Here is a 144,179-nt window from a genome sequence, read left to right as displayed (position 1 = left end):
AAGCCATCCTTATCACAGTGGGGCTTTGTGGGATGGTGAGACAAAAGAAGTAGAATAGAAAGAATATGCTCTGGTTACAGGCAATAGTTGGAATTGGCTACCCAGAGAAGTTGTGTAATTTCCATCCTTTGAAAATTATAAGACTTGACTACTTAGCCCTTAGCAACCTGGTCTGGCCCTAGAGCTTACCCTGTAGGTTGGACTACATGTCCTCCCATGGGCCTTTTAACTTAAACTGTTGTCTGCACTTCATTCTATGAATATTTTAAAACTATTTGAATTTACAAATAAATTGATTTGCGGTCTACTTGTGTCCTTGAATTCTCATTTTTCTTAGTCTTCGTTGCTTAAAATTTTATTTGCAATGTAGTAACTAGGAACAATAACATTCATTCAACTTTTGTTAAACAGAATAAGCCACACTTTTCTAATTTCCTTGTGTGAAATACAGCCCCTACTCCTTTTTCATTCCCTTCTCTGCAGCTGTTCTGAATTGAATTCATTTATCTTGCATGTAGGTTATTACAGCACTGCAGTAATGCACAAATCCAAATACAAGGTCGATGAAGAAATATTTGTATCCTACACTACATACTCTTGCTACTAAAAACATTCCGCAGTACATCTCATCATAGATTTCTTTTTTTTTCTATAACTGCACTCTGCCCATACTAATCCTGTGACTGTTTGTTTCCTGATCTCACTTTCTATATATAGAAATTCATAGGCTCAGACATACGTAATATCGTTGTGCCACATAAATGATTAAGGATGACAAATCTTGCTGTTAAAAAGGCTTTTCTGGTATTTGCCCAACACATTTTTCTCACTCACTGATTTTCATTACTCTTAGTTGAACCAGAACCATTTCCCCCTCAGTAGTTGTTAAGTGTTCTGGACACGTGTCTTTCAGACATTTGAACACAAATCTTTTCCTCTCTTAAACTGAAACAGTTGATCTTTTCTGGTGAGTCATTCTCATCCAGCCTAGTACTTATTTGGATGTGAATGAAGAAGATCTCTTTACAAAAAAAAAACATTTTAAGATGCTTCTCATTTTTTTTTTTTTTTAAGGATGGGTCAAAAGAATGCTAAAATAATCTTTAAATTCCACAGATCACAGGTACCTAAGAGGTGTGAGATGGAACCTTTTAAGTACGTAGGGGAAGGAATTAATTACTCACCTTGTGCTGCAAGTTGCTTTGAGATGCAAACTCTGATTTCAGCTTGGTCATGTGGAATTGTGGTGCTTCTGGGAAAGGAGGCTTTATTTAAGTACTAATTAGGAATAATTAATTCCCAGTGATACAGCAGATTTCCCCAGTCATAGTTCCTCTCATCTTCTATTTCTCCCATCCTTTTGGAAATTGCTGAAAGCTAATATGGAAAGGAATACTCACAGTTTCTCAGTGAGATTGGCAGTTGTATGTTGGCAGTTTGTCATGGAGAATATAAAGTACCTTTTGTTGATATTGCATTTGGCCGATGATGGCTAGTGTACTTTTCACTTGAACTGCTTAAAGAGAAGTAACTTATCTGTAGATTTGGTAAGTGTAAATTTGAGCTCCTGAGAATTAATGCAGAGTGCTGGACCCTCTGTAGAGTTCATCAGCAAAATGAACTCTACAGAGTTTGGGAGAGCCTCGGGATGGGAGGGCACAAGGTGACTGGGAGCCACCAACAGCAGGAGAAACCCCTGTCTGCACCTTGAGGAAAGGAGGAGGTCAGGGTGGGCTCTAGGCGCAGCCAGAGTGGAGACTTTCCAACAGCACTGGGCAGGGCTCTCCCTCAGCCCCTGGGAAGGCCCAACTGGAGCAGGGCACGGTGTGAGGATGGGGAGCTGTCAGATACTGACCCCATTCCCCAGCCCTGTACTGCTCGGGGTCAGGAGATGGAGAGGTCAGGGATGGAGGAGTGAGGCTGTGCCTAGGAAGAAGGTGGGTAGGAGAACAATAATTTAACTTTTTTTCTTACCATCCTACTCTATTTCAATTGGCAATACATATAATGCCCATTTCTTTTTTGTTTTAAAGAATATGGTTGGATGGTGGCTTGTAGTAAGAGTGCTGCTGGAAATTCAGAGGCTGCTAAATGCAGCACCATTGTTTGGTATGCAGTGTGAAGTCTGTGCACCGGAACAGCTCCTGTAGTCTGCAGATCTTGGACATCAGAGAGGAATTGCACACTCTTCCCCTGTCTGTATCTTACGTGTGCCTGACATCAACATCCCCCTGGGAGAGCTAAAAGAAGAGCTGGCATCTTCCCTCTTGGTTCTATGAACAGCTGGTGGACTTCCTGCTTAAAGGCAAGGGACAATATATCTCTCACCTACTTTCACATACCCAAACTGAGCTACAGACAACAAAAAATGATAGAAAAGAAAGAATACTTGACTTGTGTCAACATCTTTTTTTTCTTTTTGAAAGAAATCTGTTCAGTTTAATCCTCATGAAAGTGGGAAAAATAATAACAGTGGGTTAAAGCCAGTGTTTAAGAAAATACATTTAAATATATTTTTTTTACTTAAAAATGACTTTCTTCAGCATTCAAAGACCTAAGAATTAAACTATAATTGTATACACCTTATGTAACAAATTGACAAAAAATTTAATAAACCAGACTATATAAAAAGCAAGAGGTTGGGTGTTGGTTTTTTGTTGTGTTTTTTTTTGTTTGTTTTTGTTTGTTTTTTTGTTTTTTTTTTGTCAGAAAAATGCATTTGTGATTTAGCTGATCATAGAAAAGCATTAATTTTTTTTAAAAAAATGTGTGTGTGGTTTTTTTTTTTTTCTCAAGTGTTAATGGTTTTACCATTCGTTGTAGCTACATTCCAAACCCCTGTAACATCAGGGCATATTATTCTTATCTGTGTAGCACAGTGAGCTTAATCTTTACACTGAGGTCACTCTCATTACTACTTCCCCAGAGCCATTATCCTCTGATGAATCTTCCTGAGGTCTCATGCGGTTGAACAGATGTAACAATACGTAGCCACACTGAAATCTTAGTGAGGTTAACTGTGTTGGGTGAACTAAATTTCTGTTTCTAAATGCAGTCAGTGGTAACCACAGTGTCCTTCCTGCTGAGGATTCTCCTCGATTGCTCTCTTCTATATCTGTAGCTTTATCATAATTTAACACATCCCAGTGTAGATTCACAGCCCTCCATCTCTTAAACACTCGATAAACAGGTGCACCTTCATGTACTATGAGACCTGAAATTAAGAAGAGAAGACGTTAGTTTGTACAAAATGTCACAGGGTATCATCTTGAGAGCAAATACAGATTTAATTCATAATGCCAAGTTGTAATGGATCTAGCCACTGTAACTGGCAATTCAAATAAGTTGAACATGTGCGAGGTAATATTCATATGTTCAAGACTGGGGAAAGGGGAGCATGCACGTAAATTCTGCACTTGTATATTTTTTTGCAATTTTAAACTTTTCCTTCATATATTTAAACAAAATCCAAAAATTACACAAATTTCCCAGTCCTCCTAAGCAGAGAATAAAATTGTTCTGAACAGAAGCTCAACATAATGAATACTGGAATTATCTGAGCATGCCTAACTGAAAAAAAGTATTTATGTTTAAGTAAACCATTATCAAGCAACTTTACCAGCAGATCTGTAAATTGATTGTTCATGCTGGTGTTATCCTTGTTCACAGTGAGTATTATTTATTGAGAATTGTAACAGTTTAAGTAGATTTTTAAGTTGGACCTTCTATAACGATCTTAAATTTGTATAGCGGTGTTTTGTTGAATGCAGTACAAACAAATGGTACTGTTTTTACATTCTTATTTCAGCCTGGGAGCACAGAAAAGTTAAGACAACTTGGAACAGCTCTAAGAATAATGACTTTCCTTTCTTGCTTTAGTGGAGAAAGAAGAAATTACGTCTTATGATTAACTATGATGAGCATGGCAAGGATGATGGGCTTTCTTCTTCCACTTTAAAATTCAGCAGACAAAAGCACAACCTTTTTTGCTGAAACCCCAGAGATCTTTTAGATGGTCCTTTCAAGGAAAACACAGTTTATCTGAAGTTCTGAATAGACCAATCTGCTTCTGATCTTCCATGTAGGCTCATGATTTTTGTAACTGCAGAAATTTTTTACTTAAGTGAAATTCTTCATTTGTCATAGGTGTGCATATACTTTTATTAATTTATACTTATATGCACATTCTTCAAGCATGAATGTTTCAAATATGAATTTACTTATGGGATTCATTGAGTTTCAGCCTTATTAATTTTTTCTTCTGCTCAGGTATGGCAGTTTTGTTCTGAGTAATGTTGCAATATATTAGTTATCTGATGTGTTTCTTACTTAAAATTTTCTCATATGTTTCAAAGCTACATTTCTTTATCAAAAGGGATAATATATTACCTATTGTTACACAACAAACTTGTAATTTAAGCATCCAAGTCTGTTAGGGATAAGAGATAACTAAGAGTTAACTGGTACCAGAAAAGGGTCATTCAAAGAGAGATGGCACAAGCAGGAAGGATGATAAAAGAACTTATATGAGGAGCAAACCTCCAATTCATGAGCAATAATTTTCAGATAACAGTAACTATTCAGATAGATTTCTAAAGATCCTTGCATTGAAAGATGGATACAAGTGAGGTTGCTTTCAGGACACATGACAGCAGGTGTAGTAGCCCTCTCAATTTACCAAGAATTCCTTGAAGCATCTGACACAGGCAAAATGATCTTTGATCACATACGAAGTCTACAAACCAAATAAGCCAGGGTTTTATTGCTGTGACAAAAATTCCTCTTTCTTTTCTTTTCTTTTTTTTTCCTGCTGCATTTCCTACAGAATGAAAAGAGCATAATAGTAGTTTCCCTCTACCTGTTCCTGGATCATAATACTCTTAGGTCCAATTTCTCGCAAGATTGTGATGAAGCAAAATTGAGAGAACCTATTTACCCCAGTCTAAAGATTTCTGATATCTGCCTGCTCTCCACTGGTGCCCAAACTATATATTTTAGAATGCATCAGGAAGAAATTAGGAAGGTCAGTGAAGTACGTGAGGTACACCTAAAGAGTCAAAAGCATCCCCCCAGAATTATGACAGAAAAGTCATAGAACTGTTTTATTTTAAAGAACTAATTTTTCCTATTTAGTGAAATTATATTTTCAGATTTTTCTCAACAATGGTAGGGAAGATTAATTTGCTTTAAAATGGAAGCTGTTATTCATATATGCTCTCAAAGAGCTAAGTAACAAAGGATCAAATATTGAAAGGCTTGAAATAAAGTTGACTGATTTGGCAATGCTGAAGGAAAAAAAGCACTTTCCTAACTTTTCTCTTCAAAAGGTTGATTTCCCATCTGATGAAACTGCAAATTCAGAAGAATCTATACAGAAGAGACAGAAGAATGCCAATAGACAGCCTGTCTCTTTTGAAAGAAACTTTCAGGCAGAAAAAAGATAAAACACCTCTCTACACCAAAAGTTCTGAGACCATAAAGAAGGGGAAATCTGGTTTAAATGCTGGATATGATTTTCCAGTTACAGAGAAGTTCTGATGATCAGAATATAAGCAGTTAGTTAGTCACTAAAATGAAGCTGCACGACACTGACTAAGAATACTTTTCTTATGAGGTTCACAGCAGTGAATGGGGATACAAGAGAAGAAAAAACAAGGATAAATCCCTGAATTTGTTCCAAAACCCATAGTTTCAATAGCACAGAGAACATACTCACACAGTCCTAGAAGAAAAAATTACAGATCAGCAGAATACTTTTATCAGACAAAATCCAGACAATCCCAAGTAGTGTTAGATTTCAGTGCTATTAGCTGTTCCAACATTCTGTCCAAGTAGCATCTACAAGGAACAGAGTTTTGGGAATGAGGGACCTGGCAAAATGTGCTAAGGTTCTAAAAAGGCTTTACCTTCAGGATTTATTTCTAAAATGTAGTGACTGTTGTGGGAGCCAGACAATAGGATTATGAGGATATCATTTTTTGTTTGTTCATTGTAAAGTACTGTGAAATTCTTTCATTTGCTCTGTCCAAAGGCTTTCATATCCTGAACCACAGAACACTTGAGCTTTTTCATACTGAATGCCTTTACAAGAAGGACACATCGTTGTTCAGATGTGGCGTTAGGCTCCTGTGTTGTCTTACTTATCACATTAATTTCTCTTATAATCATTCAGGAATTATCATCCCAGAAGCCTAAACATTTTTTAGTGGGGAATTAAAGACACTTTTTAAAAACAGCCTTCATCCACTGGACAAAATTGTCAAGACTCACCAAAAAAAAAAAAAAAAAAAAAAAAAATAGGCAAAGCATTAAAGTGAAACATCCACTTTAAAGAAGTAATTTAACTATTTCTCAACTATTTAGAGTTAAATAGAAATGTGAAAAAAAGTGTTTCTGACTGAAAAAATTTTAAATTTAGCTAGATATATTCATTATAAAAAAACCTCTGCCAGTACAGTTTTACATCTAAGGGAATTAGTGGATGTTATTAGGTATTTGCAATGGTGGGAGAGAAAAAGGTATGAAAGAAGGCCTGAAAGTGAACTACTTCATTGAAAGGTCGAAGAAAAATGGTCTGAGAAGAAGTGCAGGCTGAAAAAGGAGTGGAAGGTCAAAAAGGAGCAGCAGAACAAAACAGAGAGCAGATGGAAAAAAAAAAGATTGAGAAAAAAAAAAGACTGAAAAAAATGACTGTAGGTTAAAAAAATGGAGTAGAAGGCTGAAAGTAAAGTTAGAGGGAAAAAAAAAAAAAGGAAGACAAAAAAGAGTAGGCGGTCCGATTAAGAGGTTTGAGAAAGAGTTGGGAGGACAAAAAAAGGGTGAGGTACCAAAACATTAGTAGGAAATCAAAAGGGGTGGGAAGGCTTGAAAAAGAACTTTGGCAGGCATAAGAAAACATAGAGCTTCAGAAAGAGTGAATGCTGAAAACAGGTGGAAAACCAAACACTGTAAAGGGATGGGAGACTAAAGAAAAGTAGAGGCTGAAATCAAGTGGAAGCTTAAAAAGGGTGGAAAACTAAAACTTAAAAAAAAAAAAAAAAAAAAAAAAAAAAAAGTAGAGGCAAAAAAAAAACATGAGTAGGAGGCCAAGAATGGTGGGAGGCTGAAAATAAATAAATAAATAAAATAAAAATGAAAAAGGAAGCTAGAAAAAAGTGGAGGCCAAAGAAAGGGGGGGGATGCAAAAAAGAGATAGGAGACCAAATGGGGGTGGGAGGTTCCGTAAAATCCACTGTTGTTGGGAGGTTAAGAAAATAGTGTGAGAAAAAGTGGAGACTGAAACAATATGGGAGGATAAGAGAAAAGTGGAGAGAGAAACTGTAAAAGATTGAGAAATAGGTAGATTTTGAGAAGAAGTGGAAGTTGAGAAGGAGTGGGAGCTCTGACAAAGTAGGAGTCTGAGAATAAGAAGCTGGAATAGAGCTTGAGGCTGAAAAGGGATGTGAGGCTGAGAAAACCATAAAGATTAATTAAAGGATCCAGGCTAAAAAAGATTGAGAGGAAAAAAAGGAATGGGTAGCAGAGAAAAATGTAAAGGTTGAGAAAAAGGTTGAATGTGAAAAGGGCTGCTGAGATCAAAAAGGAGGTGGAGGCAAAGGAAAAATAAACTAAAGCAGTGCAAGTCAGAAAAAAATCAAGACAAATGAGTACAGGCTGAGAAAAATTGGAGGCTGAAGAATAGTGAGAGGTAAGAACAAAAGCTGAAAGGTAATGGGAGGCTGAAGAAAGGTTGAGGCCTAGAATAAAATGAGGCTGAAATAAGGTGGGAAGCTGAGAACAAAATATGAGGCTGAGAAAAAGTACTGAATAATGTGAGGATGGGAGGTAAAAAAAAAAAAAAAAAGTGACTGGCTAAAAAACAGCATCTAAAAAAAAAATGGAAGCAGAAGAGGGGTAGAAGGCCAAGTATGTACAAGTATTCAAAGTATAAATATGTGTAAATATGTCATTATTTTGGGGCAAACTGCTCTTAAAATGGTAACAACAAAATACTTCAGAAAGTACAGCTATTTAAACTTCACAAATGGCCAAAAAAAGAATAATATTGAGGCATAACTCAAATGAACTGGACTAAATCTTGATTGTACCACCAGCAACTCATCCACTTGTCTTGGAATAAGTGCTGCACAGGCAAACTCATATGCAAGCACAGTTTGTGAGTGAAATAAACAGAGATTTTAGTGGGAGTGTAGATATAATTGCAAATCCTTTGTAAGACAAAGCTCAAATGGAAAGAATGTCATGGATGACTAAATACAAATGAGAGCAGAGGACAGACTAAATAAGAAGTAGCTGGCTGTAAGCGTTACAAGCTTTATGATACAAGAGATTATATATGATATGCAATGGTAAAAAGCATGTGTTAATGTCTTTGGGAATTCATTAGCATAATTGGCAGTATTGTGTTTTTACGTGATTCATAAATAATAATTACATTTGTCTATTAGAGAACTTTATTCAAAGAATTTAAATTAAAACTATCAATCTAAAATTCCTCATTTTATGATAAAATTGAATAGAATTGAATATATTAATAAATATTTTGAAAAGTTACAAGAACTCCTGGTATTACAAGCTCACAGAATACAGATTACTTGAAATTACATGTAGACTGTGTGGGCTGAATGACTGCATTATCAGAATTTTTCAGTGACCAAAGTTCTGTTTCTGAATTTCCAGATAAGTCATATGTGCACTGAATTTAAGCATTATAAAAAAACAGGGTCCAAATATGTTTAATTATAGTCCGTTTCAGAGCAAGCAACATAAAGGTTTTCATATATTTTCTCTGATAGGCCTGTAAAACATACATTTGTGTAATTTAAGGTATGTCAAACTTCCAATCCGGAGGTGGTTTGAGCCTGGTTGACTTGAAGGGCAGCTACCTAACTGCATGTAGCAGTCCATTGAGCACACACCTTAGAATAGTTTATTTATGTAGATAAATTCACTAGTATTTTGGCTCATCCTCAGACATTCCTTGTTGGTTTTTAGATTGATTTAGTTGTTTTAACAACATTCAAACGGAATGAAAACAGTTAGAAATAACTGGTTGTTCCAACTATCCTATACCTATCAAAATAAATTTTTGTAATTTGCACAAAAAAAAAAAAAACACACACACAAAAAAATCATAGAATTCCATATAACTGAAAAGTTTAGAATGCCTGAAGCACCTTTTGTCTACACCTGGAGTTTTGTTTTGTTTTCTTTCTTTGAGTGCTCAGCAGAGCAGGAACCAGGGTGTAGCTGCTCATGAGGCTGAGCTTTTTTCTTTTTTTTTTTTGGGTACCACCCCAGAGTGTTAGAAATTTCAGTTGTGTTCACTTCTCAGTGAAGATTCACAGAAGAAAATCTGTCCAAAAATATTCTAGAGTGGACTTCTCATAAAATTTACAAAACAAATAGAAATGGCCGTCAGCCATTTTGATGTGGCGCTGGGCAGCCTGCTCTGGTGGTTGGTGACCCTGCACATAGCAGCCAGGTTGAAACTAGGTGATCACTGTTCCTTTTCAACCCAGGCCCTTCTATGATTCTATGATATACGGTAATGAAGTGACAGTAAAAGACAATATGGCTTTATGGTTGAAGCAGGAGTCTTGATATTGGGAATCATTCTGTTTCCTTGAGCTTTACTGAGCAAAATTCAGCACTGCCCTTCACAATTCCCATATAAAAGATTGGGATAACACCAACATTTATCACTCAGAATTTCTGAAATTTGCTAGCTGTCTATATTTTCAAATATTTGAAACTGATCCTATTCTCATCACAAAGGTGCTTTGATCGGTCTGAGAGTAAAGCCTCTTTGGTTCTTTTCTCTTTGCAGCATCAGTAACACTGTAAATAGCAATACTGGTATCAGCTGAGTATAAATCGGAGAAGAACTGGAGTGATTAATTAGAGTGACCAATTAGAAAAATAGATAGTCACAGTCTTAAACCACAGTCTGTGCTGTTTAAAGTTTTTGAGCTTACCTATGCATACTAGATCCATAAAACCATACAATCCATAGCAGGTTTGAAAAAGGCTGTCCTTTCTTTGCAATACTGCATAGGGGCTGAAGGCTGACCATAGAAGCCAAGTCACACTTGCTACTAAGAACAGAGATCCTAGGATTACAGCAACCATCTGCACTTTCTCAACCAGTGTTATAGTAATGCTTTGCCACTAAAAGAGAAACAAAGGTGTATAAGATAAAAATGTTATTTTCTGTGATTGTACATTCAACTCCACTTTTTTCCTGAAATCAGAAATTACTTTAAAATTTATACATATCTTCATAAAATGTTACTAATATTTTTGACACTAACATTTTAGAGAACTTTTTTACCTATTTCACTTTAGCTAAAAGTGAAACTAAAAATAGTTGCTTCGCCATCTCCTCCAGCATCACTACCATCACCATCTAGCTGTGAACTTCAGGAGAGTTATTAGTTTATTTCTATTTTGAACACATAAGCACAAAAAAATTAGTCTTAGGAACGGAGCTCAGCCTTTCATATTTGTATGCTAACAAACAGAATACAAAGAAAGTTGGGAAGCCAGTCTAAGTCTGTTTTTATGTTAATATAACAAGTTGAAAGTGGCAGCTTTCCTTCCCACCCCCCTCCAAGTCCAAAGCCATTTTCCACTTTCCTGCTGCTCATCAAAGAAACTCCTGGCTGTCTCCTGGCATGCCAAAAGAGATGGGGTTCTGTTCATAAACCAGTGTTAACAATACAAAGAGACATCCATAGCTAAGTATGGAGGCAATCTGAAGACTTGGGAAGAGCCCTGAACATAGGTAGCACGCAAATTTCTTTCCAGTGCACATTACCTATGCCTGCCTTTCTTAGAAAGGCTGGAATGTATGTATGTAAGATAATTCAGATTTGTGATGTGACAAGATATTAATATAAAGAGTATGCTACTGAATTTTGTCAAGATATGAATATAAGTAAAATTTTGTTAAAATAAAAGGTCTCAAAAGCAAAACATAACATGACAAAAAAAAAAAAATCATCCTAGATTGTGCTTACTGTCTGTGGTCTTCCATAGACAATTATTTGTCTGAATTAGTTTCGCAGACTCCCCACTCTAGCACCATGATCTGCTCCTCTGCTCCAGAGATAAGAGTGCCGAATCTTTAGATTGACATAACTTCTGTTCCTAATTTTGAAAATATCTGCCCACTTCTAGGGTTGCAATAAGGACCAGGTGGAGAAATATCTACTGAACCAACAGCTCTATTACTTCTTTACCGATCTGGTAATAGTTTTTTTCTGTTAGTTAGTTTATAAAAACATTATTTTTTAATAGCAGTTGGGTAGTCAGTATTGTATGATTGTAAGATGCTAGAATAATTCAGGTTGCAAGGGGCTATGGGAGGTCTCTAGTTCAACTTTCTGCTTACATAGGGGTCAGTGATGGGATCAGGCCAGATTGCTCAAGGCTTAAAAATCTCCAATTATGAAGACAGCTCAACTTCTCTGAGCTATCTAGTGCACTTCTTTACTGCTCTCAGGTCATAAAACTTTTTTCTTACATCCAGTTTGAACCACAGTTTAAGCTCTCCGATCAAGTCCCACTGCTAGATGAGCAATGAGATCCTCTCCCCTTTTCTTCCATTTCAGCTTTTCCCATTAACTTTTTTAACCGTTGCCTAATTTGCACACCTGATCCTGCTCACCTCCTCTTCCTGCAGCCTTCTGAGTATAAATGGTACAAAAAGGTAGTCATACAATTTGTGAATTTTGTATTTCAGTATGCTGTTCTTTTATAATTAACTTATTAAACTCATACTAATAATTTCATTGAAATTTGAAGGTTGGATTGGAGCTATTTATATTCAATAATAAATTGGTTTTTTAATAGTAAGCCAAGTATGGATACTCATTTCCTTTGTTAGGAAAGTTTTTTTTACAAGGTCAGGGAAGGTCAGTTACAATTGATGCATGACAGAATGGTATGAGCTTCTCATGATTCTGATATTGTACACGGGACTTAAATGTCAGGGCTGAAATTCATAGAGCTCTCTTTAGACTTGGTGGGGATACGTTCAACAAAATTATTCTTCATTTCACGGCTAACGCTACACAGTGCGACCTGGCAGAAAGCTGTCAAAAATGCTGTTGGTTATGTATTTCTATCTTCTTTCATTATCAGTGTAAGACAGACCCATAATGTGTTTGTTCAGAATGCATGAAATCATAGTATGTTTACATGAAGTAAAATTTAGTTTTATGCATTAACTGTCATAAAATATTAAACTATCAAATTCATGGAAGAAGCTAGTAATAAACTGAAAAAAAATATATATATATCACTGAAGTAAACAGCTGGTCTTTCACAGTGCAATTCCCTAAGCTTAGTTCAGCTTACTTTGAATTTTATTTTATTTTATTTTTTACTTCAATTACTCTTAATTATTCTTCATAACTAGCACTGGGTAGAAGGAAAAGCAGTCCAAACATTCAGGATAAATAACACAGAGTGCAGTCTAGATATAAAGCTTACCCTCTATTCTAGCATTGCCAGGCATGCAATTTCTATGTCTGTCGTCTCCCATTCATAACCACATTCAACCATTTCTGCTACTTTTTTTTTCTTTTCTTTTCTTTTTTTTTTTTCCTTTCCTCATGTAAAGGTCTCACTAGGACATCTATTGACTTACCCCACACTTCCTTCTAGAAAATCTTGACCTTTAAAAGTTCTAAGAGACATAGATATGATCTCAGTCTCTTCCTGGCATCTTCTTAATAATGTGATCTAGTCATTTTGTTGTTCTTGAGATCAGATGAACAGGCTGTCAAGAATGTAAGTAACAATCATCTCTCAACCTCTGTAAATTTAGTAATTCCAAAAATTCAACACACTTCTGCGCTACCAACTAGGAAGGGGAGCCACTTCAATTATTGAGAAAATGCATAAGCCTCCCATGGTTCCTAATTCCTTTGCCTTTAAAAATCAATGAGCAATTAAAACAAAAACAAGCAAACAAACAAAAACAACCACCAAGAACTCATAAAGGGGGTTGGATGTTCTTTACTATTACTCAGCTGCTTTGACCTTTGTGGTGTCTGCTGCCTTTCTTCTGTATAAAAGAAACTATACTCCTCCACCTTCCTGAATATGAAGGTCAGCAGTTTCTAAGCAATTCACATATTTTATCTTCCTATCAGTACAGTTTCTAAGTTAAACTAATCAGTAAGATCCCACAGTAGACAGGGGAGGAAGGGTGGTACATGTAATATGAAAGGCACTCAAGAAGCCCAAACAGTTTTACACAAAACTACTAACTTTTCTCTTGGTGCAAGGCTGTCTGCTGTAAGAATCCAACAGCATAACAGTGACAGAGTAGGGTAGATAGGTGTTAAACTCTAACATGATCAGATTCAGGACTTTGGTTACTGTGTATGTCCCTCCTTCGTGCCAATGGCAAGAAGACCATTCATACTGATGTCTAACTGACCAGAAATGAAACTTTCTTCTCCCTGGCCCTCTGCCCCCAAGCAATTTTGCTTTAGAAACTTAGTCTGAGATTGCCTCTCGGGAAATATATGGCTTCATTTTTCCCTTAGCTTTTATTGTGTTTATGTATGAATTATAAAGAGCAAGCAGATTGAACTGAGACAGGCACATTTTTCACATAGAGAAGGTATTCTATAGTTATTGCAATATTCATATGTAAATAAGCTCCAAAGATTTAGTTCTTTACTTAGCCATAGACAATATTAGCCATTAGGCAACGAGAAGGAACTACATGGGACTGTATTGTTTGGTTACACCGCATTTTATAACAGAATTTATGAAGAGGAACGGCAGTCGTAGTCGCAATGCTTTCTACTGTCTGAAATCTCATGCAAAGTGTAGTTACAGTGTGTGAGTACCCACTCTGATAAATGCTTAGGGATAGAAAAGTTTTTCTGTTTAAATACCAAAGACATTTAAGCCTTATTTGATTTCTTATGATCATTCACCTTACTGCATGCCCTGCTATGCGTTCTATTCACTTCGACTTCTAGTATTAAAGTAACTGTTTATGATAAAGAGGTCACAAAAGTAATGTGGTAAAAGAATCACCAATAAAGAAATTTCATTTAGAATTTAACAGTCTGAATTATTTAACATCTCAAATTGAAAGATATCATTATTGGTATGTCATAATTTAAATCCATTATTTCCATGAAATTATTTCACATTTTCTTCATATAACTTGCTTTGTAACTCTTAGTTGCTCATGATTATAAATTATGACTTCCTAATTTGTCTTTGTCATTTGCTGACTATACATCCCCATAAACATTAAGTTCTTTCAGCTAAGTTTTAACAAATCAGAAAAGTTCTATGCAGTCTTTCTACTGTAAGCTTCTACAAAGTACCTAACCATAAAAAATAAATATTTTGATACAAATTGGCACTTTGCTTTAAAATCAAAATTAAAAGAAAACTTCAAATATTTTTTGTCTGACAAAATAATATTTTTTCATGGACAGATTCTTAAAAAAAAAAAGTTCCTTTAAATTTCTGTGAAATAGTATCCCATTTGATATTGATCTCCATCGTGTCTGTAATGTTATGAGGTATTATGCCATACCAGGCTTCTGATTTTAATATAGCACTGCTTTTTCGTCCTTTGAGAATTCCCTACACTTTCACTTCTGCTGACACTTTATTATGTTTGGCTTTGGTAATCTTTTATTTACCACTGCTCTTCCTTTCATAAATCATTTGGGAGTCTGGTACATTTAATGAACCCTATAGTTCTGTTTCTAACCCCAAAACCATTGTTCCTATAAATGCTCTATTAAGAATAAATACTGCATAATTTCATATTTTTTCAGATAGAGACTTCCAGAAGCTGAAAGAAGCATACTGCTTTGAAGGGCTAATTGCTAAAGAATAAAGTTAATAAAGAAATATGCATTTTATATACTAACATAAAAATTGATAGACTATTCAAAGACTACTCAAAATCGGTACTAACTCAGCTTTTTTTAATTGTGCCTTATAAAAGCCTGTTGATTGTCATAAAATGCATGGCAGAAAAATGATCTTAAAAACACTCATTGAGACTGAAATTGGACTCAAAATATTTTATATGAAAAACGTCTGCAGTGAAACTACATATTTTCTTACATCCTTAATAAAGAACATATGAAAATTCCTCATGGCTGGCCAGAGTAGATGACAGAGAGTAATCCCTCTGCATATAGTACTACCAACTCAGGAAGACTAGCAACAGGTGATGAAACAGAAAACTTTCTCAAAGGTGTTTGAGGCCATGTGGGATGGGGCTTTGAGCAACACGGTCTACTGGCAGATGTCCTTGCCCATGGCAAGGAGGTTGGAAATAGATGCTCTTTACATTCCTTCCTACCCAAACCATTCTATAAGTCTGTGGAGACACACATGGACTATTCCGTGTTTGTGAAGGGTAACGTTATCTTTTGAATATGTATACCTTTACTACTTACTTAATTTTTGACTCAGTGTTGGGTTTTTCAAGCATGTGATCATAAGCAATGGGTTCCCTTCACTTTTTTTGAATTCAAGTAGTAATCTGGAATTCAATGCAACTAAGGTTCTGAGTTATTAGAAAAAGGTATCTAATTTTAAAATATAGTAAGAAGTAGCATATGTGTGCACACTGGTTCATCATCAACCTTATCATGTTGGTATTAAGCTAAATTAGATATAATACTGAACAATAATATACCAACTAGTCTGCTATGAGACATCTAAATTCTCTGAAGATGCTCATAATCTCTGCTGAATTTTTGATGTGGTAGTTTGACATGGCTGCCACCAATTATCTGCTCTGTCATTTAGAGACAGCTTATTTAGATGCCATCACAGAAGCAAGGGTAGTTGATGGTAGGCTCTTGTTCTCTCTGGTCATTCCGGAAGGTGTATCTAATGTAAAAGTAATTAAAAATAACTGGTGGTGAACCAACCTTATGGTGACCTATTATAACATAGTTTGATTAACCTAATGATGTATTAATTATATGACTTCAAAAAGATTTTAGAGAATCTTTTACTTTCTCTGGCTGCTAGAAACAGGTAGTTGTGACAGAAACAAGTTCTTAAACACAGACATTCATTATGCATAAAAGGATTTGCAATCTGGTTATCAATAAAACTTAAAGAATTTAAAAAAACTCAATGATTTAGGTCCAATACATCATTTTTGAAATGCCTATTCGTTTTTGTAGTCTAAACGATCAGATAATTTTTCTAATGTGTTTTGCAGTATGCACATAACATTATTTGCATGATTTAAGATGCAGAGATACTGTCAACTTATTGACCTACTTGGACAGAAAATGCATAGGATTGAGTATATGTATGTAGACATTTGAAATGCCCTTTTTCACCATAGGCTTCTATTTTGGCAAGGGCTGTCCTGAAAGTAATGCCTCTGTATGGGAACTGCTGCATCACGGCCTGAACCTCTGATTGATCACCTGAGGCGAGCAATGAGTCAGCCACGGGAGCACAGGTGAAGGCAATTCACCTGTGCTGCTGGAAGGAGTGGAGCCTGGCTCCACCTCTCCTAGACCCATTTAAGAGCTGACTGCCAGTGGGGGAGGATCTCTTCTGGAGATCCCTCCTCTGGAGTTTTGCAGTGAGCCCAGGACACAGGTAAGCTTTCTGTCTACTCTCTTTTTGTTATTATAATCTGCTTTGCCAAACTCTCTTGTTCATTTCATAATTATAGCATCTTTGTATTCATTGATTATACAGTCTCCTGTTTTTTTTATACTGACCCACAATGTCAGAGGCAGATGTTGGTAGTATGGCAGAAGAGATTGAACCTTCCCACCAATAATCCATTCCATGTTGTTGACGTGTGACAGCTAGGAGCAGAGTCTGACAGAATGGCTTGTGGTATGGAAGTGCATATGAAGCAGTGGGAGGCAGTGGATGGTTTCAGCAGTGGTATCAAGAATGTGAAAGACAAGACACGCTCCAGACAGCCACGCAGTTTTTTATGAGCACAGCATGCAGGTTTTTGTTAATTGCAGGGGTGAGGGGGGAAAATCATACCTAATGGTGGTGATGATGATGAAAAACACCATTTTGTAACTGAGAATTTGTCTATCAAATATTGTACTCTTTGTATTTGTTGTAGTTTCCATGGAAATAAATAGGAGGCATTACTGCTTGGAGTGAATTAAGTATGTGTATTTTAAGAGTAATTGATGGTACAAAAATTGCAGCTTCCCTTTAATGCTTAGCAATTTTGTTGAACTATTAAGACAGAGTTCCTGTAGTCATAATGCAATTATCTTTTCTTTTATGAATCATATAGGTCAAGAATATAGATAATTCAGCTTGCATGCAACTTCAGTCTGCTTGGAAGGCAGTATCCATACTTTGGACATTCTGAAAGCGTAACATTAACTGCAGAGGCATATTCCATCTGTGCAGCACACGTGGAATTTAGCTGATAGTTCCTGGAAGTGTTGGCTTATTGCATGTACCTGGCAGAGTAGAACATCTGTACTTACATTGGATGCATCGTGGATTTTTGAAAGACCAGAAGCCTAGAAATCCTGGAAATCTATTTCGCTTTGGATACAAAATAATAGTATTAAAAAAAAAAAACTCTGGAGATGTATTTTCCTTCTCTTAGGAGAAAGGAACTAATTGCAAATTTTAGCTAGGATGGTTGAGTAGGTTTAAAAGGGGAAAAAAAAAAAAAAAACTGACCATGAGGATAAGATCCTGCACTCCTTAAGATATTAGTACACTCACCAGAAGTCTTGAAAAAATTGTTCAGCAGGGAGTGAATGAGCCTCACCTGCAAAGTGCCCTGACCATCTATCAGTGTAAAGAGGGATCATCTGTTCTTGACCGCTTTTGCTGGTGCCTTCTTGTCTACGTTGAAGTGTTCAACTATTAATTCCAGTTCATTTACTGAAACTCCAGTCCAGTCCATCTAACTGGACTTTCCAAAACAGGTAGCTCCTATTTCTGTCTTTTTGACAATATGAATAATTAAACATTTTTTACAACTCGTACAAGATGAAAGATAAAGGGTTTAACCTGAAAATATTCTACGTCCTAATGGTTGATGCATTCCCTTCTGAAAGGCCTTCATTCAAACCCTGAGTTCTTCAACTGAGTTAAAGCAAGATTTTAAACTTCCACCTTGAAGATGCTATTTTAATGACTGATATTGACACATTATTCAGAATATGCAATGACTTTTCAAAGTCATTTGCATATGAATTGGAACACTTCCAGTTCATATATACCAGACACACTGAAGTTTGCTGAACCAAAGAGAAAGCAAACTTAATTGATTCCTGTACTCATATAACCTCTATAAGGTTGAGTAGGATGTGATTTTATTACTACACAAAGCATGAAAACATATTTCTGACACTGGTCTACCTCAGCTGGTCTGAATGCTGACAGAGGCCACGGTCTTTCCTAAAAATGAAGAATGAAAATGATGTGAAGGTGGAAGAAATGCTTTACAATTCTGGGGAATTGTAGAGAATTCTAGGGAATTCTAGAGTTCAGAGTTTTGAGTTTACTGGAAAATGACTGCAAGGAATTTTCTATATCATTTAATTACCTTAAGAGTTAAAATGCAAAGTATTAATATATTTTTCCAATCTAGGCCCAACACTGGTACCAACAATGATGGTTAAATGATAGAGGGAAAAAAAAATGTAGGTGTACAAACAATTTTGACTGGATAAGCATGATCAAGAACTTGTTAAGTATCATTGCGTTTCAAGTACGCAGTGTTTTACTGCTTTCCACCATCTTCATCTTGTCTGTCCAAGTCCATAAGACAAGATATCAAGTAATACATCTTCATCTGTTGTCACTGGATTCTTTTACATCCTACAGAAGCTACATACACAGCTGAGAATTGGGCCCTTTTCAATAATTTTGGCACAAACCAGCTCTTTAGCATCTGTTAGTACAGAATTTGAAGGACATTCACTATCCAGTCTTCTGCCTTTTGTTCTATGGCAACGACGTGTTTCAGTAGTGGAGAGTACCTCACAAGAAAACATCTGACTGTAAGTACTGGCCTCAGGCCGTTTGGCCTTTCAATCATAACCAAGAGTAATTCATAGAATTGTATCAAAATTTTCATGTGACCCTAGGAAAATCTTTAAGGGAAGACTAAGTGCTTCTTTGAGGTATCTGGTAAGGGCACTTCAGATTTTGAAGGCAAGGTAAAAGAAGCATGCTTAGTTTAGTGTTAAGGTTGTTGCTCTCCTAATCCCTAAGCAAGATGTATATATCTTGGGTAATGATTAAAAAGTAGGACAATAAATATGGCAGTGTAATATCAACCACTATGTAATCACAGAGAAGGCAATCCTAGGTTCTACCCTGCACAAAATCTGGCAAAACCTGCTTTAAAATTCAATTAGAGATTAATATACTAGATTGACAAATCAATTAGATTGACTGTGTAATCAATTACACTTGCAATAAATCTTCACTTGAAGACAATAGTCATAATTAGATGATTTCAGACTATGCAAATTATATAGTAAGCAGCATACTGCTTGAAAATTTGGCCAAATAAAAAGAATCATAAATGAATTTTTCTGTTTTAGATATTATATATAATGTATAATTAAAACATGATATAAAAAGATGCACAATACATCAATGATTATACCTGTTAGTATGATGCATGCATTTTACGATTTCTAACAGCAATAGTTATTACTATTAATTCTAATTTAATAAGCATTAATATCTTAAACATCAATTGTCTTAGTAAGTTTTTTCAGGTATACTACATAATCATGGCTACAAGCTGATAGGTACTATTGTTTGAATTAGCAATCAGTTTTTTTTTCTAATAGCTCAGGCTGGCCACTGGAAATACACAGCTTTCTTGCTTACTGTGCATCAACATTCATAACACTACAAGAAGCAATGGTTATAATAATAAAAACTGTTATATCCAATTCATACTGCTGTGCTTGGTAGCCTTTAAACTATAAATTGCTCTTGGTCTAACGGTGGTTATATGACTCATACATAATCTATGTACATCCCTTCCAGTATAAATAAATACAGACATAAAAATACCCTTGTTTTCTCTCAAATCAAGGCACACCTAAGAGAAAGAAGGGTACGTACAAGCTGTACACAAGGAAGGCACCTGTATCAAAGAACTTTCTGTTTAGTTAGTTAGCTAGAACGACTGCAAATTATTTTTCAAGTATGTGTCGGAATGTATTTTGGTTGTCTCTCTAGACAGCAGTCCCTTCTTTAAATTCAATAATCACATATGACAGAGGTGTTGGTGGCCTTTTCACATCAGCTGCTCTACCTTAAAATCAGCAGTATTACGTGAGTCCTTAACAATATTAACAATAGGACTTGATGACGTTTGTTCAGGTTGCTCTTTGAAAAATACTCCAGTGATCCTATAGGAAGTCCTGAGACAACTTGTAAAATTTGAAATGTCCTGAGACACTTCAAAAAATTTTCTACATAGAATGCTCTTGTTCACCTCTCTGGAACAGATAGAAACGAGTAAGCAGATCTTCGAAAGTCCCTTGATATCTAAGTTTGTAAGCAACTCATACTTTCAAACACTGATGAAGAAAGCATGCCAGATGGAAATCTAGCATTGCCCTGGTCAGAAACTTCACTGAATTTATTTTATGGCATAGGTGACAGCCATAGAAAACCATAAAATCTAAATGAAAAATTCAGAGTAAACAAAACAACAAGTGTATCAATAACTATATAGATCCCTTTCAATTACTGCTGCTTTCATAAGAACAAAACTCACTAGTCTCTCAGGAGCATCACGACTGTAAACTAAGAAAGTGCAGAGCACCTAAAAGTGATAAATGATGACAGAGCTAAAGAAACACACACCATATGCATTGTGAAACAGTTAGTATAAGATCTTATGGCTCAAAGGATGAAAGAGATAACTGGCTCTGACATCTAGTACGGGGAGAAGCTAATATTCTTCTTCAAAAAGGTTTGCCTGGTCATGCAGATTTGGTTGACTGTTACTAACTTATCTATCATACGGTTCTGAAGTAGAGAATGCTGGCTATGGCCTAATATCCCAAATGTCTGTATGAAAAAAAATGAGGAAAATAGAATAATAGAATTACAGAATTGCTCAGGTTGGAAAAGACCTTAAAGATCATCAAGTTCAACTGCAACCTAATCATACTACACTAAATGGGCACTATTCTAACGCTGACACCAGACACCTTTTGTTGTGCTCTACTGAAGAGGACCAGTTCTGCCATGCTGGTCTTAGCACATAAAGGATTCTGAGAAAAGGCCATGGGAAAAGAAATTAAACATTTCTCTAGAAGGGGAGCTGGGAATGATTAAGCTACCCTAACACCACAAGATAAAGGTTGTTGTGTTTTTTTGTGACTATGAAAACTAGCCTCGGCAAGCTTCTAATGGAGGAGTAGCTTTTAGAATGCTTACTCATGGCCCACCGAAGGAAAGGAGTTCAGTCTCTCAGCTAAGATGCCAACTGAGTCCTGTGGCAAAATTCTCCAGAAGGCAGCCAAGCAGCTGCCATTTGGGAACTCTTAATGCCTCCAGAGATGTTGAATGCTGCAGACAGACCAAGCAGTACGATCAAGCATAGCACATACATATTTTTTCAGAAAGTGTTTTGATTTATTCATGAAAATAAACATGAGAGTTGCAAATTAATTACTCTTTTAGAGCAATACAAATTACCAGACAAATTTAAGCTTGTAACTGAAATTATTTAACTTTTTAAAGTCATTTTCCTTTTCATATCATGAAACATATTCTATAATACCCTCCTCCCTGAAAGAAAATGTTATTAGACTTTTGATTACCAGAAAGAACAAAGACAGTTTAACTTCTGCTAAAGGGGATTTCTATCCCAAGAATCTTTCTGACTTCTGTTATAAACCTGGAAAGGTGGTAATCAGTGTAGTTACTGAGGGGAGTAGAGAGTGACAAATTCAACGCATAACCAAGGTTTGCAGCCCTCGGGATTCATATGTCAGAGGCAACTGTGGTTCATCTGGTGGTTAATCTGGTCAATTCATGAATGAAGTTAGGAGAAGATTAAAAAGTAGGAGAGGGTGACACTGAGACAAAGATGTGGCATAATATTCACACTTTAGATGTGCTAATTCAAGTTCAGAGACACAGGACCATGGAAATGCTAGATGAGTTTTAAGTAAACAGAATTGGTGCCTGTACTTCTGAACCCAAACAAGGAAGAAAGGAACCTTTTCAAGATTATCACAAGGAGCTAATGCATGATAGTTCTGCAAAAAAAAGACAAAGATTCCCTTATGTCGTGTTGTAAATACCAAGACATCTGAAAGTAACTGCATCTATTTAGAAATAATCTGGGCTCGAAGGCTGAAGTTCTTAGATCTTGTAGGTCCTAATTGCTATGGCTAGGTTTATGGCATTCATAACAGCAAGATCTACAAAAGTATGAAGATAATAGCCAGTGGATAGATGAGTTTTTGAAACTCCCATAGCCATAAACTCTTCCAGTGAATCCACAAATCTCTGAACACATTCAAGTACCTGGTAACTGTATCAACTCTTACTAATGGAAAATCTCTGAAGTAGACACGTTTTCTAGGAATCATCAGCTATTCTACATATTTCTGTATCTTTTAACCAAAGCTAAAGAAATGAAAGAATAGACTTTTGAAATTCTTAAGCATTTGATGCTCCCTTGCCATACAATGAATGAAGACCTTCCCCTCAAGTTTGACAGACATCAGATGGCATCAGTAATTGATCAAATTACTATTTAATGCAAATTTTTAGAAAGCAGTGAGATGATATGCAATACTCTGTAAGTGATGCTTGAAGAAAAAGAGACTCTTTATTAAATATTATGAGGATTCAAAGTCATCATTGTATATTTCAATACAAGCAAAGTGTCCTCTTTGGAAGGTGATATTAAATGATTGGAGTTTCAAATAACTGTTGAAGCCTCTGAAAAAAAGAGGTTCTGTGGAGAACAGTGTTGCAAGTGTAGGAAAAGACTGCATACATAGGACTCCTATATTCTATTAATGTTATTCTGACAAGATACGGTGAGCAACTGTGTTATGCTGATTCCTTCAAGCAAAGGAAGGAATGTCAGATTGCTCTCCTCCTATGAAACAGCAGCCCTGAAATTGAGATGCTGAATCTTGTCATCCACAAAGGAACACAATGTGCTGGAAGTAACCACAAGGTATAGTAGATTGTAAATTGCAGACTGCTCAGATAATGGCCATTAGAGATATATAAAATGTCCCATTAAGAAGTAGGCTCTCCCTGACCGTTCTTCCCCAGTGAGCAGAAGAAACTTCCTTAGCATGAAAGAAGAGAAGGCGTATGGAAGTGTACTCCCATTTTCTCAGAATACAGTTTCCTGGATACCAATGTTATGCCATTTATCTTCTTCAAGATCTTTGTCGTGCTTGGAGGACTCCTTCCAGTGTTAGCATAGTTGCTAAATACACATAAAGCTAGCAAGCATTTTATCTTGATGGTGAAGGTCATGACTGTCTGAAACTATTAAGGAATTACTTTTGGAATTTTATTTGTTGTTTGGGCATAAAAGACCAGGAAAAAAAAGATCTTAGCTTAGGATATGGCCTTCTTCCAATAATTTAGTTTGTGTGGGTATCAGTATGGTATATCCCAGTGCTGGGAATACACTCACAGAAATGGCAGTGTTTAATACTGCCCTACTGCCATAAAAATATCTAAAAATATAGAAAGGGGGAAAAAAAGACTATGAAGTGCAAAGAAAACTGTGTGGCTAAAACTCCAAGACTCATTCTCCACTGGCCTCACTGAAATGTAAACAAACGTGACTTGGAGAAGAAATACAAAAATGAAAATAGAAAGGAAAGATGAAATAAATTAAACAACAAAAAGCAAAGAACCCTATGGGAAAAGAGTCATGCAGGAAAAACTCACAATGCAGAGGGAGTGCTCTGACTCAGACAAGTACTTCAGAAGAACTGAGGTCAAATGGTTCTTTCACTGTTGCACTATTGGCATGAAAAGAGACAGACTGTCTTCTGTACATTCTGCACGAATAACAAGAGTCTCCAGTCCGAATACCAAACACTAGATTTGAATCTGCATGTGGGACAAAAAATCATAAAAAATGTGAGTTCAATAATCTAAAAAGCTATCTCACCAATTGAATAAGAAAGCAGTTAGCATAACCACTGATTATTTACATAAAGCTTTGAAGACTTCATTGGAAACTGACAAAAAATCAAAATCAAGAAACATTAAAAGGAAGTTTTAAAATGAAGTCAACAAAGCCAAATTTCCTTGATAAATTTCTGTTGTGGTAAAAACTACAGTAGCATTTCACAGGTGACACAGAATAAATGGTTGAGAAGGAAGAGATTTTGACAATGTGTGGTGCCCAGGCTACTTATGCTGCCAAGCAAGCATGAGCAAAGGAATCATAAAGAAGAAGCACAAAAGCACTACACTATCATTTATTAACAAGTTTATCTATTAACAGTTAGAAGAAGCCTGCTGGAAAAAAAAAAAAAAAAAAAAAAAAGGTAATTGGTTGTAACATTCTTTCACTAAGCCCTGGTGATGGGAATTAAAGAAATGAATGATCAGGATCTTGGAATTGAGAAAAAAGAAAGAAACTTGTATTTGGAAAGCTTACATACGTCTCACTGCTAAATAAATTTCATCGATGTTAGGCTAGAATATCAAGATCTTTGGGAAATATCCAATCAGTTAGGAATAATTAAGAAAAAAAGTCAAAAAATAGTAACTCAAAGAAATTGAGTTGCTTTGAGTTGACTAGCAAGTCTTACACCTTATCTTAAGTCTTCCGTGTTTACCTAGATACCCTAAGTATTTAAAATGCCAGTAGATATGTTTACGTAGCTAACTGGATTCCCATCCATGCTATCCTTAAAATTTGGAAGTATTTTTCTAAGTGAGATATGTAATTTATGCTTATAATTACAGTAGTGATTTTTATTCAAGATTCTTTCATGACTAACACTAGCCATTTTCCCCCATGAAAATTTTAGTTATGAAAGAATCCACTATTTTCCCTTAAAGTAGTTAACTCACTACATAATACACCGAGATAACAACATTCTTTAAATATACATATGTATATTATCACTAGATCGGGTTGACATCTGCAATTAATGCTTTATATTTTCAAGCACAATTTGCAGTCTACATAGTGTTAATTGCTTTTCCACATTATGCAAGCATTCAAAGAATACAACAAGAAATCAATTGTTTTTTCTTATGAGCAATAGAAAGTAAAAGAATAACATAGAAGGGGAACATCCTCATACCTTAATACTATTCTGTTGTTGGTGATGGGTTGTTTTCATTTTTGTTTTTGTTTTTCCTGAATGCTCTACTTATTTTGCGTATGTATTCAATTATTTTAATGCACAGTTCAAAATAATGACAGATCTGGCAAGAACGCGAGTGAGCTAGAAATGGTAAGTTTAAAATCATTATCTACATATTAGTACAAAATTGTTCTCTGTGCTACAATTAAAAATTCTTTGCATAACCTATTTTTTACTGCAAATCCTCTATCTTAAGTAAACAGACATAAGCACCAGAGTGGCTTGTCTATCTCCCTGCATGCCGTAGCTGATGTTCCGACAAGAATGACAGATGTCCTATCAGTTAAGATGCCAAATTTGACCAAATGTTCCATATAGCAAAGTATGAGCACATAGAGAATCAGGAAAGATGATCACAAGAGTTTGCTGGTGACACTACAACCATTCTAGCAATATCCCAAATATTGACTACACCCTTTGGATTACCGCTTCAATCTTCAGCTATTCCAACCATCAAGTAAGCATATTTTTTTCACCATACACCTCTAAAATCCTGTCTAGACTAGGAATATGCAAGTTTCTGAGCTGAATTATAGTTTTCAAATGTATGATTTCCCATTTTTGACAATTCTCACCTAAATCTACCTTCTTCTTCACTTTCAGCTCTCTCAAAGAACTCTAGTACAAAATCAACTTCCTTCCCTTCCACCAAACTTCTATTGTCTGTTCTCTTAAAAACATTCAGTTTCAGCCTCTCCTTTCATTTTCAGTGTTCTTTTTACAATTTCCCATGTTCCTTCCTGGTGGCTTCAGCTCCCATGCTGATTGTCACTCTGACCTCTTAGATGAATATAATCTCTCTTCATTGGGCTTACAAATATGGCTCGGTGTTCACAGTAAACAAACAGCCGTTCATTGCTTAGAATAGCTTGTCTCCTAGGTCTACATCCAGTGTTTGTTATTAATTCTTCTTTATTCTTACCAAATCATTACTGATATTACCGTGACAGAATTAGTCCATTTGCTTACATGTTGTTCTTTGTTATATTATGACTTTCAGATCACTGATACTGATGATCAGCAGTTTCCACAAGTCACTGGAACTGTTCAGCTTGTATCAAGTCAAAAGGTTTACCTACTCTAGTATCTTCTCTCTAGAAGTGGTTAAAAATAGGTGCTTAGGCAAACGAAGAGCTTGAGATATACAACTACTTTGTCTAAGCTGAATGACCAATCTTTTCTGTTTCAGATTGCCCCCCCCCTTTCAAAACTAATATATGTGGTATATATGGATCTCAAGATTTTCATGTTCCAGCCTTTCTCCAACCCATGAATCTGTTCTGTAACCCAGTTAATATCTTTAAATATCTATTTGGATCTTCCTGTTCAGAATGTTTCTATGGTGCTTTCTATACTACATATATAAAACTATCTATATTTAAAAAATTAATTTCTCATCATCATTTTCATCTTAGGTCTCAATTACTGTAACACAGCTTTTAAGCTCTTGACAAATGTAATTTTCTCAGCAAATATGAGACTGCTTGAAACACAATTTTATAAGCCTTCTACTTTGACCACATTACTGCCCTTCTGTCACCCCTGCACGGGTTCTTCTCCATCACTCCAAATAAAAAAAGATTTGATTGTTAAGAAGTACTTTCAGGCTTTTTCTGATGTATTAATTACCTTCTAATGATTACTCAGACACTGAGTCTCACCTCTGTTCAGTTCATAATACCTATCTCAGCCAAGTATTTTTTTTTCTAATGTCCCTTCCTTGTTGCTTTCACATTGCCTGCAAACCCTTTTTTCTTCTCAAGAGTCATCTTAAGAGTCATCCCATTTGAGATGCCAAAAACACAACAAAATTTAGAAGTGGTTAGTGTTTGGAGACTACTGCTTATTTGACAAGTTTTATATACCCACACAGATTTTTTCCTTTTCTCTTAATTGAACTGCTTTGTAAATAGTCCAAGATACAGCGAATAACACCACATATCCTCTTGGATCTTCATTACAGGCAATGTAATAGCACTAATACTAGATTATTGTCAGAACGTGGTATAGTTTAAAAAGCACAAGTGGAGATTTGAGCCTTCACTCTTTCCCTTTCTTAGTTATGGCTTACGGAAAAACATATGCTTTCATCCAGCTGAGCATAGTCATTAGAGATAACTTTTATTACACATTTACTATATTTAATACACTGGCCTCAAAATTTAAATATCTAAAGAACTTAATAATTTCTGCATTTTTTAATATAAAGCACACACATATACCTACATTCAGTCTGCTACATAGTCCTTCGTCTAATTCATGCCACTGTGATAATTCAGATTAAGTGAGGACTATTCACATCAACAAAATTTGAAAAATTCAGCCTATGATTCACTGAAACTATTGAACATCATAATTTTTATGTTGAATATTTCAGACATTAATAATCACAGTATAAGCCTCTAAGAACCATGGAACTCATACGTCGTATTCCACCTCAAGTAATTACATACTTGCTTAAATAACAGTGACTACCACCCTCATTTTTTTTTGGTCTGTATTCAAAAATCAGACCTAACAATTAAGAATTTACTTTTTAAAATAACTGATTGTTATACTGCTTTCAAAAAAAAGGTGATGAAATGCCATGCAATTAGCTTTTAAATTAGCAAACCAATTTGCTGTACCAATTTTGGAACAAGTCCAGTTCATCTGAAGTACTAGAACATAACGTTAATGAACACAAATGCAGAGTATATTAAATATCTCACACAGTTGTAACTTTATGACAGACTACAGTAACGGTCTACAAGAATCCCATTCTCTAAATATATTTATTGCTAACTTTTATGGAGGTGATGTTTTTAGCACCAAAGCATATTTTCCCAATCTTTGTGTGACTGTGTTCCACTTTTAAACATTATTTCTGAATCATACAAGGGAATTAATGTTCTGCAGTACACATTCACATTTAATTGCAAGCCTTGTGAACTAAATTTAATAACAGCTTAGTAATTATGCAGCTCTAAAAACTAAAGCAATGTTTATATTTTGTTTAGGAAGGAAATCTTTACAAATTATAAGGCCTAACAAACCAATATCCACATTATTTCTGCTAGAGCTTTTTTTCCGCTCATTAATCTATAATGTAATTCTAAGTGATTAAATTTTCAAGTCAGGCTCTTGAAGTTTCTCCTTTCTTTTTATCTCAAAAAACATCCAAAATTCCCTGCCTAAGCTACTATTTGTTCCATCTTCTCTTATAATTTTGGGTATTTTTTTGCTACTGATTTCTTAATATAACCTGCCCTATTATTGGATCAAATTCCTCTCTGCTGTAAGAATTAAGTCCAGCAACATGAACATGTGCATTCATTAAAGGATTAGTCCAAGGTTGAATATGTTTCTTCGATACGATGCTGAGAAGAATGCTGAAAAAAGGGATCAAACTGCATTTCTCTGTGAAATGTCATATCAGATGTCACCAATTTGTTTATGCGCTCATCTTCCACTGTTAGCCTATTGGTTAATTTAATTTTTTGTTTGTTTAAGACCTAGTCCTGTATGAAAATTCTGTGTGCTTCCACTATTGGCTTCTTAAAATGGAATTAACTAATAGTCGCTGAAATACACAAAGTGGTGCTGAAAAAAATCTATGGAAATAGTCACTTAGCACAGCAAATTCTTTTCCTTGAATGTACTGCCTCCAAAGAGATCCCTCAGGGATTACCTTCCCTGCCATGAAGCAACAGAAACCATGGAAAATGTTAGATTTTAAATGGGATATTCACATATATTCCAATATTCTGTATGAAAACATAGAACATTTATTAACTTTGTAAGCATTGTGACATTCCATAAATAACTGAGATAAAAGTAAAACTGAGGACCTGGTGTAAATCTGCATAGACAGTTTAGTTGAGGAAAAGTTACTTTGGTAGATAACATTTTTGTCTCTTTGAAAGATCAGTTTTCACAGATGTAATCCATAAAAGACTGGTAGAGACAATTCTGAGGCATGGACTGAAGCATACTGGCAGCTGTAGAGACAGTGAACAAATCCTATGCAAATATTGTATCTAATGTAATGCTTGCTTGAGAACTTCTAACTACATTCACTACTTCAATGAAGATGTTGTAAACTATTTCTATATTGAAATGGTCTAATCTCTGACCTTTAGATTTTTATAAAGCCTGACCTAAAAGTTACCTTAAAAAGGACTTTAGTGTAGTTAAGCAAATGATCCAGAACTTGTCCAAAAGCTTAAACAAGGGCAGCTATTAAAAATGTCATAGTCAATAGTATGGAAGAGAGGTGAGGACATATTAAGATTGATTGCCCTTAACAAAATACACAGATGTCCCTCTGAAGAGTTATAAAATCTTTTGAGTTTCAGGAATCTGATCCTAGAAATGCAACATGAATTGTGATTTGAGTATGCAGCTCCATGAAATCTTTTTGTGTCCTGTCTTGTCAAGAATAATGAAAAAATTAAGTCATTGCTATTAAAAAAAAAAAAAAAACCAGCATCAAGAACAAGTGAGGTATTCTTACAAGCTATTAAAAGAGACAGCTGAATCTAGTTCCCTGCTCCGAAAATTAAAAAAAAAAAAAAAATCTATATAAGCTATAACTGATGAAAAGAATGACATTATCTTTTTGCTCTTCAGGTTGTTTCTACTTCTCTTTTAGTTTGGCCAAATGTTGCTGTCATCCACTGAAACTCTCTCCTTCTGTTTTGCACAGGTCCAAAAATATTTCATATATACTCTGGTGTCTCACTTGGCCTCTGCCTCTGTTCCAGAGCCTCTTGTAAGTTATGTTATATCTGCAGATACTAAGGCTACCTTTGGGGATCTCAAATTGTACCAGTTGCCAGCTTGCAGGAAACTGCTCCGTGCCCTCACCGTTAAAGTACTGTTTCAAGGGACTATCACTGCAAACAGTTTATAACGATATAACTCTTGCTAGGAAAAAGGATAAGATTGCTGTGAATATACAGGAAATAAAGATTTTCAAAAGATTTTAAAAAGCCAATAGGATCAAACAGAATACCATGCTGAGCTGCCAAACTAACAAGTCGATGTAGAAGCAAAATCTACTACCTTCAATTTCTGAAGGCTTTTACAAATCCACGACTTTTTTTACATTATAGAGGTTCTATCCAGAAAAGCTTATAAAAAATTCCTTTTGTGGGTTCATTAAGGAAAGCCTTGAAGTCACAAGTGGCTCTGAAAGTACTTGTACCAAGTATGAACAGCTGTACACAAATTTTCCAGATATCCTACATCCACAGATGCTTATCACTGACACAAAACTCCTGTTACCATCCAAGCATACCTTTTCTATAAAGGTCCTCTCAAACTCATAAATGACCCAAGTGCTTTGGCCCTCAGGAACTTCAAAATCCCTGAGCTCATAAGATCAAAATAAAAAAAATTAAAAAAAGATACAAGTAGCTTACTAAATACGTTCCTCAGATGTATGAAATTCAATTTCTAGGGTGGAATTTAAAGTCTCTAAAGAATTCTGGTATGCAAAGTGGAGTTAAGACTTCCCAACCATTCTCCTAAAGCTTTGAATTGCCCCTTCCTTCTCCCTGAACATGCTACCACTATAACATTTCAACTTCCAGCTGCATGTTGTATTGCTGATAAAAGTGATCTGTGAAAAAACATTATTGCACATTTCAGTTTCTGAATCAGCCGTTGGTGGACAAATCTTAAAGACCATTCTTCTATTCTGGACTATGCTAGGACTGAAAAGTCAACTCGTTTTACATTTTTGGACCTCAAACTAGAAGAATGAATGAAATTAACTTCTGATTTAGTCTTTACCGAAATATAAAAATATTTTTAAAGTTTAGAAAGAGAAGCAGGGAAGTCCAAATTTTTCTGCCTTGTCTCAACGTGACTTATCTAATTACAGGATTTAGCAACCTCTCAGGACCAATTCTCTGGCAAGACAAAAGCTACAACATACCAGAATCAAACGACCGCATGTTTTCGTATATAACTGCTCTTAAAACCTAACCTGAAGTGGGTGCTGGTGCTAAATGGTGAAGCATATAGGCTCTCCCACCAAATTTTTCAAAAAATTTGAAATAGAAGTACTATTTTGTTTTTCAAAAATTACTGGAAATGTATATTTTTGAAAACTAACAAAAATTACCTGGCAAGGCTTCTTCATTTTAATTGCTATAACATGGTATCTGTAACAGCAGAGTTCACAGGTCCATGACCCTCTTTCACTAATCCACTTCAACAGGCAAAGTTGATGTGTGTATCGCACTGACCCATCGCAGCGGCAAGGATTTAACAATTCACCCTGAAAAGGCAAAACAAAAGCATGAATTGTACAAAAATATTTGATGCATGTGTGTATTCAATACAAAAGCATTTACACATCTGTAATTATGAACTAGCTCCAATTTCAATACACGAAATAATAAGCATGTATTCTTGGCCATGGTAATCCTCAACAGATAACTTGTCTTAAAAAGATGTAAGAGCTTCTGGAAGTACAGAGCAAGGTAACTATCTATGCATGTATGCGTATCTGTGTGGGAAAAAAAAAAAGATTACTGTGCATCAGCCAACAGTAGCGTATCTCAAATAAGTACCTCCCACTGAGGTGGTGGAGTCACTGTCTCCTTAGGTGTTCAAGAAATGTGTAGATATGGCACTGAGATACATGACTTGGTGGGCACAGTGGTGATGGGTTAACAGTTGGGCTAGATGATCTTAGTGATCTTTCCAGCCTTAATGATTCTATGATTCTATGACACAGTATCAAAAGCGGCTTGATATATTTCCCCAGTCATTGCTGAAAATAAACTGATGTCATCACAGGGAACCGTGTTCCTTGAGCAGGGTTTTATATTGATCAGAGAGCCAGCTGTCAGACAGGACTAGAAGTAATCTAACTAAACACTTCCCTCACAGTTCATATATTTCAGCATTTTATAAATTGGCTGTTTGCCTATTTCCTTAGAATGATTCTTTTAGCTAAACTAAAAGACCAGGTAGAAACTGCTAGTTACAGACCCTCTGCTGTAATGTAATGACTGTGAAGACACCTGGATGCCTTTTTAGCGTTATCTGCAAACAAACACTCTAATTTTAAAGGACAATAGGAACCAGAGAAATTTCTATACTAAAAGTCTCTGAGGGGAGAGCCAGCGAACGTGATGACCGGAGGACAAGCGGCGCATAAGCTGATCACGGCAAACCGCCGGCTCTCCCCGTCGCCCTGCCCCGAGCTCTCGGCACCGCACGCCGCTCAGCAGCCGGTGCTGGCGGACCCAACGGGCAGCGCTGCCGGCGGGCGGTACCGGGCGGCGGGGCCGGGCAGAAGCGCCGGGCGCTGTCCGCGGTGCTGATCCGGGCTCGCTCCGCGGGGTGCCGCCTCACCTGCTCGGGGCCCTGGAAGCAGATCTTGCAGATGGGGCCGGCCCCGCCGGGGTGGCTGCCGCTGCCGCTCTCGCTGCTACACACCGAGCGGGTCTCCGGTTCGTCGTCGGCCGCCGCCGCCCCCGCCTCGCCGCCGGAGCCGCCGCTCTCCTCCTCCGCCGAGGGGTCCCCTCTCGCCTCTCCCGCGACGGCCGGCAGCTCCAGCGGGACGCCGGGCTCCCGCTGCGGCTCCCCGGCGTGCGGAACGCCGCTCCCCGCGGCGCCGCTCATGTCCGGGGCAGCGCTCACCCGCGGCGGGGAGAGCGGAGCGCGGCGAGGCCGCCCTGCGGGCTGCGAGCGGCCGGGAAGGTGACCCGGCGCTGCCGCCTCCCTCCCTTCCTCCCTTCGCCGCGCCCCGGCGGCCGGGTCCGGAGCCGCCCCGGCGGCGTGCGCGCGTGTGTCTGTGTGTGTGTGCGTTGCGGTGCGCCAGGGCGGCGGGGCGGGGCGGGGCGGAGCGAGGTGCCGAGCGCGAGCGGGGACCGGTACCCGGCGGGAGCCCCGCGGCGGTGGGGCGGGAGTCTGTGAGAACGGCTGAGGCCGCCCCGCCTCGGCCCTGAGGGGACCCGGCGCTCTGGGGGAGTTGGGGTGTGCTGCAGGGAGGCTGGGGGAGCTGGCGAACATTCAACAGGTGTTCCCAGGGGCAGAGCAGTGGCTCACCGAGTCTCCTGTGGCTGACTTTTTTTTTTTCTCCTCTTCTTTTTTTTTCCTTTAAAAAATGCATTACATCACCACGTTTTCAAAATTAAATCTGCTAAAAGCATCAAGACCATCCAAAAAAAAAAAAAAAAAAAGTAAAAAAGAACAAAACAACACAGCACACCAGCTAGAAGTTCCTCAGACTTTGGCTAGGGAACATATGTGTGAATTTCAGCATCCAATCTAACACCAGTGCACATTTCATCTCGTGAAAAATGACAGCAACTGCCTGCACGGGGGAAGGAGAAAACACAGAAGACAATTGTGAAGCCACATGTTCCTGCACAGCCAGATTTAGATCCAAGCAGCGATGAGCTCACCTGTCCTCACAGAATGCACTGGTGGCTCTGTGTGCCAGTGGGATGAGGACTTGCCGAGGTGAGACGAGGTGCTGCCTCCCCCAGCAGAGCTTGGGTGGCTTTCTTGGTGCAGATGTTTTGTTGGGAAACAGAAGAGGTGTGTAGAGATAGAACACTGCTCAGCCAGAGGCCATATGGCTGAATACCCACCAAACACCTCTTCATCCCTTGTTCTGGTGGCTCTGTGCTAGCTAGGCCAATGCTGACCCTTCTGTTTGGTGGCAGGGAGAGATAGCCCAAGCCTAGGATTTCTTTTGTTCCCAAGGTAGTGGCTAAGTAGGTGACTGACATAGATTTATCCTGATTTGGTGATGCAAAAGAAAAATATGTCATCGATGGTGACATTTTGACAAACTGTCAACGTAGAAATTCTTCTACATTTAATTTTCTCATGGCAAAGTAATATCTGGAAAAGTTGCCAGAGAGACTAAAGGGCAATAGGGATAGACTTAATCAAATAGATTAATTCTAAAGGAAGAAGAGGTGATCACAAAGCCCAAGGAGTGTCAGAAGAAACAGATGAGTCCAAAGTGCTTGTAAAAGAGAGGCAGAAACAGAAGGAAAAGACAGGGAAACTAAGGTCGTGAAATGAGAAATGAATGCTAAAAAGTTACTCATCTGCATGCTGTAAACAGCATGCCCTTGCTATTTGTTAAATGTGGGGTTTTATACTATTTTTCTTTCTCCTCCCTTTGTATGTCATCGCAAATTCAATAAATAACACAGTTTTTGAGAAGGATGCAAAGAGAAGATAAAAATGTCATCAGAGAAATGGAATGGCTCCTTAATATCAGAATAAGAAAGAAAGATGTGACTACACAGAATAATGCACTGTATTAGGAAGGTTAATCTTTCCTACTTAATCTTGCTCAAAATAAATGCGCAAAATGAGTCTTAAAGGGAACACATCCAATCTGAACTGGAAGAATGATTCTTTCTCACATACGTAATTAATTTGGAGAGTTGATGGTGAGTGGGTATTTCATAGACATGAGGTTTTTAATACATCACCTGTTTGCACGTCTATCAGCAGCTCGTGTTATGCCAGCTAAAATAAAAATGCAGAGGGTATTGATCCTCATGTTTCAGAGCGTATTACTGATACTTAGCATGCCGGGGTGGGAGGAGATGCCAACAAAAGAGCAGAAGGGGTGAAGAACATTGTATAACACATCCTCCAACCAAAGTAACATTCAGCCTTCTGCTGAGTGAGAGATGGTAATAGAAGCCAAAAACAACGATCGAAACAGAAAGAAGAAAAATTTAAGCAGAAAAGGGTGTTCTGCTTCATAACAGCAGTAGTGTAGGTGGTTGGGAGAAAGAGAAGCTGAAAACAGGAAGAATGAATATGGGATTAAGACAGTGGACTGTGTCTCATGGGATTTAGGTGCAAGCACAACTTTGTGACACGCTCCTTGAGCAACCTTGGCCAAGTGTCCTGAAGGCACCCTGTTCCAAAAGCATGGGCAGCTCATAGCACACCCTGCTTGGGGCCAGCAGCCTGCAGGGAAAATGGGTGTCACATCTGCCACCTCTTCTGGGAACAGCAGGACATCTCAGCTGGCACCAGATCCCCAGGTGTAGGTGTAGCTCCCTTCCTCTCTCCTTATCCTGTTCTCTACATAAACTTGAAAAAATAATGTTTGTATTCTCTGTTCTCATCCTGTCTCTGTCATTATAACTGGCAGAATGAGGCCACATTTGTACCGTCTTGATGTTGGCTAAGATATCCAAGTATTACAACAACACAAATTATAAGGAACAATGAAACAAGTAAAAATAACACCGAGGTAATAAGACCGTGGGACAGTGAAATGAATTGCATTATTAGTGGGCAATGAAAAAAGCAGAAATACGGCTCCCAAGGGAATGAAAGTTGCTTCTCCTTTATCTTGGTTGTGCAGGAATAATGGACAGAGGCAAGAAAATACTTGCAGGATGTTATATTGGAAACACTGTGTCACTGCACATTTAGAAGCCAACTCCAGCTCTCCTTTTTTCTCAAAAACTTTCACTAATACATTACTCTGGACCATAAATACAGTAACAGAACAGCTCAATTACGGGTTTATTCCATTTTGCTACTTCCTGTATCTCTAAGGAAAACAATATGATGTAGTTCTGAAATATTGATAAAGGAGGAAAGAGAGCAATTGCCAGTATATTAGATGCAAAATAAAATACTAATCAGATAGGAAGTGAAATCTTAAATAAGAATGCAGAGACATTATTATTCCATTTACTAAATAGTACATATCTGTTTCAGAATGAAGATCTCCACAGGTGGTGGACATCACCTGTAAACAAAAATAAGGCATTTTGACTGTAAGCAAACGCTTCAGTTTAATTTGAAATGCGCTTTACATGTTTCGATCAAGATGTAAGGTACTTCTGAGTAATATTCCCATCTGCTAAAATTCCATGTTCCACTTTACAGCACTAAAATATCTGTGCAGATGGTTAATAGCAATGCTAGTGGCTGTGTTATTTGATTGTTCACGGAATGTGACTGATTTTTGTTATGAACACATACTCATTCCACAATTGAAGCTTTTATGGTTATGTCAAGCAATTAAAATCTCATGTATACAGAAACCTATTGTCTCATGAAATTTTTTTTTTTTTTAATGTTACTCTCTTGTTTGTTTGTTGTTTTTTTAAACATGTTGAATAGGAATCTATGTACCCTATGTTGCTCCATGCTGATAGAGTGCTGAATAGCAAAAGCTTCCAAGCAGGGCACCTATTTGCATTTCTACTTCAGACCTCTGCAGGAATTTTGCCCTGGTGTTGGGATCCTGAGTGCAGAACCGCTTCAGGAGCAGTGGCCCTTGGAACTCAGAGGAGCTGTAGTTGTTCCCTTCTTTCCTCTGGTGACTTAGGACAGGGCTGTTATGGGGCAGCTACAGACAGGACCAGCCTCTGGCCATAGGAGCTGTTTCTGGCCAAGCCATTGCCCCAGCCTATAGCTCCCATCCTGGCCTATAGCTCCCAGTCTGCTAAAGGCATGCATCTACTGATTATTTCAATGCCCTTCCAGAGCCTGACGTGGATGATGATATAAAAGTTTCAGCTTTTTAATACGATTTTTCCTCTTGGTATAGTCTCATACCATACATAATTGCCATGTTTTCTTTATTGCATTCCTGTCTTATTTGCCAGTACGCTGTTTTTCTTCAGAGCTGCTAATTTATTTTTAAAACATTTGAAATATCTATGATTGATTTTTCTCCACTATGAAATACAGACCAAATAGCTTCCTATGAAATGCAGTTTTCCTTTTCATCTTCGGAAGTTTTGTGTTTTAAATTGTTATATCAGCTGCTGAGAAGGGGAAAAAAAAAGATTTAACATGGCTTCTTGAATGAGGTAATCATTGTTTAGAAATAAACTTAGGTCCTTGGTTTATTTTGGAAGTAGATCAGCAGTCACAGATTCTAGAGGACAGCACCCCTGAGTTCAGTTTATTGAAACAGAAATGACAGAATGTCAATTAGCTTTTCCATTACGTGTCATACGAACAAAAACCAGACCAAAGAGAATTTATTTTACTATCAGCTGTACAGATCATTTTTATCTGTTTACCGATAAAAAAAGAAAAAATAATCTCTTTTTGTTGTTAAGTGCTTTCCTTGGATTTCTTTGCCTAGAAGTATCAGAATTAATGTAATACATAGTAAAGGCAACCTCAACACTTGAAAAGCAGTGGTGAAACAACAAAATTAATGCAAGAACTCCCCAAATCCTTACCCACTGTGTTTTAGCCCATTCTGTACACCACTGGTGTATGGCAACTTAAAAAGTTATGGACTGCCCAACATTTGTAGTAAGACAGTGAAATTTGGCTTCTACTGTTGAAACTCATTTTGGGAGACACTACCATGATCTGGGCCTCCCCTGGTTGGCACTTGAGCACACACAAGGCAGGAGACAGAATTCCCCACAGGTAGTTACTAGCAAGAAGGAAACAACAATGAATTTGTGAGAGATGAAATAGAGGTCATCCCATTTACATCATGATGTCATCCCTGCACCACTGACATCAGATGCTCACTGAACAAGCACAGAGATGACACTTCACAAAACAAACCACAGAAGGTAACAACTTCTTTACTTTGCCAAATTATTTTAGTTACATATTATATAATCAATGAATAAACAGATGTTATAATTACAAAACATACCAGAGAGTTTGGCTAAGCAAGTTATTACACCAAAAAAATATAGATAGAGGGCTTACCCTTGTCCTGAGGTAACTGGAAGACTCCAAAAGGAGGGATCTCCAGAAAGAGACCCTCCCCCACTGGTAGTAAGCTCTTAAATGGGGTCTAGGAGAGGTAAAGCCAGGCTCCACCCCTTCTGGCAGCACAGGTGAATTTTCTTCACCTCTGCTCCCAGGGCTGAACTCATTGCTTGCCTCAGGTGATTAATCAGAGGTTCAGGGTGTGATTCAGCAGTTCCCATACACATATGTGGCAGAAAAAAAAAGGAGATGATGCCTCCAGGTCTGAGATATTCATTCCTGGCTGAGGAAGCATTGGTCTGGCTGTTCCACATAACATAGGCAGCTCTTGATGGTCTCATCTCCAAGCGCTCAGTCTTATCTTGGAAGTAAAAATGCAAGTTCCTGTAGCTTGGACTAAAGATCTTCTACTTCTGATACAAAGCAGTCGTAAACCTCTCTTTGTGGTTTCAGTCACGAGATGTGTCCTAGCTATGTTGAATCAGTGTAGCTTGTAGGATTACCCAATGGCATAAATGCATACAGCCAGGTTTGCCTCTGCTGGAATGAGAGTTTCCATCTCTACTGAAAGTGACCTGTGGAAGTTATTGGTCCTATGTTACAAATGTGCTCAGAAAGAGATCAGTTCCTGCAGATATGAAACTTTGACTCCAAGGGAATGCCATAAATGTCAGCTGATAGAAGAGCTGGCAATAGAGTTCTTAATTTCAAGGTTTCAGTTTGAATGTGCTTTATTGTGAAACAATCTTTTGTACCCCATCTTGCCACTCACCAGGCCTCTCAAAAATAATTTTAAAAAGCTATTTAACAAAATTTTCTGTGTGTTTTGGGAGCCAAAATTTTGCTTCTTGTGATAAATTTGTAAGGAAATACATAGTAGTCACCACAAACCACATGGGATTAGATTAGGAAGGTGTTACATCACTGAAGAGAGTCTTTCTAATCCTTACAAAGTCCACTATACTTGCCAGTTAAATTGTCTTTTTTTCAGAAAGACAGTTACATAAACCAGAAGAAATTACATCTTTTACGCTTCTTAAAAGGGAAGCAATAAATATCTTGCTCTGCTGATCCCAGTCTTGTCAGATGACTACTGATTTGTTCACATGAGACAATAGGTAAATTTGTTCAATTTTTTTTGGTCTTCATTTTTTTCCTCTGAAGACACTTGCAAAAATGTCAGGTATTGCAGAGGGCACATCATCCAGTTTGGGAAAAGGAAAGGAAGTAGTTGTTTTTGATGCATGCTGTTGAATGTTTAATCAAGGTCTAAAATCCATACGAAAGAAATGAGGATTTCCTGTGCAATGGTGATCAGTCCTGGAGATGTGTTGAGCAGGGAGTTACGCAGAGAAGTGAAGGCAAGAAAGGTAGAAAAGGGAAGGACAGAAAAGGAAACCACAGAGGCACCTATTGCTAGTGTCAATGAAGAGCTGGAAATTTCACGAACTCAAAAGAGGATTCCTCTCTAGATACCATATATAAGAATGAACCACCTACTGCAAGGTGCTGATGCATCCTCCAGAATTGAATTCTCCTGTATGTGGTTGTTTTCAGGACTGGATTAGAAAAGCAGCTGCCCACTGCTCTACCATTTCTGTGTGCAGAGGTATAATTGCTTAGATCCATTTATCTAACTTGCAGGTTCTCAATTTTTAATTTGGAAGTCACTGCCGAGGCTTCAGCTATTCTCCTCTGCTTCCTGCCTTATAAGTACTTATTACAGACTGTACAGATTTGCAGAATTTGGACCTTTGTTACATTCTATGAAACTCCTGGTAAAGAAAAAAATCATTAAGCAAAGGAGATTTGTACACAGGACCGATGTGTCCTTTTTACAGAAACAGTACTTGAAGGAATATTTTCACAAACTGCGCCAGTGATGGGATGAGAAGACTTAGTCATGATAACATTAGCTTTGCAATGTTTTGGGATTTTAAAACTCATATTAATTAACTCATATTAACATTACAGTAACACCCAGAGCTGGCTGTGGGAAGATGTCTTTCACTGGACTTCTTTCATTCATGAACTTCCAACACACTGAGTACACAAAGGGTGAGGCACAAATCCGTTCAATATACACTACCTTCACCACACACTTTTCTCTTTCACTACAGGAGGGCAAAGTAAGGATATGTGCCCTCACTAGGGGATTTGGCTTCACACTGAGTCTGCAAGGTTACTGCAAAGAGAAATTGGACAAAATATGTTAGAGAGCTACAGTGCTAATGTTTTACTTACTGCCCCTTCCTGATGAACTGTGCATGTTCAGCCTGAACCTGAACACTGAATAGATTAAAATCTGAGAGATAAAGGCATGTGTTAAGCACATACGTGAACCACAGGAGCACAGCTACAGGAAAAGGATAGAGTGCAGGTTAGTCCTGCAACTGGTTTTAAAATTTGTCGACTGCTAAAGCTGCAAAATGAAACATGTCTGTGAGATACTGGACATTGTGGAGACACTGGAACTGGAATGGCTGCAGATCTAGTGGTACACACTTCAATGAAAACCATAAGTGTGCTCATCAGGAATCTGCATCCTTTGAACACAAGATACCATTGCATTCCTCTGAGGCATAGCTTGCACATATGCCACAGGACATACAAGAAACCTGTGCCCTTCTAGGTTAGTATGTGGAGGTCAAGTAGGATACCTAAGGGCATTCAAAATGGCATTAAATACCTTTGTGTTTGCAGCTATTAAATCCTAAGACAACGAATGCTAGAGAAGTGAAGCAATGTCACACCACTTAAATTAGTCTCAAACTATTTTGCTAGACTCCTTGAGAACTGAAGCATTACCATTCCCATTTCATTCTGGCAAAGTTCCTTTTCTTTCTGTCATTTGTTGTTCAGGGGTGCTGATGGTAGAGAGAGAGGCATGAAGGCAATGTTAAACTGGATGGATCAATCCTGGATGAAACTTCAAAATGTTCTTATATTAAGCCTATTGCTAATAATGGACCTACGATCAGTGAACTTGACCCTTGTTCTCCTGGTAACAAAGACTCCTCTCTGGAACAACTGCATCAAACAGTAAGCAATTACCTTCTTCGGTACATGTGATTACTACTTTCTAACCAGAACAACAAAAAACAAGTCACTTCTCTCCCAGTCCTCACATTATAATTTCAATTCTACTGCCAAAACCTGTCTGGCATCTGCTTTGTGTATTTGATGTACAGCTGTGGTAGGAAGCCACAAATAGTAGCACAGCATCTTCCAGAGCTGTGCTGCCAAGGGTAAAAGGACCCTGCAGGGCAGCAGTTCCAAGGGAGCCATCCCAGCTCCTTGGAAAGCAGCAAATCATGTTGTGGTGAGAAAGGTACAGAAACAGCCAGAAAACTGTTCTTTTTCCAAATTTTTCCATTCTAAGAAAGCAAGTGGCTTCTGGCCAACACACACAAAAGGAATCAGTACTCTTTCTTGTTAGTTTTAAAGGCAGCCACTGGCTGCTCTAGCTATGCTATTTATGTATATAGTTATGAGGCAGCATGGAAGTATTGTATCGTGTATTGCTGTATTTGCTGATGCAAAGCAAGCAATCTGTAGGATGCCTCAGGATTAACTACACATTTGTGGTTTTTTCCATAATTTACAGTAGGAATGGATGTATGGCATTTGTTTAACTAAAGAACATCATACATTCAGAGGAAGGGAAGTATCCTTGAGCTGTACATGCTTGAAACTAATTACCATTCCTCACTGAATTAGAATGCTTAAATATGCATGGGTGTCTGTCTTTAGGTGAAATAGGGCAGCCTTTATAGAGCTTACAGGACTGACTGTGAGCTTTTCATATTCTGCATTTTCCTGTCTCCTTTCAGCCAAAATGCACAGCACTACTTGAAAGATAAGCATGGATGTTTAATTAAAAACTGAAGAAAGATGTTTGAATACGTAACTTAAACTTCAGCCGTTTGTCTATTTTCTTCTCATAGATGATACCCCTGACAGCAGTGACTCTCCTGAAATTGATCTGTCCTTGTTTATTTGCAATAAGCATTCCCATCTCTCTCTTAGTAATATTGCAATGAATCTTTCAGAGAGTGGAGTGAGATGGATGGTTTGGTCCAGAGTACACTGTAATATCCAATAATTTTTATTTCCTTATGTCTGGGTTATGTTCACCTGAATCACAGGGAAAATGAGTTTTTGCATCTTTAATAAATATGTCACTTTGGAATGTATGCCCAATTTGCAATGATTGATAGTTACAACAGCTAATACAGATGTGAGAAGTTAGCAGCTAACCTTAATTAGCACTTCCTAGTTTCAGATCCTGGAAATGATGCTCACTAGTATAGCTAACTATTCCTCCTGTCTGTATGTGTTTTATCTTCTCTTTATAATGCCTGTATAAATTTAGCAGCAACCTTGACATCAAATAAAAAATATTGTGCATACATCCTTATATGACTGCATATCATTACTGAATCCTTAATCAAAATTGATACTGGATTCTGAATAAACTTTATGAAAAATTAAGCATAAAAATCTATAAGGAATTTCAGGGCAAATATACAAACAGAAGCCTATGGTTTCTTCAAATATGCGTTGGAATGTAGGCTACGACAATCCAGAAAAGGTCAGAAGTCTAAATGCCGAGATGCTGACTGTCTGGCAGAGGCCTTTAGTTATCTTTCAATGAAGGCATAGAGAGCATACTTCTATAGTTGGTCAGGCCCTTCTGGAACTAAATATATGTTCAAATGCTAGTCATGTGTGTGACCCATTCGTGCCCTAAAGCTCTAGAATTGCTTTCCTTGGTGATTCTGACTTTGCCTTTTTTGCTTTCTACCACACACCTTTAATCTCATCCTTGGTATCGAAGAGAAAAGTCAATCATAAAATGTGATTCCCTTAACTAAGTGCTTTGCCATGATTTTCATCTATTTAACTAATTAACTGATTATTTTTTATTAATACACTGACTTTGTGATAGGACATACAAAATTCTAGTGGCATCGAGTTTAAATACTGCACTTGTTTCTCAAGGGATCTTCCTTATAAGCTGAATTACTACTATTAATGCCCTAACTAATAGCTAATTGGTGTCCTGTTGCACATTAACAGCCTGCAGCTGCAGTATAAGGAAATCTGTAATACTAAATATTGCTATCTAAACACATGAGATGTAGCTAATAGCAGTATCCAGTGGAGGTGAGTGTTTGCACACAGATGTTGACATTAATTTCAAGTACCAGTTCATTTCACTGTTCTTGAATTTACTGTATTTGCACCTACTCTAAAAAATAAATCAGGTCAGGAAACAGCATGTTGGTTAAATAATTTGTTCAAGCTGAGGAATCTCTGAAGGTAGGCAGCTGGAGAGAAAAGTGTTCGAACCAGTGAATTACAGGTGGTTGTAGCCATCTTGACAGTCTTCACTTTGGATACTTTAACACTCACTGTCAAAATAGACTTTGTGAAGACATTTCCATTTGTCTTCTTGAGGGAAAACAGATCACAAATCCCATTTTGACCTCAAAAATACATCCGTATCTTTAACAGAGACATAGACAGTGTTCAAGAGTATGCTATACTTACACCTTGTACACTGCAGCGTATTCTGTTAAACCTAATAGCCAAATACCTGCATATATCTGCTTGGCTATCAGGAGGAGCCTTACAGTAGGAGCTTCATGGAATAAAAGAATTGATCTCCTGTATCTAGCAAGTCCTTCTAGCTCATTTGAAATGGTTTTCTCATAGCTTCTTGCTTGTGACTTCACAATTCATTATTATACCAACAAATGGGGTCTTTGCATATATACTGTTGCACAAGGCCACACTAAGGATAGATAACACAGCTGCAAAGTGTCTCTTGCACTTAAGATTTTGTACATCAGCAACAGATGTAGAAAAATGCGCAAAAAAAAAGACTGGAAATTTTAAAGTGGAATTTCTATGTTTGTTAGAGATGTCCTTTAAAGTGTTTTTTGTTTGCTTCTTTGTCTCCTGACGTAGCTAAAAGAGCTACAGGATTTTTGTTCTGTATATTTGTGCCTTAAGTTGTGTTCCGAGGAAGAACTACTGCGATTTCTTTTTTTATACAGACATTTTGCAGTGTGGAAGTTAAGCCTTGTGATTCATCCAGAAATGGTGTTACTGAGATGGAAACAACATTTTTGACAAGGTACCAGAAAACAGCACAGAATAAAAAAGAATGAGATAACAATGCAAAGAATGGTAGCTATGCTGGCCACAGAGATGGGCTGGGCTATTCTTTGTACTTAATAACAATGGTCCCAAGTGTGTCAGGTATCCTGTCATTCTGATGTCAGCTTTGATGATGATGCCCATGCAAGCATAAAAAGCTTTGTTATTACAAGCCTCTGCATTTTGTTACTTTGAAAGTACTGCTCATTACTGTTCGCAGCATAATTTGACTGTCATCTTCTTTTCCTTCCAGAAACTGAAATTCAAGGCACACAAAACTGTACTTGCTTTCCATCTACAATTATACCAAAGATCCTCCCCTCACCAAAAATAAAATAAAATAGAATAAAATCATTAAATCGGCATTGCCATCTTTAGCAAATATTGGAAAAGAGAAAATGCTTTGAGATTCAATTATGCAGTATGTGCAGTAATTGAATAAGCAAGCATGGAGGCTACCATATGAGGTTTTGTTCAAGTAGATAATACTATTCTCACTGTCTGAGAGGTTCAAAATGCAACAGAGAGAATAAGAAATGAAGAGTGTCATTTTCCAGGGCAAATCACATACAAGTGCAGTGGATTATTCATTAACATCACTGTACTTGGCATAGAGATTTGCAAATTTCCCTTGCCCCTAGATTCTAGTCCAATATTATATATATGGGTACTCTCTGCTTGTACAGATTAGTCTGTGGACTTTCAGAGCTTTCACCATATAGAAAGAGATACAAATAACTTTACAGATTTTGTATAGAGGACAAATGGCTGCACACACAAAAATGATGTTTGCAGCTTTTACATCCCAGGTACTTTGGAAACAACACCATCTTGCTTCCAACTTCTAAATTGTGCACTCCATGGTCACTGTGCATTTATTAGAGTAAAATTAAATTTTCTGTGTGTATTACACTGCTACAAAACTTTTTGAAATTGATGACAGAAGGGAATAGGAAAGCAATACATTTTATTTCACAAAATTGTTGCAGTATCTACTTAAATTCTTCCACAACAAGGTCAGAAGGAAAAAGTCACATTTTAACCAAGCATACATGGGTTTATCTCTTCCTGTGCCTCATCTCTACATCATCTCGGTGACATTCTCTTTGCCAATTAATCTTACATGAGAACTGATGAACTTGCCTTACAAAGTCTCAAAGAACATAAAGAACAGCAGTCTATTCTCAGTCTCATTCAAGGAGTCAAGCAATGGGCATGAATGTCCTATCGCGTTCCCAGCAGAGTTTGAAAAATACTGTCTCTCAAAAGTACCTTATATCACATTTAACGTGCCCCAGCCTTTGGGTGAATGTGCCTTGTAGCTCCATGAACCTTCACCATCGTCAGACAGTCGACCGAGTGTCTACTAATATTTAGTTTTGCTAGTTAACTTGTCAGAGTCCAAAGGAGTATTGCACCTTTATGGCCTGGGATGCATGGAAAAGGGGCTGATAAGTGCTGTTAAAAATTACCCTTGAGAATTCATGGAGAATAGGCAGCCTTTCGGGTAATACTGAAGGGTGAACATGCTGCTGAGGTTTAAAAAAGAAAGAAAATGCAGCCTGTCAGCAAAGCTTCTGTTCTGGAAACAGAAGTACTGAAACAAGTAACTAGACAGCCTTCTTGGAGCATAACAAAGAGAGAGTAAAAAAAACAATGTTGCCAGAGTAGACCTTATTAGACTAATCCACTTTCTATGATAAGTAACAGATACTTTAAACAAAGGAGAAGGAATTGTGATCATATTCTATTTTCTGCTTTAGAAAATGTTTTGATGTTGTGTCTCATGACATTATCCTCAGCCAATTAGAAAACATGACGTGAGTCTAGAAGAGAACAGATATAACCTACATTTGCAAAGCCATTCTCAGAGAGATAGTGGTTATTAAGGTGCATAGTCGTTACAGAAGTTTGTGTTGAATGGGTTCCACAAGGGTCTTCCACGAAGATCCACTAATATTCAAGTGATATTTTGTGGTGAGATACTGCAGATTCTTTCCCTGAGAAATCTTTTCTAGTCATGCTAAGGATATTAAGTGCCTCTCAAGGAAATGGCATCCTCAATAACAGAGCTTTTAAAAAGTAGTCTAGGGAAAAAAAAAAAAAGCTTTGAAAGCAACATCAGTAGAAGGCTGAGCATCGCAATATCCCCTAATATCCATTTTAACTGGCTGTATTGATACTCAAGGACTTGGGCAAACACGTCTCAGACCCTTTCAAATGTCCATTGAGCTTCATGTTCTGGCTCTAACCATAACTGGTAGTGATGTCTAAAGACAGCACATAAGAAACAATACAAACATAAGCTCATGCATAGCCTCAGTGAAAGCCTCTTTTCCAATTTGTATTAGCTATTTAAGGCCTTTTTAAGTGTTTCTTGGGCTGGAGATAACATCTGGAGCTGTTATTTCATAACGCATCCTTGATTTTTTCCAAGATTTTAAACCTACTTGGTTTCATGTAAGTTTTTCTAGTTCTTATAACATCAACTGCATTTGATCAGTAATGGAGAGGCTACTGGGTTAAATGAATCTTTAGTCTGACTACTCAAGGGTTTTTGCTGAGAAGCAGTTACAGTGATAGCACACATGACTCCTGCCTCCATAACCCCAAAGATGACCATTAGCAGACAAATGGTTTCTGTGACCAGGGGGTACAGAACACACACTTCCCTTGGGTGCCTCACAATCAGTTTACTGCTTGTTAAGGTGGAAATGTTTGCTGGCGTGTGCTGTATCTGCCTTCCTGCATGCACTGGTGGATTAACAAATTAACAGTTAGAAAAGTAACATGGTTAGGACAGCACTTTACAGGTTTATAATCAGAAAGATTATCGCGGTGGAAAAAGACAATAAAAAATGAATTGCTCACCCATGCCCTAGGCTCATAGTAGAAAACTCCAAAAGGAGGGATCTCCAGAAAGAGATCCTTTCCCAGTGGCAGTCAGTCCTTAAATGGTGTCTAGGAGAGGTGCAGCCAGGCTCCATCCCTTCTGGTCACACAGCTGTGCTCCCTGGCTGACTCAGTCCATGCCTCAGGTGATCAATCCTGATCAACAGTTCCCTTATAGTCTGTGCAAAGGAAATTAGCTGTGTAAGAGGGGAAAGGTATCATCAGTGGCTCATCCTGTTAAGGAATCAGGCTGTACCTGAGAAGTTCAACTGCCCCACATTATGAGCAGTGATCTCTGTGATGTCACTACTGCTCACCACATACAACAACGTGATCTAGCTATTTAGAAGCCTGCCATGAGCCGGGAAGCACTGGTTTCTTGTAATCTAGATATAAACAGAATTTTGGTTTGTAGAAAATCTTGGCACACCTATGAATGTGTCAGTATTTCTCTTTATTCCATCTCGGTTTTGTGGTACAAAATTATCTAGATTACACATAATTGATGTGTTGCACAATTGCACAAATACTTCTGCAAATACCCTGGAAATACAATCTCTGGTAACAGTGGGTTTGTATACAAAACAGTGAATATGCTGCACATTTTCATTTCTTGCAAGTAATTTCAGGAGGACTGTACAATAGGCATTGGGCAATGCCTCAGTCCAGAGGTTTGCTCCTGTATCTAATCTCTGAGGCAGTCATTCAGATCAGTAATGCTCTGACAGAGGCTTATATCAATCTATGTGCCTCCGTAAGCTTTGAGTTATGGCTCTGTGTGGCACACATAGGACCTGTTCTGATGTTTGCCATGGCTTTTAGGTAAAGTACTAACAAGGCACTATCATTCACTTGCCAGAAATTCATCCCTGCTTGTAAGAACACCATGTATAATGAATAATCTTAACAACATTCAGTCGAGCACAAATATTATATATTTTTTCTTTCAAGGAGCAAATTTTTGCACCTATTTTGACAAGCAGCTCCTATTCTGAGAATGGACGTCTTTGATTTCATTGTAATGTTTTCATTCAAGAATACTGACAGAAAAAGGTCTGATTCAAGAGGCATAGAGATATCAGAACCTGAACTACTATAATGTAGAAACCTAATCGTATTAGGAAAAAAACCAACAACCAGATTTGGTAACAAGATAAATTTTCTCTAAAGCTAATACACACTGAAAATCTAAATGTCTTAAAAAAAATAGCATTTTTTATTGTTCCTGCAGCCCTGGGTGCTGCAGTTCTGCGAAGGGTCCCTGGTAGGTAGGGGATGCTTTTCCTTTCTACATGTACCTACAGCTGCTTGGCGTGCCGCAGATCCTGCTTTGTTGGATGGCCACCTAACTCCCAGGCGTTATGCCGCTGAGTTTAACACCACGTATTTCAGCCTAGCAGCCTGAAATCATTTAAAAGACATTACATGACTTTAATTGTTTTGGATCAGCACTCTCTGTTAATCATCATCTGACTAAACCAGGACTACTCATGTAAGAGTTTGCAGAATCTACTTTAGGCAGCTCCTGCAGCACTAACCCTTTGAAGACTGATGTTGTCAAACACTATTCCCAGCCAATATGGAATAACTTAAGGAGAAATAATGGATGAATGCCAGCCGACATAAACAGAAAATATCAATGATTTTTTTTATTCCAATCTTTGAACCATGTGTTAATTGCAAAAAGATGTGTAAGAGTGGTGAAAATGTGGAAAACGCAGTCTGCTGGGCTATTCTGCAAACCGATAAAATCTATATGGAATTAAGACATGTGTCTTCATTTAATCTTATAATTGCCAAAGGCAGTTCATAGGCCCTCTTCAATTCCCTTCACTTTTCTTCCAAAATTCATGGGCTGCAAAACCTTTACTGGCATGTTTTCTGTTCTACCAATTAGAGAAAGGCGTGCAGAATCTTGATGTTATGACTATCAATATTATCTATTATGCCAAAGGTGCATTTCTGAATACTCAAAGCATATTGCAATGTCAAATCACATCCTAATTTAAATACAGACCTTGATGTGTGAGAATTCAAGGATGCATTCTTCTAATTTGACACATTAATATCCAGAGAATTGGATATAAAAGCTGCCATTCTGACCACACAGTAAAATGACTAAAGTAAGCTTATTCTGTACTCTGCACTGATAACTTTTTCACCGAGGAGGTTCCCTCCAAATTGTAGCAATCAGTGTGGAAATGAAAATCACATGCTTTTACCAGACAGCTAAGCCTAACCTGAGTAAATACAGTACAAAGAGGGGAAAGTTTGCAGTGAAATTTTTCTGCCTTCATCCACGAGCCTTCAATCACCTGCTGAAGTGAGATGGTAGCCAAGGGGCCATCTTGCCATCCTAAGATGATTCTGGACTGTGTTTCTAGCAGAATTACAGAATGGCTAACATTGAAAATGATCTCTGGAGATCATGTTCTCAATTGTCCCATCTCTTCTCAAGCAGGGATACCCAGAGCAGATTTCATAGCAACATGCTGAGACCTCTTTTTTCCTCCAAGGAGGAGCCTCCACAGTCTCTTTAGGTAGCCTGTGCCAGTGTTCCATCACCCACACATTAAAGAAGAGTGAGCCCCTTGCGTTCCAGTTTGTGCCCATTGCCTCTTGCCACGGCACTGGGCACCATTAAAAAGAGCCCAACTCTATTCTCTCTGCTCCATCCCTTCAGGGATTCATACACAGTGATGAGATCCCATTGAGCCTCTGCTCCTGGCTAAACAGACCTAGCTCTCTCAGCCTCTCCTCAAATGAGAGGTGAGTGATGAGTCCCTTTCTCATCTTTGTAATTCTTCTCTGGACTCTCCCCAGTATGTTCATGTCTCTCTTATACTGCAGGGTCCAGAACACGACTCAGCACTCTAGGTGTGATCTCACCAGTGCTGAGCGGAGGGGAAAGGATTGCCTTCCTCCACCTGCTGGCAGCATTTTGCCCAAGGCAGCCAAGAATACCATTAGCCCTCTTTGCTGCAAGGACACGTTCTTGGCTTGTGTTCAACGTGGTGTCCATCAAGTTGACTTTTTCTGCAGAGCTGCTTTCCAGATGGGTGCCCCCAGTGGGTGCAGGGCTCTACACCTCCTCTCATTGAACTCCATGAGATTCCTGTCAGCCCACCTGTCCGGGTCCCTCTGGATGCCTGCACGACTCTCTGGTGTGACAGCCACTCCCCTAGTTCTGTGGCACTGCAAACTTTCTGAGGGAGCAGTCTGAGAGAACTGAGAGAACACTCTCCTGAGTAGTCCTAATCTTCACCCGGAGAAGATTAAAGAAGGTGAAAGATACCGATTCTTGATGCTGTGATCCCTGGCTTACATGCAATTTTGCAGCTGCTTTGATCAGTAGTTATTCTTCCCCATACTACAGTTCAGTAGATTCTGACAGTATTCCCTGAGATGCAAAAAGAAATTGGTCCTTCTTTGCTGCACTGTTCTTTCATCCATCTTATTTAAAATAGATATATTTCTAGATACAACATGTGAGTATAGTGCATATATGCATGTAACTATATCAACTGACTTTGTGAGACAAGCAAGAGTAGCTTCTGAAAGCTTACAAGACAATACCATGGCCTCTGCTAAATCTCTGTGATTTCAGTATGTGCAAGATACTGGAATTACTGTACTGATGCTGAAAAATAGTAAGCCATATAATTATTACTATGTATTTGCTACCTGTCACCCTGCTTAATTCCATGTAAGAGCAGCGTGAACACCTCTGCTTAGTGCAGCTATAGGTGTAGCTGTCTAGTATTCTACTCAGAACATTGCTTTGGAGAGGGACTCTGTGTTCCAGAAATGAAAATCAATGTTGTTATTGTAAGCTCTGTAACTCTTTCTGACACTCAGCTTTAAGTTGCTGTTGTTAACTGAGAAAATGGAAGTGCATCTGGCTTCCTCAAATGTTCTTCCAATGTTTTCTCATCTGAAGGGAGAGACGGTCTACCAACATCCCCAGACATGGCAATGTTGTGTAAGGAAACAATTTAATGTGAGTTATAACTGATCCCGTAGTTCAGATAACAAAATCCCAAGTATTCACAGGTAATTGCTCTGATAGGAGAACAGAGGAGAGGAAGCAGTGTAATGAATAACTCTGAATCTGAATGTTTGAGCTGGTCACTCATGCCTGTCTGAAAAAGCAGCTTTTCATTTTAGCAATGGAAACACTTCTAAAGTAAGGTGAAACTACCACAAAGAAGAGGAAACTATTTTATTTTATTTTATTTTATTTTATTTTATTTTATTTTATTTTTTTAATGGGGAGACTAAATTGATCTGGTTTGTAAATTATTCATTGTAAATCTTTTTTTTTTTTTTTTCCAGCCCAAATCATGGTTTTTATTGGTGTTTCTTGTTAAATCTATTAGAATATTAAGCTGATGAGTGCAGCACAGAGAGGAAGCAATACGTCTGGTTTTGTTTTTAAAGTACATGCTTTCCAAAGCTCTGTGTGTGAATCCTGGAAAAGAATGGTTTTGATTTTCCCTTGAGAAAAGGGCTGAAGCATTTTTGTCGATAGACATCCTTCTCAGATAGAAACCTAATTTATTCTGGCCCTGCTGGATGGTTTCAGAGCCATGCACCCTGGCAGCAATAATACTGTCAGCTTTACTCTCATATTAAATTCACACTTGAGGAGCTATAGATGATGAATTTCAGATTTCTCTAACTCCTGATGCTCTTTTCAGATTTCGAGTAATTCTCAGAAATCAAAGCAAAAGCTGCTGGACAAAGGGAGTTGATAAGACTCTGATCCTTGGATTCATATAGTAAAACTTTAAACACATATATATTGGCATGATATCAATTAATCTGTAGATAGCACAGTGACCTTATTTCAGGCAAGCTTAAGTCAAATATTTTAATTCTCACTTTAGATATGTTTGTACCACATTATACATATATTTAGTTCAGCTGATCTGTCCACCAGAGATTTCTTCAGAACTGTGCATGGAGATTTATTATCAGTAAATAAATTTCCCAGATTTGCCTTGCCATAGGCACGTGGCTGGATTTCCACCAGGCTCTACCCAGGGCTTCTACTTCCCTTTTTCACTCTTTTTTTGGAGCTGTATCCTGCTCTTGACTTGACTGCACCTAAGTTTTAGGCAGAATGCAGCTTAAAGCCACTGCAATGAATGGTAAAAAATAGGTAAAAAAAAAAAACAAACAAACCTTGATAGGTTTCAGATTGTTAATTAAATATAAATTAGATAACCTTACAATATTCACTGTTTAATATGGGTTGTTCAAGAAAAGACTAAAATAAAGATGACAACATCATTGCAGCACAATCGTGGAGAGGGTTATATGATTTGTTTCAGTTTTGAGGAAATTAGGCTCAGTGGGAGAAGAAAAAAATTCCTCAGCCATAAGAACCAGCTGCTGCAACTGAAACATGGACAATAAAATCAATTCCTGATTAAAAAAAAAATAATAAATTACCAGTATGTGGGGAAGTGTGTCTTTAGAACTTGAGAGTGGTAGGGTTATGAAGACTGGTCTTAATTTGCACACCACAAAGACCTCTGGAATGATCTTCTTTCAGCCTGAATCAAGCAGAGTGATGTTTCACATCAGCTTCTGGGCATGTGTTCATAGCTTTTCTTTTACAGTACCTAGGTCGAGCTGTGATGATACTTCACAAATCCAGCCACCAAAGACACAGACCCAAGGTCTGTTTGAACTAATTTTTGGTTGTGAAATCATGGAATTTGGCTCCTAAGGAGGATATCAGAAATATCTGGATGTGCTGTTGGATGTTACAATTTGTAGCTGAATTCCACGTCAAAATGGAAAACATAGCATTATTTTTTTTCTCAAAGCCCCAGATTCAGATAATCCCAAACTAACCCATAGTCATAGAGGAAAGCTGAAGCATACTTGATTATCTTAACCTGTTTCTTAAATCCAGTCGCAGCTAGGTTCTCTATACACCATAACTGTAAAGATTCTGCAAGGACAGTAAATGTTTCCTATCGTACTACACTCAGCAGATGAGGGAAGCTCAGAGCCAGACACATGTGCAGATGATGTACTTGCCAATCAAGTAGAAGATTTACACCCAGCAAGGAAAATGTTGGAAGGGAAATCTCTGGCATCATAAAGCATTCAAAGAAGTTTCCTTCACACTGAGATGGCCCCAGCAGCACCAAATGTAGGAGAACTTTGGATTAAGTTTCACACTTGGGTGCTCAGGCTTGTCACTGGTACTCACTGCACTTGGACATCATAAACAATAAAAGGATTTCCTGTCTCTGAAATGTTTTCATTCACAGAACATAATGCCGTGTAGATACCTGGGTTTAACTGATGAATTGCAGCATTCTAGGATTAAACATCACTACTGCTCAGTAATAATAAGAAGAAAACCACTGCATCATAGTTCCCACTGTGCATTTTACTACGTGATCGCTCATTCACTCTCCTCAGCCTGACAACAGACAAATGGAACAGCATCAGGACAGTACTTACTCAACAGCTGGCTCTTGCTTTGTGGTTTTTCCCCTCTCCACATTTCAGCAGTATGTGGCTGTTTCTATTATTTCCTGACCTAAGGGCTCTCTGTGTGTAAAGATGTTGCTAATGGCTAATTGTGTTCATGTGATTCTAGAAGGGAATGCATTTCGACTTGAAATACTCTGTATATCCTACATTTATTCTTAATCTGGAAGCTCAACTTTTAAGGAAGTGTGCTGCTGTATCTCCTTCATTTTTCTGTCTGACCACTTCCAAAAAGAAAAGGAAAAAAAAAAAAAAAAGAGGATTAGCAAGAACTCCCTCTTTATTAGTCTAAGATTTTAATTCCTCTGAAGAAGGAGGCTTTTGAGAAGGAAAGATGAATTAGTTTGGGTAAGAAAGGCTTCTTCATCCCCCACACTCTACAAACAGAGAAATCTCTGAGGGTGGAATTTCAGAGGAAGTTGATCTCTGATTTCAAATGCAAGCAGAACTTTGAAATCTAGATATTACCAGCCTCCTCAAAACTGAGAGATAGCACCGAAAGATTTCCTAATCTAAGTCAACCAGCTAGATTTCCTGATCACTAGAATTTCAGTTGCAACTCTGAAGTTGAGCTGCCTCTCTGCATCTCATATTTTATGCACCCTTGAAGAGTTGTACATGAACTGACTTGCAAAACTTTCAAGGGGTGCTTAAATGCTCGAAGTCCCCAGAAGAAACAAAAACACTGACTCTTAGTGATGGTAATGGACTCGAGCATGTTGCCCAGGAAGGTGATGGAGTCACCGTCCCTGGAGGTGTTAAAGAAACATGTAGATGTCTCACTGAGTGATATGGTTTAGTGGATATGGTGGTGATGAGTTGGTGGTTGGACTAGATGATGTTAGCAATCTTCTCCAACCTTTATGATTCTATGATTCTGTGATCTCACCGAAGCTAGACCATCATATACCCGTTGGGATTGTAACTGCTGGGAGAAGCAGTTAACATTGGTTTTGGACCTTCTGTACCATGTACACAATTATTGAGAGATTAGACAATTATCAGTGTAACTCACATAGCAAAAATCTAATACACCCTCTTCAGAATTCATGGGGAAATCTATTGGTTTCTGTGAACTTCACATCAGTTTGCAGTTTGGAAAGAACTAAAGAAAATAGAAGTTTACCCTGGTATAATAATGGTAGATCTGCATGCGTCATACAAACTTTTGGCATATATTTCTATCTGCAATTTTTGCTTGAAGTTTGGTTGTTTTTATATGGGTACATGCTGGTGTGATTATGACCAACAGGTTCTCATTCTGTGACATGGGTACCAACTGCCCAGGTGAGAATCTCCTCAGTTATTCACTTTCAGGATGGAGTCAAGCAACAATCTTAGAGAGTCTTTTTAATCCACTCAATTAATCCAGTTAATTGATCTTTATTTGTACAGAAATCTAAAAATAAAGCTACTGCTTTGCACAGCAAGTTTTGGTGGGAATGTGTTTATAATGGCTACTATCTGAAATGGAAGAGGAGGGATGGGATGGGATGGGATGGGATGGGATGGGATGGGATGGGATGGGATGGGATGGGATGAACACATGCAAATCTCCTACGTGTCAACAACACAGCACAGAATGCCCAAGTTTCTGTGCATGAAACCAGGTGAATGTGTCCCTGCTGTCAGTGTGAGTCTGACCTGTTACAGTGAGGACTGGAGGTCATGTATCTCTTTCCAAAAGATTTTCTTAAATGATCTCAAATAATCATCAGATGAATGTAATCAAGCCTTTAATAATACGTCACACTTTCAAATCTTTGCTTTGGCTCTGAGAACATGCTTAACATTTTTAGCTCTGAAACTTTGGAATCAGCTGTTTTCCAAAGTGGGGTGTCTTCTTCTGTACGTATTCATGACCAGAAGGTGATATGTTCTTTGTATCAGTGGGAGTTTAAAGCAAAGGTAAGATTGGTATGGGTGATGACATGTGCCATTGCTATCTGGTACTTAGAAGCAAGTTAAAAATAGCTGGGCACATGCAAAAATGTACCCTGCATCCAAAGTAAAACAGACATAGTGCCCCGAAAAGCATTTATCACAGTTATCTTCTTTAACTAATTATGTGCTTCTGTAGGTGGTCAGTCTCCAAAGAGAAGCCAAGAGGTAAAAATGTGCATGAGAATACATGGGCAGAAAGATAATGCTGAAAGGGCTAAATAGTTGTGTTTTTGTTTCCCCAGCAGAGAGAAAAATTCTCATTCCATGATGGCATATATAATAGCAGCCTGTTTCTAGGAAAAGCTTTGAAGGCATGTTATTTTTTAAGATTCCTTTAGAATGCTTTTTAAAAAAATTTCTAGGAATGTTCTTTTCAAAGCTTGTTTACATTAAATTTAAATCCCAAGCAAAATGATTTAGAGCACAGTAAGTTTCTGCAGAATTATGCAGACAAGTCAGGAAATGTCCTAGTGAGGACTATACTCAAACTGTACCTCAGAACTGCAGTGTATATGTAAATACATAAGTAACCTTACACAAACACAGAGCTGCATCTATTTTGCCCTTCAGTGCTGATCCAGAAATGCAAATCAATTGGAAAATATTTGGGATTGAGATAGGGCAGAGCTGCAGTGTTACAGGGGCAGTGAGGGGCTGCTCGGTTGGCTGTGTGGCTACAGAATGGGAAGTGAGGCTCAGGCTGCCCCAGAAGACCCCACTGCTTACTCTGAGGTCTTCCAATGTTTAGAACAGAATACTTTAGATGGAGGAAGCAGCAGCTGCCAGCAGCGGAGATTCTAAGCCATTGCCTTTTGATTATCTAATAGTGGTTTTTCCACGGGATGATTTGCTGCTCTTCAGTAACATGGCCACCTGAAATATACATGATGATGCATTGTCATGGATGCTTCTTGAGGCACAGATAGGGAGGGTGTAGCAGGGGGAGCATACAGTGAGTGCAAGTGCTTGCACACACCACAGGCCCTTACCTCAGAGCTGCTCCTAGAACAAAACCACGGCTTGGAATGATCTATGCTGTGACTGATAATCATATTAGTATTTATGGGAATTGCTGTGTAAAGTTACACACGGCATTCCTTGCCAAAGGATCGATTTAATGCTCTGCCTTTAAGGTCCATCAATTGTCTGAATAGTTTCCTCTTTATAGATTTGGGCAATATGAGACTGCATTTTCAGATACTCCTGGCGGGGGTCCAGTCGTGGATTCACAGATGCATTGATTCGGAGGAGGAAATGAAGGAGATAGGGAGGAACTGGGGAAGTACAGACCTGGTAGTCAGTGTCAGATTGAATGAGTCCTCTGTTCCCTGCATTGGAGGGAATATACCAATCTCAGGTATGTTTAAGAAAAGGGTCTGAATCACTGAGTTCTCTTCCTAAGTAACCAAGAAGCTTACAATATTTTTGTTGACCTGTTTATTTAGAAGTCTATTTTAGAAATACATCTATGATTGTGCCTACTATTCGCTAGACTGGCATTTGTCAAAATGAGCCTAGCTTGTCTCCCCATTCTTCAAGCCCCAGTTTCATTCCCAAATATTTCAGATAGGCTATCTATCTGGCAACTCTTTTTCAGGACCTGGAATACCATTTTTTATGACTTCTCTACTTGAAGTGGAATCGCACTGAAGAGTGGTGCATATCCCTGGATAACAGCCCACTGAAGCTTACTTGCCATCTTCTCTTTCCCCTTTAAGTCTTTATCTCAGCTAAGGGAAAGTCATGACATTCAGTCTGGTTTCCTTCATCCGCACAATGCTCACAGAGCTAAAACAGGAGCAGTAAGGGAGGAAAGTGTTATGAGCCATTAGACCGTAAGCCAGTCCGGCTAGTTCTGGTCAGAAACAGATGTTTTCACCAGATTTGCTGATTCTTCCAGATATAAATCTTCTCTATAGATTACTTGATTTCAGTGGAATTCATACAGGAATGCTGCCAGAAACCTGTATGTATGCTTTCCCAATGTCCTGCCCTGCTCCTGGGTCACTCTCCTTGTTGACGGCCCTTAGAGAAGGAAAGTACCAGCTGCACAGTGACTTGAGATGCAGAGTGGCTTTAATCTCTGCAGCTCCTTTCACAAGAGGAGAGGCAACATTTCATAAGCAGACATTACTGATGTTCCCCTCCGCACAGGATAACCCCTTCACATTCACAATTCTCCATGAGATGCATAAACTAATTTGCCCAGCTCAGCTCTTCACTGTGACTTACATCCAGCTTTTCAAAATGGGAAAAAAAAAGCAGAGTTTGGTGCTTTGCTGCTTAGAAAGGGGCAGTTGCATAGCCAGCTCACTGGAGAACTGTGTATTAGTAATGAGGAAAAAAAATGCCCACTGCTGCTAAATGGTATATGGAAAAATGAAACCTTAAGATACATTTGTGAGGTGCAGCAGAGCTATCTCTAATAGATACCACATGCTGCCTGACGTGGTGCCAAGGCGTTACAGAATCCTCTGAAAATTTAAGATGATGCTTTTCTTTCTTTCTTCTCCCTTTTTTTTTTTTTTTTTAATCCTTCTTTTTCTTGTTTCATAGCAGACCAGAGGAAGGTGAAAAGGGCATTTTAGCATCTAACTGTATATCAGTGGCAAGGGAGTAATGTAATCTTTTGTCCAAACACTTATATATTTGGTATTTGTAATTTTAAGGATATATTTCAGGCCAGATATTTTCTCTTTCCAAAGGTATTTTCTCCTTTACATCTGTGCTGATGTTGTATAGCTGAAAGAAGGTACTTTGCAGACGAACACACATATTTCTTCTCTGACTAATTGTTGTTGCCACTAGTGTGGCACATTCATTTTGTCCTGGAAACTGAACTACCATTAGACTTAATTTTGTGGTTTTTTATCACCCAGTTGCTCCTGGAATGAAAGAAAATGCTGTAGTATGGAAAGGGCAGGGCAATGATAAATAAAAATACTTTTAAAGTCAAGGTTTGTCTTCAGCCAGATGAGCTCAAAGAAGAAAATAGCAATGCTCTTCTTTTAGAAAATCCATTACAGCATTTTCTCTCTGGCCACAAAATGGCATGAGTGCTGCTGTTACACGTCTGCAGTCAACTGGAATTAGAAGAATGGGAAAAGCTACTTAAATTCTGTGTACTGATTCCACAGCACCCCAGAAGCCACTGGAGAAGCTGGCATGTAGAAGAACGAAGTATGAGGAGGAGAGCTGGAAAACGAGAAAGAGATCTAGTGAAGTTCCTTGTGATCAAAATGTGCTGCCATTTTAGGAGGTTATATTTCTGACCCCTTATTGACATTCATGAATGTAAATGTGTAATTTCATGTGCTGCTGAAAGAGTCTATCCTTTATGTCAGATCAGATGATGGACAGGGAGCAGCCTTTCAATGGACACAGCAAATGCATCTACAATAATTTCCCCATCCACTAGCAAGCTCAGCTTAACACATCTGTAACCTATCTATCTCAGAAACTGAAAAAAGTTAGTACTTTTCTAAAGTGGCCACATTATCAATGACATGTCCATCCTCTCAAACATCTGAGAACACTCTCAGGGTGAAAAAACACATTCCAGTTATGAATGCTGCCTTCAATTAGCAGCACCACTGATGCAGAAATGGTTTCTGGGCTGTTCTCATACTCCCAGCCATCTGTTAAAATGGCATCCAGGCAGCTCAGAAATCCTTGGGTTCATTTCACTGATGTACACCTGCCAAATGGTGTACATCATAGGTAGGCATGGGTAAGCTGTCACAGTCCTGCAAGGGCCACTTCTGTTGGAAGTCTCGAGGAAAAGACTGCCAACCTCCTGCCTTATTTCCTTGTGAGACACTGGTGATTAATGCACAGAGAGGATCAAACACTTCTTTGCTATTAGATTCTGAGAAATCAGAATCCTTTCAAGAAAAAAAAAAAAAAAAGAAATAAAAAGAGAACCTGTAACATGAAAATACTTAAAAAGTTCAAACACATCTTTTCATTGCATTATCTGACTATGAAGCTCATTTACTGTTATTTTTTTTTTTATTTGCCAAGGTAGCTTCCATAAAATCCATAGCTGCAGTTGAAAAGAAATATCCTGAAAAGACTGCATTGCAATGACAGCTTATCAAGAACAATGTTCACAGGAAAAGCATTTAATAAAAGATCATTCAAATGGCACTTTGCACGTACTCTATCAGTGAAATGCATCCGCCTCTGAGGTAGTCCGTGGGCACTGTTAATGGTACAAGTGAGGAATACTGAACACAGCAGAGAATTGCGTATCCCTGTGAACAGAAAAACTTTTACAGAAGCTGTTATTTGAAGATAGTCAACTCCATTGACCACAGGCAGTTTATATGGGGTTGCTTTTTAATCATAGCAAGGAAATAGATGCTTTCTCACTGGTTCTCTCTGTATCTTTGGTCTGGTCAGGCCTGTCAACCCTTCCTCCAGGAAGGCAGGTGTCCTAGCAGGAGGAAACATCAACTGTCTTTGGTGAGATTTGCCTTCCAGTTCATGCCAGCATCCTCCTGTAATAAATACAAACTGATGGGAAAAGGGACCCTCAAGGATAGGAAGAAGGTGGTGGCAGTAGGTTTATTACCAGCAGTGGACATCCATATTGAGAGGAAAGTATGGCAGCTTGCTTGCTAGACACCTAGGTGGTGAAGTTTGACACCCAGAACAGCCAAGTAAGGGTGCTAGAATGAGCCAGTAGGTCTATGGGTATGCTGAGTAGGAAAGAGTAGGAAGATTTGCTGTAGAATAAAGTGTGGCTGCTAAGAAGGAGATTAAAGTCCAAGACCTCCATGCTGACTTTTTCTAAATACCACTACTTTTCTGGGAGAGACCCTTGGGACAGGAAAAGGTCCTAAGTATCAGTGTGAGGATAAGTATGGGGGTAAAACAGGAGGATGTATGCCTATTGAGACTAGAGGACAGGAGAAAACTCCAATGGATGGGTGGAATGCACCTTTAAAGAAACAGGTCCAATTTACTAGTATGGGAAACCACAGCTGATAGAGTTAATAAGCATGGAAAATTCTCTTATAGCTGACACAGCATCAGAAGAGATGTGGCTAATGCATTGTGTCTTTGAGAAGGCCAGAAATGAAATAAATAGCACAAGTACAATGACCAGAGGAGATCACACTGCCTACAATGCCAGTACTGACTAACAGAGCAAGGGCAGTACTTGCAAGTACTTTTACAACAGCACCAGATGCCTAAAAACAGCATGAGGGAGATAGAACGCTTAGCATCAAATAGCAATCATCATCAAAACAAAACTTGTGGTATGCCATGGGAGGAAGATGACCCATGGCAGGTCTGCCATGCACTGGAAAGATAGAGTGGGACATACAGATTGAGGAGTGACACTATCCATGAAGAGTAATGGAAGAAATGTATGATAAGAAAGAAATTAACTCTAGAATGCTTGTGGGTAAGAAGACTGAAATGCTACTAACACCACGGTCAAGCTGGTGGTAGAATTTAAGAAATGCTATTTCAGATCAGATTGCCTGAAAATTTAGGACTACTAACTGTAGGAGTCTTGGCTATCTTAGTGTACCAAAGAGTGAATAAATGCAGTGGCACTATCACAGTGGCCATTGCAGTGGCCTGCGGATATGACAACAGCCACCACTGCCCTCACAAGTATGGGAGCACCAGCAGGTGGCCACACTTGCCGAGCTTAGGCCTTCTGGGTGCCACACATGGATGGACAGGAGAGGAGCCAGAGCAGGAAGGCAGGCAACTGTCCACCTGGGTGTGGGGTGAGAGAGAGGCAGTGCCAAGACACGCAGAGGAGGATGCCACCTGGAATGCAGACTGAGTGCAACGGGAGCACGAGAGGAACCACTGCGTGAGAGCCACAGCCACCACTCTTGTGTCCAGAGGTGTGCAGCCCACTAACTAGCCTCCAAGAAGGAACAAGATGAAGCACAGTTGTGTGCTCCATCAGCCAAAGAATGATGTGTGGCACAGGCATGCCCAGTGCTCAGAGAATGGCGTATAATTAAGTCTTTTCTGCTGTCTGCTGAGAGGATGGAGATCTCATCATGCTCATCACAAAGGAATATTCTGCGGGCAATGCTCAGGTACCTGGAGAAGACTATGAAGTGCAGCGTTGCCCATTGAGGACAAAATGGCATGGGGCTCCTCATCCCCTGTCTGGCAGTGGATGCTGAGGAGCCCATGGAGGTGCACCCTCCACAGAATGCCATGAGGTCCAGCTATGCCAGATGTGGACAGAAGAATGGGAGGCACAACTGACACCACTAAACAGGCAGCTATGGGAGCCACAGCTCCAGCCACTGTTCAGGCTACTACTGATCACACACATGTGGGAACCACAGCTATAGCCACCAATCAGATGGCTAAGGAGGCACAGTTATAGCCACCAGTACGACAGTAGCATCTAACCAAATGCTTTCCACTCTCCTGAGAACAGGAAGAGGCAAAGACTTTCCTGTTTTTAAGAAAAAAATATATTAATAATAAAAAACAAAACCAAATCAAAACCAAAACAAAAAAAACCAGATCCTTGCTGTGGATTTGCACATCAATTTCTTTGGGTGCTATGGGAAGGTGAATAGGACAGAAGTTAAAAGGAGGGCAATAAAACTGATCATAAATAGAAATACACAATACAAACAAAGAGAGAGTAGAATGGGCTTAATAGAAATGTCAGGTAGGTTACCATTGGAGGGGCTAAAAAGTCAGTTCTTTAAAATTGAAAGTTACTCAAAAGAAGAGAGCAAGAATGATCACAAAGCAAGTGAGGTGAAATATAAACAGAGAATTAAAAAAGCTGAAAAAACCCTCAAAAAGCACCTTGGATGGGCAGTTATGCTGGCAGAAAAAAAGTTGTGTAAATACTAAAAAGCAGGAGGTGCTGGGTATTGTGAGATGCTTAGCTGACCACTGTGTAAAAAGGACGTTCTGCCAGTGTAAGTCCCATCTACAAATACAGCCCTGAGGCAGTTCTGGAAATCTCATCCTTCCAATCCTGGCAAGAGGCAATCTGTCCTAGAAAATAGGACCTCAGAGCACTGGATGAGTGCAGTGAGTAGGAAAATTGCCAGTATGGCTTCTATCACAGGAAACCTCTGCACCAGCCTACAGCTCTATGAGTAAGCATATGGATAAAGAAGATCTATTGGACCCAATATACCTGAATTTTCAAGAAGCCCTTTACCTGTTGAAGCTGTTTAAAGATGTTGAGACATTTTTAAGGAAAGCTCCTTCAGTGGATAAAAAACGAAGGATTAGCTTAATGGTATCTTCTTAGCATAGGCTGCTGAATGGTTCACCTACAAACAGTGGTTTGTAGGAATCTGGTTTTCGTTTGTTGTTTGTTTTTTTTTTGTTTTTTTTTTTTTTTCCATTTTCTTCATTAATTCCTTGGAAAAGGAGCATAGAAAGATCCAAAACATGGAGGTAATGAGAACTTCCAGCTGCAAAATACCAGCATGATGGTATGGATCTTGTAAAACTGCATGTGTGCATGGTAGGAGTGGGACAGATGAAAACATGAAGGTACATAAACATGTGTTATGTGTCTAGGGGGAAAATAATCCCTAACAAGGAAATAAGCTAAAGGGAAGTAGCAGAAATGGAACATGACTGCTGAAGAAATATGAGGAGGATGAGTCATTGAAAATGGCTAGGCTCAAAGACTGCCAAGAATTTGTATCAGTATCAGCACAGGCAATCTCCTATTGCCTGTACTGGTGACTGAAGAAAAAAGCTCAGCAGAAGGGAATGATGCCAGGTACACTGTGCTTGTTTGTGAGATGTTAGGCCTCACAGCCAATCTCACTGAGTGTGGCTGGGTTGGAGAGCTAAGATGTCATTTATACTAAAACCTGCCTCTGTGACATTGAGGCATCCTTGGTTCTTCACGGCTTTTTTCAGTGCCATATAAAAGGCAAGAAGTCAGCCCAACTATGCATGGAAATATTCATAAAAATCCATGCAACTTTTCTGCCACATTGCATCTTTTTCCTTTTTTTTTTTTTTTTTTTTTCTTCCTTATAGAGGACAAAGAGAGTGGAGAATGTGATACTGAGTGGTAATTGCCATCAACATTGCCAGAACCAGCCAGCAGAAAGTGAGGGAGTGGTAGCAGATGCATCTCTGGTCCGTGCAATATCAACCTCTATAGTAACAGGAGGGAGATGAAAGAAGCTTTTTGTAGCCTCTCTTCTGAAAAGACTGAACCTATTCCAGTGCTGCAGGTGTGTATTTTAGTGAATAGAGAATTCAACAGGATGGATTAGGCCATTAAAACAAGAGCATGGAGTTCTTCCTATTTAGAAGGAAAACAATCTAAACCTGAGGTTTGGACTCATCACTCAAGCTGCAGCACCAATGAACTTTAATGTAGACTGTAATAAGAAAATTAATATTCCTCTCCCTTACCTTGGCACTCCTGCATCCTCATATTAAGCTTGTGGGCTTGCAAAGAACAGACTTTCCACATATATAAACAACATGTAATTCAGTATGTGAGGCTGATTCTTGTGATCAACATATTAATTTTAATCCTGTTGATCATGTCTATTGTAGTTCCGCATTATCTGTCACTTTCTAAGGGATATTCTGTTGTCTCTTCTGAAAGGATTGAACATACTCTAGTGCTGCAGTTCTGTAGTTTAACACATGAGAAGTTTAACAGGACAGTCACCAAGAAGAGCAGTCATCATTAATGCTGCTAAAATACTGCAAAAGGACATGGGCTTTTTTCCTTTATTTAACCCAGATCTCAGAGTAGATTTTCCAGTGAGGTTGGAGGTATTTCCTGTAGATCCTTAGGATGATCAGGCCCTTGGCTGATTTCTCCAGTACTCATTGGTCTTCTGTCTCCAAAAAAGACTGTACTGTACTTTACAAACCATGCAGAGGAAAAGTGGACAAAGCTCTACTGCTGAGTGTGGAGCCTGCTTAACTGCCCAGATCACATGTGATGCTGTTGGGAATCACAATTACAGTCCTTACCAAGTGGCATCAGTGAAGACGAGCACCTGGGCACCAAGTCGACGTCATCATGCTCACTGTGACAGAGTACTTAGCATGGTTCCCATTCACAAATAACTTGTGTCTATCAGCTGGATCAGCATCACTCTTCGTGTTCCATATTTCACACTTCCTCCATTCATTCACTGACTGCTTTTAGCTTGCTTAACCATGCTAATATGCAAAAAGGAGGTTCTGATTTACAGGGCAATCTTCTCAATATGAACACTTTTAAGTTCATTATCTGTTGCAGAATGAAGCTCCAGGTGAGATAAAAACCTTGCCTCATGAATACTGTTAGTAAAGCTTTGTATGCTGATGAGTGGGATTCCTGTATTTGGAAGCTGAATAAAAAGCAGCCAAGGTGAATCAGCATGGCTCTGTGACTAAGCTATCTTTATCTCATGCAGTGACACCACTGATCCCTATTTAATCACACAAGATGACAGTACTGAGAGGAGATAAAAAGGAAAAACTGGCATCTATGACTGGGTAACAAATCTAAAAGCTGTTGCAATTCTGCTGGAGGCCGAGGAAGGTGTGCTGGATGGAGAAGCTGTAATTTCCTTTAAGATTACAGAGGTTTTATGGCTGTGGGATTTGAACCATTGCATCCTAGTGGTTCCTTTTCTGACCTTGAGCACATCTCTACTTACCATGCAAAGGCTCACCTGTGCTTGCTCTTAGGTGAAAAAACGAGGAGCCTGGCACTTGGTGGAAGCCTCAGCATTGCCATGGGGCAGACAGGGAACAGAGAAGGAGCAGGCACAGTGTGAAACTGGGAGGGGAGCTGAGGGAGGAAGAAGTGCAAGCGCAGGTGCAATCTATGGGAACTGAGTGCTCATGGCAGGGTTGCCAAGGGAGGGCACAACCCCCAGCGTGCGTCCCTCTGTCTGTGTTCCATGCTGGGAGCTGCCACTGTTCGCTCCCAGATGGTGCAGCAGCTAACATTAGAAGTGTTCAGCTTGTGTAAAGCACCAGCTCAAGTAAAAGTAACGAGGCTGTTTCTTTGAATGTGAGATTCTTCATCCACTTGCCCCCACATGCCATCTGCCCAGTTTGTTACCCATGTGAGGGCAAATTGGAAGCAATCCCTGGGCAAACAGCCCAGTGAGAGAAAAAGAGAGCAGAGAGGAGTAAGTCCCCACGAGCCCTGCCTGCACCATTTTTAAGACTGCTGTCAGGATTTAAAGTCCTGAGGGAACTGGTTGATGTAGTCGCCAAGTCTCTCTTGATGATACTTGGAAAGTCATGGCGGTCAGGTGAAGTCCCTGGTGACTGGAAAAAGGCAACGTCACATCCATTTTTAAGAAAGGTAGAAAGGGTGAACCCAGGAACTACCAACCTGTTAGTTTCACTTCAGAGCTGGAAAAGATCATGGAGCAGATCCTCCTGGAAGCTATGCTAAGGCATGTGGAAGAGAGGGAGGTGATATGGGATAACCAGATGGCTTCACCAATGGCAGCTCCTGCCTTACCAACCTTGTCACTTTTCATAATGGCATAACTGCATCGGTGGACAAGGAAAGAGTCACTGATGTCATCTATCTGGACTTCAGTCCTTTGACACAGTACCCAGATAACACCCTTCTCTCCAAAATGGTAAGTTATGGATTTGATGGGTGGACTGTTTGATGGACAAAGAACTTATTGCAAGATAGCTTGTTGTTATCTAAATATTTTTACCTCTGGACAAATCTGTAACAAGTTTTTGGAAGTGAGAAATCAATCACTGTACTAAACTACATAAAAAACAAGAAATGGCTTGTCTCTCTTGAAACCATCCTCAGTGTACTGGGTCTTTGCAAAGATATGCATCTACTGTAACTAAATAAATAGGAAACAGAAGGTTAGGGGTTGCTGAAGCTCATCCACCTGAGTGACAGATGCCATGACTAAATGAGCAGTATTTGTCTGTATTTCAGTCTCCGAATACAGGAGATACAAAGACAGCAGACATCAGGAGGAGCACAAGAGGTGACAGAATGCCTCATTATAACCAAAGCTACTTGCGCAACTAAAATCCTGCTTGTAAGTAACACAAATCTGAAAGACCAGCTGGAAGCAGAATACTTCCAAAAAGCAAACCTTCTGGGGAAGAGAATCTCCTCAGTGTTGTGTGGCTCTCTGTGTTTTAGAAGAGACCTTGGTCCCTCTGCAAACATTTCTCCTCATTCCGTCTGGATACATGTACCTTTTTCTTGCTGTAAACTTGATTTGTAGCTCTATTCCAGAGGGCACATCAAAAGGGAAGATAAACAGATGTAGAAGAATGATGAGGCTTTTTGCAATATCATCACCTTGGCAAAGGAGGGAGACGGTCTTGTGAAGCCTGTTGGATACTTGTTCATGAATTGATGCTGTTGTATTAATGATGGAGTTCCAGTCTGGTGCTCAATGGCTCCATAAAATAGCTACTCACAGCACAGAGAAAAAAAGCAAAAGCCTTGTGTATGCAGTGACAAATAAATAAGAGAAGCAGAGAAGTTAAAAAGAACTAAATCAAAGAAGTTAGCATCTACTTAAGAACCAGTCACCAATTCCACAGCTGGAAGTGGCTACAGCTCATATATTTCTAAAGCATTTGGTTCGTTTTTAGGAACACTTTACCTGATTCTTCAATGGGCTTTAAGAACATTAAGCATCTGCTCTGTAAATACTACCTTCAGAGATCCAGTGGGATTGTACTGCAGGCTGCAAACCCTGTCATATTCAATACACAAGGGTCTCAGACTGCACAAAATCCTTTTTTCTCATTACACAGCTTCTTTTCCTCCAAACTCCTTAAGCTGCACTGCAGATTTCATTGTTTTACTCCGATAACTCCAAGAGGTAATGTCAGGGAGCTAATGAAAGGCAAGAATGGAGTGCTAACGAGGGAGGAAAGCCTAGGAACTGCCTTGTAATTCTGCTTTGAAACAAAAATACAAAGCAGGATCAAGTACATCAAGGCATCTGTTGCCTTTTAATCTTACGGCTCTTTGCTTTGTTTTCCTTTCGAATGAAGATTTGAAAGAGCTATGGGAAAATTGTTTATAAAAGCTACTAACCATAGGAGCAGGTGGGGCACCATTGAACTGGATGCTCCCGACACATGACTTGAGGCATTTGTGTGACATTCACCCCTTGGCACGGTGATTTCTGCGTGCTGCTGGACATCATCAGCCAAGCCAGTCCAAATCAGAGTACTTCAGCAAAGTCAATGAGCCAGTAAAATATTATGCAGAATAACGGAGGATTTATTTATTTTCTGTGCTTGAATGATTTCCTTTAATAGCTGCAGCTGTCACAGATAGGCATATATACGGGCTTGGAAGTTCAGGAGCCTGCATGCTGGAATGTCTTGCTTCAGTGGGCACAAGGGAATGCGAGCTGTGATCTGCCTCTGCTCATACAAACTGCAGGAGGCAAAACTTGTTAAAAAAAAAAAAGTTATTTTTCTATGCCATTTCCTTTTGTTGTTTGCTAGAGTCACTTTTAAATTTGATCTCCTAATAGGGCTGGTGTTAAGAAACAAAATGACATTTTGGGCTACCATACTCAGCCCTGAGCGCTATTGCCATCATGAAATGCCAAAGAGAACAAGGTGCTACAGGCAGCAGCACAAGTGCACAGCACCAGGGTACCACCATTGTTAGAACAGGTGGAATTTTAAATTACTCGGTGCCTAGTCTGCTCAGTGGCCTCTTATGTACACATGATCTTGCTGTTGGGACATGATAAGTGTTTCAGGTGGAATGACTGCAGTTTCTGACGCTATTTTCCTCTATACTTGACCCAGAGTAACTGATGTATGCGCATATTGCTTTGGCTGTAATCTCACCCACAGTACCTCAGCTATTCCTAATGGTTGTGCTGGGATTGCTTATTGGAGCTATGCCCCAGTACAGAAAAAAAAAAAAAAATAAAAAAAAATGGATGAACGGTGGGGCAAAAGACCAAGACATTTGAAATAAAGCTACTAAGACATATGGCTCATTTCTGTGTTTAACTGCCTAGTAACAAAGAATTTGAACAGCTGGCCTATTAATTCAAAAATTAGCACTTTCCTGCAAGCACTTAAACACCCAAATCCATTCAGCTCTCTGAAAAGCACCTGCCCTCAGGAGAGCACTCTGTGATGTAGACCACAACCGATACAAGTGCCCAGGCTCCGGGGCAAGGTGAGATGCTGCATTAGATAGCTCTTGGTTGCTCCTTGCTAGAGAATGATGTAGTCTCAGCTGAGCCTTCCAGGCAAACATGGGACTGTGCTGATCCTACACTCCATTATTTTCTGCCAGAGACTGTGTTGCAGTTAGAACCACAGTCACTTCACTGCAGGAAGAGGCAGGGACAAACCAAAGCATAACATGCCAACTTCTGAAGCTAAGACATGGCTGAGCTAGGTGTACAAGTACACAGACAAAAATAGACTGTACCATGAACTATAGGGCTTCTACTGAGACCTATTAGCAATTCTCCACAAAGCATTCAAGAATGACAGACAGAGCTCTGCACCTTAGAGCTCACTTCTCTGTGGGACAGAGAGCCTTCTGCCAGTGGGAAAAAAGATGTAGCTAGCAAGTGTCCTCTGCTAAAGAAAAAAGACCATGCCATTCGCCAGGCACTTTTGTGTGGGATCAGCTCACCATACACTGTTTGAATAAAAACAACAGCCCGTGTTCATTCTTGGTCTATGGCCAAATGAGGGTAATTTCAGTAGGTACAGCTTACAACTTAGTGAAAAAATACTGAAACTATTCCTCATCTTCTGTACTTTGAAAGCACGCACTTCATCAGAGTAGATTAGTTAAAATACAGTGACTTGAACAACAGAGTGTAATGAAATACAACGATTGCAGAGAATTAAGGAGGCTACGTATGACTGCATCCATTATAGATGTCAGAAAATATCAGGAGTTCAGAACATTTCAATAAATATTACACCAAAATATTCAGTGCCATATGCCATAAGCAAACACATAGCTGCCCCACCCACTAAGGTATGAGTGGAGTTCAGTGAAGCAGAATTGTGTGAGACCAAAGGCAGATCTTGCCCAGGAAATCCAGATTGCTTTTACGGCTGTAAAGAGCAGAAATGTAAGGGTGGAAAGCTACCCATGCCAGAAAAAAAAGAAGCCAAGATGTCTATAGATGACTACAGAGACCTTGCCAAGTCGTTAACAGGCATTGGCTGGGATGGGAAACACAAAATTGTTTTTGCATAGTGGGATTTGGTTGAGGGGGAGCAAAGTAAGAAGGCAAATTGGCCTCGAGGTTTACAAGCATGCCTTCTTTCCTGGCTTAAAAGAAACTGAAATAACAGAGGCGAGGACACTGAACTCAGGCCTCAGCTAGTGTTTAGAGCTGCACTTTCATCAGTTGCAGAGCCTGATACTAGTGTGCTGCAAGTGCAGAAACCCTCTCTGCAGTATTTTAAAAGATAAGCCTCAGCATGCATACTGAGACTTCGTTTTTCCTCCCAGCTTCCCAGAAAATGGGTCCACAGCTGAGTGACAGCCTACCCTGCAGCATTCTTCATAGTTGTCTGAGATGCTTGGGTTAGTCTTTTGTTGTACAAATGCAACTTCTATTCATCTAGCAACTACTAACTGAGCCACTCAGCTTTGTAAACTTCCAGCAAGGTCTTCCAGGTATGCTTCAAAATAGCCCTCACTGAACTGGCAGAATAGCTTTATAACACGAGTTTTTGCCACTGCTGATTTTGTCATCCAAGTTACTGTTGGTAATTCCACCCAAACCTGATTCCTGAAGATCCTTCAGGAAAGGAATGTTAAGATGGGAGGTCACCTAAAAATGTGAACATGTGCTTCTGTGCCCTGGAACATGCGGACTTTTGTTTGCTAATGCATGACATAGGAAAAGCAAGCCTCTCATTTTCGCACATACGATTACGTAATTTATCCTGCAAATGCTCTGCAAGTAAGATTCCAGTACAAGTGTTATAAATGATGCAAAGTATATCTCAGTGTTGGACACCTTTTTCTTGCATCAGAGAACTGTACAAATGCATACTGTGTAATATAACAAATATTTGTTTGGTAAAGTTGCTGTTTCAACTGTGATCAGTTGGTTTCCTGATCTCTTTTCGCTTTTGGGACAATTCATATAACATCACAGTGGGAAGTGCTGGCTGCTTTCAAAGGAGAGTGATTCTGGTTCCCTTCCAGGTTCAACCAGCATCTATTATTCTATTTTTAGTCTTGTATCGTGGACACGTTGAAATCTTTAACACCAAACTGGCTACAGGCCTCCTGTTCCTGCTGATGGCACTCCTGAAGCTCTTGGCTGCTGCACCTTACTAGGAGTAGTATGGGATGTAGTGGGTGAGACAGCAGACATTTCCTTCGGATCAGATTGCTGAAAAAAGATTATTTGGCTTGCTCTGACACATGAAGCACCATCAGCTTGCTATCTCAGCTACCCAGGTTCTGCCAGCTGCAGGGATTCACGACAGTCTGGTGACTTACTTTCCAGCTATGGCTGCTTACCTCTAACCTCTTGCCTATTATGGGTCATAACAGTATAACCTCACCTGAAGTGCAGTTTTTCACCTGCAGCTTTATACAGATAGCACACAGCAAGATAACCAAACCCCTGAGCAGACAAAGCCCATTAGCACAGTTTGCCTCAGTTCTAACAGATTAAAAAAAAAAAAACACAACAAAAAACCTCCTAAAAGCTGTAACAAGGATTCTCACTCTGATGCCCCTCAAGCACCAGATGTTACTTGGGCAACAGTCCAACTCTTTTACATTTCAGGTCCTCTACCTTGTGGAAACCAATTACGGATCAATAACACACTCTTAAAGCAAGTGCTCACTTGAAACAGATCTTTACTTGTTGATTTGCAAATTCAGTGTGGTAAGCTGTTAGGATGCTGCACTTATCTGACTCTTCAGCATCTCTGTTACTCACATCCCATCAACTCTTAGCTCTGCCCTTCCAGATAATACATGTTTTCCCTTCTAGAACTGCTCTGGCTGCTTTTAGGTATCTTATACTTACAACAGAAGACCTACTCCCAAAAAGGAGATGGCAGATGTACTGTAGGAGCTTCAACAGCTCTTTCATTCTGCTGATTCATCCTGCAACGCTTGATGCAGCATCAAGTCCACTTCAATGTGCAGTTATTACTGGACAAGCACCAGAACATTCAACCTTCCCCAAACTGAAATATCTTTCCTATGCTCTTCCCAACCTTTCCCACTACTGATGCACCGGCTTGAAAAGGGATAACCCCCTCCCTTTGGGAACAGCACGCCCACAACCATACTATGAAATTCTTGCCTCAGAGTGCCCACTACACTTGTGGTCTGTCTCAAGTCTAGTTGGTTGCCCCTAGACTTCATTCTCTTCTCATTCTGACAGCGAGAGCCAGAAAGCACAAGGTCAGGTCAGGAGAGTACAAGTGGAAGGCTGTTGCACAGCTGGAAATCTAGTTCCTTCTGTGGCAAGGAACAAAAAGCTGCCCTCAGCTATCCATTGTACAGTTTTCAGGCTAGGTAGCTGACCAAACAAGCAGTAATACTATGAAGCACATTTATTAAAAATATTCTCAGATTCTTTGACAAAGCAGGAGTTACCTGTAACTGCAGCCTGTTGCTGAATACTGCAGATAATCTGCATACTTGTTCCTACTGCCCTTTACTAACAGTGCTCTCCCTGGACCTAAATGAAGATATTACTTGTGCTGAGCTTTGCTCCCTTGATCTATTAGTACTCCGCATGAATATATTCATACTACACTTTCTTTTCATAGTAAATACAAGTCTGGAAAAGGCTTCCCTATGCCCTCTGCTGGTTTTCCAAGGCACGTTTTCATCTTGGATTTAAACAGAAATACTACCCTCCTCCTTCAATATATCAGTATGTTTCCCTGTTATTGCTCCATTTTATTCTGACTAAACTACAATAGGAAGTACAGAACAGAGCCATAGGCAGATACATTACAGACTGCCTATTTCATCTTCCCTGTGACTTGGCAAATGACCACTGTTTCTTACGTTGCATAACTTTCCAAACCAGACTTTTGAGGGCAATCAGATCCCCATCCTTTCCTAAGCAACAGGATGCTGGGGATGAGTCTGCACCGACAACAGCACTTTCCTCTGGTTCCCCTTTCACATTAAGGAGGGCAGCAAAACCTACGTACCTTCAGCCTGAACCTTGTGGACTCAAAGTCATATATCATGTCATCAGTTGTCCCATTATTTCTGCCTTCACTCCTACACTCCTCAATACATACCTCAAAGGCATCAGCACCACATTAAGTTATGCTTAGGACAACTATCCTGCAAAAGCCTTATACTTAATGTAAGTTTCAGATATTCTATAAGCTACACACGAGTACTGCTCTGATGCTGAAATCATGTAAATCAAAGCCATTACATGGCAGTGCAGAATCATCTTAAAGCGTGGAAGCAATTTGACCGTAAACAGCTGCAGCTAACATGATGAATGGACACAGCAATTTTCCAGTGGCATACACTTCACAACCTAGGGGCTTCATGAGCTAGCCTACAGTCTGTGTGTAATTGCCCACCTCTTCACAAGAACTTGGTAAGGTCACTGAAGCCTTTAATATCTACAACACCAGGATCAATGCTAGCACCAATGCTTGAGCTCTTTAACAAGCAAGTTTTCTCTACGTCAGTCTGTAACAGGTCATTTGCTCAAGTGGCAAAGAACAGTTCTGGCAGGAAGAATGCCCCATTTCATCCAATACATATCTCAAGTCACTTTACTTCAGCAAGATCATAAGAAACAGAAGTACTCAACGGGAAAAACAGAAGTTTTTATTAGGAAATTTTTAACAAATCATCAGAAGTTTAGATTGACATTCACTTGCACGTTATGGTAACTTTGAGCAGTTTTTAGGTAACAAAAATTCATGAATTTTAATGTAAACCCATTGCACCGTAAGTTATTAATCAAGCCTTGAGCTGGAGCATTGAGCAAGTAAAGTCAACTTTCAGACGCAAAATTCATCGTGAATTACGTTCTCCATAAATGCATTTCTTCAAATAATTATCACTTAACTTTCCCAGAATCTCTGCTCTCAAATTTTCACCTTGTTGGTGCCAGACAGAAGTCCCAAACGCCCAGCTAGCTGATGTCTAGCACTGCAAATACATACCTTTAACACATCACCTCTGACTCTTAGGTCAAGGATCTTATTCTGGCCTCAATTGTTTTACAGAACTGGAAACTCAAGATATTCATACAAACGACAATGTCAGCTGCCCCACAGAAAGGTATTTCACAAAGATGGGCAGCAAGATGGGATACATCCTCATTCATTGCGGTGATTACTGTGCCATATGTTTCATTAAATACACTTTAAGTTAGGTGAACCATCATTTCAACGGAAGAGAGGCATCCTGCAAGACATCATCTCACAGACAGGGAAACATGCCAGCACACTGACACCTGTTACAAACCGAGTCCATTTTAATAACAGAATCCGCAAGTCAGAAACACCAAACCCCCCTTTCCAAAATCTGTTGCAGGCAGTTCTTCGGGGTACTCAAAATCTAACTTGTGGCCGGAAATGCATCTGCTTTGTAGCGTTGTTACTCATTCCCATCTTGAGCATCCACTTGGACTTCATCCTCTGCAAGTACTGCATATCACGCTTCTGAGCAAAGACTGCCCCTTCAGGGAGAAGGGAGAAAAGAAAGACGGATATGCATTTGCAGGGTTACTACTTAAAAAGATAGATTAGAGTTCTGCAATTAAGTCAGCACGTTTTCTCCCCATACTGGCAAGCTTTTTTTTTATTTTTTCTGCCAAAACCTCAACATGTCACTTACCTGTCTGGCTTGTCCAGCCCAAAGCTCTGTACTGCTGCAACACCCGACCCACCGCTTTCTTATTTTTAGTGACAGCCACCGTTCTTGACAGACCAAACCGCTGCTTGTAGTATCTCATTAAAGAACGATGACCCACTCTTGCACCTATTCAAAGGAGGAAAGATTAAGAATAATGATGCTGCTTCTGACATATGATCATCAAGAATATTACAAAAACCGTGTGAAGGACAAATGCTGAGAAATGCTGTGCTACCTGAAGGGAGGATCAGCTCCATGGTGTCATCATCGTATTCCAATTCCCTCTCAGCTGGGAGCTCTGCAGGCAACTCCATGTCTTGCCCTTCCTTGTGATCAGGGTAACTGCTCCTGGGGAGCAGTAGCAGTATATGTTTTACATGTGGCAAGCAGCCACAGTTATCCACACCCAATACACGAAAGATCCACCACCCACAGCTATAGCAAGTCCCAAGTACCGTCACATTTCATCAACCATGGTTTGAGAGTTCTATCCAGTAATATCATCTCCTGAACAAAGGCTGATGACAGAGTCATCCCTTCCTCCACAAAGTTCTACAGTCCAGTATGGCTCTGTTACTACACGCTTAACAGCTCTTTATTCTGAAAAGCCACCAGTTCTGCACAACTAATGAATGGGAGCACTTCACCACAACAGAGGCTGTTTCTGACCAAAACGATCGCAGCTAAGGATAACCAAAAGAAGTTCAACAAGAGGCCTCTACACCATAACAATCCTGTTCAAATCCAAGTGCTTAAAAAAAAAAAATCCTGAGTATGTTGTAAGCCCAAAATCTACCTAAAAAGTAACAGAAATAGCATTTGTATTCTTTTATGATCTTTTTTGATCTTTGAAATCTAAACAGTAACAGCAAATACACAAAACAGAATTGAAAATGTATTTTCATGTAGGTATTAATAATCAGAAGACAGAAGACTCAATCACGTTGTTAAACTAATCTAGAAAGGTGGCAAAGTACCAACACAAACTAGGTATCAAAATCAGGAACAGGAGTAAATTTTAAAAATTAGTAAGAGATTCTGATGAAAAGTTCAACTGAAAAGTGTCCTTACCTAAAATCATAGAAGTCTGCAAATTCCAAAGCTGCATCTCCATCTGTGAAGAGCTTACAGTGGCTTTTATCATTCATGTGAGCCTGTACTGCTTCCGTAGAGTAGAAGGACTTTCCCTTTTCATTGCACCAGATGCAGATTTTCCCAACACCAATTTTCTCTCCTGCAGAAAAAAATGACACTTATTGGTCTGAACAGAGCCTCTCTACTCAGTAATTAACAGCTCTGTGATGTAAACTTCCCAGCTTGAAGGCAGAGAGACAGAGGAAGAGCCTTGAGTCCTTCATTTCCTGCTGTTCCTATGCCTACATCATATGGCATAAGGGACAAAGCCTTAACACTGCAAGAATTCATATGACAAGGTATGGATCACTATGTATTCTCAATAAAACATTTCATGTCTCCAATACATCTTTCTATGCAATACTTCCAAATTAATTTATTCTCATCACTACCTGAAGACTTCAAGGAAGACGTTTTCTGTCCAGCTTTTAGCTTTTACTCACTGGTACTCTCAGTGGATGAGTCACTTACAACTCACTACATATTCAGAATCTCTCCCAGTACAAGACAGTTCAAATGCACACTTCAGCAATTGAGTTTCATCCTCAATTTTGTGTTAGCTGAAAAACGTCTTCAGCATTAGAATACTGTAAGACCTACAGAGTTCAAGACCACATGCTTGCACAGTACAGTTTTCCTCTCACCCTCCCTAGCAAACCCCATAACAATCAAAAAGCTAAACTAGACAGCCTCTTGATGTGCAAAAAAAAAAAAAAAAAAAAAATCCAAAAAGGCAATGTCCAAACACACTTTAAGCTGTATCCAAGCAAAAATAAGCAGTAAGAGTCTTTAATTACCCCAGTTAAAATCAGAGGAGATTTACAGGCATACCCAAGTACTTTATTAGTCCTCTGAGATCCACAAGGTACTCTATGTCTGGAATGAAGAAACTGTGAACTTTTGTCATATGGGCCACGTTCTTCATGAGAGTTCTGGAATGGTGGGAACAGAACAAGCAGTCTGTGACAGGTATGGCCCCAATGGCACAAGTGCTTTCAGCTTCTGCTTGCTTCTCCTCCTCTTCTCCCACACCTTCCATCTCTTCTTCAGAGCCGAAGTCTTCATCAGAATCCATGTCTTCCCAGCCTTTTAAATGGAAGATTAAGAAATATTTACTTACTTATTTCTTCCAAGCACGGTAGTTACCAATTAAGTTAAAAATGAATTGTAATTGAAAATATTGTTCTCTACTCTTTCCAAGAAGTGCCACACGCTTATTTCCAGGCACAAGACTGTATCATTGCCAGTAAAACATTCTTTTCCTTCTGTGAAACATACAGCAAAACTCAAGACTGCTCATAAAAAAGTTTTTTCCCCTCCATTTTCTCAACAATTAATGCTTTACTGCAGTTTCAAAGCCTTACATTTAATTTGCTACAGCAAAAGAACACATGCGTGCCTCATTAAAAACAATACAACTCTGTCAGAAACATAAAAATGTTGATTTCCAGCAGCGACTTCGCAGCAAACACCCTCCCATTCACACATCCATCTTTAACAAAAGAGAGCAAAGCCAACTACCAGAGTTACCCAGGATTTACTAACAAGTTGACATGCTTGCAGAACTACTGCCATACTCAATGCAGACCACAAGCAACTGAAGATTCCCCAGAGGTCCAAGGATCATCAGGTAAGGGTTTGAATTCCACAGGGAAGTACTATTTCTTGACATCTTTATTTTGACCTTTTGTAAATGCACAAAGCCACTGCCAAATATGACAGATATTTACAACCACCAGGAGAAGAGTATGCTTCATCTACATTCCAGTGCTGAAGCTGGAATAGCATGTTCCCACTGCATTCATTCCTGTCCACAACTACTGACACAGTTTAACCATCTCATTCTAATGCAGTAATAGATGCATTTGCAAGCTGCACTGCAAACTACAGCACCGGCAGCGTCCAGGTTAAAACTACCCTTTTTTTTTTCCTGGGAATTTTGAAGCTCTGCTTATTTCAGTTGCCTGCCTTCCAGACTGGCTCCAGCAGAGCTGTATACACACAGGTGGGGAGGGTGAGGTAGCAGAGGGGGCAATAAGGGTGACAATGCCTCAGCTATTTTTATAATAGATACCAATGTGCTGAGAAGCCGTGCCACACCGCGACAGGCTAAGCAGCAAATTTCCTCCTCTGATCTTTATGGGCAGCAAAGAACAAAACCTGCACTCCAAACCCCCCTTCAACAGAGCAGGAAAGAGAACCACGGTACAAGAGCAATAAACACCACTAGATTTTGTTCATCTTTGTTTAGGAATAGTTTTAGGGTAACCTGTGTTAGCCCTAGAATTCTCCTGGAACTTTACATAGAAGATGGTGCTTGTATTGTTAACAGCGTTTACATTCAGCCTTCACATGCATTAGTGTCTTGTGCAGCTGGCTCTTCAGACACTGCAATAAAGAGCCTCTGCCTGCAAGAGTGAACTGACCTGAAATGCTCAGTTAAAATGAAAACTTAACAGGAAGGTCTTCTGTGATGAAAACAGCCATACCACTAAAGGAAATGAAAGGCAGCTTTTGCACAAAACAAACAACTCCACAGCTTACCCCAAGCTGTTGACAGCATGCTTACCACCTTACCTTCTTCTGAATCCTCTTCTTCCTCTGCTTCCTGCTTTGCCAGCTTCTTTGCTTGTTGTTCAAACCACTGTAGCCGCGGAGGCTTCTCGGTTCGTTCTTTACTGTGCAATGGACTGGCACTTTCCATAGGAACTGGAGAGCTGCTTGCATGGTTAGGAGGTAAGGGCGTCTTCTTTGGAGATGAGGATGGCTGAGCTCTGATGGCTTGCTGTATAGCTGCGTTCATTTCATCCTTGTCTACACTCTCCACGGCAAGCCCTTTTTCCAGGTTCTTTTCATTTAATATTTTCACTTTCTTGCTGATGGCTTGAACAGCTTTCTTCTCCAGCTCCAGGTGCTTCTTGGACTTCAAGTGATTCTCATAGGCGTTGAAGGTGGAGAATCTTTTGCTGCAAACCGTGCAGTAGGTGGCAGTGACTTTGTCCCGCTCCTCAGCCACAGCCCTTTGTGCTAAGACTCTCTCCTGGAAGTTCTCAGCAGTGACGGGAGGCATGTCGGCAACCTTGCGCTTCAGGTTGTAGCGGTGCCAGTCGGTTTTGTAATGGGCACGCTGGATGTCAGCATCCTTGAAAGCCACGCGGCAAGTGATGCACGTGTAGGTCGCCATTACTGGAAAGCTAACAAACAAACAAACAAAAAAAATCACACCAATAAACAACAACAACAAAAACAACCCAACATCATCCGGACAGCGCCCTAGTAAGGCAGAGTAAGAGATATCGTGCCATTTGCTAACATTGGCGATAACCGTGCCTATGAGGATTTACAAGAGCAAGGATCAGGTAGTTACCAGAGATTTCTGGTACCACAGTGGCACTGGAACAGTCCAGCTCTGGACTCAGCACACGCTGCACTTGCCAGGGCTCAGATCAAAAATACAGCTTTCTGCCCTAAAAGCACTACTTTGAGAGCCCTTCTTACTTTAAGTGAAAAGTTCCTAGCGAGCTTGCAACCTGTTACCTACAGGCTTTTGAAGAGACTTGCAATTACTTCATAGTAAACAGAAAAGGGAAAACTACTTTGACACCGGTTTTCCACTTCCCATAGCCTTCACAGAACAGCTTGGGTTGGAAGGGACCACAAGGATCATGAACCTCCAATCACCTGCCACATGCAGAGCCACCAACCTCCCCATTTCATACTAGTCCAGGCTGCCCAGGGCCCCATCCAGCCTGGTCTTGAACACCTCCAGGGATGGGACATCCACAACCTCTCTGGGCAGCCTGTTCCAGCACCTGACCACTCTCTTGGTAAAGAACTTCCACCTGACAGAAGAAAAAATTACTACTTTTAAAAATAAGAAGCTTTCAAGCTATCCTGGAGTGGTGTGCACACAGTTCACAACATTCTTTGTCCTGCAGAGCCATCAGTCTGGAGACAAGGAGGGCAGAGACCTCTAACTGCTGTTCTTCTCCCTAAACCCACACACCCCCTTCCTTTTCAGTACTTAGTGACACTTAAGAGAAAAACTGATGGAATCTCTTAAATACGGTAAAAAAAGCAAACAGCCAAGCAATGTGTTCATACTGGAGATCGCCAAAGCTACTCCACCTGGTTTAATCTGAGAAACAAAAGAAATGACGTGTGAGGAGGAGAGGGTTCTGACAGCAGGGAGAAGAACAGCAGCTGCCGAAAGGGAGATTCCCCAGTGACAGACACGCGAATGGAGAGCTGCTGTCTGAAGCAGCAGTTTTCGAGAAGTGGATTCCTACTCCATTGCTTACAAACATATTGTCTGCCCGCTGAAGGACCCAACCTCCCTCCGAAGCACCTCCCTCTCCCACCTATACGTACACCGGTATTTTACTGCCATAAACCGGGTGACGCAGAGCCACGCCTGCCGGGTGTGACCGCCTCTCCTTGGAAGCCCAGGGAGGGGCCCGGCCCAGCTCTCACAGAATCACAGAATTATAGGGATTGGAAGGGACCTCTAGAGATCATCGAGACCAACCCCCTGCCAAAGCAACTTCCCTACACCAGGTCGCACAGGTAGGCGTTCAGGCGAGACTTGAATATCTCCAGAGAAGGAGACTCCACAACCTCCCTGGGCAGCCTGCTCCAGTGCTCCGTCACCCTCACCGTGAAGAAGTTCTTACGCACATTCGTGCAAAACTTCCTATGCTGCAGCTTATGTCCGTTTCCCCTCGTCCTGTCTCCACGTACCACTGAAAAGAGACTGGCCTCTCGCCAGGAGGGTACGAGGCAATAAGGCCCGGCTGCCGTTCGGTTCAGCGTTCGAACCAGCAGCGTCAGCACAGCTGAAACGCGGAAGAAGGGAAACGGAAAAAAAGAGCCGAGAGCCCCGGCGGCTCTGGGAGCCGACTCAGGTCCGACCCGCGACCGCAGCTGCCCGACTCCGGCCCGGGACCCGCGTGGCTGTGCCAGGCCTCGCCTCCTCGCCAGCCCGGGCGGAGTCGTGCCCCGCGGCAGCCCGCCACCTCCCTCCCAGAGCACGCACCTATCGCCCAGGGACACGAGAGGGCCGCGCCGCGCCGTGTGCCGGCCGACGTGAAGGCGTGGAGCCGCAGCCGCCTCGCCGCGCAGGAAGTCCGGGCTGCGGGCCGGCCGCTTCCGTCCGGCAGGGCCCCGCCCCGCCTCCTCTAGCGCCCCCTGCCTGCATGGAGGCCGGCCCCGAGCGCGCCGCCCCGGGAAATAACGCCACGTCGGCAATCGGTGGCCGAGAGCTGAGATCAACGTTTATTCAGTGACCCGACACACCGCCAAGCGCTGGTTCACATCAGGGAAAGGAAAGGAATAAACAAAGTGCGGCAAAAAGTCGACCAAAGGCTTTTCTCATCATCTTTTTTTTTTTTTTTTTTCCTATCTTGAGAACGGACATACAATTAGATATAATGAAAGATAAAAACTAACACGTATTTATTAAATGGTCTTACAAACAATCAATATAATAATTCCATGTTTACAAAATAGTAACCAAGCTAGGTAAAGTGCTGTGAAGTACTTTAAATACAGACGATTTGTAACGCTCCAGTTTCTGGTTCCCCACTACGGAGGTGCTGCTCACAGGTGTGAGCACCGTGTGCTGCCAACAGGCACTGGGACTGTGGGGGAAGTGTGCTCAGAGTGCTGAGATGGAGTCTGGAAAAGTGCAAACCAACCAAACCAGAGAACAAGAAGCGGTTTGGGATCCTATCGCTTTGGGCCAAATGAGTTCCCCTCCTGTGCTGCTTTCAGCTGAAGAGCCATGGGTCAGTGCCCAGCGGGGACATCAGGACAGTGCGCAGTGCAGAGAGGTGCTCACGCCCTGCACTTCACATGCATAAAGCCCTGTCTGATACTGAGGTGTAGGAACACAAGGGAAGGTTTTCAAGTGGGGTTATGGCACCACGTGAGCAGATCCCACGGCATCGAGCTCAGTGTGAGCTCGCCTCCATGCTCCACAGCCTGAACGGGGTTGGCCTGGAAAGCGCCCAAAAGCTGGCCTTAAGCATCACAAACACAGGCTTCGAAGCCACACACCTCCTTGTGCTCACTGGAGCTTCTCCCTGCCCTTGTATTTCATTTTGGAAGATGAGAAGACGATGGCAAAGGTTAGCAAGGAGACAAGTTGAACCATGGGCAGTTGATGTGACCGGAGTTGTACATAATGGCTATGTTGTGGCTGCTGCTAGAATACAGCTTAATGAAGGCTTCTGAAGTTATTTCCAACTAAACAGGGTGGAAGGGCTTACAGAAGAGAGAAATATTTTCTTTGCATTCTGCTATCCAACTCTTGTGGAATGTTCTGAGGCTGAGCAGAGGGTTTCCTACCAGCCCTTGTTTGGGAGCAGAGACATTCCACAGAAAATAAACATCTTTCCTCTACTTTAGAAGGAATATCGTATGCTACAAAATGACCTCCTTCCCATTACACAGTTCTTAGGGGCTTGCATAAAAAATACTATATAATCAGCTACCATGAGAACAGATAAATTCCAGACACTCAAATAAGCAACAATGTCCCTAATCTTTAATGATTTGCTTGCTCGAGTTTTGCTATTAGTTTCTGTAAGAAAATTGAGACTCACACTTTGTTGGAGAAAAACTGATCTACGTTGAACCCAGAAAATGGATCATTTACAAAAAGTCTGATAAACTCCTCCAACGGCTTATCCTCCTTGGTCTAATTTATTCTCCTAGAAGAGTGCCCAGTGTTAGGTACTTTCAAGACCACAAGTATTCTTCATAAAATGACAATAAAGTGCACGCTGTTGCAATGCCATCGCTGACAGCCACTCTCACCCACCCACTCCAGCCAAGCTTACAAAGGACTGCTGCCTCCCCAGCCTCCCCTATCCTGCAGCCTGTCATTTCCCTGGGCACCAGCACCCCTGTTCAGAGAGCACACCTTGTCTAGGAGCTCTGCAAAGTCCCATCAGCATCCTGGAAGTTGTAGGCTTCTCACTGTATCTACTGCCCTGTACACGCAGCAAGGATACAATGTTCTTGTCTAAGAAACATAAACGGCCCTTAAACTTTGTGATTTCCCAGCAAAAGCTTCCTTTGTTTCTATTTTTCCAAATGGGAAGGACAGGCTGGGGGAAGCTGAAAAGGAAACTTAACAATTAACAGTGTGAAAGCGACGTGGCCATGTTTTTTAAATAAGTTTCAGAAACTCGCTTTTAATGGTAAGATGCTATAATTTCAAATCAGCAACTTGGGTGATCTATATCCAGCATCCACTTACTTCGAAGTGGATTTGATAATGAAGGCACAAGCTCACTTTTTTACTGGTAAAAGACAGCAAACACGGTCAATATGCATTACTGACACAAAAGCACAAGCGACGATGAAGCTAGTGTCAAAAATTCTCCGCATCTTTCCTTTAGCTACAATCTGTTTGGCCATCTGCCTACCTTTTCACCTCAAGAAAAGAAAAAGTAATTAGAATGGAGTTAACTTCAAACACAGGTTTACCTACACATACACATTAGTAGAAATTGTTATACTCTGTTGCTGAACTTTCTGAGGGTCCTAGATGACAGTATTTGCCTCTTAAAATGCCAGCAAATGGAAAATCACTTCAGTAGTAGCAGCTGACATGGTCCCTCCACTTTGCTAACAGTTTATGTCACAGTAGAAATATTAACTTTACTTCGTCCTATTTCTTTGATTACTGTTGTGTGGTATTACAACTTGATTTTGTTAAAGGTGAACGAAGAAGCCCTAGGAAAAGTTAAACGAGTAACCTGCTTAAGATCCCATGCCATTCACTGAGCACGTGTGGAGTTTAAAATGGTCAATCACTGAAACAAGTTCATTTTTGTTTGATTGTTTTAAATTACATGCCAGGAAAAAGACTCTGAGTGTCTTCCATAGCAAATCACTAAGTACTTTAAGTATCTCACAAGATCCAGCTTGTACAACTTTTGTTGAAAGTGATGGCAGTTGTGACAGGGAAAAACAAAACCAAATGAACAAACAAAACAGAAACAAACCCCACAACATTTGGAATTATGCAAGTGGCAGCTAAAAAAGCCCTTCTCTTCACCTCTAACTTTTATATCTTCCCTAGTCCAAACAATAACTATTCCACCTGCTCCCCAAAAGGCTGTTCAGATTACACAGTAACTCATCTATAAAAATGTATTGGCTGACTTCACACAGGCAATACTGCCAAGGGCCAGACTCTGAAGGAACACAGCAGGTGGTCAGTCACGTAGCGTGCCACTTCACAACTCTACAAGCCTAAAACAGCAAAGAATGTGGAAATGCATCACCATATCCAATATAACTCAAAGTGTTTTAAGTGTTAAATCAAGTTCTCCAATAGTGCTGCACACACATTTAAGCCAGACTTCCGCTGGTTAATGCATTCTTAAGTAGGAGATGTACTATACATAACAGTAACTGCAGGGATTCATACTTCCTGCCATGATTGAAGGAGGTGAGATTTAGTTAATCTCACTGCGATCCTCTGATAACTCATCTTTGCTGTGTTAACCATTAACTGTATTACATGGTTGGCAACTATGAGTAAATCAATTGCCGATGTTGAAAATTTGGCTCAGGACCCCAAAATGCATGTTTGGCATAAGGTAAAAATACCTCTCCCCCAATCCTTTTGAATAACTGACCTCCAACACACATCTGCGACCGGACAGTGGATAGATAATTCATTTCCATGCTATTACAGTGAGGTATAACTACCAGAAACATTAAACTATCAGTATCAGCTGATATTTATCCAGTTAATTCACTCTGCATAAGGGAAATTTATTACAACACATCTAAAGTGATAGTTAAAGCTTACAGCTCAGAATTTTCCTTTTTTTGCATTTGATTTTGTGTGTTTTATGTTTCATTTCCTTTATGTCACCAGCTGCAATTCCCAGGTTAATGATTTCCAAGCAGATGTGAAAGGAAGCCCGAAGACTTCTTTTTTTCCTGGGATTCTGCTTCTTGGCCTTGTGAAAGTCCCAATTCTTTCTCAATCTGCTCAAGCTCAGACTGGTCGAGCAGTTCAAAATCATCGGCTTCCTCGGTGTCTGTCTCCTCACTCAAGCTGGGCACCGCGCGTGAGGGAGCTGGCTGCACAGACTGCAGCTGGTCTTTGATGGCAGCAGACACCGCGGCGGCGATGACATCCCCAGCAATACCGCTCATTAAATTAAAGGTTTGGTCACTGGTCAAAGGCAAGGAGAGCCCTGCGGTGGACGGTCTCTCTTTACTCTGTCTGGAAGAACGTTCCGCCTTTAAAGACATTTGTTCTCTGTTTCTGTTTTGCTGGGTGGGCATACCGATGCTCGAGTCATCATCGTCATTTGTTCCTGCACCATTTTCTAAAGAAGGGAATTCTGAGAGATCTCTAGCGAAAGCTTCTTCGTGATCACTAGGTCGGTCAAAATCTATCACAGGATTAACAGAGGGAAACTGTTAGCAAACAAGAAAGGCTTCCCCCAAAATGCAGCCGTATTTAAAAATGCAATTTGTAAATTTTCCTTTGAATACATTTATTATTCCATAATCTTCTGTTGTGTTAACACAGCGGAGCTTTAGCTTACATCTAAAATAAAATAGAAACCTAGTACTTCGTATTACCTGATATCAACCTGACTTCGAATCTGAAATTGTACCGAGTGAGGAAATCATTCCAATCCCATTAAAAATGATTAAAATGTAAAACAAAGGAACAAAAAAATAAACCAAACACTTAGCTATATTTCATTTCCCATTTCAGTGATAACATAACATTAAAATATTCTGCCTAAAGTCATTTTGCAATATTTATGTGGAGATTTGGAAAAATGCTTGAGAACAACTCCTTTCAGTACTGTTTGAAGAAAATACCTTTTTAAAGTGGTATCTAGCTGTATATGAAACAACCCATGCAAATTCATCACAGCCAGTTCTAAAATACAACAAACACCTAAAGTCCTAGCAATTATAATGTAACATGTAACAAGTCTTTGAAGTCTTCTTCTTCAAATACATATAAATTACAATATATGTAAATTACAAATTTACAGATTAGAAATTACAGATTTTCGATAATTCTTTTAAAAGTGTAATAAACTTTTAATAGAATGTTTAAACAAAGATGAAAAAACAATGTAAAGACTTAATTCATAGTTTTTCATGTTCACGTCCAGTGCTTGTACTAAATAGGGAACAGAAAAATGGAAACTACAGATGACCAGTATAGTTTCATGTATTCAAGTGGATAAAAGCAGAATGCAAACTAGTAAAAAATTAGATTTTAATGGCTGCTTTAATTGCATGTTTTTAGAAATCTGTAAAGCATACTGACTACAGTGCATGGCTTGTGGAATACACCTGAATGAGCATAAGGGAATACTTTGAGGTAGTACTACTAGGCAATATTTGAATGAGAAAGCAAAAAATATTCAATTTGAACTTACTTTCTATGAAAACAAGCAATATGAGCTTTCATAAGGGCTAAGGAAGCAAATCCTAAAGCTCTGATACATCATTTGCTTCATTTCCTTTTGGAAAAAGAGGCTGGAAAGGTGATGAGGAAAAGCTATGTAAAGTGGTAGCTCAAATGCAGAGAGCTTTGAGGAGAAATGTGCCAGTCCTTGGATTCATCCAGTCTGGTCTCATGCTTATGTGTATGTCCAGTTTGCTGAAGTGCTCCGCAGGGGAGAAGAGTGGATGTTTTTTATTTTTCACTTAGCATGGCCTTTAACACGCTCTCCCACATTTCCTTACAGCATAATTGGTGAGTGAACTAGGTAGGTGAACTGCTGGAAAACTACTGGAAAATTGGCTCAACCGTAAGGCTTACGGGGCTGTGATTAGTGACACAAAATCCAACTGGATGCCAATTAGTGGTAGTGCCTCTGAAAGGCACTGCAGCCAACACTGTTCTAAGTTTTTATTAATGATGTCGATGATGGGTTGGAGTGCACTCTCAGCAAATTGATGGACAGAAAGGAACTGGTCTGGGGCAGATGCATTTAATATTCTGGAGGTGAGAAACCTCATCAGGCTGAAGAAATGAATGGGCTGAAAGGGAATGTTATGAAGTCCGGAACTGTGCAGTCTTGCAACTGGGATGGAATAACCAATGCAGCAGCACTAGCTTGGGGCAATGAGACAGGAAGCAGCTTTGAAGACATTCCAATTTATAATTTTATGATCATGCAATGCAGGCCATTTACAACTCGAAATATTAGCAAAATAATTTATGTTATTAATTTGGCCTTTATAATGTGGCTATGTAATATCACCCTACTTGCCATTTTCAGTGAACGTCTTAGAAGAAAGGTGCAAGATCAGCAGAGCAGCAAATCTACACAAAGGTTTACACCAAACTACCGCTGTTCTTGGCATTTATTCAGGCTTAGTACAGCTGAATGCTTGGTCTGTAAAAAGCACGAGCTTCAAGTTCCAGACAAGATCAAGACAAGTGCCTGAGGATCTCTTCCTAGTCTTGGTCTTAATGTCTCATTTAGGCTCATAACTGGATGTCTTTAATTGGCTGTTTAGCCATTCAAAGTATACACTTCTTTCCTAAAAGAACTGATACTAACTTAAAATGTTTACTTGCTTAATAGTTCTGGTAGAAGAGGTCTGGCACATACTTGGATGCATCTGTTTTACTCACTGCTACTTATACATTTAGATGCCTAGTGATGTACTTCATTATTTTTAAGATGAAGACAGCTCTTATAGAAGTTGTATCCAAAATAAACACTGGAATGAAATTTAAATTCAGTATTGAAAAACAAACAAATAAGCAAGCAGGTGAAAACAAACCAAAAAAGGCCAAACACTTCTGTTCCCAAATTCTCTAATAGTTTTCAGGTAACTTACAAGACTGCAATTTGCTGATAAAATAGAAGCTGTTACATACCATCAGATGTGTCTGTCTGTGGAGAATACCCCTCGGATAAGTTAAAGGTCCCATTATCGGTCCAAGAAACTTCTGATACATCTGTGTCAGACACTGACAGCTCTTTGGCAACAACTGCAGGACTAACCTACATATAAATTTAAACATTCACATTACAGGAAGCCAATGTATAGATATTGAAAAAGAAGTATCCTGCATATCACAGCACTATACATCATCTCTTATTTAAGTTTTAATGGTAGAAATATTAAAATAATATTACAGAAGACTTAGAAATGAACCATCCCTCTTCTTAATTCATGAATATATTTGGCTAAAGCATAGGAAATTCCAATTACTCATTAATGTAATATCTTACTGTAATGAAATCAAAATAAGCTTGCAAATACAAAATATGCATAAATATAAAGAAACACACTGAATGAAAACAAAAGCATTTTCCACAAGATATCTGAAACACAGCCAAATCTTAACTCCTTATCCTGTAAGAATTTATCAATGTTCAATTAAGTCTGCTACAATTTTTTATCCTATTATATATATATTCGAGAATATTAAAACTCCTTCAAGGTGATCACTGTCAAAGTCAGGCTCTACACATGACTGATCCAATACCGTGTCAGAATTTCTAGAAATCTAATTGCTTTTTTAACAACTGATGTTCTGATTATAATGGAAAAGTTGTCTGCCATACATATTGAGAGAAAAAGGAGGTATTAGAGTGTTCTCATACATACTTGAAAAGATATTTGTAGATAATATACTGATTCACACTATTATTGAAAACGATCTGACAAATGATTAAACAATTATCTGACAAATTATATAGAGTTTCTCTGCATTTCCCTTTTATATTTTAATTTTTAAGAATTAGCTGCAATTTCACTTCTGCAAATACAGTTGCCCTTGCTATGAAAGTCTAGTTTAATCATTCTACAGCCAGTACAAAATAAACATACTGATCTAGATAGTAGTCTAGATATTATCTATATAGATTTTAAAAAGAAGATACGGCTGACTGAAAAAAGTCACCTTAGGACACAGGGCTGATATGTCTAATTCACTGTCATCTTCTGTGGCTTTTGTTTTTGCTGTTTCTGAAAGAAAAAAAGAAATTATCCTACTCATGACAATGGACTTCCAGACTGAGTGTGTGCTCTCTATCACACAATTTAGGTAGTACAGCAAACTGTCACCTGTTGATATAGGTATCATTTATGTAATATGCTATGGAGGTGAGAAAAAAGGTTGAGTAAAAGGCTAGGTATCTATTAAAATATATTGTTCAGGAGCCAAGACAGGAGGGAGAATGCTGCTCTGAAGTGCATTCAAACACATTTATTTACCTGCATTGTACTTCCTTCAGAAGCCTCTGTTGGGTCACGTTAACATAATGTGTCCTCAATAATATATATTTGTCTTTTAAACTATGCTGCCAGTACGAGCTGCAATTGCAACATACTGTTAAAACAGGCAGTGTAGTTACGCCAGTACATTACATTACTTTCACCTGAAAACATACAGTTTTCTGGATAACTGCATGAAGTATTCACTCCTTTTTTTGTTTGTTTGTTTGTTTTTTGTTTTTTGTTTTTACACCCAGTTACTCTGCATTCATAACATTTCTATGCAAACATGCATACAAAGCATCCTGTGATGTTTGGCAGAATGTTGATCCTAGCAGATGAACAGAAATACAATTTTCACCTAATTTCCTCTCTGTCTGAGAATAACTTGGTGAATATTTTAAACTAATGTAAGCTAGTATCACTGGAAAGCACAGTCATGTTATTGTTGGTTGACTGTTTTTGCAACTTGCTGCTTCTTCTCTTGTGCCAGTACAAGGATGTGTGAACTCATGAACTGAAGCCAAGTGGTTAAGCAATGCAGGGAGCTTGCCTGGTTTAAATTAAACTCCAGGATGAGAGGCAGGAAAGAAGAACTCTAAACTGGCCCATTTTTCCAGCATTGGCTTATGAAATTTATGAAATAACAGCTTAATCTTTCTCTCTGCCAGATTCACTTAAAACTGGAACAAGGTGGAACAATGCATGAAAGAAGCAATTCAACGCATTATTCCTTATTTCCAACAACTATTTCATTTTCCCTGAGAGAAACAAAAAATGCAGCTGGTTCCTCTCACTGTGTTTAGGAACAGGAAATTATACAATTAACTGCTGTAAGAAACATATATTTTAAAGCAGATATGAAGTCTACTGAGATAACGCTGACTAAAAAGTTCAGGCTACCTGCGAACAGTGACCACAACTATGAAGTTTTAACAATCATAACTAGTGCTTACAAAAACAAACTTAAGACAACCTCATCCACTTAAAATATTTTTCTTGAAATTGCTTTATAACTTAAAATCCAAAGGTTTCTGAGGTTATACGGATTTCCAGTGAGATGGGTGAGATTTTATTTTAAGCTGACTTCTCCCTGATCTGACTAAAAACTTTGAATAATTTCAAGCTAATGGCCTACTATAATTCTTAAATGCTTACTGAGTATTTGGGGAAGAAAACATCTCATTTTTCTCGTTGCTGCTGGGAGTAAAACAAGGCAGATACAGATGCTAGAACAGAGCTCAGTTTCTTAGTGAAAATCCTGTGATGTACAGTTTTGTGCTCTTGAGTGATTCTCTCTCCTGGATGAGTTTGCCTTATCTAAATAGAAATAGACATTTCATACTTTACATCAAGTAGGCTTTTTTTCTGAAGATCTACAAGCAGTACAGCTAATCACACATGAAGAGAACCATCAGTCCTGTCTTGCTTCCTTCCATTAAATCTTTTTTTCTTTTTTTTTTGGTCACTATACGCAGATGTTTGACACACATTACCATTCATTAAGCTAATGACAGCCAGTTTCAAAGTAAGAAACACCTTTACATTTGGCTTCACGGGACAAGTCAAACTGTTTGCAAGGCAAACAAGGTGGCACATCTGCATACAGAAATGCATTATTTGGGACTGCACTTAGTTACTCACCAGATCTCTCTTTTTTCTTCTGGTTGATGTATTCCACTATTCCAAAATCTAGTTTCATCAGAACAGACTTAACTTTGTTGCATAATTTCTGTCCAAATTCATTGCACTTGAGGAAGGGACATAAAAAGGCACACAATACTGTGATAGGGACAGAAAGAGAAAATGCACTGAAATATTGCTTTATAAAAAGTTAATAAATAAAGATTAAACAATGCATTGTATTATTAATTCTACACAATATAATTAATTTTGCATAAGATAGCCCACATTGAAATGCCCATGTCTGACAAACTCTTAATAAATCCATCTTTTGGGAGCCACTCCTACTCACCACAAAACAATACCATGGTATTCACACCAAATGACACCCTTCTTAGTTCCAGCAAGGGACAATTTATGATATCTGTAACATTTATCATCATCTTGATTTAGTCTGATTTTGACATCCCTATCTGAGATACATGGCTATGCAACATTATGGCAAAACCAACAAGCTGAAAAAACCCATAAGCTGTCTTCCAAAGAGCAAATGACATTTGTCAGAATTTACATCTATGTATGCACATATACATGTGTATATATGCATGTATGTGTAACTATAAATAAAACATAGTCTCTATACTGAGACCAAAGAATGAACAAACCACATACATAAACTGTGATTGGAAAAGAGACCATACTTACGCAAGACATAGGAGAGGACAACTCCAGGAATGTAACTTCCCAAGACAGTGAAAAATGTACATACACTGCAGACTAGTAGGCAAAACTGACAAAGACATGAAAATTGGCCATTAGCATTTCCATTTTTATAAACATTTACATCATTTTGCAAAGAAAAATTCTCCAGAATGTTGCGTTCCAGATGAATCTAGAATGCAGTGGAAAATAGGTTTTTTTTTTCTTTTTTCTTTTTTTCTTTTTAATTAGGAAATGCATTAACACTTCTTGTGCAAATAAGCATAAAACATGCATTTTTTACTAGTCAGAATGTATTTCCTTTTCTATGATAAAAGCATGCTATTTTTACTCCCAAGCTCAGTAACCACTAAAATTATGAAAAATTATTTTGTCTTCATTACAGAAATGGCTTAACACTTAATATGCAAGAAACAAAACAAATTGCTAGGTCAATTTTACAATGCATGCATCCAAAAAAGCAAGAAATCCTTTTATAAATTGTATAGTTCTGTTGTATTATTTCATACAACTGTTATGTTCTGATGCTTGCTGGTCACCCTAACATCCCACAGTGACAAGACGGAGTTGAATTTTAAATACAAAATTTGAGATTCAGCCTCTGCTGTAACTGAGATATACATAGAATCATAGAATGGCCTGGGTTGAAAAGGACCACAGTGATCATCTAGTTTCAACCCCCCTTCTATGTGCAGGGTCGCCAACCACCAGACCAGGCTGCCCAGAGCCACAGCCAGCCATCTTTCTGCAAAGCACAATATTGAGTACAAAACTGATCTGTTGAAAGTTTACAGTAAAAATTAATTTGCTTTAGAGTTGAACTGTAACAAAATTGCTCATTCAAAGAAATTTTGCACATAGCTAATGTGCTTATAATTAAACTGCAAAATAGTGATATGGCTCAAAGAACAAAGTCAGGAAAAAGAAAGGAAAACATGCTGTTAAAATCAACTTTTCCAAATCAGGATTAGACCTATCTTAAAGATACAGCTACTCTGTCACATCAATACAAGGCAAAATTATAGTATTGAGTATACCAATATTGCATTTCCTAACCTCAGTATGCTCCAACTTCTTTTAAACATCACCTCATCATCCTAGCCACAGAATTTTTTTGTATGTGTTTTTGTAATTTATATACCTTCCAAATGTATTTGATCCTCCTGTTATTTTCAGTCTGAACCCTAATATTCTTGTGTAGTACTACGTGTTTCCAATTTGTTTATTCTTAAGGGCTTTCATGTAGCATTTTTAATTGCGATCAAAAGAGAAGAAAATAAATACCCTAATCTTCTCCTTCTACATTTTTATGATTAGCAATAAAAATGTAAAAGCAAAATCTACATTTTCCCAGTGCTACTGCTACTATATGCTGTTACATTTATTTACTTAGAAAAAAGAGTGCTGTTTCACACTGGACTAGAGTTACATAATCATCCTCTTCCCATTAGGAGAGAATAAACCCTCCTTTTGCTTGCTTCTTCATGAACTGCATTCTACAGCTCATTTTTTCCAGAAAAAAAGCATCAAATGCCTGAAGCTGTATAGAAGAAAAATTACCACAGTAAAATACGAAGAATTCTCTTTTATCATATAATACGTACGATACAGCTCTTTCTGCAAACTACAGTTATTTGGAAAAAAACTCCACACATATGTTTTTGAATGGTGCTGTATTGATTGATTGATTGATTGATTGCTTTTTATTGGTTTTATAAAACAGTCGTGCTTTAAATCTCCCTTCCACAGAATGACTGGTGAGGTTCCAGCAGCTGAAATAATAGAAATTTATTGCAAAGCTTTACCATGGACCCCTTTTCTCACCGATCATCTGTCCACCTGTGTTCTGCACACAGGTAGCACTTAGGAGAAACTCACGATTGAATGTATCATAATGTGTGTTTTGATTTCTTTTTCTGTGTTTTTTCCTTTTTTAAAATCTACCTCGCCTTTGTATCCAACAGTATCAAATTATCACTTTTAACTCGCCAGCGCTTACCTTGCCAGGGTTTTGTTCCTTGAAGTGGGACATTTCTTGAAGAAATACAAATAAATTCATCAGTGCTTCTGAAAGGCACTGATTTATTCTGAGTCTGTAGTCTTGCCTGGAACTGATGACTTCCCAGCTGAGTAAAATGAACACAAATACACAACAGCTTTAGTTGTAGCTCATATAAATACATAAGTTGCCTAAAAATATATGAAGCACTACTGACTTGCAAACTAACCATGTTGAAAAGATATAGCCTTCAGTTATCTAATGGATGCTGCAGGCTAAGCGTATTTTATACATACTTTTTCTTTACACATTATACAAGCTGTAAGAGTCCATAAGAATTTTAGCTTTTCTCAGTAGGAAGTTATTCGATTGGTTGCTTTTGCCTAGCCCCTCTCCAGGAGGCACTCACAGCCTACTACTGTTGTGTCATACTTCATTAGCCATGGTTTATGTTCATGCTTATTTATCTTTTATTGTATTTTGGAACATGAACTTGTTAATATTGCTCACTTCTAGGTATAAGGAAAGTTATGGAGATTTCCAAGTATTTGAACATATGCTTGTATTTTTGTGAGGCACCTTCAGAATGAATTCACGTACAACAGCACTGCTGTCCGTACTCTGCTGAGCCTCACGGCCCAGTTATTTTGGAGTTTTGTTCCCAAAAATGACAGACTTATTGGCATTTTCATTTACTTAATGCCTAACATTTTTCAGAAGATAGATGGATCCCTGCCAACACAGACTTCTTTGTCCTCAGAAGTACTTCTCAGATCCCTTGGAGCGAGTTCACAAACCTGTACGTACCCACAACCCCAAAGTTAAAAAAGAATGTCTAAAAAACATTGCTCCCTCATGTTATTTCCTTTTTTTTTTTTTTTTGAGTCTATAAAGAAAAAGCTGTGATGATGCAGATCTTATTAGCAAGAGCAATGAGTTCACTTAGAAAGCCAAGGAGATAATGGTTGAAGGAAAAGGGAGAGGAATTCAAGGTGTGATTTGCTTCAGAGTTACATGCACAACTGCACTGTACTACAAGAGATATGCGGGTGTTTCCTAAAAAGATAAGCTTCTCCTAGCAGGGCTAAGTTATATGCTGCTACTTTCAGACAGTTTTGGGAGCAGGCAAGGTGCTAACCCAGCACTGAGGGGATGGTAATTAAAATGGTCAAGTGGCCTGAATGAGGCAGAAACTTTGATCAGTGAATCACGAGAGCACATAAAATAATGTAGCCCACATGGTTTTGTACATTGTGTTGTCAAATGTAAAGAAAGGCTTTACACTGATTCAGATTTCTGGTCACAGATTAATAGCAAAGCCATTTCACACGCTTGCTAAATATATGCAGAAACATGTATTTCACTTTATTTTCCAGTGGGGAAAAAAAAAAAAACAACAACACCAAAAAACCTATTTATCTATTTTCAATTGAATATATTTTCAGTTGAATAACCCACAGGGATATACCACATATTCTACTAATTGTGATAAAAGAAGAAACGGAACTCTGAATTTCAAATCCAGTGTTTCACAAAAGTAACGCTGTTCTTAAGCTCTCCTTGAAACTTGCAGCTAACATTTCAGCCAAAATGACTGAAATGAATGGAAAACCTATCTGACATCCAATTTAGCAATGTACTCGATGAGTCTAAGGCCACTTTTTCTTAAAAAATCTATTCTCCTAAATATGCAGGATAAGAGGGCTGCAGGCTTCTGGTGAATTGTACAGTTTGGTCCATATGTTGTCCGCCCTTAAATTTGTGAATTTGTACATAGTTGTAAGTCAGGAATAAGCCTTCTTCCTGCTTACACATGACATCCATCCTTATTTTACATGAGCATGTTACAGATCTTCTGTTGCACTGTGGGCTTCTCAATTTCTTTGAACCAGCTTTGCAAAAATAACAGAGATTAACCATCTTCTCCTATTTTCAAATTCGTGGTCTTGGTAGCATCACTTCTCTATAGAAGTCAGGAAGAATTTTGGTCAAAAAAGTCTATTTACACACATGGACAACCTTTCCCTCTGCTTCTATTTAACTACTGCAAAGCCACTTCACCACGAGGTGGTGATACAGCACCATGTGTGTCAGGGTAAGGTTCGGGAGCCATTTTACACAGAACATACATAGTATTAAAGGAGTCACATTCAAACTGTGCTATGCATAGTGAAACAAAGAACACAGCTTTTAGAAGAACTAACTTCTTGGTCACAGTTAAAACTGTGCGTTGAAACGCAAACTGTTGTCCCATTCCAGGTACTATTCTAGTACTTATTACAGTACAGTATTTCCCATTGTATTGCAGTACTGTGATTACCTCTCATGTTACAGAATATTCGAAGAAAGAATTTTCCTTTTAAGAAAAATCAAACCATTTTAAATAGGGTATATGAAGATCATAGGGTGAGAGTCCTGTGTCTCAGATGAGGTGACTTCTGCAAGACTGAGAACACACATTTGCCAGCCATGCAGGACACTGCATGCAGGTTATTTGCCTCTGACAGAGGACATATAAAGGCATTCAATAACTCAAGAGGATTCAGCAGAAGCACAGCAGAAGCAATTAGGAATGTTAGTAACACAGAACTTTGTGTTCTCAACACATCCACAATACTGCTTTCAACATCCATCCTCACTGATGGTTGGAGACTTGAGAAAAGTACTATGCCTAGAATTCTGTCTTATGAGAATGATATTTCATAGATAGGCTCTTCTCCTTACAGACACAATGCTTCCAGCTTTTGTAACACAGCATTGATATGCATTTTAAGACTTGCCTGTTTATTCTAGCATTGAAAACTACTCTTGTGACAGTATTATGAATTACAAAATCATTTCATACACTTTGCTCTATCCTTTATTTAAAACTGTTGGCAACTAAAGTGGAACTTAATGGAAGAGATGAAATGGGTAAGACTGATGTCTGCTCTCAAAATAGAGCTTTGAAATACACAGGACAGCTGTAGGCAGTTAGTTTACTAATGTCAAAAGTTAACTGCAAAATCAGAAAAAAAAAATTAAGAAAGGAAGGCATTAGCTGCAATAATAATGCAGAGTATCTTCATATATAGTAACCACCAATATAAAGATAATATAGATCATTGTGGAGGAGATACTACAGGGCACCAAGAGAAGAACAGTAACAATTAGAATACACGAATTATGCAGAAAAGTGTCACATGTGGGGAAAGTTCTCTGGAGTTCCTTCTCTTGCTTGCTACAACTTCTCTCTTTTACCAGACTGAGAAAACGAATGTGTGAGCTGCAGTGCAATACAATGTACTGCCAGATGCCTTGAGTCTGTGGTCACCAGGTGGTGCACTGACAAAGATGAAACCAAGCATGGAGAGACAATTGTACAGGTGAAGTTTGCCTCAAAGCATTACAAACCCACTACTAAGCTTGCTCCACAGAATAATATTTGTCAGTTTCTTGTAGCATTAATCCACAAGAAGCCATGAGCAACCTGTCTGTTCTGCTATGTCCACACATTTTATTTTTATGAGGAATACCAGGGGACTGTTTATAGGTGTTGTACTGATCTTCTGCAACTACAGTCATGCACAGGATGCCTCTTTTCGCTCCATCTTCCATTAGTTGTCAGCTCCAGCAACATTTGACTCTGTCCCTTGCTCTCCACGTGAGTAGCGCTGCTCACCAGAGGTCAGAGGATGGAACTAAGGGACAAACAGCAGGGGGAGTGAGAAGGAAAGACATAGGTGCAATGTATATTTGTATGTACACAAAGGTATAGAGCTAGTAGAAACAGATAAAGACTAAACCTACATCAGATCAAAAGCGTGCTCTTGCAGCAGTGTGGTCTTGCAGCTTGGAAAGCAAATGGTATCCTGGGCTTCATCAGAAGAGGGATGGCCAGCAGGTACAGGGAGGTGATTGGCCCCTTTAACCTGCTCTTGCGAGTCCCCATCTGGAGTACTGCGTCCAGGTCTGGAGCCCCCAGTACAAGAAAGACAGGGAGCTGTTGGAGAGGGTCCAGAGGAGAGCCACGAAGATGATCAAAGGGCTGGAGCGCCTCCCCTATGAAGGCAGGCTGAGGGAGCTGGGCTTGTTCAGCCTGGATAAGGCAGTAGAGTGACCTAATTGCAGCCTTTAAGTACCTAAAGGGATCCTACAAACAGGAAGGGAGTAAACTCTTTACAAGGGTAGGTAAAGGCAAGACAAGGGGAAATGGTTTTAAGATGAAGGAAAGAAGATTTAGGTTGGATGTCAGGGGGAAGTTCTTTACTATGAGAGTGGTGAGGTGCTGGAACAGGCTGCCCAGAGAGGCTGTGGATGCCCCATCACTGGAGGTATTCAAGGCCAGGTTGGATGGGGCCCTGGGCAGCCTGGTCTAGTATGAAATGGGGAGGTTGGTGGCTCTGCATGTGGCAGGGGGGTTGGAGATTCATGATCCTTGAGGTCCCTTCCAAGCCAAGCCATTCTATGATTCTATGAAAAGCTGACATGCACCGAAGGATGCATACTGTAAATTAGTGTTTAAAGACAAAATGGAAAAAACAAGAGCCATAAAGTGTTGTGGATAATAAATGTACAGTGCATGACTACGACATCAGTCAACCAAGAACATAAGAAAGTAGTCCAGCATAATGTTAGTTACAGTACTTTAATAAATGACTTAAACATGAACCCTGTCCTTCCTGCCAAAATAGATTTTCTAATTCCAAGGTTCCAAAGTGTCTCTCTGAGGATGTAAGTAGCCAGCTGTGTCTGAACAGCTTCAGTTTGTGTACCATTTAGAAAGAGGAAAATTTTACTCTCCTAACTTATATTGAGTTTTATATAAAATACTACAGTTCTGTGCCTAAACTGTCAGTAAAACTGAAGACATTCAGAGAGAAAACTAATTACTCATATCCTTCTAACTACTACATCATTCCTAAAATGGAGCAAATAAATAAACTGTTTCCCAGTAGCTGTACAAAAACACACCCTCCCTCCCCAGATGCTTCAACCCATCACAGTCACAAACACTGGCCAGAAGAGTCAGTGGCATTACATTCTCTAAATATGACTGATGGTGTCATACTCTCAGTTTGTATCTAGACATCTGTTCAAGCAAAGCCCCATCACATTTCTCTCAGAAAGGTCAGTAGCTCTCATGTTACTGGTTTCAAGATCTCTTCGTGATGTGCTGGATTTTTTTTAATTATGTGTACATGGTTTTGTATATACCCACATATACACACTACTTAGAACTGCAGTGGGCACAGAGCAGACCGTGATGTAGCAACTGAAGGATCGCACCTACATAAACAGAGAAGTTGATAATTATAGTGCTTCCAAACCTGCTTCATTTCCCTGCTGTAAACGCACACACTTCAAACCTGTGCAGACTCTGTAATTTTAAGTGGAATTTAGAATCTGTTTGTCAGAGTGGAAGAGCTCAAAGTTAGATTACTAAAGATACGTAAAGCAAAATATAGGTAATATGGCTACTCTGGCATTTTTTTTTAAACTTGCTAACTAGAGCTTATAGAAATCCAATTCTAAGGAGCATTTAGTGTCATATCAGAGCATAAACATCTGATAAAATGCTGTTGCTATAAGGGACATGAAATTTAAGGACAAACCTCAAAGGCAACCAGGAGTTCAGTATAAAACTTGAGCAAATTAGATCAAGTGTATAAACTGTGAGCAAAACTGGATCAGGAAGGTTTACTTTCTCAAGGCTTTCACAGTTCTCTCCTGGGATGAAAGGAACCACCACAGTGCAAAAGGGAAAGACTATAGTGGTGCAGTTACCTTTCTTCGAAAGAAACATTTCATACCTGGCATGCACCAAAAATGCATTTTAAAAATTGTTTTCTAAATTATTCAGGGACAGAGATAATGGTTATTAAATGGTATTTAGATAATGTTTATGAGAAATACTTAAACGTGCCCTTCTGGCCCTGCAATTTAAATTTCAGTTGACCATATACTCAAAATGAAAAGAGCTACCCTTTACTCTCCAAAATGTATAATAGTAGAAAAAATGCAACTTATAAGTGGAATTAAGAACCAGTGATAAAATCTCTAAGATCTATCACTGAAGTGTGTGGTAGAAAACAGTGCAATATTGATGGGCCTTAGTGTACTACAATATATCCAATCTATAAATGCTATGTACACTGCATGGAAAGACATAATAGCAAATACCAGTGAACTCACGGCACAGCATCTTAATGACCAATATGGCTAGTTTCAAAGGTGATTACTATGTAGAGTTGTGTTTTAACCTGTGCCACTTCTGGATCCTATGTAATAGTTGAGTATATAAAATAATTATTTTTGTGTCATGTGGCTATGACACAGACAACAAAATTTGCAATTTAAATGAATCATTTATACCATGTCATGTACACCATGTAAACCATGACATCATGTAAAATTCCACTTTCTTCAAAGAGATCCATGGAAGAATTACTTCTGTAATTGAAAGAATGAGGAATACAGCAAGCATCTAGAAATCCACTGCTTCTCACACTTTCCTAAGAACCTTCATCCTAAAACTTTTTGTTACAAGGTCTGTATTTCTTAGAGACATCTCTCCACCTTGCAGATGTCTGTATGCACTTTATTTCTCACCACTAATCTATAAACACTGCAAAGATTTAGTGTGATGTGATAACGTGGCAGATACATCCTCTAAGCAACCACATTGAACATCCTTTCACTACTAAGAATCAGGCACATGTGGAATCTTTAAAATGTACAAAATCACATTTTCATTAAAAAAAAAAAAATCAGCCCTGAAGAGTTACATCAACACCTCCCAATTAAAAAAAAATGCTAATTACCATCTCTCTTGTAGTTCAAATACATCATTTCTAAGACGTACATTAATTCAACAGCACGCAACACTGATGCTCAAACTTTAAAACTGTTCAGAACATTCATTAGTCTTCTGCTGACACCCAAAATTTGTGCTTTTTAATCATAGTTGTTATTATTTTTTTAAGGGAAGGTGTACCAAAAGAAGCTTTATAAAAGCTTTATTTCACAGCTTTCAGTAACAGCACTTCTCCTTTTATTTCTATTTTTGGTAATATTGCTGTACAGTAAGTATGTTTAAATGACCAGCATGTGATAAGCCTGGATGTGCTTTTCTCAGAGGCCTGCACAGCAGACTGGTCAACACATGTGACTGTCAACAAAACAAAATATATGCAACCTTTCATCCCTGTGTCTATCAGCTTCTTGCACAGCGTGTTAAACTAAAGTCGTGACAGCATTTGTTCTCTTTAGCTCACGTGGGAACAACTTGTCACCACTGTGTTGCTAAGCTATACCAATACCATAAATATCTTTTTTTTTTCCCTCTATATTGCTCATCAAGAAAAACTTGTCTTAAAAAGAAAGCAATACTACCATTATAAAAATACACTCTATAAAGGGATAGAGAAATTCATCTTGTCCTAGAGGCTGCCTGAAGAAAAAAGAAAAAAAAAAAAAAGGCAGATGACTACCAAGATTTTATTTGGAGAGGATGCATTTATCTCTTCCATTCAGTTATCACGGAATCACAGAATTGTAGGGGTTGGAAGGGACCTCTAGAGATCATCGAGACCAACCCCCTGCCAAAGCAACTTCCCTACACCAGGTCGCACAGGTAGGCGTCCAGGTGAGACTTGAATATCTCCAGAGAAGGAGACTCCACAACCTCCCTGGGCAGCCTGTTCCAGTGCTCCGTCACCCTCACCATAAAGAAGTTCTTATGCACATTCGTGAGGAACTTCCTATGCTGCAGTTTCTGACCATTTCCCCTTGTCCTGTCTCCACATGCTGCTGAAAAGAGTCTGGCCTCGCCACTCTGTTCCCCACACCTCAGATATTTATAGACCTGGATCAGGTCCTCTCTCAGTCGTCTTTTCTCAAGGCTAAACAGACCCAGTTCACTCAGCCTTTCTTCATAGGGGAGATGCTCCAGGCCCTTCACCATCTTTGTGGCCCTCCGCTGGACTCTTTCCAAGAGATCCCCGTCTTTTTTGTACTGGGGAGCCCAGAACTGGACACAGTACTCCAGATGAGGCAGAGTAGAGGGGGAGGATCACCTCCCTCGACCTGCTGGACACGCTCTTTTTAATGCACCCCAGAATGCCATTGGTCTTTTTGGCCATAAGGGCACACTGCTGGCTCATGGCCAACCTGTCGTCCACCAGGACGCCCAGGTCCCTCTCTGCAGAGCTCCTCTCCAGCAGCTCATCCCCCAGCCTGTATTGGTGCATGCAATTATTCCTCCCTAGGTGTAAGACCCTACACTTGCTTTTGTTGAACCTCATCTGGTTTCTTACTGCCCAGCTCTCCAGCCTGTCCAGGTCTCGCTGACTGGCAGCACAGCCTTCAGGCGCGTGTCAGCCAATCCTCCCAACTTCGTATCATCAGCAAACTTGCTGAGGGTGGCCACTATCCCCATATAACATCGGTTGTGTTAGAAAGCGTTGTCAAGGAGCTATATTCTTTAGTTAATGATTAGATACAAACTGCCGAGCCCAGCATTCTTCAACACAGCACAGCCTAAGTGGTGTTGTTTTTTGTTGAATGTCCAGCTAGTTAGCAAATATACTCCTACTAACACGTGGGGCATTCCCCTGTGCAGCTTCTCTATGCTGACTCTCCTCAGCAAAGTACAAGTCAGCCCTGATGGGAAACACTTCCTTTGGCCTGCACTACTCTTGCCCTGCTCTCCTGAGAAGAATACTGGCTACTCCAGTTTGAAGTCATCCAGAATGTGAAATGTAAGCTGACGGTCAAGTGCTGTTAGTTCAAAGTCATGATTTACTAAATCAGCACAGACTCTTCAGATGCCTTTTGCATGAAAACGACTCTTTCAGAGTCACATAAATACTATTACAGACTCGCTTTCTATTTAGTAGAAGCTATAATATTATTACTAGTCTTTGTGGACTGCTGTATTTTTAGCAAAAGAGTAGAAGGGCCAGGATCTTCCAGGTCAGCCTCCCATTTGTAATAGAAACCGGTGATGTAAAAGAGGTATTTTTATTGCACTATTTTTGTTTAGAAAAGTAAGGAAGTTTTGTTTCTGTCAACAGGCGCATAAAGTTCTGTTTGCTGAACTTGAAATAACTCTGCCCAGTTGTTATAAGCAATTCTTTTACATTTGTTTGTCTCTCCTCAAAGTCAATTCTTTTAACCCTTTTCACAAACTCAACCCACTTTCTTCCTTCAGATTCCACATTCTTCAGCTAAGATACTTCTAGCTCAAGGCCTCTCAAAGTCAAACAGCTAGGAAAGATGAGCTGAGCACTCCTTAAGTTGCAGAGCAGCTGCATGAGAAGGAAAAATTACATTTTCAACTGCCAAACAAAGAATACTTTTAAATTTGCAAAAGCATCATAATGACTTTTTTGGATGATATCACAGGGTGGTTTTAAGTCTATGAAAAAAGTCATTCTGTTTTCATTTGGCTTCAACGACAGTATGAACCAGCAGCCATTTGCTCTAATGCATTACTGCAGCCACTCACTGCCTGCATTTGTGCAGCAAGTTCAACAATTAAAGCAATATCAAATACTTTCCATTTTATTAGCTAATATTAGCAGAAAACACAACTACTCTTACGTGATTACAAATCTGTCATTAAATACCATGTAGATTTGACTTTAAACCAGATGTTCATTTTTCTTAAGTCCAAGTATATAGTGAAAGAGGTCATGCACTGAGATTATAGCTCAAAAACAACTGGTTCAAAATACAGGTCAAAATAACAGAGCTTTTTTTTTTAATCCAGGTCAGCAAAGATTCCTGCCTAACAGTTTAGTGCACCATCCTTTTTGATAATAAGCACATAATAGCAATTAGAACAACAAAGACATTGCTCTATTGCAGTTAGTTACACTTCACTATATGCCTGAAGAACCATATTCACAGTGCCTTTTATACATTCTTGACCATCAATAGATTCCTCATGAGTTGTCATTTTTTATGCTGTTTTTTTTTTTTTTTTTTTTTTAAATACAGCAACTTTCACATGTAATGGGGAAAATACTACTGTTATTTTAACTACTTCAGTCCTTGACCTTTGACTACATCCTTGCTCACTGTTTTTCATCTGGCCTGGGATCATATAGACAAACAAAGCAGAAGTGGGTACCTGATCTTCACTACTCTTAAGCCTTTCACTATATTTCTTAAGAAGCATTAAGTATATTTGTACATACATTCCTTTGGTTATTATATATCTAGATTCACAGTATGACTAACAGACTATTGACCAATGCCACACCTTGAATGACAATGTTCATAAAATTCTCTGGTGACACAATATTTTCTAACGTGGGACATGATCTCAAGAGGGGATAAGATGTATGAAGTATTCAGTTGTATCTGAGGAATATAAAGACTGCAATAAGCTGAAACCAATCAGTGAACAAAGCTCACTCTACAGCTTCTACACAAATACAAGTGTCCTCCTTTTTTAAACAAACAGACCAACAGCTTTGATTCTTTGTACCCTCAAAATTACATTATCTGTATCCGTGTATTTAATAGCTCTTCTTCTGCAATCCTAAAATGCACTGCTATAGTATAGTTCTCATATTATTCTAGTACACTTTCAACAGATCTTCCTCTTATTCCTTCCTATTTAACTTGGACCAAAATATTCTCACTTCCACAAAATATCATTACCACGTAAATGATGTAACCATGTAAAAATGATCTTGAGATGTATCTTATTTGTTACCAAAAGCAGATTAATTCAAGAAAGTAAGAACTTTTTGATGAGGCTACTTTCTCAAACCTTGCTGCTCAACAGCAAAGTCACAAAAGGATGGAAAAGGATCAGGATCAACTCATATAGTGGTGGTTGCAGAAATGATAAATAGGAAGAGCAGGCCCTATTATCATACTTTTCCAAGTTATTGCTTAAGAAATATTTGTCTTTTTTTTTTTATTAATAAAAAAGCTTTGATTCATTGAATAAGAAGTCTTAGAGGTTTGGGCCTAATATCACCTCTTGTTTAAAGGCCAAAATCTATTCCAAGCTTTCATAGAGAAAGAATTATGAACAAAATAAGTTCTATATGACGGAGTGTGCATGCTTTGCATAGAAATTGCATCTTCTTACACGCTGATAAACACTGCATTTAAAAAAAAAAAATCAAAATTATGATATTATTTTTCTCAGCTGCTACTATTTCCTCCCACCTTGTATTCAATTAAATATTTCCAAAGGAGGAGATGATGCAAATCCTTTATAAAACTGATCAAAAATAAAATAAAAAATAAAAATAAAAATAAACTGACTATGATTTGAACCCTCCATTTTTTTCTTCAATGTGTCATGCATATTGCTATTTTCCTGTATTGAAAAATAAACAGTTTAATAAGCTGGAGATTCAGCTAAACAGTCTTTAATGAATAGCAATTAACACTTCCGTGTTAGCTATCACATATTTAGCCAACATTTCATTAAAAAGGAAAAAAATGTGCTACCCTGTGCTACAATTACTTGTAATCCATGCCATATATAGGGCACAACCTAGATCCCTGCAAACGGAAATATGTAGGTGACCCCACCCTTGCAAAGACCCAATTATGCCACTGGGGATCCATTCACCCACACTTATCCAGTTAGGTGACAATGTCTGAACATACTCATCTACTGCAGACATCCAGAAAGTTGTTCACCCATCTTCCAATGATGCATTTACGTGCATATTGGAAAAACATCCTCAATGATTAAATTTAAATATAAGAAACAGAGTTTGAATCCCAAGCCATAACAGAATGTTCTCTTCTGATTTCTGTAATTTATTAGATTTGCCTATTTATATTAGATTTTTTTTTTAAACTAACCTCTAAAAAATGTCTACTTCTAAATATATTATTTTTTTTTTTCTCTTTGGTATTAAATATTTACGAGCACTGTTTTGAAGCCAACATTTTATGTAGCATCAAGAAAGTGAAAATAATAACTACAGAAAGACAGTTTGGACTTAAAAAAATCTAAATCATAAAGTCTATCATAGGCAAACATGAATAATATTTGCTTTTAAAATATCTATTTTAAAATCTATTTAGCTGAATATATTCAGCACATTTATTCCCATAGGAATGTGCTAGAACACATTTGTAAAAATCATATTAGTTAATTTGCTCTGAAATTTTAGGTCCATCTGCTTTCTTCTTGTCCTGTTGTTGGTTTCTATAACTAAGTCAGATAAAAATTCAACTTCAAAACAACTGACATACTCAAAGGGACACAGTGCCCTATCTCACAGTAATGAATTACGGTTCTGTCAGTATGTGGCTGCACATAAACTATTTGCCTCTCTGACATTTTGAGACTTGTAAGCTGTTCCAGGGTTGGGAAAAGTGACACGTAGAAATCACACAGTATTTCATTCCATTTAGCTTTAGTTTAAGAATTATAGAAAGGATGTACAATTTAACCATTATGTAGACACTAAGATTTTATTCTTCTCTTTTACAAAGCATTAGATAAGCATTACAGGCAAAACACTCAAAGAGTTAGATGATGTGTTATAACACAGAGCAAACTAATCTTTGACCTAGCGTGAAAACACAGGACTTCACAGAGAGATTAATTGCAGGCAGCTTTGCTTTATACAGCACTGTATGAAAAGGCCATCAAAATCATTTACAGTACCTTTCATCTTGTCCCAGGTCCTCACTGTCTGACATTTCAGACGTAAAAAGGAATTATGTCTCTCTCTCAACCAACCTAGATAATCCAGGTAAGGGTCTTCTAGTCTGCTTTGTGTTTTAGTAGCACCAAACGAGGAAACTGCTCTGTTTGCTGCGGAGAAAAGTGCTGCTTGCTCAAAGAGCAAATGTTTACAACACATCCTAAGTGTCTGCTTGTCTTGAATGAATTTCAGAGCGTTCTGCTTTGATTGGCCAATGCTATAAATAAACAAGTCGTGACTCACCTCGCACACTATGACAGGGTGTTTAGTAGCAGGCACAGCCAAGAGCACAACATTTTTTTCTTTTGGTCATGTGAGAGAGAATCACCACCCAGTTATTGCATCTTATTTTTCTCCTTCCACTGACATCCTTCCTCAATGTCTCCCACTTGCTTAGGAGCAAGTGAACATAAACCAAAATTATAGAAAGCTAGATGGCACTCAACTTTAAAAAGTAATAATTTTAGAAGTATAAAAATAAAGAGCTTATTGTAACTGTAAAAAGTTCAAATTTTATTCTCCACGAAGTGCAAGCCACAATTTTTCTCCACTGACTAATTCACAGGTGAAATACAAACTCAGCCATTCTTTTCAAATAAGGAATAGGAAGACAAGTTTTCAGTAACTATTAATTACATTACTTTTAAGTTCTGATTCTTACTGTGCCTGCCACAAGCAGGCTGTCATGGGATACCAGCAAACTATACCCGCAGCCCTCAAATAAAAAATGGTATGCCAATAGGAGGAGGTTTTCTGCCAAAATACTTTCAATATCCCTTTTGAACAACCTAAGCTGAACTAACAAAATCACTTTCTTCATATCGCTTTCGGCTGTGTGCATGACAAGGATTCTGTCACTCCAGCTACACCAGCTATACTTCTATTAAATTTCAACACACCAGCCACCCTATCTGAGCCTCATCAGCCCAAGACTCCAGGGATCACATATTTGTGTTGTCCAGTGCTGCTCCTTCACATGGCTTGCATCTTCCATTAAACAGTTTGGCCTGGTCTTCATATAACGTCAAACGATTATTACATCCAAAAATCTTCACATAGAAATCTTTTTTGTCCTAAATGAGGAAGCTCCACAAGACTAGACCTGCTTGCCCTGTGTGAGGCAATAGGAACTGTCATGGAAATGTGAAATAAACAAAGCTGGAACAAAAGGTATGCCAGATTAAAAATCAACCAGCCAGTATCCTCCATTTGGTACACTGCACTTGATGCACAGCAGGTTATGTAGCACTCAGTGGAAAGTTGCTTAACTTTCAAAACTACAAAGGGACTACATCCTTTCTTCTTACTTTAATATAAAAGAGTTCGAAACAAACAGTAAGATCTAGATTAAAACTTCAAAAATTCCCAAAACAGCACAATGAGAAATTAATTACTTTCAACTGTGTGACTTATATTTACTATGCAAGTATCCGAATTAATAAAATGATCTCAGGGACACCGTGTGTCTGTGAACTTAATTTATTCTTCTCTGGCATTCTCCTTAATTCCTTTCTCCTTTTCCTAAGCCCATCCACACCTTTCCTCAGTCTTTTTAAGATATGTACTTAACAGTTCAATAGTACTGAACTTTAAACAGGAAGAAGGGAGAATAAAAACAGGAATAAAGTCCTACTTCTTAATTACATTAAGTATAAATATATATTACCTTATTTTATATTTAAAATTATTTGTTCTCTATAAAAATGTAAATAGAAGTCCTGTTCTACTCATCAGAGATGTACCATGGTAAACTATATCCACTTATTCCATCATCCTTTTTTTATTTTTCCTACTTGTATGCATAGCTGAGATAAATGAGCTGCATTTCCTTCTAAATTAACTCAGAACAACAAAACTACTCAATTCTAAATTTCTTCAGCAAAAATCTTATCTGTGACAGTTTTACTTTCACATCAAATTCTGAAGTCTGCCAAGTAGGAGAAGAATCAAAACAAATAAATGACATCTGCAAACACACAAAAGCAATGTTCAAAACATAGCTGTAGCACTGAAACGGAAAGCAAAACCAAGCCCCCTTCTGCAACTTTTATTTCTCTCTTTTACATGCATTAGGATACACTTTTACATAGCCACATACATTTTACAGAGGCACCACCTACTTTTAATACATTTGATGATCACATTCATAGGCTAAAGAGATGTCTACTCCTGTATTTTAAGATTGGAACTTGCTGCAATCCATGCTGCTAAAGCACTACTGTGGACTGTTCATTTTTTTCTGCCCACTCCGCTCCCTGTGAGGAGCTGCAGCTGCCATGAGGCCTCCCCTCAGCTTCTTTGCACTGAGCACACCCAGGAGTCTCAGTTGCTCCTCATACGTCTTTCCATCTAGGCCCTTCCCCATCCTTACAGCCCTTTTTTGGACATTCCCTATAGCTTGATGTCCTTCCTATACTGTGGCACCCAACCCGCACGCAGTGCTGGAGGTGAGGCCGCACAGCACAACGCAGAGGGGACAGCCGCTCCCCCTGCTCTGCTGGCAGTGCTGGGCCTGGTGCACCCCAGGGTATGGTTTGGCCTTTGGGCTGCCAGGGCACGCTGCTGGTTCATAATTTACTTTTATGATTCCTTGGAACTCTTCACATGTCCTCAGTGAGGAAAGGAGGATATTATCACCTTACTTATTTATTGATGGAAATATTAGGTTCAGAAGTGTCTACTAAATGAGTACCTAACCAAGATGTCAAGGGTCAGTTACTTTGAAAGCAGAGCATTTATAAAACATGTTAATATTCATGGACTAGTTTCTTCCAAGTTCAGCGCTCATTGCTTTTGCAAGCCAGACTTTAGAACATGTGAACATGTAATTTGCTCCACTGTAACAACACAAAAATATTTTACTAAGTTTCACAAAGACAACTATCCACAAAATCCACCACAAATTCTTGATTAGTCTTAAGTCTTCCATACCTAAGGGAATGAGAGCTACTGATCAAGCTGGAGGCCTCCATCAGATAGGGCTACAAACTGTTTCAGAACTGCATGAGATAAAACAACTTTCCAGTACTCTTGGATGGGACAGCAGCAGGTGAACAAAAGCACTGCACTGAATCTATTCAAAGGCTATCTGGCATTTTCAGCTAAGTACAAAACTGCAGCTCAGGGAAAAAACACATTTCTGTGTTCTCTATACGTTCTTCTAGACTTCACCTCATGGCTCAAGAGACTCCTGAGCCAGCTGCAAAGACTGGATTTTTAACTCTCCTCAGTAGGTTTCAAGAGGTAGAATTTTGTAAAGTAATGCAGCAAGGACTTCTGCACTTTACTTACACGCTATTAAAAAAATCACCTTATTTTGTCTGCTCTGAACTAGCCAGCTCCACCTTCAAGTGATTTCTAGGACAGGTAAAGAATAGCAACCTCTCTTGGCTTTTCACAGCTATTAAGGTGAGGTTGTGAGGTGGAGTTGCCTAGAAGAGAGCTGGTATGAGAATAATTAAAAATCATTTTAAAACTTTTCAAGCGTGGAAAGCTCAAGTAACTAGAGAGAACAGAACTGAGAAAAGTTCTCCCCTATTTTTCAAGGTGTTTTCAAGGAAGCTCTTATTTCCTTGTTTAGTTGCAGCTAATGCTACAAGTTTCTGAAACGCACAGGACTTCACTCAGTCCTCCATGTTCCTTTTACTTCTTTTTGCCATCCCCAAGGCCTCACCCATCGTGACTAATCCCTGCTTCTCTCAGCAGTCTCCATCCTGGCTTTGCCATGTCTTAATTCTCACATCCACCATTTTTTTTATTTTTATTTTTCTGTCCTTGGCTCCACTGATTCCTCAACAGAAGGAACAACAACTTCACTCTTTAGTGAGCGCTTCTACCTAACTGTGCTCCTTCTTAAAGGAATATGAAAACTCTTGACTTTCTTGAATTTTTGAAATTGAAAGGAGATACTACTGATCATGTTCTGCTTTCTGTCAGCCTATCGAGACTGGAAAGACATACTTTGCTTATTTGCTTCTAGCATCCTGCCATCAAACATCCTCACAGTTCTTTTCCTAGTTCTTCCCTATATATACTACATATATATGTATGCTATAAACTGTGTAAGATGGTAGAGATCAGAAACATAGGCTTTTATTTCAGGTGAATGCATACCACTGATTTACACCATGCTAAAAGTGTATTTTTGTTCTTGGTCTCTGTACCTTTCATAACAGCTCTATTTTTTTTTTTTTTTCAATTGCTAATTTGACATTTTGTAGAATAATTCATTATGATGCAAATATCTGATTTTGAATGAGAACAGTCAGTTCAGAACAAGTAATTTTCTTCAGGAATTCGGAATTACTTCTTGCCTTACAGATGTTTTTTTGACTTTATCAGTCATCCCTTCACATAAATTCCCTTGTTTTTATACTTCAAAGAACAGAGTTGAGAAGCAAGATTTCCCCTTTCCAAAAGAGCTGTCTTTCCTCAACAATATTATATTTAACCAGTCGTCTTTTTGTTTTGCTTTTTTCATATTCCACATTAGTTCTGTACAGACCACAGCTCCCTCTAGGTGTCCACTATAAACTTTTTTTTATTTTAAATTGTTTGTAACCACTAATGTCTCAGTGTAGAAATCACATACTAAAGCTGGTAGTTCAGCTGTTTCATCTTGGAATTTCTTCGGAGCTGTAACTGTATTTTTTTTTTTTTATTCTATTTGATTACCATCTTCTGAGGCCGCAATTTGCTGTACATCCTTTGATATACCCCTTAAAGAAGATTATTGGCTTGGAAACCACCCCTACGGTGAACACAAATAAAAAATCCATGTAGCTCTTCTGTAATGGCCAATCTCTGAATTTTCCTTTCCTAGCAGATCATCTACTGACACAAAAAAGTGTCTCTGAAAGATATCCTGCTCCTGATGTGTTAACAGAACTAGTGAGTTTACTACATTTGCTGATTACACTAATCATCACATTTTTACCCTTTTTGAGTTGTTCCTCAAACTCTGCCAGCCTCGATTATGGTATTTTTACACATAGCTTTCCAGAGTACGGTCGTCTTTATTTTATTTGGATAACTTTAAGAATCAATCCTTACTTCTGTTCATTTACATGACCTTATTTTTTTTAAGTAAAGAAACTTCATATAGACCTTCCTCAGTACTTTCTTGATAGTTTGTAATTGTTCTGTTTGCCCAGAGATGTTCTGGAACATAGTTCTGATGCTAGTCTGACATAATAGTTGATCAAGGATTCCTAGACATTATATTCTTGCCTTTGATTTGGACAGAACATGTATTGTAATCATCGAGTAAATGGCCTCACCAAATTATGAAATTTACCTTTTACAGATAGAAATCGAATACTTCAAAGGAAGTTATCATCAAGAAAAGAAAGTAAGTATATGTCTTTGTCAGAGACCAGAAAGTAGCCTTACTGAGTAGCCGAGATGATCGAAAATGTTGTGGGATGCACTGTTTTACATACTGGACATGCTCAAGGGCTTTAGCAGGTAAGTGAAAGACAGTATGCTATCCACATGGAGTGTGAAGGGGACAATCTAGCAGTATTTCACATGGACTTCAAGCCTACAAATATTGTAGTATGCTTCTACCAGCTCCAGAACTAGACACAATTCCTGATGCTTTCCGTGTCTCTCTTCATCTGTAAGGACAGTGAGATGGTGCTTTCAGTGTATAAGCCTGCTCTAATTATTCAGCTGTGGGTGAGTCTCATTTCTAATAAAATTGGTGGAAAATAATGAACACTGTACTGTACTCTTAAAAACCTAAAAAAAAAAACAACCCTCAACTGACTCAAAGCAAAAATAAAATTACAAAAAGAATACAGTTTAGATCAGATTTCCAGAAGAAATGAAAAGTCTAGCTTTTCACTTTTGTACACAGCTTATGCTAGTATTATTTTCAGCAAGAATCTGAAGGCATGTTTAGGATTAATGTACATTTATGCATTTATATACAAACACCAAAAAGTATTTCATCACTTTGAAATGCATACTCAATTTTCACATATTTTCAACATCCAAATACACTGAATGATACCAATCCCAATCTTTTCTATCTAAATCCAACTTAAAATTGGATACAGAATCATAGAGTTGAGTAGGAAGGAACCCTTAAAGACTATCTAGCCCAACTCTCCTGCAATGAACAATGATCTACAGCTAGATCAGGTTGCTCAGATCCTGATGCAGCCTGACCTTGAATGCTTCCAGGGACAGGGCTTCCTTCTCTGGGCAACCTGTTCCAGTGCCTCATCACCCTTATTATAATAATCTTTTTCTTTCTCTGCAATCTAAATCTCCCCTCCTTTAGTTTGAAACCATTTCCCCTTGTCCCATCAGAACAGACCCTATTAATAAGTCTGTCTCTTCTTTCTTATAGTTCCTCTTTAGGTACTGAAAGGCCACACTCAGGTCTCCCTGGAGCCTTCTTTTCTCCAGGTTGAACAGCTCCAGCTCTCTCCGTCTTGTCCTCATAGGAGAGGTGTTCTATCACTTGAATCCTTTTTCTGGCCCTTCTCTGGATATGTTCTAAAAGGGCCACATCTTTCCTGTACCACATCTGGATGCAGTAGTCCAGGTGAGACCTCATCAGTGCAGAGCAAAGGGGCAGGGTCATCTCCCTCACCCTGCCAGCCATACTTCTTTTGATGCAGCCCAAGATACAGTTGGCTTTCTGGGCTGTGAGGGCACACTGCCGGCTCACATCCAGCTTGCCATCCACAAGTACCCCACATCCTTTTTCACAGGGCAGGGCTCTATCCTTACATCCCCCAGTTTGTACTGAGAATGGGCTTTGCCATGACTGAGATGCAAGATGTTGAACCTCATGAGGTTTGCCTAGGCTCACAGCTCCAGTCTGCTTAGCTCCTTTTCAATGGCATGCTGTCCCTCAGGCACATTACCTGCACCACACTGCTTGGCGTCATCCTCAAATGTCACTTATCACTGATCTCCATGCAGGCACTGAACCAATGGCCACCACTCCCTGGGTACAGTGTTGCAATCAGTTCCTCATCCATTGAACCATTCAGCCACGTTTATTATATTTAATTAGCTTTGTTTCAGTAGCATCATAGAATCACAAGGTTGGAAAGGACTCACAAGATCCTCTAGTCCAACCACCCTCTCATCACCATTACTACCACAGCTACTAAACCATATCTCGTAGCTCCTCATCCAGATGCCTCTTCAACACTGCCAGGGTCGGCAACTCCACAACCTCTCTGGGCAGGCCATTCCAGTGCCTAACCACTCTTTCAGAGAAAAAGTTTTTCCTTATGTCTAATCTAAATCTGCTCTGGCGCAACTTGCGGTCATTCCCTTGGGTCCTGTTCGTTGCCTGGGAGAAGAGGCCAAACCCCTCCTCATCATAACCTCCCTTCAGGAAGTTGTAGAGTGCAATGAGGTCTCCCCCTGAGCTTCCTCCAGACTAAACAATCCCAGCTCCCTCAGCTGCTCCTCATAGGATTTGTGCTCCAGACCCCTCACCAGTTTCGTTGCTCTTCTCTGGACACGTTCCAGGGCCTCAATGTCTTTCTTGTAGTGAGGGGCCCAAAACTGAACACAATACTCGAGGTGCGGCCTCACCAGTACTGAGTAGAGGGGGATGATCACCTTCCTGCTCCTGCTGGCCACACTATTTCTAATGCAGGCCAGGGTGCCATTGGCCCTCTTGACCACCTGGGCACACTGTCTGCTCATGTTCGGCTGAACATCAACCAACACCTTCAGGTCCCTTTCCTCTTCACAGTCATCGAGCCACTCAGCTCAAGCCTATAGTGCTGCATGGGGTTATTGTGGCCAAAGTACAGGACCTGGCACTTGGCCTTGGTGAACCTCTTCCCATTCACTCCAGCCCAGTGATCCAGCTTATCCAGATCTCTCTGAAGGGCCCCCCTACCTCAGGCAGATCAACACCACCTCCCAACTTGGCGTCATCTGCAAACTTACTGAGGATACACTCAATGCCCTGATCTAGGTCATCAATAAAGATATTAAACAAGATGGGCCCCAGTAACAACCCCTGGGAGACACCATTTGTAACGGGTCACCAGCTGGACTTAGCTCCATTAATCAGTACCCGTTGGCCACGGCCCTCTAGCCAGTTCCTTGCCCAAAGAAAGGTATACCTGTCCAGGCCACGGGTAGCCAGTTTCCTCAGGAGAATTCTGTGAGATACCGTGTCAAAGGCTGAAGTCTAGGTAGACTACATCAACCGTCTTTCCCTCGTCTACCAGTCCGGTCACCCATTCGTAGAAGGAGATGAGGTTGGACCAAGCACGAATGTAAGCCTTTCATACGAGCACAAATGAAAAATTATCAAGGTAGATCTGTTGAGCATATGAAATTCTTTGCTAGAGTATTATATCAGGTATGACCTCAAAGCAGTGTTTTTTTAAAAAAAAAAAAAACAACTTAAGACATCTACACAAAGCAGAGTTTTGCACTTTCCTATATACGAGACTAGAAATGAAAAAGATCTTTCAATAGAAGACCAACAAAAGTAAAGAAATTAAGTACACAGGAATTTTTTTCTCCCCTCATGGAATCCTGTGTATTATGCAGGACTCCTTCTTCACATCTAGACGAAATAACAAATTGTTACAGCATTTTTAAAATCATAAGCTGCATACAACATAAAGGTTTGACTGAAAAAAAAGACACAACATTCACAAAGGTAAACGTGAGATCACATTACACATGCAAAAAATATTTACTCAGCAGAACAAAGTGTATGAATATGTATTTTTAAAGAGCTACGAAAAATGGGATATGAAAGCAACATGACTATTTAACAAACTGAAACCTGACTTGTATGAAGAACAATGAACTGTCATGAGATATTAGTGGTTCATCATAAAGCATGCACGCATCAGAGTGCATGAGAGTATTTCCAAGTTTTTCAACATAGGCAAAAAGAAGAGTTAAAAGAAGAAAGAGTCTTCAGCAGTATTTAAAAAGCATTTTAGTCACATGAAGGTAACAAATCTTCCTCTTGTACAAATGTGATAGGTCATGCTAGATTTATGTGACAAACAGAGAAGAGCTGGAGACAGAGTGGTGTAAGATCTTACCACTAAGGGTGAAAATCAACTGTCTTGGAACTTTTTGACCATGGGATCCTGTTAAACAACTATAAAAGAAACATATTTTGGAGAAAAAAAAAAATTCATCATATGTCACCTTTCAATTGAATATTCTTTTCTGATTTTTTTCCCAGAAGACTTTTTACATACTCTTTCATGAAATTACTGTTTTACTATATATCGCATTTCCAATTTCCCTAAAACTTAAAAGGCCTACAAAGGTACTTATGTTCATCTACAGTTGTGATCTGTAATTTAGTTGAGTCATTAAAATGCAAATTCTTTCCTAGGCACATACAATTCTCAAGATTTTGAAACCTCCCTCTCCACCTGTTTCTCTTGGCCATCTGAATACGCTTATTTTCACAAATTGTTTTCTTCCCCTTCTGCAAAGAGGTGAACCCTATGTATGCACACAGACCAAATAGCAAGATACCCAAACAATGAAATCAGCTTGCACTGAGCCAATTGATACAGGCTAAAAAACAGTTAAGAAACACACTAAGGTTTCTAGGTATTTTTTGAAGTGTTGATGCAAAGATAGCATAACTGAGAATTTTTGACTTATAATGTAACTATTAAACACCCCACAAAACGTGAAAAAAACAGGCTGCTAGTAAGCTACCAAAAAAAAAAAAAGAATATTTAGAAGACATTTTTCTATGTAAATAAATTCAGAAAGTAAAAAATCACTCAAAATTATATACTGACAAATGCTTACATCTAAACGATTTTGTTTACTTGCTAGCAGTTTGCTAAGAGCAAGCTTTGATATCGGCATTCAATAATGAAGAGGAAGAAGAGTTGTCCATCTAATTGTATCATTTATTCTTAGATGCAATGTAAGAAAATCTCCCCAGAGAGTGGTTAGTGCAATTGCAAGCCATAACTAGATCAAAGTTCAGGTCTCAAGTCCTGAATTAGACACTGCAAACTTTAGGATGAATCACTGCAGGACTCCATGTACACTGCATTGGATGCACAGAACGTATTTACATATTGATCATTTCCATTGACATCAACCCTATTCTTATGTCTCCGCTCAATGAGCCAAAGTTGTTGATTAATATTCAAGATTCTCTGCCAGATTTTTTTCTTAGCAAGTATGGCTAGCTTGGTTCTTCTGGTTGCCCTTTAGGGCATCCTTTTTTTAACATCTACATCATGAAAGTGAGACAGCTTCCCAAATCATTCTGTTAATCTTTCTCATTTACTACCTATTTATTGGTTTACTATGCGAGAGAAGATAAAGACTCTTTAATATGTCTGAAGTTAAAATAATAATAATATTCTCTCCCTATAAAGAGCTTTTTCATTTGAGTTATTTAGTCTCATTGTGGCAACTTATGAAAATGAGCAACAGAGACATACCAAAAAAAAAAATGAAATTATTATGATTGTGACTCAGTTTAAGGCCAGATTTTATCTGATGGATCATGTAGTAATTTGTATGCTACTTATCACTACTGTCCAACTTCATAACAGCACATTGGCAAACCTATTGTATTAAAAAAAAAAAAAAACAAGGACATGTAAGTTTATATAAGTTTAAAGTTTTTAGCATTTTAAACAGATCTGAGACCACTTGTCATTTCAGAAGGGATATACTTGTGGTTGCAGAGCAATCAGGAAAAAAAAAAAAAAAAACAGAAAAATATGGGAACTCCTCACTCACCACAGCAGAGCTGTGCCAGATGAAAAGTAAAAAAGACTTGTACAGTTTTCAAATGCTAACACCAAAATGTAAAGAAAATACTCTTGAATTACACTGCAGAGGGTGTAATTCAGGGTAAGATAAGCAATAATAAGAAATAACATCAGAAATACAATTGACAGAGGAATGGTATGCTTCATGTGATGAAAATTCATACATGTATACAACTGCAGACTAAATAGGATGGTTAATTCTGAGATTCACTGATGGAAACAAAACTACCTTTATTCTTGCTTGATTGGTGCCTAATTTCTTACTGGAGTTTCTCCAAAGCAAATATTTGTCAAACAGCAATACTTCTGTTCTTTTAGTATCCAGCTCTTAAGTGAAATAACTGCAAAATTTACATCTTTGAAGGCCAGTAAAGCACCATACAAAAAATACAGTCAAGATTGCAACAGAGAAATCAACCCCTTCTGCAATGACACCCTCCCTCAAAAACCTAAACTTACACCATTTGGGGGATGATGAAAGTCAAGAAACATTCAGACCAGGAGCAATGATAAATACAGAGCTGCAGCCTGGCTTTTTTGTAACCAAGCACACAGGCAGATCTGCAGTTGAGCAGAATACCAAGCTGGTTGTGTGAATGCTGCCAGAGCACTCAGTCACAAGTGCTGAAATGATAACCCTTAGCCCTGCCTTAAAAAGATCATAATGAGGATGACATTTTGCTGAGAGGCCGACAGTGTTATCAGGAAGCCAAATTAATGTCAGTTATCAGGACTTTTGTCCCAAAGCATAAAAGAATTAAAATTTCCCCATTCCTTTCCCATTAATTTTTATTTAAATCCATACCATAAGGGCTTTTAGAAGGCATGTTAAAAACACCTTGCTTTGCAAGGCAAGATAGCAGCTCCTATCCTCATTATGACTTCCTTCTCCCTCATTTCTCATGGAAGTCTATAGATTTCTAAAGAAATAATTCATTAAGCTGTAGAAAATACTTTTCAATTGTATGTTTTCCTGTCAGAATACTAAAGAATTAGGCTTTAAACTTAGAAGTTATACACACATGCTTGTATTTATGTACATAAATCTGTAAATTGTATGCCACTTTGTCACAGGTTTTGCTGCTTCCTTCAGAATCTATCAGGCATACCTACCAAAAAATATCCTTGCTTTGAAAAAAATTCTGTTTATAAACAGATGTTCCTGTATAAGAGGGAAATAGAAGGATTAAAAAAGAACAACAACAACAAAAAAACCCACAGAGTTTTACTTTTAAGGATTTTTCACCTGTATGCCCATATTTTTTCTTATACTTCGATTATAGTACAAAATACTGAATTTTGTGAACAAATAAAGACTGAAGCTGTCCATCCTAGGAAATCTGTACATCTACAGTGAACTCGGAATTAAATCAGTTTTGTTCCTGTACAGTCGTGGCATAAAACTCCATACTAGAATTGTTCAGACACGTTTAGAGCCCTTACAACCAATATATAAGACAATAGCACTACATGCTTTTGTCTCAGTTTGTGTTCTAAGGAAACATGCACATGCATTCAGCTAAACATTTTTTTTTTTTAATATATATAACATTTAAGATCACATGTGCAAACTTCAGATATTACTATTCTACTGACTTTATGACATCCATCTGATACTCAAATGCAAGTTCTTAGATACATTTTGACCATGCACCTTGTATGGATTTGTTGGTAAGAACAGAGTCAAAAATTGGGCAGTAGCTATCTCACACACCCTACTGGCATATCTGAGACTTCAACAGTTATTTACAATTTATTCAAAAATTAAATACACACAGAAATAAATGGATGTATTCATTTAAGTTTTTATTGACATTTAGGTAGCTGCTTATTATGTCAATGAAAAGTCAGAAGTTATAACACGCTTAACAAGAACATGTAAGTTGGGTCAGCTTATGGTCTGTCTAGCCCTGTATCCTGTCTTTAAGAGTGGACAAAATTGAATACCTGAGGATACCCAAAGAACAGAATAAGATGCAGGATAATACACAACGACACGTCAATAAAATAAAACACAGCCTCCATCAATCTGGAGGTCAGGGACTTCCAAAGCCACACGTGGTGAATTTGTATTTAAAAAGCCTTCGATTAATTTTCTTCAAAGAACTCTGCACTGTAATTTATGTTTTTAGTCCACATATAGATGTACTTTTCACAACAATCCTGTGTCAAGAATTTCCAAAGCTTTCTTGCATTTCTTTATTTTCTCAACCTGCTGCTTGCTATTTTATGTTCCCTCATTCCAATACTGGGAGAGAAAAGACACGTTTCTTAGGATATCTTAGAGAACTCCATTATATTTCTCCTTAATTATTCCTTTTCCAACAAGTCCTACCTCATTTAATTGTTGCTTCTATGGAGCTAGTTTCTGTCTTTGCTCAATGTTGTTGCTTTATCCAGGAATTTTTGCACTTCTCACATATCTTTTTTTTTTTTAGGAGGCAGCACATTAGATTTGTATGCCATTCTGCTGTGTAAGAAATGTTTAGGGACCTTCAGAAATTCTTCAAAATAAATTCTTGTCCTTATTTTCTTGAACAACTTGCTTACGCCTGGCTACCTGCCTTTCTGGGATCTCTTATGAATACGTTTAACAGAATGCTACCACCCCACACTGCTGAAGGACTTTTTCTTTGACCTTTCATTAACTCAAACACTACACATTTATTCTCACCTCTGTTTCCTATATTCCATATGATTATTCTTTTGCTTTTGTTTTTCTTTTTTAATACACGGCAGAGTCCTCTCCCAAACTGCAGAGTTGCTTATTTGCTTTTAGAGTGAAACACAGCTAATGCCTATTGGAAATTCAGCTGGCCTACTTCAAATTCTACCCAGCATTCAGTAAGCTTTCGTCTGCAATTTTTAACAGATTTTTAAATACTTCTGTCATTTTAAAATATTTCTACTACTTTAATACTGGACATTTTCATACTGATCATGAAATTTTCTTAAGAATTATCGACACTAGGAACTGGCCTACAGTAATGCCAACGGCCACAGCTATGTCACTTATGTCTTAACTGTACTACTAATCAAAGCTCTTAATAAGAAAAGGCTTAAAAATTTAAAGAGTACCATTCTCCTTATATAAAATCTTAGATGGGAAAACAAAATGTGTGTCATACAGTGCTTTGAATACAACACACAACTGGACTTCAGAGAACTTTCATATTTTTGCACTACAGTAAAAATTTATCTCCGAAAATTTTTGTTTAGCTCTTCTCCTGAGCAAGTCTCACCACCTGTATTCAGGAGAGGAGAAATCTGCCCTAAGAATGAGAAACAATGAACATCTGCCACCCTCTATTTTCCTTGGTGTAAAAATAAAAGATGTGCAGCTTGAGAGTTGATTTCCATTGATACTTAGACTCTGACTAAAGCATTTTGGAATATAAACAGAAAAAGAATTTAGGCAGCAAATGTATTTTAGTCGGTTAACGTGAAACAACTCCCCTGCTAGTAAGAAAAAAGAAAGCAGACTCAAGGAAGAAATATCATAAGGCTCGTTTCAAAACAGCCGAGCTGTTTTACTCAACTGTGTGTTGAAACACCTAAAAGAATACGTTACTCTGCTGATAGGCTCACATGCTTCGACAAAACTGTGTGCCAGGACATTCCTTACTAAATTAGTGACTAATCAGATGTTGCGCTGGGAAACACACCCTCACGTGTTACAACAAACACGTCTGCAACATCAAAAAAATAGAAGAGCCAATGACTACAAGTTCTTATGTCCTCGGTAAATAATTTCCATCATGCGTTTGAAATCTAATGCCTGTATTTGGCAAACCAGATGCAATTAAAGGTCAAAACCTTATTACTATATAAACTCAACTATACTTACGCTGGTCTTACTTCTGACTGCCATCATTCTAAAGGTTCTGTGCAATGAAGCCCTCTTCCTTCCACAGCAACATCTAGTACGTATTTATAAATGTCTAGTTTCAATATTCTGAAGAGTTGTAAGAAACATTTATTGAGTTCTCAAATTAACCAAAGTTGACTGTTTTTTTTTTTTTCCCCTCTTATTACCCTCAATTTTCCATCGGCCTTTCAAATTATTTGGAATTTGAATATTTGGCAGTAGTTCACCCAGAAGGCTGTTGGGGACCTGCATATTTTCTCTTTGTGTAAAATTTTCTTGCAGCATTTAGGAAGCCTACTGCTAATGGAAAACTGTGTAATTCTACACTCTTTACAACCTGTGTTTGTTGAATTGTAAGACAGTACAAAATATTACTTAAATAATCCAGTTTATCAAATCACATACAATAGGACAGAAAAGCAAACTTCCTAAGCAGAAAAATGAGGCACAGATTCAATGATTTGTGTCTCAGGTTTGCTAAAACTGTGCATTGACTGCAGAATTACCTGAAGACTGCTGAAATCAATGCTCAGCAACAGCTGCCCACAGAATAATTTATGCACAGAACCATTTATATACGTATCTTCTCATAATCAGACTTTTGCTGATCCACGTGGCAAGTAAAATTCTGTGTTTGGTATCAACTGTCACAAGCAAATGCCTATGATAAATAAACTTATGTCAGAGTTGGGTCTTTGATTTGGTAGCCTTTTTACACAGGGAATAAACCTTATTTTTCTCCCCGAATAATAAAATAACAAAAGCAACACTTCTTCCTATGGGAAATGGGTAATTTAAAACAATAATAAATGAAGAAAAAAGCTAATTGTAGCAGAAAAGCATCTTTCACATTTTGGTTTGGGATAACCCATACCATTTGCTTTTCAAGCAGTCTTGTTATTATTATATCAAAATACTAAATATGGCTAAGCTTGCTAATTGTTCTTATGGGACTTCAAATATGTGACTTGTTTCTGAAAAGCAACTCCAAAACTAAACAGTCCATTTTTCTGAATCCTAAAAGTAGCATCTCTATTTAGAGTAACACTGGGGGCTCCCTGAATGCTATAGTTTATAAATACCCTTTAAGATGACAAGTCAAATGACTTCAGGATTGTAAGTTATCTCTCGCAGTTGTTCAACTGTTAAAATGGAAAGTGGTAAGAATAGAATAAAAATATCCATAGTGAAAATGTTACATGTGCAATGGAATAAACATAGAGAATAGGGCACATAAACATTCTGCCATTAATCTTTTCACTTGAATTTACTCTCTACCCTTTAAAAAGGTCAGTATTGTGAAATTCCCTGCTGATGAGCAATATGTCGCTCAGTTCAAAGCTCCACGGTGATCAGAAATGCAGTCTCCCCCTCATGAGCTGTTTCACACTTACTGCAATGATATTCTCTAGATCAGGTGTTAAACATTCCATGTAACCCTTCCTAATTATAAAGAACCTTTTAAAAATATATACAAGGCAAAAAAAGAAAAAAAAAGGAGCATTACTTTTGCAAATAGAACAAATCCCTGAGGCAAGCAAGCATGCTCAATAACTATTTAGCAATCAAAAAGGCTGTTCCTGTGTCTGGACAGCAGTCCAAATACAATATACAGTATAATTCTGCAATCACAAAAGTGATGTTTTGGCTATTTCAGTTTTCTGTCTTCTTTATTGAGGTGTGGTACCTTGTAATCCTAACACAACACCACTGCTTGTTAACCATTTCAAGAACACAACAACATGCAACTAAGGTCTATCTTTCTAGAAAAATGAATGATATGTTTTACTAAATCTGCCTGAGCTTTTTTCAATTCTGTAAAATAGAAATAGCCTTACTGACTTTGGGAGTTTGGAGTTGCCCTGAAAAAGGATATTCTTCAAAAGAAATTGACTTCCAATTTACAGTGTCTGCAATGCTTTGGAATACAATCCATCAACTTCAAAACAATAAAAGATTGTGCTCCAACTAGTAACCTAATTTTTGTATATTGATATACAGCTACTTCTGCATACACACACCTACAAATTGCAACACATTTGAAATGGATCTCCACCATAAATTAGAAAATCCTAGCAGACCAAATACTCATTCAAATATCTTTTTGGATTAGCAATAAATACTCTTGTATCCATCTATTCCCTGTCTGAGCCTGGTAGGAAGTACATTACAACCCTTCAGAAGACAGTTTATAACTTGAGGCTGAGTTCAACACATGACTTCAAGTCCATTTGTTTAAGAAAGAACACTACTTTTTGGCTGACGTTTTTACAACAGTATGTTTAAACCTTCTGGATCTCTCAGCTGGAAGGATCTTTATCTAAGATATGAGGGGGCTTTGTCACTTCCCCCACGTACACTTCATTTCAAGTTTCACTTTCTTATTGAGAAAGTATACCTCATTCACAATTCTGGGCATGTTTTTCTATAATACTATTTAGGCCAGCAGCCAAAATAAGTTACTCTTCTCCACCCTGCCACTGAAGCACGTTATTCATAATAAACAGTCTGCCAAGAGAAAAGAATAAAAAAAAAAAAGTAATAAAGCAAAGGGCTATATACTACAAGTGCAATAATACTCAAATTCGACAGCAACATATATAATGTGTGTGCTAGAAGCTGATAATTTCCAAGGAATTTTGAATAAATAGGAAAAGTGCAAGAGATGCTATACTTAGCAAACAGAATTCAGTATTTCTCAGAAAGCTGATCTACTCAAAAATGGTCTGTGAACAACATTGGCTTCAATTCAGGAAGTAACCGAGTATTTTCCCTTTCTTCTACTCATTTGACACTCTATGAGGAGCTCTTGCAGCCCAGAACAAGTAAAGTAACTATTTCAACAGAGATCCCTCAAGACATACAAAAAGACACAGATAGCACCAGCAGTTCTCTACAGTTTTCAAGATACAGTTTTCCTACTGAGATGTTCACAAGCTTAAGAAATCATCCCGTGAAGATGGGATAGACCAATATTTTAAGAGAAGCTTGCAGTTTTCACCTACGACTAAAGTTCTTCCTACAAAGCCAGCACAAGAGAGAGCACATTTTATTTACCCTGTAGTGAGGATCTGTAAAGCTTTCTCTCTCGTGCTGAAAAATACCGGTGATAATATTGCCGTATCAGTGTGTAACACAAAAGTACTAAAAAGTGAAAGAAACCTCCAAACTCCCTTGCTGAAAGCTGAGAAAATTTGGCAAAATACAGAGAACTGGATGTTCTTGCATTGGATATTCTTGCCCTATACAAAAGAGCAAATGCAACTGCAGGATTGCCGTACTTGCTCTTGCCTAAGACAGAAGAGTAGATGTAGGCATCTGCTTTTGAGCTAGTGCAAGTGGAGAAAGGGACAAGTGGCACAGGAGAGCTCCACAGTAACTAACCATTCTAACAGTTTTATCTGTCTGAATCTCTGGTTCATTTCCTCACCTAACTCTTCCATGTCATTGACTGTGTTCACTTTATTGCTGATCTTTTAACTCATCCATTTCTAGAAGCTGTTCTGTTTTCTTAATTCTGGAAGTAAGCTGATGTAAAAAATACAAAAACCAAAACAACTTGGGAGGTTGCATTTTTTCCTCACTGGTGATAATACGGGTATTACGGGACGTGCCAGCGAGAATGAAACAGCAATCTCAGAATGGGGTCAGCTCAGAATTAGCAGTTCTTCGGTTGTTCACAACGTACAAATCCTCCTGGCTGCACTCATAGACACCTTTAACAGAACTGCTTTTTTGGCACAGTAGATCCATAAACATTCTTACAAATAATTGAAAGGTGACTGTAGCACCACACTTACTCAAAAAATTAAATATGAAGTAGAGCTGGCTTTACTGTACGTTATAAATTGCTGAAGAAAGGCTGACTTAGGCTTATGTAAAGTGATGAACAAAGGCTGTATTTCCATTCTCTCATCATTACAAAGCTAGCATTTTTTCAACTGAGTGCAGTAGTTCATTTCTATCAATGAGTAACAAAGGAAATTAATTACTGAGTCACATCTGCACAGGATGTAGCATACCCTGCAGTTTGCAAAGACTGTATTTATGTTAGGTACTCATTTCACACATTCAATCGCTGATGCAGTGACTTCACTTGAATAAAAGTATTTAAAATCTAGTTTATTTAAGCATAGTAAGAACACATACCTGTCTTATGGTGCTGGGGCTCAGATGATCTATTTTTCAACACAAGGCAAACTGACAAAATGATAGGTATAAGGAATTTTGGAAGCCTCCATGTGAAATCTCCTGTTCCACACTATTTCCCCTTCTGATTTATTCAGAAAATAACATTTGTTTATCCATGAGAAGATATAAAAAAGAATGTTTCAACAAGCTTAGAAACAATTATTGAAATTTCCTGTTAACAGTGAGACCAAGAAACAACTGTTAAACCAGACTATGCAAACTATTCCTCTGCATCTTTATATTTTATTTAAAGATCTGTCCAAAAACGCTTTTGCTTTCAGAAGAACAGGAAAAAAAAATCAGAAGTAAGCAAAGGTAATCTCCTCCCTTGTATCTCAGTCCTGCAAAACCAAACTATATGCAAACATGTAAATCTGTCAGAGCCCTCTAAATAGCTTGCAATAGTCTCTAGATAACCCTTGATAATTTTGACTACAACTAGGCAATAGGTTCAGAAATATTATCAGAGGAAAGGACAGGAAAGAAAGGAGTAAAGCATTTATCCAAGAGTTGTGTTGCCCACATGCAATTCCCACAAGGTGACACATTCTCTTGAAAAGCCACACCAAAGGGCAGGTGTCAGAAATGTCCTGTTATACGAGACTGGCGTGTCCTTAGTATTTTCATGCAATATCTGTGCTAATCCTTCAGATGTCTGAGAGGAAATATCCTGGGAAGAGTGGCAGAAACTATAGAGGACAGAATGAGGGTTCAAAGAGGTGCTTGGATTGGAATATGGCAGGAAACCAATCAACAAGTCAAACTCATCAAGGAAGTATGATATTTGCTTAAGACAAATGGATGAATGCAAAAACAGGAATACAAAACAAGCAGTAAAGAGAGAAAGGAGAACGTTCACAACAGAATCTAAGGTACTTGAGCTCTTTGCAATAGTTTTAGAGAAAATAAATCTATGCCTGGAATGTATTTGCAAGACACAGCATAATTGATCTCTTATAATGGACAATGACAAGGCCTTGGTTTGGGGCATCATGATAGGAAATATATGGATGCTGTGAGAAAAGCAACATGAACCATCAGTTTCTGAAAGCCTAACTCACAAATCAGTAAATATCAAATTGGGGTGATGGAATATATCTTAGTGAAAAAAAAAAAGTTAAAGAAACTCCAGTAAAATTCCCCTGGTTCCTTGTTTCAGCCAGTACTTCCTCAGAAGTTACTCCCTTCTTGCCACCACAAGAACGCATCAGCTTTATTTTTTAGCTGGTAGAGACAGAAGGCAAGTTAGGCTTACTTAAGGAAGTATGCCACGTTTGTTTGGTGGTAGTAAAGAGGCCACGTAATCCCAGCATTTTTATTCTTATTTCTTCCATGCACTCCCATGCATAATGAAAAGTGTGTTTTGCTCCTGGAGATGAGAGAGAGAAAAATGTCTGTTGTGGCTAAGGTAGAATCACATTGCAGACAAAGCACTACAGAACCACAGGATGCGGATCTGACTTCAAAAGTTTTCAAGTTACTTTCTCTGTGAGATCAGTTGGATGCAAGCATTACTTCTGGCAAACACACACAAAAACTAACCAAAGAAACAAATTCAGCCAAATAACCTAACTACTGCCAAAGAGATAGAGAACATTTGCAAAGGTTGCAACATCTCCTACGTTTTCCCTCCCCTTAAAAGAAGAGCCAACCAGCTAAAAAACAGGGACCCGTGTAGGAAAACGACTTCAAGAGTTTATTTTGCCAAAGTTATAACCTTCCTATTAAATCTGTATTACTTTTTGTTCCTGTAGGAAAACTTAACACACAAAATGTTAGCAGAAAGCTGATTTTGTAGTTTACCAAATGCAGACTGTATAAATATATGTATAAATCTATGTTTGAACTGCAAATAAAACTCTATTTTCATTTGCTAAGACTGTAGTTCCACAGGTATATATCCATCCTCTGTAGGGTGCAAATCACTTCTCACATGAAGAAAATTTGGGGAAGTCATACTTGTAAGCAGAACTATTTGAGGTATAATGACTAGCTTTCATTCAGCTATGCATACTTTTCAACATAAACTGTTACGAACATATGAGCTAAGAGAACAGAATGCTTCATAAAATATTAGGAGTGGAAGCCTATGATTACACCTGATGCCTTCAGAATACACTAAAACAAAGAAGGCAATATTTGCATTCTGAAGCCTATTTTTATTTCTTAGACAATAGCCTGTGTCCTTAAGTTGTGGGTCTGTTTTTGTTTGGTTTGTTTGGTTTTGTTTGTTTGTTTTTTAAATCTATTAACAGACTTAATGCAGTTGAGTACTGCCATGTGAAGAACAGATTCAGTCCAGATGATCAAACCAAGAACAAGGTTTTAGCAATAGAAACTGATACTCTTAGTCCAGTTTCAGTACTGCCACAGAGATGACTGGCCTTGGCTTACTTTAGCTTTGTTATTACCTTCAGCATCAAGGAGATTAATTAACACGCATAAAACAAAAGCATTTCTGTAACAACCTTGATTCTATTTAGATTTCCTAATGGAAATCTCTTATTTCCCAATCTTCAGATCCTAATTCTAATCTTCAGATGGATCTTTCACAAACACCCTAAAGGAAAGAACACTCAACTTGATATACGATTAAGTATATCCTCAAGATCTCAAGAGTGATCTGAAGACACAATCATACTGTGCTGGATAATCATTTCAGAGAAACTGTCTGCATACATAGAGTCAGAAGTAAATCCAGTCCCAGGGCTTGCTTGTCAGCCCCTACAGCTTTTATGTCTCTGTATGGCATTCCAGCACATTACTGCAAGAGAGATGCAGCAATGCATCGTTCTGAATGTCAGCATCAGTCCATGACATCCTTAAGATCAACAAGCCTTTAGAACAACAGGAAATAGTGACACAAAACCTTATGCTCCTTGTCATCTCACCTAGGTGTACAGCATATTCAAGGGAAACAAAAGTTACCATTAAGGCATAACGTGCCTGTAAGCTGGTTAGGTATCTCATTTAGGATAAGACAAATCTTGTTATGTGTCGCACAAAGTATTTCTACTCTTCTCAATTGATCATAGAAAACTAGGTAGACTAGATACAAAAACCTTTACTGAATTAATCTCAGACTGTCTTAAACCAATGCAGCAGGCAGGGCATATGATAATCAGAGGTATGTAATGCCTCAGACATAATAAATGAAGCACATTCTCAGTGTGCTAATTAGATGAAAGGAGGAAATTCTCATTTTTCTGCAGCAATAACATGATGAGTGTTTTCCATCACTGTCTGTGACATATTAGGAAGAATTATGCACCTGCACATTACTGATGTTACAATTAGAATCAAAATTTTTTTCTTATTCTTGGAAAACAAACCAATAAGCAAGAACAAAACACTGTTGCATTCTCTGAATACTGCCAGTGTAGAAAATAGACCTTCACAGAGTGTTCTAACCCTTATAATATAGACAAACTTCTACAAACTGGGCAAACACAGGTGTGAAATCTATGCACGTCAACAGATGAACCCAGGTCTTCGAAAGGTACAGTCTGAATTTGAAGTTGCTCTACCAAAGAAGGGATGTAGCATCTGCTGGCCCAGAAATGGATACAGTTGCCTATCAAGTAATGACATTTGTTCACCTGCAAGTGAATAGCAACTTTGACAGTTTGGGAGGTCACATCTATCACTACAGTAAACTCTTAGGAAAGAAGTCTCTGAATGAAGGACTGCAGGAGGTGGCAAACGACAGAAAAGTTCTGGACAAGAGCCTCCACGTGTCTGTATGCTTCTGTCAGCAAGGATACTGTTTAAGAAAAATCCAGGATGGCTAACTACCGAGCAGAGTCTCACGATAAGCTCATGTTTTTCAGCACTGAGCACTAAACTGCTTCAGTTACTAGTTAGAAGCACCAACCAAGAAGTGCCTTTTTGCTTGCAGCGTTCCTTTGTTTCCTTACAGAAGTCTAAATCTTGACTGGTCTGACAAAACGGAACAGCAATGGATGCTGTTCAGGATGCTGTGTATTCTTATTTTTCCCTCCCCTTTGGAGCACATGGGAATGTGCAAGTCCATCTGACAGGCAAGGACTCACGGAAGAAAGCATCTTCTCATCTGAAATCAGAGCCAGGAGAACCCTCCTAGACAACTGGAAGTAGGTTCAGATACAGAATGCACTGAGAAAAGTTCAGAATGAGATCTCATCCTTACTTGGTTTGAAAATTTTTAACTCCATATGGAATTAAAAGACTCTATTAATAAACAAAAGCCCCAAATCTCCTTACACAGACACGTTTTAATTGGGAAACTGCTAGCATTCCCATTGGAAGCAGGGCAATGAAAAAGAAGCAAGGCCATGTCGCTCTACTTAGTCAGCAGCGCTCAATAAAGATAAAGCAGAACTGAAAGCAAATGCAGCAAATCAACAGTAACTTTGCTGAAGGACTCTTAATGCTTAGTTCAGTGCTTAGAGTGTACCTGCAGCAGAAGGGATACGCAATGTAGACGAATGTTGAAAAAAAATGCAAGAATCAGAACGAAGATAATTAATCATCCAATTTCAAATGATCGCAATGGTTAACTGCAAACATAAAGGCTTAAAGCATGCCATTTTACTCCTAAAATCCTCATAAAGCTGTGCCACCATTTATGAAACATCACAATGAGACACTAGCTTTTAAAAACAGAATTGCGTAACACCAAGCACTCTTTTTCGTTGTAAGAACACACGACTGCACTCAGAAACAGAGAACATGGTAACTACTCAAAAAACACCAGCTTTAGCACACAGTGGCACCTGAGATCACACTGTAATGGTACTGAGTATCACACAGAATCATGTCAAGAGAAAAAAATCAGGAATGTAAAGGTAAAAAAAAAAAAAAAAAAAAAAGGAATTAATGAAAGGTAAAAAGGAATTAAATAAAATCATATTACACTGTGTTACAAAAAGCAGCACGTTTAGGACTGTGAAAATTTCAGAGCTTCTACTGTAAAACTTACATAAACAAAAACTGTATCCAAAAATTGGGACTAAGTTTTAAAAGCAATGCCTTATAAAGGAGGCATTACTTTCAGAGCAGCCCTCGTGCTTGCAAAGCCTTCCTCTCTCGCTGCATGACTTCTTAGTCTTGGTAAGAACATTTTATGAGACCATGCTGAAAGCCCTAGAGGAAATCTAGGTGAATTTTCATGAATATCAGCGTTCATCTGCAGTATTGTTGACTCTTTGAAAGTACAGAAGGTTTGTGATGTGATTAAGAAATTCTGCTTGTTGTCCCCCAGTGCACAGTAGAACACACATACATGTCCTTCACTAAATTTTCTGACCATTTGCACAGAACAGATTTGTCTTTACTGACATTTTGCATCACTCTGTCATAACTTCTCTAAAAATAGATGCTTCTTTAGACACTTCACAGTCCTCTGGTGTTAAGGTGGCTTTGAGAGGTTATTATCAGAAGTGAAATTTCAACTGTTGCATCCTAACTTTCAGTTATGTGCTCACATAAAGACTGCATTTGTTTGCAGTGTGGGTGTCTGAGTTTTTTTGTTTTGTTTTGTTTTTTTTTTTTTTTTCCTGAATGACTGTTGACAGGGTTGAAAGAGGAAGAACTGTTCTTAACTGCTGGGGCCTGGGGCTTCACTGCTCTTTGTTTTCCTTGGGCTTGGACATGAAAAACTTTTCATGTTAGCTTACAAGGGCTGTTTCGAAAGTAAATCCTTCTATTTTATGACGTTGGCTCACAAGGTTAGAGGCAGATGTTGGCGGTATGGCAGTAGAGGCTGAACATTCCCACCAAAATTCCATTAGGTTTTGTTGCTGTGTGACAGATGGCAGCAGAGGGGCAGTTGGACAAAACACCTGACATGAAAGCGCATGTGAAGCAAAGGTACATCACTGAATTCCTCCATCCAAAAAAAAAAAAAAAAAAAAAAGCACCTGTTGACAATTCACTGACACTCACTGAATGTTTATGGAGACCAAGAAGTGGAAGCAAGCACAGTGAGGTGGTGACTGGTATGTTTCTGCAGTGGCAACAATGACTTGAAAGACAAGCCATATTCTGGACAGCCATGCACAACTGTCATACCAGGAAATGAAGAGTTCACTAGATAACTAGTGAAAATGCATAGATAAGGGTGGTAACTATGCTGAAAAACAGTATATTGTAGCTGAGAATTTGCTCTATCAAATAGCGTTGTGCTCTTTTTACATTTGTACTTTCCATGGCAATAAATGGCAGGCATTACTTTCAGAGCAACCTACATAAAACTAAAATACAGTTTTGAACTGTTTGGATAAAATTCTGGGGGAAGAGGTAAGCAGTATGATGAGTCTCCTTACTATGCTAAATGTTTCTAGTAAAGAGGAAGATCAACTGCAAAGAATTGCAGAACTTCAATGATGTACTTGCCAAAAGACGTGAATCTCAGAATGGCCAGGGCTGGAAGGGACCTCAAGAATCATGAATGTCCAACTTCCCTGCCACAGGCAGGGCCACCAACCTCCACATTTAATACTAGACCAGGCTGCCCAGGAAAACAGAAGTAAACGTAGAAGTATTCTCATGAAATAGAGGTAAATGCAAAGAGACTCATCCTGAAAAAGGAACCTTAAATACCACACAGACATGAAAGTGCCCGTTGTTATATGTCCATGTAAACATCAATTCAGTGCTAAGTAGAGGTTAAAAAAGCCAATCAAACATTAAGATTTATTATGAGGGCATTTTTATTCTAATGCATAGTCCAAGGTCTTCAAGCTAAACAACTTCAAACTCTGTCCCCATATCATCAGCATGACAGAAATGGAAGTCACAAAAGGCACAATGAAGACACCAAAGCTACAGAGAGCTTCTGTTCTCAAAATAATTAAATTTGTGGACTTAGCCGGACAGGATTAAAGTTGATGAAGATGCAGATTGCTGCAGAGTATTAACAAAGTGTGATTGTTTACTAATTCTTCCAACCAAAAAAGAAAAGGTAGAATGGGATTAAGATGCTGTAATTATGTAGTAGTAAACAAGCACAAGGCTGTATTCCTTACAAACCACGGAATTCAGCCATGGGCCTCCACACTAGATGATGCTGTGAATACCAGAAGCTTGTGATACCAGAAGCAAAAAGACAAATTCATGGAAGAAAAGGTCACCCAGCACAGCTTGGGGGGGAAGGGAAAGCACAAGTTATGTGGTACTTCAAAGTCTTTTAGCTGAGAAGTGCTGGAGGCTGGGAAAGTACAACACAAGAATCATCTTAGAAGCATGTCCTGCTCTTACACAGTATGTGGCTGGCCAGGTTTCTCCTGCTCCTAGAGAGCAGATACTGGGCTAGATGACGTACTTTCAGACTAGTCTTGTGTTCCTCTTGCTGCAAATTACCTTGCACAGAGACATACAACACTTACATTATATTAACTAGCAGCATAGGCTACAGTGAGAGAGAGAAAATTAATTAGGAAATTGCTATTTCCTAAGAGTCAGAGCTTAATACAATGGTGGACTAATGTATATTTGTAATGCAACAGTTGCTTTCAAATGATGCTGGATGTACAATAACTACTGGTGGTCCATTCAGAAAAAATACCTTAAATACGCAAACTTTTACTTTGGAAGTAGTCTGTACATTCAGGAATATTGTTTAAATCCTGAACAAATGAAGTCAATTACATACACCACCCAAACAACATTATACAAACATGTGTCTGTGAGCTGAGTCAGTGCAACGGTAAACCAACAGATTTCACAATTATTCCTGTGGATATCAACTAATATTTAAGTGAAATGAAATTTTAAATCAATTACTTGTACTGTTTATTACATAGATAAAGGAAATCAAGCAAACTTACCTACTTCTAGAGGGCCCTTACATAATGATGTTCTAAAAGAAAGCGACCTCCTTAACCAGCACTGCACTTTTCCCTAACAACTAGATACAAAGGAAACACTGATTCCCAGAAAACACAGAACATGATAATCCTGTTGAGAAAAAGCATTTCTAGAAGTACTTGACACACTGATGTATTCTTTAATATAATTAAAATCAGAAAAAATAATTTGGAGAGTTATTAAAACTGGAACAAACAACAACAAACTTAGAAAAGATACTAACATAATTCAGTTTCTATTTTAATCACACTCTTAAAATTCAAGATTAAAAGATTAACTATAAGAAAAGATGATATCAAATAAACAGCATATTAAAAATAATGTACCTACTTGTCAGTGATGCTCCTCCAAAGCTGTGCACCTGCAACAATGAGAACATAAGATGAATCACAGTGCACTAAAACAAAGCACATATAGTTTTTTTCTTTATTTGTAGAAATGTGCAAATTTGAGATGAAATGACTAAGGAAGTCTTCATAACAATTAAAACCAGAGTGACAGTTGTCAGAAAACTTATATTTTTCCGTAACTTAACATACCTGTTTAAATATTAATGAATAGTTTCCAGCTATATTTTCACACAGAAGTAGGAGATAATCAACATGACTCTTGCTTTACAACTATAAACTGACAATCACTTTCTACATTCCTTATGATCCTGTACTAATCTTGCCATCTAGTGGCTAGCTGGAATTGTTATCCTGGGAAGAATTTCTTTTGCTGTTTGGAGTGACAATTATTTTCAAATCACTACAAGAAGAAATTATTCTCTTCTATTCATTCAATAACTATCCATGAAATTTGTGTTTAAAGAAATAAACAAAAAACACTGAAGGCAATGTATGTAAGTGGTGTGAAATAATCATTCTGTGAATATAAAGCTGGGAAACAGAGGCCTTCCTGATTTCACCTCTATGATGAACGGTTGGATAATCTAATTGAAATTGAAACGAATGCCAGATGAAGGCAGGATGGTATTCCTACTCTGCCAGCTTGGTAAATACTGGTGCATCTTGCATTTGGTCAGTATGAAAACATGAGTTAGCAGTAACGGCTAAAAGACAACTTGCGTAAATCGCCACCTTCTGACTGGTGTGTTAGAGGTAACTTATACAACATTAAACCTAAAAATCTAATTATGATAAGTTTCTTAAGTTGTCCACTAAGCAAGCAGGTAGCAGAACAACAATTAAGATTCTGGAGAAGGCAAGGACAACGAACAATACTTCAAAAAAAGTTTCTGAATAACTGCTGTAACTTAGCAGGGAACAATAGGCTGGGGAAGTCAAAAATGAAAAGACAGCATATTGCAGAGGAATACTGTGCATCTCTGATGCTTATTTCCTGCATTCCTTAATGATTTTTCAAACACCAATAATGGGATTCAACATCAACAAACAAACAGTATGTCACTTCAAAAGATGTTCCTAATAACATGAAGTACAAGAGATGACAATAATTTTGCCAAAGAATTTTCAAGATGGTAATGAAGTATGAGACAAAATAAATTAAAAACAAACAAACAACATAAAGAACAGACAATCAGCCAATAAACTATTAGTCTCTTTCAAACTTGGTATTATTCACGTAAGAGTTTTTATGCACTGGAAACTGCAGTGGAAACTGGGAAAAAAAAGCTTTCACTTATTTCAACCGTGCAAAAAATAGGTCACTTTGCAACCTATTTCCAAAGTTGACTGATTCCTATTTGGTCTCCCAAACCTTCCAATAGTGATCCAGTGTACAGTCAGAAGAGACAGGAACTTTTAGGGAAACAATGTAATTTCAGATCAAGCAGATGAGAGAAGAACGACTGTTCACTGATAGTGGTTATACTCAAGCTGAAACAAATCTCGTAGCACCCTGCTTATAAAATATAGAAGAACTTTATGGAAAATAGTAACAGATCATCACAGATTACATCCAATATTTCTGCAATAATCCTAGTATCATAATATTAAAGTAGATCTAATAATGTGCTAATATGCTACGAAACACAAGTGTTAAAGCAAGGAATTCTATCTCTATACTGCCTTACCTTTTATCCTAGATAACACCAAATCCTTTATTATCTGTAGAACTAGCAGTCCAAGTATTATGAGAGAGGTCAGATGATACAACCTCCAAGGGGTCAACGCAACAAACCTGGAAAGTTAAGAAAAAAATAAACACTGAATTCTTGTGAACTGATTGGAATTATATATAAACTTACAGGTGTTGTTAGTATTGAAAATAAAGAGAGAAAATTGACTAATATGACATGAATCAAATTCAGTTTCTTCCTGCAGTGCTTTCCCCGGAAGCAAACACTAAAAGCTCCAAGCCAACAGGCTCATTTAACCATACACTGAGTTTTTAGTAAATTTTTGTCCACACTTATCTAAGCACAGCTGAAATATACAAAACAGAATATTTTCATTACTGCATAAGAAACATTACTTTTAAAATCAATTTAGGTTTTATTAGCATAAATTGTGGTTTTTTTTTTTTATTCACACACAGCAGAAGTTAAATGTTTTCTTGTGTTTCTTACAGGACCTAACTTCACAGCAGATTCTTATACAAATGATTCTTTCAAATGTGAAGATGAAGTAAAGCCATGTCATTTATAGCACAATACTCCAACTTGTCTTCAGAATGAGCTTTTGTGATTTTTGTTCTTCATTACAGGAAGTTTTTACAACATGCCTAGTTGAGTCAAACAGACCCAGATTCACAAGAGATCATTGTGAATCTCCTGCACTGCTGCCACAGGTGTCCACATCAGAACTTCTGTTTTACTGACAAATGGCATAACTTGCAGAAAAAGAAAGGATTTGATGTATAAAATAGTTAATACTCAATTATATGGAAAAAAAAAAAAGTATTTTAACAGCTTGTTTCAAGCACCTTACGTCAGAGACCTGATAAGAGTAATTATTTTTGAGCATATCACGATCTTTTACGAGGTAAGACCAAAAATGATCAACTTCAAGACAAATAAATGATGGAAGCTGAGGATAGCCAAAAATAAGAAGCAGCCACTGTCCAGAGTAACAACAAATAAGATCATATAAAGAATGAAAATGGTTTGTAAACAGGACAACTGGACACAGAACTAGTTGTTGTGGCAGCTTTTCTGTAGGAACATAGGGGAAAAGAATTGAAGTAGCAAGTATGGGGCACTGGAGGACCCCAAGGAAAACCCTATGAACACTTGGTTTTTATACAAAGAAAGTTGCCTTCTAGGAGTTTCTACTAAGCTAAACACACATAGTTGTGGAAAATTGCTCTTGTATTCCTTGAAGGCTGGAGAAAACTGGATTGCAAAGAAAATCTCCATGAAACTACTTTCCTTATTTAACACTGTTCACAGAAACTCAGAAAGCCCAAGCATCTTGACCAGATCAGGATATGGTCTCCGATACCAACAGATAAGCTCATTCTCAAAGTTATGTTCTGAATTGAACCATAAAAATATTTGAATTCAAAGAATATTCTACAGGGGAAAAAGTCTCAAATCAGTTACTCTACAATTTCAGTCAGCTCAAGAAAACCAGTAAAGATGTTTAGAGAAAAATGTTTACAGATTCTTTCGTAACAGCCCATGTATAGCTCTCATTAAATCAAATAATAATTTTCATCCTTAAATATCTTTGATTTTGTTGAAGGCTGAAGTTCAACTGCACTGAAGACTTTGTCTAACCTACTTCTTTTTTCTAAACTTGCTGACAATGAAGGAGAAGGGGAGTTGTGATACTGTAGAAAAAAATGAATTTTTAATGTGATTTCTTCATTTGTAACAAATGCAGACCTTTAAGTTGTACAGAATTAATACTATGACTATCCTATATGATCTTCATGGTGCCTGTTGATTAGCATTTTATAGGATTGAATAGCATGTTCTAACTCAACAGTTAACCCTGGGCAGTCCTCAGTGGTTGAAATACACCAGTACTGGAGTTTATGCATGTGCACATGTGCACACTGATACACACACATTTTACTGGTTCTTAAAGGTAAGAGAAGATGCTGCTTACTACCTTCCAAAGAATACAGAGAGCATTTGACCTACTTTACAGTCATAACTAAGCCATACTCATAGTTTCACTGCAATCACAGCTGTCACCTGCTGTTAAAAACGGTTGCACTAACATGGACAAGGATTAGCAAACAAGAATTAGCAAGGTAACATCCTGTCTAAAAGATGTTTCCAAGTCATCTCATTCTACATTCTTGATACTACAACCTTTCTGCTCCATAATTTTTAGGGGAAAAAAAAATAAAATGCAATCTATATGGAGCAGTTAACACGGTAGTCAAATGAGATCCTGAGGTCCTTCACCTACTTGGAGAACTTCAAATTGTTAAGAATTCCTGGTGTCTTAATGCTGTTGTCAATCTTTCTTTCATTCTTTCAGTACTTTTTATTTAGATCAACTGTTTGCAATAAAAGCCATCTCATGCAAACTCCCAGCCACTGTGTGTCAGCCCTCAGGTGCTCCAGCAATACAGATTAGAAAAACTGTGAGCCATATGTCAGACAAGTCTGTGCCCTTAAGTCCCTTAGAGGTCAGTGGCTGATAATGTTCTCCCTCGTTTTTTGGCATATGTCTACCTCCAGCTTATCGAAAAGTTAGTCCAACATGCTGGGATCTGAAAACCACATATTATGCTAATGGTGTAGGCATTCAAAATTCTTGAAGGAATTACCAACAAGAGGCATAGCAACCAGATTAACAAAAAGTCACAGTGGCACGGCAGTACTTTTAATTATGATTAGGAGTTAGTTGTTTTGGTGTTTTTCCTCCTCATATTTTAATTAACAGAGTTTACTGAATATTTCTAACACACATACAAACCTGACAAAACTGAGAGGGTCCAGAATGACATCATCATATACTGTGTATTTAAGGCCTTCACTCAAAGATTCAGATGCAGTCATCTGGTTTTAGGGCAGCTAGAAATGCCTCAGACCTCTCACCTGGGCAACAATGGTCTCACCTGTGAGACGTCCTCTGGCTGACATTTAGAGCAGCCAAATGGAAGAGCTAATGGAGATAGTAAGCAGAGGGCAGATCACTGGGGAGTATGAACTCTAATATTTGATTAAGAAATCATCTGAGTAACTTGACCTAACTGGACCTATTTCCAGAAAGAAGTCACACTAGCTAACATCCTGTTGTCTTCCCAACCTACAGTCTTCTATGACTTTACAAACAGGTGATTTACATGGTATCTTGTAGAAGCAACAGCTGATCTCCCTCCTGTGTCATTTTATGACCATAGTTTCTCAGTTTCCCCCAATAGTTCAGTAGCTACCTTGGATTCATCTTCTTTACAGCCTCTTGCAGAGGCTGGAAAACTGCTGATATATTACCCCAAAGGTTTCATTTTTTGCAGGCTGAAGAAGCCGAAGTTTCTCAGTCTCTTATCATAGAATCACAGAATGACCAGGGTTGAAAAGGACCACAATTAACATCTAGTTTCAACCCCCCTGCTATGTGCAGGGTCATCAACCACCAGCCCAGGCTGCCCAGAGCCACATCCAGCCGTGCCTTGAATGCCTCCAGGGATGGGGCATCCACAGCCTCCTTGGGCAGCCTGTTCCAGTGTGTCACCACCCTCTGGAAAACCTCCTGGGGGAAAGCAGTAGTTAGAACTACATTTGTGGCTTATACATCAGATTTACCATAACCGATTCCATTCAGATAGGCATTTAAAATAAAAGCATTCAAAAGGAGGATGTTTAAGTGACCTAAACATCTTCTCAGCCTATCATGACATCAAATGCTACCATTACTTTAGTGAAAACAGGAGATGCTTCCATGAGTTAAAAGTATGTTGAATTAAACACAAAAATCAAAGAACCTGGCTTCCTTTATTCTTGTACAAGCATGCCCAGATGACCTCAATTAACCTGTACTCTGCGAAAGTCCAGAAGAACTCTTAATCCCATTTTCTCATGCAGTAGCAGCAGTTTGATGTTAAAAAATCTACCTCCACCACACTGCCCTAAATCTCCTTTTCTCTAATGCTCTCATTAGTCCTGTAACATCTCCCATGGAGCCCAGCATATCCCCTAGAACTTCTATTGTTCTCAGGATTACACTTGCTATTTTAAAGGTCTTGTTATCTTGAGCTACAAATATACACACACACACATCATTTCTCTCTCAACACAACCACTGTTACACACAGAATGCCTTTGTGTCATGAGGGAACTACAAACCCTAGCCATGTTGCAATTCTGCTTGCTTTCGGATTTCCACCTTCTGTAAAGTCCTCATCCTGGATTTGGTCCTTAATTATTCAGTAATGCTCGCTTTCCCTCAGCTCCTCAATTATCCTCCTTGATTTATTTTCTGATTTATCCTGTTTTCTGCTGAGTGGTAGAAAAAAATACTGTCAAGTGGCCAGGTTTTTTATGTAATGCAGCCTGGCTCTTAAACAATGCCGATTTTTATTCCAGTAAACCAATCTCTCAGCCAAAACTATGCAAGTTGTCACAAAAAAGCTGTTGAGATAATGGTGCTTTTTTTCTTAATTAAATTGATTTAGCCTTCCATTCCACTTTACCTTTGAAGCCTTCTAAAATTTTAATAACGTGTTGGAAAAGTAAACATAAGCTTAAAGCCACCCAACTGAAAACAAATAGCCCCTACATTTCAATCCCAGCCTACATTGCGATCAGAACATTAACTTGACTTCAGAAAGTGTGGGAAGCTTTTGGGAAAGCATCCGTTCGACAAGAGAAGGATTTGAAAACAGCTGAAACTGTTCTGAAAGAGTATAAGCTGAATTCAAAGCACGAGGAGTCTACCATCACTACCTGTACTTTCATAATCTGGACTCATCAAAAATCCAGAGATGTTTAAGTGAAAATAAAAGTCAAATTTAGATAGACGATACAATTGATACACAGTCTCTGAATTTCTTACTAATGGCAGCCTTCCAGTACCTCAAGGAGTCCTACAGGAAGGCTGGGGAGGGACTTTTTATAAGGGCAGGTAGTGACAGGATGAGAGGAAATGGCTTTAAACTGGAAGAGGGTGGATTTAGACTAGATATCATGAAGAAATTATTTCCTGTGAGGGTGGTGAGACACTGGAACAGGTTGCCCAGAGGGGCTGTGGATGCCCCATCCCTGGAAGCACTCAAGGCCAGGCTGGATGGGGCTTTGAGCAACCTGGTCTAGAGGGAGGTGTCCCTGCCTATAGCAGGAGGGCTGGAACTGGTTGATCTTAAAGGTCCCTTCCAACCCAAACCATTCTATTATTCTATGATCTTGGTGGCATGTTGGTAATACAGAGTGGCTTGGATGGGCAAAAGCCCCACACTCCTTGTACAAGAAGTTCCAAGCAAATCATCATTAAGAAAAGCTCCACACAAACAGGTGGGGGCAAACAACCTCTGCCCTGCCAGCCCCCAGGCAGTACCACTACACAACCTGCACAACACCAGCCATCACCTCATCAGCCTCCTAGGAATAACATCACCAGCATAAAAATGCGTCCTGATACAAACAAGACCAAGAGGAAAGTCGTATTTTGTAAGCAGTGAGCTTCCTAAAATCTACCAGAGAATTAAAGTGAGATTCCCAAATCCATCAACTCTACTTTGCTTTAAAGGTAAGTTATCCATCAAGATGTAACTGTGACAATATTTACAGTTTGCAGGCCAACACTTGAAATAAATGCCTAGCCAGAATGCTTTTCCTACTTCACAAGAATAAATTAAGGAATTAAAAAGTTGAGATCTCTCCACAGTAAACACTGTCATTACCAAGCAGAGATTTCAAGTAAGGAACAATTCAATAGCAAGTCTCAAAGCAAGTTGGGTAACTCTTAAAACACAACAAGAAAACGACACACTGGGGGAATAAAACGGCACTATCCATCCCTCCCAATACACACAGAAGGTAATAATTTAGCTAAGATTCTAGACCAAAACCTAAGATTGACTGTTAATGTTTGTCTAAGATCAGTCCTGAGACTGAAAGTTATCAGCTGGCAGCCTGACACTTCAGATGCCTGCACTAAACTTCTGGCACCAGCAGAGCATGCCTGCTCTATATATGCTATTTGTATAAAATGCAAAAAAAAAATCCTTATTTTCTTATGTGGCATTTTGACTTTAGTTTATAAGCTACCTGCAGCAGAAGCAAAGCATGCTGCATAAGCTGAGTCTGAAGTTCAGTGCAATCTTTGCATGAGAAATCCCAGGAAACAAAAAAATGTCAGAGTAATTTGCAGTCCAAGAACATCCATCAGTCACTATCAAGAACGACGTTATGCCTCGTTAAACAGTCCATGATGATTTCTTTGCAATATTAAAAAATAAAGGAGCTTTGGAAAACATGGTGAAATTAAATTAGCAAATTTCTTGTACCACAAGAATGTTATTTCAGTAGTAAATATCAAAAACACCTTCATATGTAGTATCTGGATGAAAGATTTCTCAGGGAGGTTACCATCAAATATAGCCAAGGTTTGGTGATGAGACAGAAACTGCTAACTCTCAGCAGCTCATACTGCAACAGTTCGTGCACAAAGGGCTCTGAATGACAAACACACATCCAAGACCCAGAGTAACAGAGGAAAGACACTATCCCCCCAGAATTAAATGGGTGGGAGGAAGGAACCATCACTATCCTTCCAACAGTTGCAAAGCACTGAAATTAAACTTCACGACCTGTTCCTCCTCCTTCCACTACCAATACCGCTGATACAACAAAAGAAGCCATCCTTCTGCACTTCTCTCAATCTTGAGGAGCACTGAGAATTGAGGCCCTATGCCCTGAGAGCACAAGCAGCTCTGCAGAGGGATGGGGGTATTCCAGGCACAGGACAGCAGCGCTGAGGCACTAACAGGCAGTGCTCCGCCAGCCCAGAGTGCTGTCAGCACTGAGCGCTGAGAGAACAGGCTCTGCAGGCAGCTGGGCTCCACTCATACCCAGCACTGTGTTCTGGCTGGAGCTGAGTCACAGCAACCAGGCTGACCAGCTGGACTGGAGCTCCAGAGGGGAAGCAGAGGCAGCAAGCACACTGTGCTGCACGTATATGATGCCAACACACCAAGGGAGGGAAATGCGAGACCAGATTTAAACCAGTGTTTAATTTTCAGTGTCAGCTTTCAGAGGTTTGCTGACGAGATCATTCCTGATGCCCTTCAGTCTCAAAGCATAGAATTTTACTGCGTAACTCCCAACTTTGTCTCTCAGCTTCCCTGGCATGAGGAATGAGCTTTTCAAGGAGGGACAGCGATATCACCAAAATAAAAGCAACCCTTCCACTGACTTCGTTTCATCCTGACTCATTTTGACACTAAGAAAGTAGAGTGAGCTACAAATCCTGACAAAATAACTTCAATCACAAGTCACAAGTTGCAGTAGGACCAGTGAGTGTTTCTGGACACATTATGCACTGCATGCACTGTAGACAAAAGAAGAGCAAACAGGTTGTCTAGCAGCTATTACTCATTGAGGTACAGAAATGAAACCAGTTAAACACCGCCCTTGATTTTATCAGAGCCAATTTCAAAGAAACATAAAGCATTACAACCCTCCAAATTGCTGTCAGGTGAGCTCTGAGAGCTGAACCACATAAATTTCCCAGTGAAAGGACTTACCAAGGGCACTTAAGAGCAAGACTGATAACAAAAGTCAACTTAGATTACACATCACACACATGCTGCTTCCAGGATCTAAGAAGAATGAAGCAGTTTTGGAAATATCTGCACAGATATTTTCTCATGCAATGTGACGCTTCAGAAAGTTCTCTCTGTGAGACCTGGATCATCACTAGGGTTATGGGGAACTAGGTGGAGTTTGCAGTTAATCCACTTATTTGCTTGTTTGCCTCTTGTTCATTGGAGAGGAAAGGAGGAAGCTCTAGGCACTGGAAACACAGTTCAAGTTCATAGAATCAGGATGCAAGTTGGAAGGGACCTCAAAGCCCACTCGGCCCCAACCCTGTGCCATGGGCAGGGCTGCCAGCCACTAGGCTAGCTGCCCAGAGCTCCATCCTACCTGGTCTTGAGTGCCTCTACGGATGAGGCACCACAGCTTCTATGGGAAGGTGCGCCAGTGCCTCACCGCTCTCTCAGAGAAAAACTTCCCCGACATCTAATCTAAGTTTCCTTCTTTTACTTTTAAACTGCTCCCCCTTACACTGCCACTATCTGCCCATGTCAGTCTCCCTCCTGTTTATCAGCTCCCTTCAAGTACTGGAAGGCTGTGACAAGGTCTCTTCCCCAAGCTATCACCCCAGCTCCCTCAGCCTGTCCTTACAGGAGTCAGTCAGGGTCTCAGCTGTACCATTACGTGGAGTCCTAACACATAAACCTCTCTAAAGGCAGGGAGAACTTCTGAAGAAATTCCACAAAGAAAGGCAAGATTTTTTTTTTTCTACAGAAATAATCAGAAGACGTGCTGCAAACAACGAAGCCACGTCTGTGAATTCCCGAGTTTTGTCAACCAAACGACACCCTACTAGAAAAACTTCAGCAGGAAAGGTAGACTTGGTGCTCTGCAGCAACACTCCCCCTGCCAGCCCTCCACCAGGGCTGACTGGGCCGCCGACGGGGAGAAGCACACGCACCAAACCCAGCCCTGAGGGGAGGCATCCCGCAGCAGCACGGCCCCACACCACCAGCCTTCACAACCGCACGGCAGCGGAGGCCCAGCGCTCAGCCGCACCTGCTCCGCAATCGCCACGACGCGGACGGGCCCTCGGACACCCGGGGGCTGCGGGAGCGGCCCAGGCTCCTCCCGGGGCGGGGATGAGGGCCGTGCTGTCCCCCAGCAGGGCGTCCCCCCACGCCCGGCGCGCTCACCAGAAGAGCAGGTTGGCGCAGACGAAGCCGCCCAGGCTGTGGAGGGGCCGCTCCCAGCTCAGCGCCGCGGCGATGCAGCAGCCCACCGCCAGACCAGTCTCCCCGAGCAGAGTCGCCGCCGCCCCGGCCCCGCCCGACACCTCTGCCGGGGCTGCATCCTGCGGGCTCTCCGGCCGCTCCCGCCCGCCGCCTCTCTCCCCGCCCGTCTCCGGCTGCCGCGGCCGCACGGGCGCCGCACTCGCCATGGCTGGGTGGCGGCGGCCGGGCTGGGCTGGGCCGGGCTGGGCCGGGCTGGAGGCGGGGCGGAACAGGACAGCCGTTCCCTCCCCGTGCCCCCACCCCGATCGGCGGCGCTGACGTCACCGCGGCAGGTGTCACGAGGGGCTGCGCGTGCGCGTGGCAGGTGCATGGGGAGGGCGGGGCTGAGGGCGGTGCCTGGCGGTGGCGGGTAGCGGGTAGCTGTCAGCCGCCAGCCGCCAGCCCGGCGTACAGTCCGGGTCATACAGTCGTTTAGGTTGGAAAAGACCACTAAAATATCCAGCCCAACCATTAAATCATCCCCACCATGCCTGCTAAACCACGTCCCTCAGTGTCATATCGTCGTGTTTTTTGAACACACCCAGGGGCAGTGACATCACCACCTCCCTGTGCAGCCTGTTCCCGGGTCTCGCCGCTCTCTCTGAGAAGAATTTTTTCCTAATATCCAAGCTGAACCTCCCCTGACACAACTTGAGGGCCATTCCATCTTATTACGCAGGAGAAGAGGCCAACTTCAAACCCCAGAGAGCATAACTGCTGAGATACATCCCTTGAGCATCAATTGCTGAACAGGCAAAATCACAGAATCACAAAATCATAGGAGTTGGAAGGGG

General features: G+C 39.1%; 3 protein-coding genes across 3 annotated transcripts; all 3 read right to left on the bottom strand.

Moving 5' to 3' along the window:
• Positions 1-2,162: 2,162 nt before the first annotated feature.
• On the bottom strand, positions 2,163-33,171 carry MARCHF11 (membrane associated ring-CH-type finger 11). The gene is made up of 4 exons (XM_085220429.1): positions 32,733-33,171; positions 31,492-31,647; positions 9,978-10,170; positions 2,163-3,214 (listed from the first exon to the last, which is right to left on the bottom strand). Exons 1-4 carry the CDS (start codon positions 33,000-33,002, stop codon positions 2,892-2,894), a joined length of 942 nt encoding a protein of 313 aa, XP_085076555.1. The 5' UTR covers positions 33,003-33,171; the 3' UTR covers positions 2,163-2,891.
• Positions 33,172-73,361: 40,190 nt separating this feature from the next.
• Positions 73,362-80,743, bottom strand: ZNF622 (zinc finger protein 622). Its single transcript, XM_085220427.1, has 7 exons — positions 80,588-80,743; positions 78,130-78,746; positions 76,384-76,638; positions 75,490-75,652; positions 74,654-74,766; positions 74,401-74,544; positions 73,362-74,242 (listed from the first exon to the last, which is right to left on the bottom strand). The coding sequence occupies exons 2-7, from the start codon at positions 78,734-78,736 to the stop codon at positions 74,115-74,117; spliced, it is 1,410 nt and encodes a 469-aa protein (XP_085076553.1). The 5' UTR covers positions 78,737-78,746; positions 80,588-80,743; the 3' UTR covers positions 73,362-74,114.
• Positions 80,744-80,982: 239 nt separating this feature from the next.
• RETREG1 (reticulophagy regulator 1) lies at positions 80,983-143,639 on the bottom strand. Its single transcript, XM_085220428.1, has 9 exons — positions 143,308-143,639; positions 134,531-134,637; positions 132,823-132,853; positions 93,137-93,263; positions 91,123-91,207; positions 90,439-90,576; positions 88,481-88,545; positions 87,449-87,575; positions 80,983-84,977 (listed from the first exon to the last, which is right to left on the bottom strand). The coding sequence occupies exons 1-9, from the start codon at positions 143,550-143,552 to the stop codon at positions 84,466-84,468; spliced, it is 1,437 nt and encodes a 478-aa protein (XP_085076554.1). The 5' UTR covers positions 143,553-143,639; the 3' UTR covers positions 80,983-84,465.
• Between the last annotated feature and the right edge of the window lie 540 nt (positions 143,640-144,179).

Source organism: Meleagris gallopavo, chromosome 3 (genome assembly GCF_905368555.1).
Source record: "Meleagris gallopavo chromosome 3, MGAL_WU_HG_1.1, whole genome shotgun sequence".
NCBI classification, from domain to species: domain Eukaryota; kingdom Metazoa; phylum Chordata; class Aves; order Galliformes; family Phasianidae; genus Meleagris; species Meleagris gallopavo.
Note: the sequence above shows the minus strand (reverse complement) of the source record. Positions and strands in the feature narration are given on the sequence as shown.

Excerpts from the sequence above, each read along its gene's own strand:
- RETREG1 (XM_085220428.1), bottom strand. The coding sequence starts at position 143,552 with ATGGCGAGTGCGGCGCCCGTGCGGCCGCGGCAGCCGGAGACGGGCGGG. Across the intron at positions 134,638-143,307 it reads TGCGCCAACCTGCTCTTCTG|GTTTGTTGCGTTGACCCCTT; the intron begins GTGAGCGCGCCG and ends TTAACTTTCCAG. Across the intron at positions 93,264-132,822 it reads TGGAGGAGCATCACTGACAA|CTGGGAAGTCATCAGTTCCA; the intron begins GTAGGTACATTA and ends CATTTTACTCAG.
- MARCHF11 (XM_085220429.1), bottom strand. The coding sequence starts at position 33,002 with ATGAGCGGCGCCGCGGGGAGCGGCGTTCCGCACGCCGGGGAGCCGCAG. Across the intron at positions 31,648-32,732 it reads GCTTCCAGGGCCCCGAGCAG|GGTGAATTGTTAAATCCTTG; the intron begins GTGAGGCGGCAC and ends TTGCCTTTTCAG. Across the intron at positions 10,171-31,491 it reads AAATGAAGAAGCCTTGCCAG|TGGCAAAGCATTACTATAAC; the intron begins GTAATTTTTGTT and ends TTTCTCTTTTAG.
- ZNF622 (XM_085220427.1), bottom strand. The coding sequence starts at position 78,736 with ATGGCGACCTACACGTGCATCACTTGCCGCGTGGCTTTCAAGGATGCT. Across the intron at positions 75,653-76,383 it reads AGGACTAATAAAGTACTTGG|GAGAGAAAATTGGTGTTGGG; the intron begins GTATGCCTGTAA and ends TTTTTTCTGCAG. Across the intron at positions 74,767-75,489 it reads GCAGACTTCTATGATTTTAG|GAGCAGTTACCCTGATCACA; the intron begins GTAAGGACACTT and ends ACTGCTCCCCAG.